Below are 143468 nucleotides of genomic sequence, written 5' to 3'. Positions count from 1 at the left end.
GCAGACAGCGTCCCCTTTTTACACATTACGGCAGACAGCGTCCCCCTTTATACACATTACGACAGATAGCGTCCCCTTTTTACACATTACGGCATACAGCGTCCCCCTTTTTACACATTACGGCCGACAGCGTCCCCTTTTTACACATTACGGCAGACAGCGTCCCCCTTTTTACACATTACGGCAGACAGCGTCCCCCTTTTTACACATTACGGCAGACAGTGTCCCCTTTTTTACACATTACGGCAGACAGAGTCCCCTTTATACACATTACGGCAGACAGCGTTCCCTTTTTACACATTACGGCAGACAGCGTCCCCCTTTTTACACATTACGACAGAGAGAGTCCCCTTTTTACACATTACGGTAGACAGCGTCCCCCTTTTTACACATTACGGCCGACAGCGTCTCCCTTTTTACACATTACGGCAGACAGCATCCCCTTTTTTACACATTACGGCAGACAGCGTCCCCTTTTTTACACATTACGGCAGACAGAGTCCCCTTTTTACACATTATGGCAGACAGCATCCCCCTTTTTTACACATTACGGCCAACAGCGTCTCCCTTTTTACACATTACGGCAGACAGCATCCCCTTTTTTACACATTACGGCAGACAGCGTCCCCTTTTTTACACATTACGGCAGACAGAGTCCCTTTTTTACACATTATGGCAGACAGCATCCCCCTTTGTACACATTACGGCAGACAGAGTCCCCTTTTTACACATTAAGGCAGACAGCGTCCCCCTTTTTACACATTACAGCAGACAGCGTCCCCCTTTTTACACATTACGGCAGACAACGTCCCCCTTTTTACACATTACGGCAGACAGCATCCCCTTTTTTACACATTACGGCAGACAGAGTCCCCTTTTTACATATTACGGCAGACAGCGTCCCCCTTTTTACACATTACGGCAGACAGCGTCCCCCTTTTTACACATTACGGCAGACAGCGTCCCCTTTTTTACCCATTACGGCAGACAGCGTCCCCTTTTTTACAAATTACGGCAGACAGCGTCCCCCTTTTTACACATTACGGCAGACAGCGTCCCCCTTTTTACACATTACGGCAGACAGCGTCCCCCTTTTTACACATTACGGCAGACAGCGTCCCCCTTTTTACACATTACGGCAGAGAGCGTCCCCTTTTTACACATTACGGCAGACAGCGTCCCCCTTTTTACACATTACGGCAGACAACGTCCCCCTTTTTACACATTATGGCAGACAGCGTCCCCTTTTTTACACATTACGCTACATTGCATTGCGCTCACTTAACTCACCAGTCTCCAGAGCTGTCCTGCTGCCTCTTCCTTGTTTCCTGTCTCCCCATTCTCTCTGCATCGCAGCAGTGTACTCTCCATCGTCAGCGCTGCCTGCTCTCCTCTACTGCAGACAGCGCTATCCTGTGCCCGCTGCCTCTCCCTCCGCCTCCAGTGTCCCGGCTAATGCTGACCCCACAGCGCGGTGTGGGATTCTCCATTGTCAGCGCTGCCTTCTCTCCACTCCACAGCAGAGAGCAGACAGCGCTGTCCTGTGCCCGCTGCCGCTCCCTCCAGTGTCCCGGCTGACCCCGTAGCGCTGCAGGGGATTCTCCATTGAATCACTCACACCACCAGCTAAACGGGGACTCTGCGCAAGATGCGCTCCCTCCGTAAGTGCGCTGTGTGCAACGCACGCTCTGCGCACACCTAGTTATGGCCCTGCCCAGCACCACATACCTCCCAACATGACCCTCTCCAGGAGGGACAGCATGCTCTGCTTCTGGACTTTTCTCTTAATCTATGATTGCCATCACCGGCTCTGGCGTGTGGACATCTGTTAACCACAGGAAAACATAAATAATACAGTATAAAGACTTTTTCCATTGCAGAAGGCAGCTTATTTCAGAGAAATCAATGTAAATTCATGTGGCTAATGTGCTTCACAACTGGTTTACTAATTATTTTTTGTTTTAGCTAACTATTTGGTTATTGTGCATAAGCATTTTATTTACAATTGTATAACTAGAAGGTACAGTAAAATATATATAAAAAAAAAAAAAACCTAAGAAAAAACTATGAGGCAATACATCAGGCCTGGCCAACCTGTGGCGTGGTTGGCCAGGCCTGCAATACATGAATCATGCTTTACTGTTCATCAGTGCAGCTATTATGATGGGGTAAAATGAAATGTCTCCATTGTAAAACCATAAGAGAACAGCTATGATCTCTAATTTGAAGATACCCTAAAGTTGTGACCATGGGGGAAGAGGTATTAATGCCTTGGGGAGTGATAAAGTGGAGAGAGAGAAAGTACCAGTCAATCAGCTCCTAACTGCCATGTTACAGGCTGTGTTTGAAATATGACAGTTTGTAGCTGATTGGTTGGTAGTTTCTCTCTCTACACTTTATTTTATTTTCAAGGCTTAGTACATCTCCCCTGTGCTCTCTTTGTAAAGCAGTGCTTTCCCTTTTACAGTCAGTAACCTGCCATTACCGAGCGCTCATATTGATGTTACGTGGACCCACTGATGGTAAGTGCCAACTGCGCACCATGTATTGAGGGCCAGATTTACGGGGCAGATAGAGCTCCAGCTCCAGGCCCAGGATAAAAATAGGCCCATTACCATGACAGAATGATGATGATGATTAACTGTCCAGCTGGTCACATGGATGCCATAAGAATTAACAGTTTATTTCTATTTTCCTCACAAAGTGATGCCGCTATTCTTTTACATATTTTGGGAGACATTGGGGCTTATAGTGTTGGGAGTGTACACGCTGATAAAGCTAAATATTTATCTTATAACATTCACTATATATTGGTAAGAGACTCAGTACGCAATGGGCGTACGGGGTACCGTAAGGGTACGCACTTAGCGTAGCAGACGCTAGGCCATGGTCGAGACGCACGAGCGACACGTTCGCTCACGGCTTACGCTGGGTATCGAGCACGCTATAGGCGGTCCGAGTACCGTAATGCTACGCTACTAGCGTAGCGGACGCCGTGCCCACAAGAGGAACACGAGCGGCGCAGACGCTCACAGGATGACACACAGTAAACCTTGTATGCAACACAATGAAAGGATATGCTTATGCTGTAAACCTTATTACTGTAATATTACCACAATGCAACGCTGATTAACCCTTATCATATGAAAGCTGTTGGAGCGATTAAGACGCTCCGAATACCCTCAGCAATGTAATAAACACACAATACCTTGCTAAGGTTCCAAAACCTTTACTAACGAGATTTAGTTATGTAAAAAGGGAAAATACAGTTAACAGTTTATACACTACAGACTAACACCAATATCTAAACATAATAACTACACATATACAATATACAACAGCGTAACAATAACAGAGAGAAAGAGAGAGAGTATGGCAAATACAAACAGAGAACAAGTTGGTCACAGAGAAACACTTACACACTGGGGAATGATCGCTGCGCAGTCCTGGTACCAGCTCTCAAGTTTGTCAGTGATGAAAACCTTTTGTGGAGAGTAGACTGAGCTGGCCCAAGCTGGCTGCCTTATATACACTGCATACAGTACACTACAAAGGGGCCTACAATCTCATTGTTCATTGGACGCAGGAATCTGTCCTTACATTATAACAAAAGGTCATAGGTTGATTCAAACAGGTGGGCTGTGACTATTTCATACTGCTCAGGTGGGAGGGAATCTCAGGATTCCCGTCGCATGGATAATGAACTGCAAATATAGCAAATGTCCATAAACTTCTTATAGACATAACTATTCGCAGGAGCGATTGATTTCTCTCAAACCAATACCGGAATGTTTCTAATAATATACTCTACCGTTGCATACTAAACACCACTGCTCAAAACCTGTCTGACCCTTCGTATCATGCAAAGAGGGATTCCTCCGTCCATAAACCAGTTACACTAAACAAACTTACTGATATTATTAAGGAGACCATAACCTACAAAATGCACTATTTGAATTAAATATGTTGCGATCGAGTCGCTCGCTAGACGCCTGCAAACTCTGCCGTAAATACACATCTCCATGCGCTGGAGACGTCGGAGCGTCCCTTACGCAACCTGAGGGGATGCGTACGCACGGGGGAGTAGGTGCCAAGGTGTTATTATTGCTTCTCAGGGCGCCCCCCCCCAGCGCCCTGCACCCTCAGTGACCGGAGTATGAAGTGTGTATGAGGAGCAATGGCGCACAGCTGCAGTGCTGTGCACTACCTTGGTGAAGGCTGATGTCTTCTGCCGCCGTTTTTCCGGACCTCTTCTTGCTTCTGGCTCTGTAAGGGGGACGGCGGCGCGGCTCCGGGACCGAACACCAAGGACTGGGCCTGCGGTCGATCCCTCTGGAGCTAATGGTGTCCAGTAGCCTAAGAAGCCCAATCCGGCTGCAAGCAGGCGAGATCGCTTCTTCTCCCCTTAGTCCCTCGCTGCAGTGAGCCTGTTGCCAGCAGGTCTCACTGAAAATAAAAAACCTAAATCTATACTTTCTTTCTAAGGGCTCAGGAGAGCCCCTAGTGTGCATCCAACCTCGGCCGGGCACAAAATCTAACTGAGGCTTGGAGGAGGGTCATAGTGGGAGGAGCCAGTGCACACCAGGTAGTCATAAATCTTTCTAGAGTGCCCAGCCTCCTTCGGAGCCCGCTATTCCCCATGGTCCTTACGGAGTTCCCAGCATCCACTAGGACGTCAGAGAAACGATATTTTTCGACTTTGACAGTCCACCCTTTGGCAGTCACCAATAATTGCCACTTCCTAAACAAAACAGAAAAATATATGTCATCATGTAAACACCTTTTTATGATTGGGTAAGGGGAGGAGAGGAGAAGGTAGGAAAAGTATGACCTAGTGAGATAGTAAAAGCATGTGTGTATGAAATCCATGTTTGAGGGGTCATGTATCATCGTGCCGTACGTGTTTTAAATCAAGCTTCGAGGTATTGCGAAGTATACATTTGAATCCTTCTTATCCCGTGTCAAGGGTCTGTGGATGGGCTGTCAAACTCTACTGAGCTCTTTTCGGCTTTTGGTTGCAACAAATGGGGAGCACATTTAGTTGATGATACATGAAGGGGGGAACATGTGAATGCTGATATATGTGTCTATATTCCCTGTCGACTATGTGTGTCATTACCTGGAGTTTGTAGAGATGAAGATAAGAAACAATCGTTATAAATGCAGTCGTAAACTATGTGAGTTTATATAAACAGTCGCCGATTGAGGTCTTGTCTGATGTCTTGTCTTGATGTACATGTTGTCTGATGTCTCTCGGTGCTTTTGCTATAAATAGCGAGCAAAAGCTTTTCCATTGTCCATAAAGTTACAGTCTCTAAAGTATTGGGCTATCGTAAAAGTTAAAGTCACTAGGGATATTGGGGGCTTGTAGCATAGTTCATCAATGGTCTGTATAAAAAAGGTTGTCAAATTCTTCTTCCAAGCGGATGTCTTTGTACCTTGGAGGAAAACAAAGGAGAAATGGGTGAAAGAAACGGACCGTGGAATCACATTTTCATCACAACATTGTCTCTATCGTTGGGTCATAAATCAAATTAGTTGTTGTTATTACAGTGTCCTCGCTCCTCAGACTCATCACTCTGGTACTACCTTTATACTTCGTTAAAGCCCGAACGCATCTAAATATCAGGCCAACCAATATGACGACTCCCAGAATACACAAGAGAAACTTCCCTACGTCCATTATAATACCTTGGGTCCATTCTCCTAAACCAGAGAACCAATTTCGTGGGTTCAACCATGACACCCAACTGGTCAGGTCAGCTCATTACCCACAGCAGCGAGTGTGAGATTGTGTTTCCTTCGAAACCCCCACTTCAATTGCAAAATGTCATCCATCTTTTGGTCTATGACCTCGGCCGGGTCCTCAGTGCTGTTTGTAATATACGTGCAGCACTTTACACCATACTGAGTTGCTAGGGTAACACAATACCCGCCTGTCACTGCTGTGAGATAATTGAGAATCATCCTATGCTGAACCAGCTCTGTTTTGTAGGCTTGTAACTCTTTCCCAGTGTACCTGAACGTGTCGTCATACATTTCGGTGATATTGTCTAACAAATTTGCTAGCGCATATATATATCTATAGTTTAACACTCCTCTGGCGGTACGAGTGATATCTAACGCGAGTAGGACTTGAATCCCGGTGGATTCATGGATCAGGTCAGAGGCCGGATGCTCTGTTCTTTCTATCAGGTGCCGTTTAACGACGTGCTCGTAATGAGTGTGAGTATAAGGAGCTTGAGCACTGCGGTGAATGTCTTTCATTTTTATATGGGATACAGTCATTACTTCAGGCAGTACTTTTCCAATGTAACACAATCCCTCTGAGTTTGGGGCAAGGAACCTATACACCTTTCTCCCACATATGAAATATGAATCATCGGGGAGAACATATGGGACGGAGTATGACATTACCATGGTACAAATTTTCCATGTGAAATCTCCTAACCCTAACTCTCCCATCTGTCTAGTACACGTATCAATTTGTACGATATGTGCACAGTATCCTGGTGATACTTCTCCAACTCGCATGGTCCTACTTCCTAGAGTATACCTATACCGGAAATATTTTCCACTGTTGGCGATCTGGCGTATAAGCTCTGTGTCTATGGGCATTCTATCGGCTCTATATGAAAATGTTATGGTTTGATTACTCCACGACACTTCCCAATTTCCCGGCTTTCGGGGATTGGAAATGTTAAAGCATACTAAGGACTTATCCATGTGATACTGGTGGAGCTTCAAACTAGGAGGACTAGAGATATTAAACCTCTTGTCCACCGGCCTCCCACCACTTAACTCAAGTACCTCTCCTACAGTTAAAGGGAATGGTACTAGTCCTGATTTGCTATGACCTTGAGGTACTTGAGAGCATACCCAACAGTCTGTCTGATTTAACACTTTACCCACTAAGGAGTGATAGTCACTCAATGGATGCCGGTCCATGTGGACATTAAAACTGGACTGACATTTCTTGATGCACCCATCCTCAACTATATTGTCACAATGCCTACAGATGCAGTTCTCTTCAGCTAACAATCCTTCACAATTCCTTCTATTGTCAATGCTACCAGATCGTTTTCTGATACTCGCCTTTACTCAGTGATTATGTTGCTCTTGGAAAACTACGCCTCCATCCTGGTCATCAGAACCCATTCCAGATCCTTTCTCGACCTCCATGGTACTCTCACCGAAACAGACTGCTCTGGTCAACAACATGGTCAACAGGAAAATCCGGATCATGGTCTCTTGGGGCAAGTCCATCTTATAGGAGGAAAAGGAGAAATTTGTAATGGGGGTACAGAAAATAATTTTAGGGGAAAGAAAAATGTTACGATGCTTTTGTCCTCTAGTCTTGTTGTTCTTCTTGCTCTGTTGTCATCTCAAAGGTGCTGTCTCTCAGTCTTCCAAACGAACATTCTGGTGATACAATATTCCTTCCAAATCTGCGATCTTTCTGTAAGGAGCAAAAATCTTGCATTACCATTTGTCTAACTGATGTGTGACATACCATCTGTAAAGCATGAGAACATGAGAGAGAAGAGGAAAAAAAACAAATGAGAGAGAGAACAATTAATATATATGTTACCTAAAACAACAAACAAAAAAAAACATTGTCAGATCTTCCGCTCACCATCAGGCTGTCATACCATCACATCCATTGGTATCTTTGCGCAGTCTCCCCCACCAGTATTTCCACACTTCACCCTTTTGTGCCTGGCCAGGACACACCAATGTCGGTAGGTCACACTGGGGTTAGGTAGACTTCTGCAAAGACCAAGTAGCTCTGTGATGTTTGAGTTCTGCCGATGAACGTCAGAGATGGGGAAAAATAAACATTTACAGATAAATTACAAAGTTTACCCGGCCGTTCCTGTGTCTACAAGGAACTGACCTCCCAATATCATTAACTGTAACCTCAGGTTTACTACCAGGCCTAACGATCAACTTTCCTGACTGCATATTACAGGTGCGGCCCAAGCTTCTTCCTAGGTGATTCCTGATTACAATTTCGTGTATCATGACTCTGCTCGTGTTTTTGTCTAGGGGGTTGATATACCTTTTGTGGATCTTTAAACCTACAACTTCGTGCAAAATGACCTTCCTTCTGGCAATTATAACATCTTATCACATTTGACTTACCCACAGGGATCTGAGGCTTCTTACCTCCCTGTGTTTCCCTGTGCTTGCTGATGTTTTGCTCATGCCCAACAGCGGATTTTCTTAATGCAGCCACCGAGATATTTCTCCAGTTAGGTAGAGAGGTCTGTACCCTGATTCTTAGTGTGTCTTTTAAGCCGTCCATTAATACGGACACAGCTACCTCCCTATGATGTACATTTGTTTTGATGTCCGTGATCCCAGTGTTTCTAGCCAGTACTTGCAGTGCTCGATTGAAATAATTAGAAGTACTTTCCCCTTCTTTTTGTCTTATGGAGAAGATTTTGTTCCACTTGACAACGGCTGGGAAATATACTCCTAACTGTCGGTTGATCTGCTTAATACATTCCTGATTGTGTTCCTCCGTACGAGGTACTTCTGTGTTTAACTTACAATCAGTAATAAACTTCGCTGGGTCAACACTGGAGGGCAAACATGCCCTCAGCACTGTCCGCCACTCTTTGTTGGTGGGTTCTGTGGAGTTTCCTAGTTCTTTAATAAACCTCTGACATGCAACTAGATCTCTCCTAGGATCAGGAAATTCAGACATAATTGTCCTTAATTCTGTCCGGGACCAGGGACGGCGCATTGCACTGTCCCTGGCGGGAATGACTCCCTGAGCGTCAGTCTGTCCATTTGGGACTGTGATCACCCTGACAGGGTTAAGTTCAACTACATCATCTTGTGTTGGTTCTACAATATGAGATACATTTGTTTGTGCGTGATATATAACAACGTACGTACCTGTGGACACGACCTCACCTGACCCTCCGTTAGGGGGTTTGACTACTGCCTTTACCAATTGGGTCGCGTCCACCTGGATGTCTTGTATGATGGCTGCTGGAAAAGGGGCCGACATCGTGCTGGGCTCACTTTCTTGCTTGTAATCCTGAGGGAAGTTTAACATGGAGTGCAACTTGCACAGGTTAACAGTTGTACATTTAACAGTTTTACTTTTATCATTGTTACATTCGTTACAATTATTCTTATCATCTATACAGTTACTAAGTGCATGTTTATCATACCCCAGTGTGCCATTCTCTGTAACCACTTTCTCTCCTGTTGCCATATTATTTTTCTTACCAAAGTGAGAGTCAGCTGTGTAAGCTAATCCTCCTTGTATTTCACTTTCCCGTTGCCATAACTGTAAATAATCATAATGTTTGATCCGTCTCTTTGCAGATTTAATGAGACATATCCTTCTCCTTAGATTTTGTAACACCTCGGGGCTAAAACTGCCTACCCGTGGGAACTTTTCCCCGTCATGCACAGTCATTCTTTCCCATTCATCGCACAAAACCTCTGTGTGTGAACCGTATTTCTCACACATGATATACCTTGCCGACCCGATTGGTCGGTTTACTGAATCAACTTGGACCAGGGTTGATCGCCCCCTACCTGAACAACTGGCCCCCATCTTTGCAGGTGTTGCTTTCGCTACCTCTGACCTTCAAATCAGGGTCTTCAGCGAACCCTTACAAAAACCAAGATGTCCGGGGTAGACTGACGGAGAAAATTTACCGAGTACCTCCACTCACTCTTCGCCCACGTTGGCCAGTACTTCAATCACTGACTCAGAGCTGCTGTACCCAACCTAGGGCCCCTATGAACCTTTATTTACTGGGGCGTTGTGGGAGTAGGTTACCCGTCCCCAGCAAGTATCGGTTGTTAGAGAATTCCTGAGTGACCAGCGAACCTCCCTTAAAATAATTTTTTTTTACACAAATCACGTTAGAATGTACAAATAGCGTTTATGACCCCTCTAGCATATGCAAATGGTACTGGGTCAAGTTACTAACTAATGCACACAATTACATGCGGTACAATCGTTCTGCACATAAGCAACTAATCTTATGTGCGGAACGACCAGTGGAATCGAAAATTGTGGCTGCGAATTCCTTCAGCCAGAGCTTAATGGCCTATATGGGTATTGCACCAACCCTCCTGGTGTTGTGCTTCTTGACTCTTATCTGTAGCGGACTTCCTAGTCTGCTGTACCTAGACCTCCTGGTCTGTTTCTGGACCTCCTGGTCCGTGACCTCCTGGTCTGTGTCTACAGTAGACCTCCTAATCTGCTATACTCTAATGCTCTTATTTTAATATGTTAACAAGGGATGCCTCCCAAGCCACCGTGCTGTCACTTGCACGTATGTACCTCATGAGAACTCGATTTCCTGTGATTCCACCAAAAAATGAGAAACTTATATATATGTATACACAACTCTTTCACCTCATATACTCTTTACTTTCGTTTCTGCGCAGAAATCCCTTTCATTCGGTATCACAGTCTAGTCCCGAAAGGAGTTACAACTAGAGAAGGATTATTTAAGCTAAAATTTAGGACACTGAGATTGACTTGCGCTATTATCTCGTTGCCTCCGTATCGCCTACTAAAACAATACTATCGTGTGATTTGTATTACGTGGGCGTACCTGTACGCTCCGTTGCGTAATATACGCTACGTGTGTAAGCCCTTGCGTCGCGTACGCTTGTCCCGCCCTTTGTTAGGGACACGTGTACACAGGCCAGACACGTCCACAGTAACACAAGTAACACGTTTATATCAATGTAAATGATCTTTAACTGTAATCATTTACTGAACACCACACAGAACTTCCTTGTATCGTAGGCAAGCCGTGTGCGTTTTTTACAAATTACTCCCTTACGTATTAATTTTACTTTTAACTACCAATAGCAACAAATCTTTTTCAGCACGTTATCAATGATAAATGGCAAAACAGGAAGGCGAGATGTGAAAATTACACAAATGACTGTTACGCACACCAGTGCTAACAGGAGTATACCGGTGTATGAACAGAGAGGGAAGCGAAGCAAACGAACTCACAGACAGTATAACATAACATACACAGGAGGTGATGGAATAACTAATAAACACAAAGTGAACGGAGAAGCCCAAAGGCTCAGGAATTGGGTGTCTCCCTAGTGTCAGGAATGCTCAGATGGAATAGAGCGGACAATGAAGCGATGTGTAGTGATTTAACATGTGGAGCACCTGAAATGATGTTGCTAAGAGCAACAGAAAAAACCCCAAAGGGTTACCAACGGGTGTGGGAATAAACTCCTTGGTCAGAGATAGAAATATAGACACAAGGAGAGTATCCACAATCCTAACCCCCACTTGCAGGGCACAGGTTCAGCTTACTGCCACTAAACTGACACCTGGACGCCCTGCACAGTGAGGGAGGATTAAGCAAGCAGGTCTAAGAGTACAGCCGCAAACCTGCTGGGTTCACAGAATAGCATAAGAACCCCAGCAGGTCAAACAACTGACTCGTCTTACTGCTAGGTCCGGATTGGCAGAATGAAGTACCGAATCCCAAGGCCTATTCGCAGTAAGCAACAAGTAAATACAAAGTCACACAGTACTAGCTAACTCTCTGGAACTGACTAACAAACAAAGATTCAGCAGCATTTGCCTAGCCTGAGAGGATGGTTTATATAGCAGGTGCTGTCCACGCCCCACTCAGACCTCACAGACTGTGAGCACAAAACCAGCGCCGGATTCCCTGCCGTGCACAGAGCCTGTAACCACTACACAGTAAAAACCCGGACCGGAGTATCAGCTGCGCTCAGGTTACTTCGCTAACACTTGCTTCCCGGTTGCCATGGCGACGCGGCAGCACAGAGCAGGAGATCCTAACAGTACCCCCCCTCTGACGAGGGGTCAAAGAACCCCTACCACCGGGTTTATCGGGGAACTGCGAGAAGAAAGAGCGTATCAGTCTGGGGGCATGAAGATCACAACTGCGCACCCACGACCGCTCCTCCGGGCCATACCCCTTCCAGTGCACCAAAAATGACAGCCGACCCCGAACCATCTTGGAGTCAAGAACCCTTTCAACCACAAACTCCTTCTCTGACCCCGTATCAGAAGAGGAGAAGATCTTCCACTGGAAGAAGGATTACTAACCGCCAGTTTTAAAAGGGAACAATGAAATGTTTTATTGATACCCAATGAATGGGGCAGATCTAACTGATATGCCACCGGATTGATAACCCTGGTGATCTTATAAGGGCCGATGAACCGGGGGCCAAGCTTATAAGATGGCTGTCTCAACTTCAAATTCTTGGTGGACAACAAGACGAAGTCTCCTAATTTGAAGCTGCAGGGTCTTCTCTGCTTATCAAAAACCCTTTTGGTCACTAATGACACAGACACAAGGGCTGTCTTCACTTTCCTCCAAATACCCCTAAGGACCGAAACAACAGAGGAACCACCAGACGTGGAATCCAGGGGGTCAAAAGAATTGGCCTTAGGATGATGCCCATACACACAAAGGAAGGGAGAGATCCCTGTAGCAGAGTGAGCCGCGTTGTTATAGGCAAACTCCGCCATGGACAGATGAGCAACCCAGTCAGTATGACACTTGGAGACATAACACCTGAGGAACTGCTCCAAGGACTGGTTCACCCTCTCAGTCTGCCCATTAGACTGTGGATGGTAGCCTGACGACAAGCTCACAGAAATCTGGAGATCAGAACAAAATGCCCTCCAGAATTTGGCCACAAACTGGGATCCACGGTCAGAGACCACATCAAGTGGCAACCCGTGGAGGCGCACAACATGCTGCATAAATAACTCAGACAGGCGTCTGGCCGATGGCAACCCAACCAGTGGAACGAAATGCGCCATCTTCGAAAACCTGTCAACGACAACCCAAATGGCTGTCATCCCCGAGGATTTGGGCAAGTCCACCACAAAATCCATGGAAATGTGGGTCCATGGCTTAGACAGAATAGAGAGTGGATGTAATGGGCCGACAGGAACCCCTCTAGGAGTTTTATTTCGGGCACAAACGTCACATGCCCGAACCCACTGATCCACATCCCTAGCCACCGAGGGCCACCACACCGCCCTAGACAGCAACTCCCGAGTTCTGGCAATACCCGGATGCCCTGCCGACCTCTTGGCATTGAATTCCAGGAACACTCGCTGTCTTAACCTAGGAGGCACAAACAAGAGACCTACCGGAAGGTCTGGAGGAGCCTGCTCCTGTGCTCTAAGGACTAATGACAAGAGGTCCTGGGTAATGCCCACTTTAATACATGATGGGGACACAATGGGCAATGGCTCCTCGGTGGTCTCTTGAACTGGAGCAAAACTCCGCGAGAGCGCATCAGCCTTGATGTTTTTTGACCCAGGGCGATATGTTATCAAAAAATTAAAGCGAGCGAAAAACAAAGCCCATCGTGCCTGCCTGGCATTGAGCCGCTTCGCTGACTCTAAATATGCCAGATTCTTATGGTCGGTGAGAATTGAGACCACAAACTTAGCCCCCTCAAGCCAGTGTCTCCACTCCCCGAGTGCATCCTTTATAGCCAACAATTCCCGGTTACCCACATCATAATTCATCTCGGCAGACGAAAATTCACGGGAAAAGTAAGCACAGGGATGAAGGCGATTATCAGACACCCCCATCTGAGAGAGCACTGCCCCAATAGCTATCTCAGAGGCATCCACTTCTACCACAAAAGGACGCTCTGGATCTGGGTGTCGCAGCACCTTGGCCGAGACAAATGCCCTTTTGAGACGGGCAAAGGCCGCTTTGGCCTCACAAGACCAGTGAGCAACATCTGCCCCTTTCTTAGTGAGTGCCACCAAGGGGGCCACTATAGATGAAAATCCAGCGATAAACCGTCTATAAAAATTTGCAAAGCCCAGAAAATGCTGAAGCGCCTTCAAACTAGTGGGCTGCACCCAATCCAGGACTGCCTGTACCTTAGAACCCTCCATTTGGAAACCTTCTGAGGAGATAATATACCCTAGAAATGCGATTTGCTGGACTTCAAACTCGCACTTCTCCAGCTTCGCCCCAAGCTGGTGGTCTCTGAGTTTCTGGAGGACTAAGCGTACATGCTTCCGATGTTCCTCCAGGGAATGAGAGAAGATTAGGATGTCATCTAGATAAACAACTAAGAATCTATCCAAATATTCCCTGAGCACATCGTTCATGAATTCCTGGAAGACTGCCGGGGCATTAGAGAGCCCAAAAGGCATCACCAAATATTCATAATGCCCTGAGTGGGTATTAAAGGTAGTCTTCCATTCATCCCCCTCTCTTATTCGGATTAGATTGTAAGCACCGCGTAGGTCAATCTTAGAAAAAATGGTGGCAGTACGAAGCTGGTCAAACAAAACCGAAATGAGAGGCAGTGGGTATGAGTTTTTAATCGTGATACGGTTAAATTCCCTGAAGTCGATGCAGGGTCGCAACGAACCGTCCTTTTTACCCACGAAAAAGAACCCCGACCCAACTAGGGACTGTGAGGGTCTGATAAATCCCTTAGCCAAGTTCTCCTGAATGTACTCTGCCATAGCCTGAGTCTCAGGACGTGACAGGGAGTACAACCTGCTCTTGGGAAGCTTAGCATCCGGCAATAAATCAATGGCACAGTCATAGGGGCGATGGGGAGGTAGTACCTCCGCAACTTTTTTGGATAACACATCCGCAAAATCTGCATAACATCCTGGCAATCCTGGCAAACTTAGCTGCGAGAGCCTGACTGGAAGGCTCAAGCAACTCCTGAAACAATCACTACCCCAACTAAGAATCTCCCCAGAGACCCAGTCAAATTGAGGGTTATGGGCCCTTAACCAGGGTAACCCCAAAACCAATGGGGCAAAAGAACAGACAGTCACATAAAAAGACAATTTTTCAGAGTGTGTGGCTCCAATAAACAAAGGAATTTGGCTGGTGCAGGAGGTAATTTTACCCTGGGACAATGGTTCCCCGTTTAACCCACAGATCTCAATCTCTGATGCCAAAGGTACTGAGGGAACAGAGTGTTCCAGGGCGAATTGACGGTCCATGAAAACCCCATCGGCCCCACTGTCAACAAAGGCCTCAGTTTTGACAGTTTGACCGAGGATCTCCAAAGTCACCGGAATGAGAAAAGTCTTTTTAGGAAATTCTGACTTCTGGCCTGACAGGATATTTCCCATCACCCTCAGGCCCTGAAGTTTTCCATTTTTTCTGGGCATGATACTACAACATGACCTTTATTCCCACAGTACAAACACAAACCCTGCTGTCTCCTCCGCGTCTTCTCACGCGAGGAGAGGCGGGTAGCCCCAATCTGCATAGGCTCCTCGGAATATTCCTCAGAGTCTGAGGTTCCCTTGGGAAAAAAGGAAACTGCGGTCTCCCTTTCAAGCCTACGCTCTCTCAGCCGTCTATCCACCCGGATGGATAACTGCATGAGCTGATCTAAGCTATCAGGCGAGGGATATTGTACCAGTTGGTCCTTTATCTGGTCAGAAAGGCCCCTTCGGTACTGGTTTCTCAGGGCTGGGTCATTCCACTGGGTATCATGAGCCAACCTCCGAAACTCCGTACTATAAACCTCAGCTGGCCGTCGCCCTTGCTTAAGAACCGTAATCTGAGCCTCGGCTGAAGCCATCTTGTCAGGGTCATCATACAAAATGCCCAGTGCCGTAAAAAAAGCATCAACACTTTTAAGCGACGGACAGTCAGGCTGTAACCCATATGCCCAGACCTGTGGGTCTCCTTGTAGCAAGGAAATCACCGTGCCCACCCGCTGAATCTCCGACCCAGAAGACTGGGGCCTAAGCCTGAAATATAGCTTACAGCTCTCCTTGAAACAAAAGAACTGCGAGCGATCTCCAGAAAAACGATCCGGGAGATTTACTTTCGGCTCCTTAACCCCTGAACTTGCCGCTGCTGCTGCGGGAGCTTCGCTAGCGGCCTGCGGGGTGTTCATTTTAATGGACATCTCATTAAATTGTCGAGTCAGGACCTGCACCTGATCGACCACCTGTTGCAAAGTATTTTGAGGGGTATGCTCCATATTCCCACAAAATTTCAACAGGAGTAAGGCTGCTGAATATGTTACGCACACCAGTGCTAACAGGAGTATACCGGTGTATGAACAGAGAGGGAAGCGAAGCAAACAAACTCACAGACAGTATAACATAACATACACAGGAGGTGATGGAATAACTAGTAAACACAAAGTGAACGGAGAAGCCCAAAGGCTCAGGAATTGGGTGTCTCCCTAGTGTCAGGAATGCTCAGATGGAATAGAGCGGACAATGAAGCGATGTGTAGTGATTTAACATGTGAAGCACCTGAAATGATGTTGCTAAGAGCAACAGAAAAAACCCCAAAGGGTTACCAACGGGTGTGGGAATAAACTCCTTGGTCAGAGATAGAAATATAGACACAAGGAGAGTATCCACAATCCTAACCCCCACTTGCAGGGCACAGGTTCAGCTTACTGCCACTAAACTGACACCTGGACGCCCTGCACAGTGAGGGAGGATTAAGCAAGCAGGTCTGAGAGTACAGCCGCAAACCTGCTGGGTTCACAGAATAGCAAAAGAACCCCAGCAGGTCAAACAACTGACTCCAGTCTTACTGCTAGGTCCGGATTGGCAGAATGAAGTACCGAATCCCAAGGCCTATTCGCAGTAAGCAACAAGTAAATACAAAGTCACACAGTACTAGCTAACTCTCTGGAACTGACTAACAAACAAAGATTCAGCAACATTTGCCTAGCCTGAGAGGATGGTTTATATAGCAGGTGCTGTCCACGCCCCACTCAGACCTCACAGACTGTGAGCACAAAACCAGCGCCGGATTCCCTGCCGTGCACAGAGCCTGTAACCACTACACAGTAAAAACCCGGACCGGAGTATCAGCTGCGTTCAGGTTACTTCGCTAACACTTCCTTCCCGGTTGCCATGGCGACGCGGCAGCACAGAGCAGGAGATCCTAACAATGACAAATGCAGGTGTGTGCGTGTGTTGCGTGTGTTGCGTATCAAACAGAAATAAAACAGTTTTAAAAGACAATAGCGTACTGTTCTTACCTTCCGGTATCGGATTCCACCAGCACTCCTACAGCGTAGCGATGCAGACGCTTATCTAGTCAGCACTACCATATCCCTCACCACCAACACGGATACAAAGGGATACGCCTTCCCGCCCTTTGCTGACAGATAAAGTCTGCTTGTGTTCGCTAGAGCGGATATGTGGAGGACGGACGAGCCGCCAATTGATAAAGCTAAATATTTATCTTATAACATTCACTATATATTGGTAAGAGACTCAGTACGAAATGGGCGTACGGGGTACCGTAAGGGTACACACTTAGCGTAGCAGACGCTAAGCCGTGGTCGAGACGCACGAGCGACACGTTCGCTCACGGCTTACGCTGGGTATCGAGCACGCTATAGGCGGTCCGAGTACCGTAATGCTACGCTACTAGCGTAGCGGACACCGTGCCCACAAGAGGAACACGAGCGGCGCAGACGCTCACAGGATGACACACAGTAAACCTTGTATGCAACACAATGAAAGGATATGCTTATGCTGTAAACCTTATTACTGTAATATTACCACAATGCAACGCTGATTAACCCTTATCATATGAAAGCTGTTGGAGCGATTAAGACGCTCCGAATACCCTCAGCAATGTAATAAACACACAATACCTTGCTAAGGTTCCAAAACCTTTACTAACGAGATTTAGTTATGTAAAAAGGGAAAATACAGTTAACAGTTTATACACTACAGACTAACACCAATATCTAAACATAATAACTACATATATACAATATACAACAGCGTAACAATAACAGAGAGAAAGAGAGAGAGTATGGCAAATACAAACAGAGAACAAGTTGGTCACATAGAAACACTTACACACTGGGGAATGATCGCTGAGCAGTCCTGGTACCAGCTCTCAAGTTTGTCAGTGATGAAAACCTTTTGTGGAGAGTAGACTGAGCTGGCCCAAGCTGGCTGCCTTATATACACTGCATACAGTACACTACAAAGGGGCCTACAACCTCATTGTTCATTGGACGCAGGAATCTGTCCTTACATTATAACAAAAGGTCATAGGTTGATTCAAACAGGTGGGCTGTGACTATTTCATACTGCTCAGGTGGGAGGGAATCTCAGGATTCCCGCCGCATGGATAATGAACTGCAAATATAGCAAATGTCCATAAACTTCTTATAGACATAACTATTCGCAGGAGCGATTGATTTCTCTCAAACCAATACCGGAATGTTTCTAATAATGGAGGTCATTCCGAGTTGTTCGCTCGCAAGCGGATTTTAGCAGATTTGCTCATGCTAAGCCGCGCCTACTGGGAGTGAATCTTAGCATCTTAAAATTGCGAACGATGTATTCGCAATATTGCGATTACACACCTCGTAGCAGTTTCTGAGTAGCTCCAGACTTACTCGGCATCTGCGATCATTTCAGTGCTTGTCGTTCCTGGTTTGACGTCACAAACACACCCAGCGTTCGCCCAGACACTCCTCCGTTTCTCCGGCCACTCCTGCGTTTTTTCCGGAAACGGTAGCGTTTTTTCCCACACGCCAATAAAACGGCCTGTTTCCGCCCAGTAACACCCATTTCCTGTCAATCACATTACGATCGCCAGAACGATGAAAAAGCCGTGAGTAAAATTACTAAGTGCATAGCAAATTTACTTGGCGCAGTCGCAGTGCGAACATTGCGCATGCGCATTAAGCGGAAAATCGCTGCGATGCGAAGATTTTTACCGAGCGAACAACTCGGAATGAGGGCCAATATACTCTACCGTTGCATACTAAACACCACTGCTCAAAACCTGTCTGACCCTTCGTATCATGTAAAGAGGGATTTCTCCGTCCATAAACCAGTTACACTAAACAAACTTACTGATATTATTAAGGAGACCATAACCTACAAAATGCACTATTTGGATTAAATATGTTGCGATCGAGTCGCTCGCTAGACGCCTGCAAACTCCGCCGTAAATACACATCTCCATGCGCAGGAGACGTCGGAGCGTCCCTTACGCAACCTGAGAGGATGCGTACGCACGGGGGAGTGGGTGCACGAGCAGCGGGCAAGCGCATGGGGTTAGTACAAGGCATGAGAATAACGATATTTTTCGACTTTGACAACGCCCATATGTCACTGGCCACACCCACACAGCATTAGCCACACTTCTCACAATAGGCTCTTGGCCATTTTCAGCCCTAGGCCCATGTGAACCTGACATCTGGAACTGCCCAGTGTGTGTTGTTTGCATCTGTTATACTCAGAGCCGTAACTAGAATTTTTGGTGCCTTGCGTTAGAGAGAGAATTGGTGATCCCCCCACCCCCCCTATTTCCAATAGAGACATATGTCTCATGCCTCGTAGGGAAGGGGCATGACAAGATTTATCCCAGCGAAAGCCCGTGCTATGATGCCCCTTCCCACTTATATATAGTGTAGCCACAAAAACAGCCACCAGTTGCTTGGCCACGCTGCACTTATATCGGAACTTCTGTGGCGGCGTACCTCCATCTTGGATCCACTGAGCCAACTGTTGTTTGGTCTGTGGGACAAAACTGAATATCCAGGATTCAGCACCACTGATAATCTCCCACCATCACACCTGGCCGGCGTGTTGCAGCACCTAGTCTCTCACCCGAGCCTCATTCTGTTCCTGAATCAACTGATGGAACAACCTATGCACTGCACATCCGGAAACTTATTGCACACCCCTCGTATTGTTGTGTATATCATAAGAGGTGCATGTCCAGTGTGCATTCCGCTTTTCCTTTTGCCCCCAGGGTATGAAGCTCTATCAGTGTTCCAGTTAAATAAATAAAAAAGCTGCCTTGTGGTTATTTTATGTTTCAAGTGTGTGATTGACTTAATACAGTAGTTATTCTACCCAAGGGCTACCCCTGGGAGATTGCTTGATAGAGGCTTGGGTGGTGGCACTTATACTACTTTGAGAAAATGAGCATAGCAGAACTGTCAGATTGCTGGAAACCAGAGTATACATATCCAGAGGAGGCCCGGTTACATATGTAATACATACAGTATTGTATGATGCAAAAACAGCATGCACTTAGACAGTGTCGGACTGGGGCATGTAGGGCCCACCGTGGGAATGCAGTGGTAGGGGCCCATGTATAGGGGTGTGGCCAGTCTCTAGAGGGGGTGTGCCCAGCCACCACATTGGTTTGCCTAACCATTTTGCAAGTGTTGGTCCCCTAGATAAATATATACAGTAAATACTGTAGTGAATGCAAGATAATGTACTAGATTAGTAACAGCACAGTCTGGAACCTGATCCCTAGAGGATGGGGTGGGCCCCCAAGCAGTAGGGCCCACCGGTGGTTTCCCCTGTACCCCTGTGGGCCAGTCCAACCCTGCACTTAGACCATGCTTACCTACTTTTAATGTCTCCTCTCCGGGAGAAGCCCGGAGAGGAGATGCTGCAGGAGACTTCAGGGGGCGGGGGCGGGCTGTGAAATCATCATGCCCTGCCCCCACATCCAGAAAACGCAACGATTTGCGGGTCCGCGGGCAGGGGGCGGGGCTAAAATGACGGGATTTGCATCATTTTAACCCCTTCCCCACTCCACGGACCCGCGAACTCAGGAGAGTATCTCTCCATCCTGCCCGCATCACTAGAATGCGGGCAGGATGCGGGAGACTTGCCTACTCTTCCGGGGGCTACCCCAAAAAACGGGAGCCTCCCGCAGCTTCCGGGAGAGTAGGCAAGTATGACTTAGACATCTCTAGTACTGTATGTAATCTATCTCTCTCTACTTTACATTAGTTTGGTTCACTGTATGCTGGGATATGTTTTTAAATACATACAGTGACAAGCGGTGGCTCCAGAGGTGGGGCAAAATTGAAACAGGCGAGACGCACCAACTGCCAGTGAGTCCCAGCCGGCGATGTTTGGCAGAGTTTGGGGTGGCAGTTGGTGCAGCCTCTTTATTTGAATTTTGAACTGCACTGCAGCCTCACCTCTAGAAGCCCGTCACGAAGCACAACACACAACAATTGCCGGCCGCAGAGCACAGCGTGTAATATACATCAGCATCAGTGGAATCTGATGCAGACGCAGCGTGTTGCTGTAATTGCTAGGATAAGTCCAGTACCATAGGCGTGCGCCGCTAATTTTATTAGGGGGTGCACCACAGGAGGGGCATGTCTAGCACCACTTTTTGGGCGTGTCTAGCACCGCCCAGGGACATGTCTAGCATTATTTTACATTCTCTCAGTAAAATCACATTGCTTAATATAATTTCTTCCTAGTTCCTACTTCCTAATAATAAAGTAGATATAATACAGCCCAGAAAATAAAATGAAACACAATGGTGCGACCACTGGCTAGTACCGAATCTCCGCTACGACATATTCCTGAGTCCTCGCTGCCGCAGCACCCTATCGCAGCTTACACTTCCCCAACCTATCCCTGACCTAGTGGTGGAACTAGAGAGTGGTGTGCCTTGGTGCATATGCATTCCACTCCCCTATCCCCCACACACACCCCTTGCACTCGCCAGCACCTACAGCCTGATTTTGAGTGGGTCACTGAAAAGTACGGAGATTTAGGGGGCCAAATATTTGAGTTTTAATATAACACAACTAAAGTTTAAAATGTACACATATGCCATCAGAGCCACATTTGCCTCTTCATATGCCATCAGACTCCTCCTCCGCAGGACACCAGCATTTGTCACACATGTCCCCATGCTCACCAGTTACTGACAGATGTGCCCCGTATTCACATTACGCCACACAGTATGAACCGAAATTCACATTACGCCACACAATATGAGCAGAATTCACATTACGCCACACAGTATGAGCAGAATTGTTAGGGTCTCCTGCCCTGTGCTGCCACGTCGTCATGGCAACCGGGAGACATGTGATAGCGGAGTAACCTGAGCGCAGCTGATACTCCGGTTCGGGTCTTTTGCTGTGCAGTGGTTACAGGCTTTGTGCACGGCAGGTGATCCGGTGCTGGTTTTTGTGCTCACAGTCTGTGAGGTCTGAGTGGGGCGTGGACAGCACCTGCTATATAAACCCTCTTCTCAGGGTAAGCAGATGCTGCTGAATCTTTGTTGGTTAGTCAGTTCCTGAAAGTTAGCCAGTACTGTGTAACTTTGTATTTGTTTGTTGCTTACTGCAAATAGGCCTTGGGATTTGGTACTACACTCTGCCAATCCAGACCTAGCAGTAAGACTGGAGTCAGTCGTTTAACTTGCTGGGGTTCTTTTGCTACTCTGTGAACTTAGCAAGTTTGCGGCTGTATTCTCAGACTTGCCTGCCAAAATCCTTTCTCACTGTGCAGGGTGTTCAGGTGTCAGTTTAGTGGCAGTAAACTGAACCAGTGCACTGCAAGTGAGGACTAGGATTGTGGAGACTCTCCTTGTGTCTATTATTCCATCTCTGACCAAGGAGTTTACTGCCACACCCGTTGGTAACCCTTTAGGGTTTTGCTGTTGCCCTTAGCAACAGCATTTCGGGTTCTCTACGTATTAAAACACAACATCTCGCTTCTTTCCATCTGAGCATTCCTAATACTAGGGAGACACCCAGTTTCTTAGCCTCTGGGCTTCTCTGTTCACTTTGTGTTTATTTTGTTACCCTATCACCTTCTGTGTACGTAATGTCATATTCCCCAGTCTGTCTGTAAGTTCATTTGTTTTGTATCCCTCTCCGTTCAGACACCAATACATTTCTGCAGGCACTGGTGTGCATAACAAGAATTCACATTACGCCACACAGTATGAACCACATTCACATTATGCCACACAGTATGAGCCGAAATTTACATTATGCCACACAGTATAAGACAAATTCACATTATGCCACACAATATGAGACAAAATTCACATTACCCCATACAGTATGAGCCGAAATTCACATTACGCCACACAGTATGACCCAAGTTCACATTATCTCTCACAGTATGAGCCGAAATTCACATTACACCACACAGTATGAGTCGAAATTCACATTATGCCACACAGTATGAGCTGAAATTCACATTACGCCACACAGTATGAGAAGAAATTCACATTTTGCCATACAGTATGAGCCACATTCACATTACGCAACACAGTGTGAGCCGAAATTCACATTAACCCTTACAGTATGAGCCGAAATTCACATTACGCCTCACAGTATGAGTCAAAATTCACATTATGCCACACAGTATGAGTCGAAATTCACATTACGCCACACAGTATGAGCAGAAATTCCCATTACGCCACACAGTATGAGCTGAAATTCACATTACGCCACACAGTATGAGCAGATATTCACATTATGCCATACAGTATGAGCCACATTCACATTACGCAACACAGTATGAGCCGAAATTCACATTACCCCTTACAGTATGAGCCGAAATTCACATTACGCCACACAGTATGAGTCGAAATTCACATTACACCACACAGTATGAGTCGAAATTCACATTATGCCACACAGTATGAGCTGAAATTCACATTACGCCACACAGTATGAGAAGAAATTCACATTTTGCCATACAGTATGAGCCACATTCACATTACGCAACACAGTGTGAGCCAAAATTCACATTAACCCTTACAGTATGAGCCGAAATTCACATTACGCCTCACAGTATGAGTCAAAATTCACATTATGCCACACAGTATGAGTCGAAATTCACATTACGCCACACAGTATGAGCAGAAATTCCCATTACGCCACACAGTATGAGCTGAAATTCACATTACGCCACACAGTATGAGCAGAAATTCACATTATGCCATACAGTATGAGCCACATTCACATTACGCAACACAGTATGAGCCGAAATTCACATTACCCCTTACAGTATGAGCCGAAATTCACATTACGCCACACAGTATGAGTCGAAATTCACATTACGCCACACAGTATGAGATGAAATTCACATTACCCCTTACAGTATGAGCCGAAATTCACATTATGCCACACAGTATGAGTCGAAATTCACATTACGCCACACAGTATGAGATGAAATTCACATTACCCCTTACAGTATGAGCCGAAATTCACATTATGCCACACAGTATGAGTCGAAATTCACATTACGCCACACAGTATGAGCCGAAATTCACATTACGCCACACAGTATGAGCCACATTCACATTACGCAACACAGTGTGAGCCGAAATTTACTTTACACCACACAGTATGACCCCATACAGTACATTACCCCTTACAGTATGAGCCGAAATTCACATTACGCCACACAGTATGAGTCGAAATTCACATTACGCCACACAGTGTGAGCCGAAATTGACTTTACACCACACAGTATGACCCCATACAGTACATTACCCCACACAGTATGAGCCGAAATTCACATTACGCCACACAGTATGACCCCATACAGTACATTACCCCACACAGTATGAACTGAAATTGACATTATGTCACACAGTATGACCCCATACAGTACATTACCCCACACAGTATGAACCGAAATTGACATTATGCCACACAGTATGAGTCGAAATTCACATTATGACCACACAGTATGAGACGAAATTTACATTACTTCATACGGTATGAGCCAAAATTCACATTACCCCTACAGTATGAGTCGAAATTCACATTATGCCACACAGTATGAGTCGAAATTCCCATTACGCCACACAGTATGAGCAGAAATTCCCATTACGCCACACAGTATGAGACGAAATTCACATTACGCCACACAGTATGAGCAGAAATTCACATTATGACCACACAGTATGAGCAGAAATTCCCATTACCCTCACAGTAAGAGCCTAAATTCACATTACGCCACACAGTATGAGTCAAAATTCACATTATGACCACACAGTATGAGCCGAAATTCACATTACCCCATACAGTATGAGCCGAAATTCACATTACCCCTCACAGTATGAGTCGAAATTCACATTATGCCACACAGTATGAGTCAAAATTCACATTACGCCACACAGTATGAGTAGAAATTCACATTACGCCACACAGTATGAGCCGAAATTCACATCTCCCCACACAGTATGAGTCGAAATTCACATTATGACCACACAGTATGAGCCGAAATTCACATTACCCCATACAGTATGAGCCGAAATTCACATTACTCCACACAGTATGAGCAGAAATTTCCAATACACACACAGTATGAGCTGAAATTCACATTACGCCACACAGTATGAGTCGAAATTCACATTATGACCACACAGTATGAGCCGAAATTCACATTACCCCATACAGTATGAGCCGAAATTCACATTACGCCACACAGTATGACCTGAAATTCACAATACGCCACACAGTATGAGCCGAAATTCACATTACGCCACACAGTATGAGTCGAAATTCACATTACGCCATACAGTATGACCCAATACAGTACATTACCCCACACAGTATGAGCCGAATTCACATTATACAACACAGAAAAGAATTAGATCTAAAAAAAACAATGAGATCTGTGCAGGGCCGTCCCTAGGTGTGTGCCGATGGTGCCTTGCCCACAGCGCAAATGTCCTGCAGGCGCACCATCTTGCAACACACCCGCACGGCCGCTATCTCCATTATGCACAGCCCACAGCCAGACTCACTGCTGCTGCTGCTGCTGCTGCTGCTGCTGGCACCACCTGTGTCCACTACAGCGTGCGGTGCTGCGTGTGTCCCTACTCCTGCTGGCAGCGCCGCTTGTGTTCCGCTGGCGGCGCCGCCGCCTGTGTCCCGCTGGCGGCGGCGCCGCCTGTATCCCGCTGGCAGCCAGCGCTGCCTGTGTTCCTACTCCCGCTGGCGGCAGCAGAGTCTGTGTCCCCTCCCCCACCGCTGTTGCTGCTGGATGGTCTGCCTGCAGGGCAGGGGCGGAAGTCCCGGAGGCAGCGGAGTCGGCTGCCGCCGGGCTCCTGACCTGCAGAGGGCGCCTCGCAGCGCCCGCTGACTTTACACAGATTGACATGCGGACGAGCGCCCGCATGTCAATCTGCAGTCCCCCCCCCTTGTGTTGGAGGGACACGGTCGGAGCGCATAGAGCGTCTCTCCTGTGTCCCTCCCTGGCTCTCTCCCCCGGCGGTCTAATAGAGGAAGTGCCGTTCGTGAGCTCTGATTGGCTCACGAACCGGCACTTCCTGTATTAGACCGGCCGGGGGAGAGAGCCAGGGAGGGACACAGGAGAGACGCTCTATGCGCTCCGACCGTGTCCCTCCAACACAAGGGGGGGGGGGGGCAGGCACTGGGTGGCATATACCTGGCACGAGGGGGGGGGGGGGGAGACCTGGCACTGGGGGGCATATACCTGGCACTGGGGGGCATATACATGGCACTGTGGGGGAAGACCTGTCACTGGGGGGCATATACCTGGCACTGGGGGGCATATACCTGGCACTGGGGGGCATATACATGGCACTGTGGGGGAAGACCTGGCACTGGGGGGCATATACCTGGCACTGGGGGGCATATACCTGGCACGAGGGGGGGGGAGACCTGGCACTGGGGGACATATACCTGGCACTGGGGGGCATATTCCTGGCACTGGGGGGCATATACCTGGCACTGGGGGGCATATACATGGCACTGGGGGGCATATACATGGCACTGTGGGGGAAGACCTGGCACTGGGGGGCATATACCTGGCCCTGTGGGGGAAGACCTGGCACTGGGGGGCATATACCTGGCCCTGTGGGGGAAGACCTGGCACTGGGGGGCATATACCTGGCACTGGGGGGCATATACCTGGCACTGGGGAGCATATACCTGGCACTGGGGGGCATATACCTGGCACTGGGGGGCATATACCTGGCACTGGGGGTGAAGACCTGGCACTGGGGGGCATACACCTGGCAGTGGGGGGCATATACCTGGCCCTGTGGGGGAAGACCTGGCACTGGGGGGCATATACCTGGCACTGGGGGGCATATACCTGGCACTGGGGGGCATATACCTGGCACTGGGGCGGGGGGCATATACCTGGCACTGGGGAGAGGGATATATTTGGCACTGGGGGCATATACCTGGCACTGTGGGGGAAGATCTGGCACTGGGGGCATATACCTGGCCCTGTGGGGGAATATCTGGCACTGGGGGCATATGCCTGGCACTGTGGAGGAATAGCTGGCACTGGGGGCATATAGCTGGCTCTGTGGGGGAGTAGGCACTGAGGGGGCATATGTGGCACTGTGGTGGAATATTTGGCACTGGGGGGAGCAGGCACTGAGGGGGTATATGTGGCACTGGGGGGGTATATTTGGCACTGGGGGCATGTACCTGGCACTGGAGGCATATACCTGACACTGTGGGGGAATATCTGGCACTGGGGGCATATGTGGCACTGGGAGCACGGCCCTAGCAACAAGCACTACCCCCTAGCAACGAGCATGACACCCAGTGCATGAACCCCCTGGCAACGAGCATGACACCCTGAGCATGAAAACCCCTGGCACCGTGCATGGAACCGCTGGCAACGAGCATGACACCCAGTGCATGAAACCCCTGGCAACGAGCATGACACCCTGAGCATGAAAACCCCTGCCACCGTGCATGGAACCAAGAGCATGAAACCGCTGGCAACGAACATGACACCCAACGCATGAAACCCCTGGCAACGAGCATGACACCCTGAGCATGAAAACCCCTGGCACCGTGCATGGAACCAAGAGCATGAAACCGAGCAGGTAATTTAAAAGTAATTAGAAGCCTTACTGTAGAACTTAATGTGTAATGGGCATTACGGTGTGTGGCATAATGTATCACGGACATTGCGGTGTGTGTCATAATGTGTCGGGCATTACGGTGTATGGTATACTATATCGCGGGCATTGTGATATGTGGTATAATGTCTCAGGCTCATTGTGGTGTGTGTTATACTGTGTCAAAGACATTGTATGTGCTATAATGTATCAAGGGCATTGCAGTGTGTAGCATAATGTATAATGGGCATTGTGATTCCTGTCATAATGTGTCACAGGCATTACGGTGTGTGGTATAATGTATCAGGGGCATTGCAGTGTGTAGCATAATGTATAACGGGCATTACGATTCCTGTCATAATGTGTCGGGGGCATTACGGTGTGTGGCATAATGTGTCGTGGGCATTATGGTGTGTTCATATTGTGTCATGTGCATTATTGTGTGTGGCATAATGTCTAAGGGCCACTGCAGTATGTGGCATAATGTATACTGAGCATTACTATAAGGAGGAAAAATTACAAATAATGTAAGGGGCATGAATCAGGATTATTTTTCTTTCCCGTCTGGGCGTGCAGGTTGGAAAACTGGGGTATAACGCAGTCTTTTCCTGCAATGTCACGCCCCTTTATGGTAAGCCACGCCCATCCCAACGAAGCCACACACTCTATACTGCCAATTATGGAGGGGGGGGGCAAATAATTTTTTGGCTTGGGGGAGAAAAATTTCTAGTTACGTCACTGAACTGACTCATTCCTGTAAGCCGCCACTACAGCGCAAACCCCAGGAGAGTACGCTGGTGCGCGCCTGCTGTGGGAGGTAGGAGAGGAGCTGCTGCTACCGTTGCCCCGCTGCTGTGGGGAAGGGGGGGACGGGATGGATGGACACACGTGCGAGGCGGTGTTTAAGAGCTGGTACCACGCTTGCCTTGTATTCCACTTCCTAATTGCGCTCTGCCTCCGGTAATTGGGGAGGAGAGTAGAGCCTTCTTTCACTACACAAGGTATCCATCTATGCTCCCTTTCTCCCTGTATAAGTGCACTGCCAGTATGTATGTATGTTTGTATATATAGATAGAGGTAGGGGTCTGGCACAGCCACATAATAGACTAATACATTGGGTGCCCTCACAGCAAAGTAGTTTAGCAAAATAGAGGTGGTGCGGCACTCCAATGATTTGCACACTGACACCAATTGAAGTAGTGCAACGTTTCAATGCCCGTTTAATGAATCTGCATTTTTGTCATATATACTATGACCCCCATTCTGCCTCATCCCGTCCTCCAGACCTCTGTTACTCCATCTGCCCCCCCCCCCATTTGCCAAGTCCTTCTGCCCACCCGCGACCATCCCTCCCCATCTTCCTCCCATAATTAATTGTCCTCCCGCAGGGAATACATATGTTTTACCGACAGACGGGATGCCGTCTGTCAGCATCCTGACAGCAGCATCCCGTCCGTCAGAATGCTGGCAAGGGGCATGCGCAATGAAGGCCCTTGCTTGTTGCGCTCGCAACTCAGTGGTCTCGGTGGTTCCCATCCCACTCTATTGGTGTTGTGGACACCCACGAATGGGAATAAGACCTGTGAGACGGTATTCTGGTGTCGGTATCCTGACCGCTAGGAATCCCGACAGCCAGCAAAATGATTGCCTCCCCTCCCGCAGTATCGGTCACATAATAGACTCACTTTCAGCTCCAGGCCCATGTGGACCCTAAACTGGCACTGGTCTGCTGGGATGTATCATTAGCACAAGGTTAAAAATGCAGCCAAACCTCCAAAAATGCAGTTTTCATAGGTTTGGCGGCTTACTACTTATCCACCAAGCCTAGACCCCAGGGCTTGGATGAGGTGGGCAACACCATCTTTAGATGGGCCTCTATCACATTTCCCATTGGACCCCTCCCAGCACCCCCCAGTGGGGCGCATCAGCCCATGCATGCACAGATAGGACTCCGGATCATACACCGGGAAGTTCTACTGTATCATGGCAAAGAATAGCTCTCACCGCAAGAGCTGTCCTTTGGAAATTTCTTCATGCATACGCCATTATGCTTGCAAAGAATGGCAGGATATATATATATATATATATATATATATATAAATATATATATAGCCTGCAGGATCAATATTGGTGTGGTGTGTGTGTGTGTGTGTGTGTGTGTGTGTGTGTGTGTGTGTGTATGTGTATATATATATATATATATATATATATATATATATATATGTATATATAAAAAAAATTTTTTGCCTCTATATAGGGGGGCACCTGTATTTATATTGCCTCCGGGCGTCTAGGACGAACTTACGCCACTGCTGCAGGGGACTGTGAAGCTGCTGCTGCTGTACCTGGCGGTGGGTCAGTCTGCAGGAAGATGGAGTGGCTGTGCGTTCATGGAGGAGCAGGACACTACCAAGAGGACTCGGGAGCTGGCGGCAGCACTGAGAAAACTGCCTGTTAGGCTCTGCCTAAGCGCTGCCCTGAATGGTAAGTATCTCTCTCTTCTCTCTCTCTCTCTCTCTCTCTCTTCTATCTGCCACAATGTGTAAAAATGGGGACCCTGTCTGCTACAATGTGTAAAAAGGGGGACACTGTCTGCCGTACTGTGTAAAAAGGGGCCACTGTCTGCTGTACTGTGTAAAAAGGGGCCACTGTCTGCCATACTGTGTAAAAAGGGGTTGCTGTCTGCCATACTGTGCAAAAAGGGGTCGCTGTCTGCCGTACTGTGTAAAAAGGGGTCGCTGTCTGCCGTACTGTGTAAAAAGGGGTTGCTGTCTGCCATACTGTGTAAAAAGGGGTTGCTGTCTGCCATACTGTGTAAAAAGGGGTTGCTGTCTGCCGTACTGTGTAAAAAAAGGGACGCTGTCTGCCGAAATGTGTAAAAAGGGGGACGCTGTCTGCAGTAATGTGTAAAAAGGGGTTGCTCTCTGCCGTAATGTGTAAAAAGGGGGATGCTGTCTGACGTAATGTGTAAAAAGGGGGACTGTCTGCCGTAATGTATAAAAGGGGCTCTACCTGGTGTAGTGATGCTACTGTGCGGCGTAATTTGAATAATGGAGACTACTGTGCACCGTAGTATGAATTGGTATTATTTTGTCGCCACGCCCCTTCCCATGAAGCCACGCCCCTATATATTTTTTGCGTCCCTGTGGCGCTCACTGCCCCTGTCTTACATGAGGGGGGGTCGCTAATGCCGTTTCTTGCACACAGCGCTAAAATGCCTAGTAACGGCACTGGATCTGTGGGTGCACTCATGAAAAAAAAAAGAATTAAGAATAAAAAAGATAGAAGGGTTACATACTGTATATATATTTTAGCTGAGCCAAGCATTCAGTAGTTTCCTGAGTGCACCTACAGTATAGAATATGAGGGGTATTCAGAGATGGACGCAGATCTTGCTTCCACAGCAAAATCTGTAGCCATCTACTCACATGCTGAGGGCTATCCAGCTAAGAGCAAGGTCGTCCAGTATGTGTGTGGCACCTCCCGCAATGCATTCATAATTTATAACCCGTATCTGTTAATCATGATGCGGTAGTATAATCTGGGATGCGATCGCAGACCCTACGTCCGGGTTTTGCCACTCACACTGGTATATGCAGTGGCTGGAGGTTTATCAATAAATGGATAAACTATGGCGTTCTCTTTATATTGCTGTAATAATTGTTTCACTGATGAAGTCCGGTGAGTGCCGCCTGCTTTCTTTATTGCAATACAAAGAGAACGCCATTGTATATATATATATATATATATATATATATCTAAGTGATGAGCTGGATCGGTTCCTCAGGATCCAAATAACCCCCGAACTTCACCCATTTTACACGGTTCCGAGGCAGCCTCGGATCTTCCCGCCTTGCTCGGTTAACCCGAGCGCGCCCGAACGTCATCATCCCGCTGTCGGATTCTCGCGAGATTCACTCGTGCTTTGGAGATGATAGCTGCGTTCTCTCAGCTTCTGTGTTCAGTGTGCTAAAAATATCTATGCTCTCTGCCTGAAAAACGCTCCATATCTGTGCTGCATAGTAGTATATAGTAGGAGTAGGGCCGTTTCTAGACAATTTGTCTCCCAGTGCGAGATTTCAAAATGCGCCCCTGCCCCCCAGTTGCTCTAAAAAGAAAATGCGTGCCCCCCCCCCCCATATAGCCATAAAAAGAAAAAGCATGCGCACGGCGCAGGCGCGCGCGCTCCCGACAAGGGTGTGTGGCCTAATTAAATGGGCGTGGTCTCATTAAAGTGGGCATGGCCTCATCTGATATCATCACACACACCACAGGGGGGGGGAAATAAAATTAAAAAAGTCCCCTTTTTACACATTACAGCAGGCAAGTGTCCCCATATTACACAGCGCGGCAGGCAGGTGTCCCCATTTTACACAGCGCGGCAGGCAGGTGTACCCATTTTACAAAGTGCGGCAGGCAGGTGTCCCCATTTTACAAAGTGCGGCAGACAGGTGTCCCCATTTTACACAGTACGGAAGGCAGGTATCCCCATTTTACACAGTACGCAGGCAGGTGCCCCCATATTAAACAGTACGCAGGCAGGTATCCCCATTTTACACAGCGCGGCAAGCAGATATCCCCATTTTACACAGTACGCAGGCAGATGCCCCCATATTACACAGTATGCAGGCAGGTGTCCCAATATTACACAGTACGCAGGCAGGTGCCCCCATATTACACAGTACGCAGGCAGGTATCCCCATTTTACACAGCGCGGCAAGCAGATATCCCCATTTTACACAGTACGCAGGTAGATGCCCCCATATTACACAGTACGCAGGCAGGTGCCCCCATATTACACAGTACGCAGGCAGGTGCCCCCATATTACACAGTACGTAGGCAGGTGCCCCCATTTTACACAGTGCGGCATGCAGGTATCCCCATAGGCTGGTGTCCCCATTTTACACAGTGCGGCAGACAGGTATCCCCATAGGCAGGTGTTCCCATAGGCAGGTGTCCCCATTTCACACAGTGCAGCAGCGGCAGGCAGGTTTTAAGTTGAGGGGAAGGAAGGGGGAGAGGGGGGGAGAGAGAGAATACTTATGTCTTCCCGCTCTTCGGTCCCGCCGCCTCACGTCCCTCGCGCCGGCCGCCTCCTCCTTCTTGCTTATCTCCTTATCGCCTCTCCCGAGCGCTCCTGCTCGGGGGGCGGGGCTTCACGGAATGACGCGAAACTCCGCCCCCCAAGCAGGAGCGCTCGGGAGAGGCGATAAGGAGTAACAAAGTGCCACGGCGGGCGCCCCATGCGGTTGCACGGCTCACCCGCCGCTAGAAACGGCACTGAGTAGGAGGACAGTGCAGAATTTTGCTGACCACCAGTATATATATATATAGCAGTACGGTACAGTAGTCCACTGCTCTACCTCTGTGTCGTCAAGTATACTATCCATCCATACCTGTGCTGCATTTTAGTTGTGCGCGGTATATAGTAGGAGGACAGTGCAGAATTTTGCTGACCACCAGTATATATATATAGCAGTACGGTACAGTAGTCCACTGCTCTACCTCTGTGTCGTCAAGTATACTATGCATCCATAACTGTGCTGAATTTTAGTTGTGTGCCGTATATAGTAGGAGGACAGTGCAGAATTTTGCTGACCACCAGTATATATATAGCAGTACGGTACAGTAGTCCACTGCTCTACCTCTGTGTCGTCAAGTATACTATGCATCCATACCTGTGCTGCATTTTAGTTGTGCGCGGTATATAGTAGGAGGACAGTGCAGAATTTTGCTGACCACCAGTATATATATATAGCAGTACGGTACAGTAGTCCACTGCTCTACCTCTGTGTCGTCAAGTATACTATGTATCCATACCTGTGCTGCATTTTAGTTTTGCGCAGTATATAGTAGGAGGACAGTGCAGAATTTTGCTGACCACCAGTATATATATAGCAGTACGGTAAAGTAGTCCACTGCTCTACCTCTGTGTCGTCAAGTATACTATCCATCCATACCTGTGCTGCATTTTAGTTGTGCGCAGTATAGTAGTCCAGTGCATAATTTTGCTGACCACCAGTATATATATAGCAGTACGGTACAGTAGTCCACTGCTCTACCTCTGTGTCGCCAAGTATACTATCCATCCCTACCTGTGGTGCATTTTAGTTGTGCGCAGTATAGTAGTCCAGTGCATAATTTTGCTGACCACCAGTATATATATAGCAGTACGGTACAGTAGTCCACTGCTCTACCTCTGTGTCGCCAAGTATACTATCCATCCCTACCTGTGGTGCATTTTAGTTGTGCGCAGTATATAGTAGGAGGACAGTGCGGAATTTTGCTGACCACCAGTATATATATAGCAGTATGGTACAGTAGTCCACTGCTCTACCTCTGTGTCGTCAAGTATACTATCCATCCATATCTGTGCTGCATTTTTGTTGTGCGCAGTATATAGTAGGAGGACAGTGCAGAATTTTGTTGACCACCAGTATATATATATATATATATATATATATATATATAGCAGTACGGTACAGTAGTCCACTGCTCTACCTCTATGTCATCAAGTATACTATCCATCCATAATAAGGTAAAATATACCCAAAGGTATTCGGGCGCTGTGAGGTGAGATGATTAACTAAGCAGCAGCCAGTGTTACAGGGGAGTCACTCCCTGGAGGAGAATACAGAAAAAGAACGAGGCCGCGCTAACCGAGGAAAGAACATTATAAACCACTGAATGTGTAATTATAAAAATGTATTATAAAACATTAATTCTTTAAAAAGCAGTACTTCTGTGCAAGATAATGTGCCAAATATATGCAGAAAAAATGAAATTTGACAATAATACGCAAAAATTGGAATTTACCCAGGGTTTTGGTAAAGGATTAGTGGAAATTGTTTTCTAGAATTCGTTCCATATTTTGCCCATCATTATTGTATCCAGTTATAATCCAGTAAGGAGAGTCCCTTTTAGATGTTACTGAGGAGAGTCCATGGAAAGATTCCATATACCGCTAGAGGATTAGTGCAATGTCTCATAGATGTAGAGTACCTCATGCAATGCGGAAATAGGCTGGTGTCTCTCTGGATTCCTCCGGATAACTGGTCAGCAGAATGGGCTGGTTCGGGTCCAATTCAGAGATATCCTGTTCCAACGGGTAAGTACCTGACGCGTTTCCCGGGCCCTCGCCATAGTGACGCGGCTTGTAGTGGGCGGATTGTTGTCCCCACATGACTGGAGGTTGGGATCCTCCTCTCGTCGTCATGATGACGCGGTCTTCAGCCGCGTCTTCCTCGGCAGAAAGACTTGTGTTTCTATGGAATGTTTACGTAAGATTTCCGGCCGGTATCCATGGAAACCCGGATCAGCTCGTCCTTCACGGCATAATCTCAGCGTGAAGGCGGATGGATTAATATTAAGTATACAATATATACAATATATATGATTATACTACTGCATCATGATTGACAGTTACGGGTTATAAATTATGAATGCCTTGCGGGGGGCGACACACACATGCTGGACGACCTTGCTCTGAGCTGGATAGCCCTCACCATGTGAGTAGATGGCTACAGATTTTGCTGTGGAAGCAAGATCTGCGTCCATCTCTGAATACCCCTCATATTCTATACTGTAGGTGCACTCAGGAAACTACTGAATGCTTGGCTCAGCTAAAATATATATACAGTATGTAACCCTTCTATCTTTTTTATTCTTAATTTTTTTTTTTCATGAGTGCACCCCCCCCCCCCTCCCTCATGTAAGACAGGGGCAGTGCGCGCCGCAGGGACGCAAAAAATACATAGGGGCGTGGCTTCATGGGAAGGGGCGTGACCACAAAATAATACCAATTCATACTACGGTGCACAGTAGTCTCCATTATTCAAATTACGCCGCACAGTAGCGCCACTACACCAGGTAGAGCCCCTTTTATACATTACGGCAGACAGCGTCCCCCTTTTTACACAGTACGGCAGACAGTTCCCCTTTTTACACATTACGGCAGACAGCGTCCCTTTTTTTTACACAGTACGGCAGACAGCGACCCCTTTTTACACAGTACGGCAGACAGCGACCCCTTTTAACACAGTACGGCAGACAGTGGCCCATCTATGAAACATTGCACTAATCCTCTAGCGGTATATGGAATCTTTCCATGGACTCTCCTCAGTAACATCTAAAAGGGACTCTCCTTACTGGATTATAACTGGATACAATAATGATGGGCAAAATATGGAACGGATTCTAGAGAACAATTTCTACTAATCCTGTACCAAAACCCTGGGTAAATTCCAATTTTGCCATATTATTGGCAAATTTCATTTATTCTGCATATATATGGCACATTATCTTGCACAGAAGTACTGCTTTTTAAAGAATTAATGTTTTATAATAAATGTTTATAATTACACATTCAGTGGTTTATATTGTTCTTTCCTCGGTTAGTGCGGCCTCCTTCTATTTCTATACTATCCATCCATACCTGTGCTGCATTTTAGTTGTGCGCAGTATATAGTATGAGGACAGTGCAGAATTTTGCTGACCACCAGTGTAGATATAGCAGTACGGTACAGTAGTCCACTGCTCTACCTCTGTGTCGTCAAGCATACTATCCATCCATACCTGTGCTGCATTTTAGTTGTGCGCAGTATATAGTAGGAGGACAGTGCAGAATTTTGCTGACCACCAGTATATATATAGCAGTAGGGTACAGTAGGCCATTGCAATTGATATATATTACTGGCATATAATTCCACACATTAAAAAATGGAGAACAAAAATGTGGAGGGTAAAATAGGGAAAGATCAAGATCCACTTCCACCTCGTGCTGAAGCTGCAGCCACTAGTCATAGCCGAGATGATGAAATGCCATCAACGTCGTCTGCCAAGGCCGATGCCCAATGTCATAGTAGAGAGCATGTAAAATTAAAAAAATTAAAGTTCAGTAAAATTACCCAAAAATCAAAATTAAAAGCGTCTGATGAGAAGCGTAAACTTGCCAATATGCCATTTACGACACGGAGTGGCAAGGAACGGCTGAGGCCCTATCCTATGTTCATGGCTAGTGGTTCAGCTTCACATGAGGAAGCACTCATCCTCCCGCTAGAAAAATGAAAAGACTTAAGCTGGCAAAAGCACAGCAAAGAACTGTGCGTTCTTCTAAATCACAAATCCCCAAGGAGAGTCCAATTGTGTCGGATGCGATGCATGACCTTCCCAACACTGGACAGGAAGAGCTTGCGCCTTCCACCATTTGCACGCCCCCTGCAAGTGCTGGAAGGAGCACCCGCAGTCCAGTTCCTGATAGTCAAATTGAAGATGTCACTGTTGAAGTACACCAGGATGAGGACATGGGTGTTGCTGGTGCTGAGGAGGAAATTGACAAGGAGGATTCTGATGGTGAGGTGGTTTGTTTAAGTCAGGTACCCGGGGAGACACCTGCTGTCCGTGGGACGAATATGGCCATTGACATGCCTGGTCAAATTACAAAAAAAATCACCTCTTCGGTGTGGAATAATTTTTTTTTTAAATTCAATATTTTTTATTGAGATTTTCAATTTTGCGTTAACACTTCACACATACAACACACAAACAGAGACCACACCCAACATGTGTGGAGATAACAGTACATGTATGCAGTCTATAGTATATTAAGTAAACATTATTACCTATAGAGCATATAGTCACAAAGCAACGGTATCTTAGCTCAACACATCTAGAGCATAACAGTTCCCTGAAACTCTTAGACACAGCAGAAATGTCACAGTATGTTACAAATATCATAGCAAGGCAAGACCAGCCGCGAGGACTCCCCTCTCACACAACATCCCATACTGACACACTGGAAATAACCCGGTTTTAACTATATCTCTCTTTGTAATATTTAGAATCCATCCATCTACCCCATATTGTTGACCATTTCTTCTCCACCTTCCTAGCCAGAAACACAAATTTTTCATGCGCAATCGTTTCATTGACCAGGGATATCCACGCCCCAGTTGTCGGGGCTTCACTAGCCAGCCATAGCCGGGCAATACAGACCCTAGCTAAAGCGCATAGGTTAATAACGTATCGTCTACTAGGTGGGTCCAAGGCTTCCTCGTCCACAATCAACAGTGTACAGAGCGCAGGAGTACACACGAAGGAGGGAATACCTGTGTCACGCAGGATCCGTATAACCGCCGTCCAAAACACAGACACGCCCGGACACACCCACAGTAAGTGCCAGAAGTCTGCATCCACGGCTCCACATCTAGGGCATTGCGAGTTGTGGGCTCCCCCGATATGTGCTAATCTCACCGGGGTCATATACACCCTGTGTAGAATGTATAGTTGTATTTGCTGGTATCTAACAGAGGAGGTGGAGATCCGATGGGCCCCTATGGCAGTATTCCATGCATCATCCGATAGCATGCCCACATCTGATTCCCACTTACCCCGAAGAGCCGTGAGAGGGTCACTATGGTGCATTAGCAGGATACGACCATATATCCTAGAAACTAAGTGTCCCGAGTCTAGCGTCTGCAACATTGTTTTAACCGGGGAGTCAGCTAAGACTGGAGGGCCATTTGGGAACTGGGCTGCCAGTGCATGTCTCAACCGTAGGAATTGAAAAAAGAACCTTGAGGGAATGTTGTGTGCGTGTTGAAGTTGTTGGAAAGAATTGAGAACCCCATCACTATATATATGGCCCATAGATGATACTCCCCATCTTCCCCAAACCTCTCGGACCTGAAGCTGACACAGTTCAGGTAACCCATAAATATTATCCAGAGGGGTGTCAGGGTCGACGCCATGGCCCCGCATCACCGAGTGCACCATTTTCCACACCAGGATGGCTTGCTTAATAAGCGGTATTGTGGACATTTTAACGCTGCCACAGAGAAGTAGCTGTAATGGGGAGCCCCCCGGGTAGTCGTGATGCAGCATCAGTGAATGCAGAGCCAGGGGATCGAGATCATTAACCCACTCCCAGATATGTGTCAATTGCGCCGCGTAGTTGTAAAAACGGAAATTGGGGAGGGCCAGACCGCCCATTTCACGTGTTCTGGTCATGGTATCTAGTTTTAAGCGTGCACGTTTACTGGCCCACACCAGGGAGGAAATCAACCCATCTATTTGTTTAAAGATCTTCTGTGGAATATAGACGGGTGATTGCTGCAGGACATAGAGAAGCTTGGGCAGGAAGACCATTTTAACCATATTAACTAGAGATGAGCGCCTGAAATTTTTCGGGTTTTGTGTTTTGGTTTTGGGTTCGGTTCCGCGGCCGTGTTTTGGGTTCGACCGCGTTTTGGCAAAACCTCACCGAATTTTTTTTGTCGGATTCGGGTGTGTTTTGGATTCGGGTGTTTTTTTCAAAAAATCCTAAAAAACAGCTTAAATCATAGAATTTGGGGGTCATTTTGATCCCATATTATTATTAACCTCAATTTTCAGTCTATTCTGAATACCTCACACCTCACAATATTATTTTTAGTCCTAAAATTTGCACCGAGGTCGCTGGATGACTAAGCTAAGCGACCCTAGTGGCCGACACAAACACCTGGCCCATCTAGGAGTGGCACTGCAGTGTCACGCAGGATGGCCCTTCCAAAAAACACTCCCCAAACAGCACATGACGCAAAGAAAAAAAGAGGTGCAATGAGGTAGCTGTGTGACTAAGCTCAGCGACCCAAGTGCCCGACACAAACACCTGGCCCATCTAGGAGTGGCACTGCAGTGTCACGCAGGATGTCCCTTCCAAAAAACCCTCCCCAAACAGCACATGACGCAAAGAAAAAAAGAGGCGCAATGAGGTAGCTGTGTGAGTAAGATTAGCGACCCTAGTGGCCGACACAAACACCGGGCCCATCTAGGAGTGGCACTGCAGTGTCACGCAGGATGTCCCTTCCAAAAAACCCTCCCCAAACAGCACATGACGCAAAGAAAAATAAAAGAAAAAAGAGGTGCAAGATGGAATTGTCCTTGGGCCCTCCCACCCACCCTTATGTTGTATAAACAGGACATGCACACTTTAACCAACCCATCATTTCAGTGACAGGGTCTGCCACACGACTGTGACTGATATGACGGGTTGGTTTGGACCCCCACCAAAAAAGAAGCAATTCATCTCTCCTTGCACAAACTGGCTCTACAGAGGCAAGATGTCCACCTCATCATCATCCTCCGATATATCACCGTGTACATCCCCCTCCTCACAGATTATCAATTCGTCCCCACTGGAATCCACCATCTCAGCTCCCTGTGTACTTTGTGGAGGCAATTGCTGCTGGTCAATGTCTCCGCGGAGGAATTGATTATAATTCATTTTAATGAACATCATCTTCTCCACATTTTCTGGATGTAACCTCGTACGCCGATTGCTGACAAGGTGAGCGGCGGCACTAAACACTCTTTCGGAGTACACACTTGTGGGAGGGCAACTTAGGTAGAATAAAGCCAGTTTGTGCAAGGGCCTCCAAATTGCCTCTTTTTCCTGCCAGTATAAGTACGGACTGTGTGACGTGCCTACTTGGATGCGGTCACTCATATAATCCTCCACCATTCTTTCAATGTTGAGAGAATCATATGCAGTGACAGTAGACGACATGTCCGTAATCGTTGTCAGGTCCTTCAGTCCGGACCAGATGTCAGCATCAGCAGTCGCTCCAGACTGCCCTGCATCACCGCCAGCGGGTGGGCTCGGAATTCTGAGCCTTTTCCTCGCACCCCCAGTTGCGGGAGAATGTGAAGGAGGAGATGTTGACAGGTCGCGTTCCGCTTGACTTGACAATTTTGTCACCAGCAGGTCTTTGCACCCCAGCAGACTTGTGTCTGCCGGAAAGAGAGATCCAAGGTAGGTTTTAAATCTAGGATCGAGCACGGTGGCCAAAATGTAGTGCTCTGATTTCAACAGATTGACCACCCGTGAATCCTTGTTAAGCGAATTAAGGGCTGCATCCACAAGTCCCACATGCCTAGCGGAATCGCTCCCTTTTAGCTCCTTCTTCAATGCCTCCAGCTTCTTCTGCAAAAGCCTGATGAGGGGAATGACCTGACTCAGGCTGGCAGTGTCTGAACTGACTTCACGTGTGGCAAGTTCAAAGGGCATCAGAACCTTGCACAACGTTGAAATCATTCTCCACTGCACTTGAGACAGGTGCATTCCACCTCCTATATCGTGCTCAATTGTATAGGCTTGAATGGCCTTTTGCTGCTCCTCCAACCTCTGAAGCATATAGAGGGTTGAATTCCACCTCGTTACCACTTCTTGCTTCAGATGATGGCAGGGCAGGTTCAGTAGTTTTTGGTGGTGCTCCAGTCTTCTGTACGTGGTGCCTGTACGCCGAAAGTGTCCCGCAATTCTTCTGGCCACCGACAGCATCTCTTGCACGCCCCTGTCGTTTTTTAAAAAATTCTGCACCACCAAATTCAAGGTATGTGCAAAACATGGGACGTGCTGGAATTTGCCCATATTTAATGCACACACAATATTGCTGGCGTTGTCCGATGCCACAAATCCACAGGAGAGTCCAATTGGGGTAAGCCATTCTGCGATGATCTTCCTCAGTTGCCGTAAGAGGTTTTCAGCTGTGTGCGTATTCTGGAAAGCGGTGATACAAAGCGTAGCCTGCCTAGGAAAGAGTTGGCGTTTGCGAGATGCTGCTACTGGTGCCGCCGCTGCTGTTCTTGCGGCGGGAGTCCATACATCTACCCAGTGGGCTGTCACAGTCATATAGTCCTGACCCTGCCCTGCTCCACTTGTCCACATGTCCGTGGTTAAGTGGACATTGGGTACAACTGCATTTTTTAGGACACTGGTGAGTCTTTTTCTGACGTCCGTGTACATTCTCGGTATCGCCTGCCTACAGAAGTGGAACCTAGATGGTATTTGGTAACGGGGGCACACTGCCTCAATAAATTGTCTAGTTCCCTGTGAACTAACGGCGGATACCGGACGCACGTCTAACACCAACATAGTTGTCAAGGACTCAGTTATCCGCTTTGCAACAGGATGACTGCTGTGATATTTCATCTTCCTCGCAAAGGACTGTTGGACAGTCAATTGCTTACTGGAAGTAGTACAAGTGGGCTTACGACTTCCCCTCTGGGATGACCATCGACTCCCAGCAGCAACAACAGCAGCGCCAGCAGCAGTAGGCGTTACACGCAAGGATGCATCGGAGGAATCCCAGGCAGGAGAGGACTCGTCAGAATTGCCAGTGACATGGCCTGCAGGACTATTGGCATTCCTGGGGAAGGAGGAAATTGACACTGAGGGAGTTGGTGGGGTGGTTTGCGTGAGCTTGGTTACAAGAGGAAGGGATTTACTGGTCAGTGGACTGCTTCCGCTGTCGGCCCAAGTTTTTGAACTTGTCACTGACTTATTATGAATGCGCTGCAGGTGACGTATAAGGGAGGATGTTCCGAGGTGGTTAACGTCCTTACCCCTACTTATTACAGCTTGACAAAGGGAACACACGGCTTGACACCTGTTGTCCGCATTTCTGGTGAAATACTTCCACACCGAAGAGCTGATTTTTTTGGTATTTTCACCAGGCATGTCAACGGCCCTATTCCTCCCACGGACAACAGGTGTCTCCCCGGGTGCCTGACTTAAACAAACCACCTCACCATCAGAATCCTCCTGGTCAATTTCCTCCCCAGCGCCAGCAACACCCATATCCTCCTCATCCTGGTGTACTTCAACACTGACATCTTCAATCTGACTATCAGGAACTGGACTGCGGGTGCTCCTTCCAGCACTTGCAGGGGGCGTGCAAATGGTGGAAGGCGCATGCTCTTCACGTCCAGTGTTGGGAAGGTCAGGCATCGCAACCGACACAATTGGACTCTCCTTGTGGATTTGGGATTTCGAAGAACGCACAGTTCTTTGCGGTGCTACTGCTTTTGCCAGCTTGAGTCTTTTCATTTTTCTAGCGAGAGGCTGAGTGCCTCCATCCTCATGTGAAGCTGAACCACTAGCCATGAACATAGGCCAGGGCCTCAGCCGTTCCTTGCCACTCCGTGTGGTAAATGGCATATTGGCAAGTTTACGCTTCTCCTCCGACAATTTTATTTTAGGTTTTGGAGTCCTTTTTTTACTGATATTTGGTGTTTTGGATTTGACATGCTCTGTACTATGACATTGGGCATCGGCCTTGGCAGACGACGTTGCTGGCATTTCATTGTCTTGGCCATGACTAGTGGCAGCAGCTTCAGCACGAGGTGGAAGTGGATCTTGATCTTTCCCTAATTTTGGAACCTCAACATTTTTGTTCTCCATATTTTAATAGGCACAACTAAAAGGCACCTCAGGTAAACAATGGAGATGGATGGATACTAGTATACAATTATGGATGGACTGCCGAGTGCCGACACAGAGGTAGCTACAGCCGTGGACTACCGTACTGTACTGTGTCTGCTGCTAATATAGACTGGTTGATAAAGAGATGTAGTAGTAGTATGTATGTATAAAGAAGAAAGAAAAAAAAACCACGGGTAGGTGGTATACAATTATGGACGGACTGCCGAGTGCCGACACAGAGGTAGCTACAGCCGTGGACTACCGTACTGTACTGTGTCTGCTGCTAATATAGACTGGTTGATAAAGAGATGTAGTAGTAGTATGTATGTATGTATAAAGAAGAAAGAAAAAAAACCACGGGTAGGTGGTATACAATTATGGACGGACTGCTTAGTGCCGACACAGAGGTAGCTACAGCCGTGGACTACCGTACTGTACTGTGTCTGCTGCTAATATAGACTGGTTGATAAAGAGATGTAGTAGTAGTATGTATGTATAAAGAAGAAAGAAAAAAAAACCACGGGTAGGTGGTATACAATTATGGACGGACTGCCGAGTGCCGACACAGAGGTAGCTACAGCCGTGGACTACCGTACTGTACTGTGTCTGCTGCTAATATAGACTGGTTGATAAAGAGATGTAGTAGTAGTATGTATGTATAAAGAAGAAAGAAAAAAAAACCACGGGTAGGTGGTATACAATTATGGACGGACTGCCCAGTGCCGACACAGAGGTAGCTACAGCCGTGGACTACCGTACTGTACTGTGTCTGCTGCTAATATAGACTGGTTGATAAAGAGATGTAGTAGTAGTATGTATGTATAAAGAAGAAAGAAAAAAAAACCACGGGTAGGTGGTATACAATTATGGACGGACTGCCCAGTGCCGACACAGAGGTAGCTACAGCCGTGGACTACCGTACTGTACTGTGTCTGCTGCTAATATAGACTGGTTGATAAAGAGATGTAGTAGTAGTAGTATGTATGTATAAAGAAGAAAGAAAAAAAAACCACGGGTAGGTGGTATACAAGTATGGACGGACTGCCCAGTGCCGACACAGAGGTAGCTACAGCCGTGGACTACCGTACTGTACTGTGTCTGCTGCTAATATAGACTGGTTGATAAAGAGATGTAGTAGTAGTATGTATGTATAAAGAAGAAAGAAAAAAAAAACACGGGTAGGTGGTATACAATTATGGACGGACTGCCCAGTGCCGACACAGAGGTAACTACAGCCGTGGACTACCGTACTGTACTGTGTCTGCTGCTAATATAGACTGGTTGATAAAGAGATGTAGTAGTAGTAGTATGTATGTATAAAGAAGAAAGAAAAAAAAACCACGGGTAGGTGGTATACAATTATGGACGGACTGCCAAGTGCCGACACAGAGGTAGCTACAGCCGTGGACTACCGTACTGTACTGTGTCTGCTGCTAATATAGACTGGTTGATAAAGAGATGTAGTAGTAGTATGTATGTATAAAGAAGAAAGAAAAAAAAACCACGGGTAGGTGGTATACAATTATGGACGGACTGCCGAGTGCTGACACAGAGGTAGCTACAGCCGTGAACTACCGTACTGTGTCTGCTGCGACTGGATGATAAATAATGATATAAAAATATATATATATATCACTACTGCAGCCGGACAGGTATATATTATATAATGACGGACCTGCTGGACACTGTCTGTCAGCAGAATGAGTTTTTTATAGAATAAAAAAAAAAACACCACACAAGTGAAGTCACACGACGAGTGTTTAACTTTTTCAGGCAATCACAATATAGTATACTATACTACTAACTATACTGGTGGTCAGTGTGGTCAGGTGGTCACTGGTCAGTCACACTGGCAGTGGCACTCCTGCAGCAAAAGTGTGCACTGTTTAATTTTAATAATAATATGTACTCCTGGCTCCTGCTATAACCTATAACTGGCACTGCAGTGCTCCCCAGTCTCCCCCACAATTATAAGATGTGTGAGCTGAGCACAGTCAGATACGAGTGTTTAACTTTTTCAGGCAATCACAATATAGTATACTATACTACTAACTATACTGGTGGTCAGTGTGGTCAGGTCACTGGTCAGTCACACTGGCAGTGGCACTCCTGCAGCAAAAGTGTGCACTGTTTAATTTTAATAATAATATGTACTCCTGGCTCCTGCTATAACCTATAACTGGCACTGCAGTGCTCCCCAGTCTCCCCCACAATTATAAGATGTGTGAGCTGAGCACAGTCAGATATATACAGAGATGATGCAGCACACTGGGCTGAGCAGTGCACACAGATATGGTATGTGACTGAGTCACTGTGTATCGTTTTTTTCAGGCAGAGAACGGATATATTAAATAAAACTGCACTATCTGGTGGTCACTGTGGTCAGTCACTAGTAAACTCTGCACTCTCTACAGTTCTACAGTACTCCTAAGCTCCAGTAAATCAGGTCAATCTCTCTCTCTCTCTCTTCTAATCTAAATGGAGAGGACGCCAGCCACGTCCTCTCCCTATCAATCTCAATGCACGTGTGAAAATGGCGGCGACGCGCGGCTCCTTATATAGAATCCGAGTCTCGCGAGAATCCGACAGCGTCATGATGACGTTCGGGGCGCGCTCGGGTTAACCGAGCAAGGCGGGAAGATCCGAGTCGCTCGGACCCGTGAAAAAAAACATGAAGTTCGTGCGGGTTCGGATTCAGAGAAACCGAACCCGCTCATCTCTAATATTAACCCTCCCCGTGACTGTTAAGGGCAACTTACCCCACGTCTGCACCCGGCCACGGAGGTATACTATTTGAGGAGTAATATTGAGAGAAGAGAATTTTTGAGGGTCATTAGACACCCAAACCCCCAGATATTTGAATGATTCCACCCACTTCAATGGAAGAACCATCAATGGGGAGGCAGGGGCCTAGCCTTTAAGCATAATAATAAAGGATTTCTCCCAGTTTATCAGTAAGCCAGAGTATCGCCCAAACCCATCAATAATTTCCAAGATCCTAGGCATAGACTCAGCATAGCGATCCACAAACATCAGGATGTCATCAGCGTATAGGGCCACTCTGTCCTCCCGAGCACCCACTTTAAGTCCATAAATACCCGCATCTGTTCTCAGAAGACATGCCAGGGGTTCAATGGCCATAGCAAACAGAGTAGGGGACAAGGGACAACCCTGTCGCGTGCCTCTAGACAGGGGAAAGGAGTGAGATACAAAACCATTGACCGCCACCCTTGCCGATGGAGAGGAGTACATCAGTCGGACATATTTAATAAATTTCGGGCCGATGCCAAATCTACGCATAACTTCCCATAAGTATTCCCACTCCACAGAGTCAAAAGCCTTAGCGGCATCCAACGAGACAACAATGGAGGAGGAAGGGTCCGCCCGGGGGATTTGTAGGTGGGTAAACAAACGTCTGAGGTTAATGGAGGTCGATTTATTAGGCATAAATCCCGTCTGGTCCGGGTGTATAATGTGGGAAATAACTGTATTTAGTCTACCAGCCAATATCTTGGCCAAAATTTTTATGTCAGTGGGTAGGAGGGATATAGGACGGTAGGATTCCACTCTCTTGGGATCCTTGTCAGGCTTAGGGAGAACCACAATCACTGCCTCCGCCATAGACGGGGGAAGAGAATCCTGTGTAAACATCTGGCTATATAACTCAAGTAGGTGGGGGACAAAAAAATCCAAATTATGTTTATAAACCTCGGATGGTATTCCATCCAATCCCGGGGCTTTACCACTAGGAGAGGCCTCAATCGCTGCTCTAACTTCATCGGGGGAAATGGGCGCCTCCAAAAGGTCGCAGGCCTCCCCGGACAAGGTGGGGAAGCAGACACGGTCTAAATAATCATTTAACTGTGATGAGGTGCAATCTAATTTAGATTTATATAAGCGACTATAGAAGGATACAAATTCAGCCGTCATCTGTGGAGTCTGGGTCAGGTGGACACCTTCAGCGCTCACAATCTCTACCACCACACTAGTAGGTCTGTCTCCCCGAGCCAGAGAAGCCAGATATGTCCCCGGCTTGTCCCCCGTGGCATAAAAGGCATGAGATGAGAAGAGGAGTCTATGCTGAGTCTTTTCCATTAGGTAATCTCTCCATTCCCTCTGAGCCGATAACCAGGCTGACTTGGAGCTGATCAAGGAATCCTGCAAATATTGTAGTTCTGCAGCGACACTCCGGGTCTCCAACTCAGCCTCCCTTTTCCTATAGAAGGATTTTAATTCAGACACCCGTTTAATCAAACTCCCCCGTAAAAAGGCCTTAAATGTGTCCCATAGGTTAGAGATAGACTGGTCGGTGCTATTCAGCTCGAAGAACTCCCGCCATGCGGCCACCATTTCAGATCCATCTCCCATGTGAACAAGCCAGAATGGGTTAAATTTCCACACAGCTTGACCTCTATCACAATTAAAGTCTAAATTAAAGGTCAAGGGGGAGTGGTCTGATATACCTCTAGTCTCATATCTAATGTTACCGACGCGGGGAACCATATCACTCGAGAGGAGGACCAGGTCGATCCTAGAGAACGAAGAATGGGAGTGTGAAAAACATGAGTATTGTTTAAGAGAAGGGTGTCTCAGTCTCCATGGATCGACCAGGCCCAACCCTGACACCACATTTGCAAACCCAGACCCCCCAGGACCTGCAGCAGACGGAGACATGGAGAGCCTATCCATGACCACGTCTAGCACATTATTGAAATCCCCCAAACAAATAACAGACACCCCGGGAGACAAGGCCATGAACCCAGCAACCCTCTTAAGTACATCGGGAGAATACGGAGGGGGCACGTAGACTGCCAGCAGGAGGACAGGAACATAAAATAACCTACATTTCAAAAACACATATCTCCCCCATGGATCCGTTTGTATAGATTCCATTACAAAAGGGACTGTCCGCTTAATAAGGACTGAAACCCCGCGCGAGGCGGACGTGTGCATAGAGTGGTATGCCCAACCCACCCAGGGCCTCTTCAATGAGAGAATCTTACTACCTACCAAATGTGTTTCCATAAGACAGACAATATCAGCCGCATAGTGTTTGAGCTGTCGGAGCACAAGAGTCCTCTTAACTTTATCATTGAGCCCTCTCACATTCCACGAAACCACCTTAATCCCCGTCATAGTACAGCAAAGGTATAATCAGTGCATCGCCCCGCGGCGGGTCAGCCCCGCCACATACAAATTCTGTAACCAGACACCACTGCTTATATTGCATGGTTGTAAACCACGTACTTTCTCTACATACATTTCCGCTCAAAAAATAAACATAACCCAACTCCCTCCCCTTCCCCCCACCCTGTATACCACCCCCAACATGCAGCATACCTGGATCCCAAAACTGAGTGTTCATACCAAAAACTTAATATAAACCTAACTGTATTGCACCATCGCCCAGTGCAAACACTTCTTGATCGGGGCCAAGAATATAATGGCTCTCGGGAATAGAGAACAACTATAAAACAGCAAAATTAGAAGGTTGCTCCCAGCCATTAACCTTTCCCCCATCGAAAACAAAAAACAAATGAGGGGGGATCATAAAGATCCACCCCCTAGGTCCCACTAATATCCAAAATAAAAACACACTCGGATATCAAAAAAACACCTATGTCAGGACAAGCATTCAGTAGAGATGAGCGGGTTCGGTTTCTCTGAATCCGAACCCGCCAGAACTTCATGTTTTTTTTCACGGGTCCGAGCGACTCGGATCTTCCCGCCTTGCTCGGTTAACCCGAGCGCGCCCGAACGTCATCATGACGCTGTCGGATTCTCGCGAGGCTCGGATTCTATCGCGAGACTCGGATTCTATATAAGGAGCCGCGCGTCGCCGCCATTTTCACACGTGCATTGAGATTGATAGGGAGAGGACGTGGCTGGCGTCCTCTCCGTTTAGAATAGATTAGAGAGACACTTGATTTACTAATTTTGGGGAGCATTAGGAGTACTCAGTACAGTGCAGAGTTTTGCTGATAGTGACCAGTGACCACCAGTTTTATTTATAATCCGTTCTCTGCCTGAAAAAAGCGATACACAGCACACAGTGACTCAGTCACATACCATATCTGTGTGCACTGCTCAGGCTCAGGCCAGTGTGCTGCATCATCTATTATCTATATATAAATAATATTATATATATCTGTCTGACTGCTCAGCTCACACAGCTTATAATTGTGGGGGAGACTGGGGAGCACTACTGCAGTGCCAGTTATAGGTTATAGCAGGAGCCAGGAGTACATAATATATTATATAGTGAGTGACCACCAGACACACAGTGCAGTTTATTTAATATATCCGTTCTCTGCCTGAAAAAAGCGATACACACAGTGACTCAGTCAGTCACATACCATATCTGTGTGCACTGCTCAGGCTCAGGCCAGTGTGCTGCATCATCTATATATATTATATATCTGTCTGACTGCTCAGCTCACACAGCTTATAATTGTGGGGGAGACTGGGGAGCACTACTGCAGTGCCAGTTATAGGTTATAGCAGGAGCCAGGAGTACATAATATTATATTAAAATTAAACAGTGCACACTTTTGCTGCAGGAGTGCCACTGCCAGTGTGACTAGTGACCAGTGACCTGACCACCAGTATATATAATATTAGTAGTATACTATCTCTTTATCAACCAGTCTATATTAGCAGCAGACACAGTACAGTGCGGTAGTTCACGGCTGTGGCTACCTCTGTGTCGGCACTCGGCAGCCCGTCCATAATTGTATATACCACCTAACCGTGGTTTTTTTTTCTTTCTTTATACATACATACTAGTTACGAGTATACTATCTCTTTATCAACCAGTCTATATATTAGCAGCAGACACAGTACAGTGCGGTAGTTCACGGCTGTGGCTACCTCTGTGTCGGCACTCGGCAGCCCGTCCATAATTGTATATACCACCTAACCGTGGTTTTTTTTTCTTTCTTTATACATACATACTAGTTACGAGTATACTATCTCTTTATCAACCAGTCTATATATTAGCAGCAGACACAGTACAGTGCGGTAGTTCACGGCTGTGGCTACCTCTGTGTCGGCACTCGGCAGCCCGTCCATAATTGTATATACCACCTAACCGTGGTTTTTTTTTCTTTCTTTATACATACATACTAGTTACGAGTATACTATCTCTTCATCAACCAGTCTATATATTAGCAGCAGACACAGTACAGTGCGGTAGTTCACGGCTGTGGCTACCTCTGTGTCGGCACTCGGCAGCCCGTCCATAATTGTATATACCACCTAACCGTGGTTTTTTTTTCTTTCTTTATACATACATACTAGTTACGAGTATACTATCTCTTTATCAACCAGTCTATATATTAGCAGCAGACACAGTACAGTGCGGTAGTTCACGGCTGTGGCTACCTCTGTGTCGGCACTCGGCAGCCCATCCATAATTGTATATACCACCTAACCGTGGTTTTTTTTTCTTTCTTTATACATACATACTAGTTACGAGTATACTATCTCTTTATCAACCAGTCTATATTAGCAGCAGACACAGTACAGTGCGGTAGTTCACGGCTGTGGCTACCTCTGTGTCGGCACTCGGCAGCCCGTCCATAATTGTATATACCACCTAACCGTGGTTTTTTTTTCTTTCTTTATACATACATACTAGTTACGAGTATACTATCTCTTTATCAACCAGTCTATATATTAGCAGCAGACACAGTACAGTGCGGTAGTTCACGGCTGTGGCTACCTCTGTGTCGGCACTCGGCAGCCCGTCCATAATTGTATATACCACCTAACCGTGGTTTTTTTTTCTTTCTTTATACATACATACTAGTTACGAGTATACTATCTCTTTATCAACCAGTCTATATTAGCAGCAGACACAGTACAGTGCGGTAGTTCACGGCTGTGGCTACCTCTGTGTCGGCACTCGGCAGCCCGTCCATAATTGTATATACCACCTAACCGTGGTTTTTTTTTTCTTTCTTTATACATACATACTAGTTACGAGTATACTATCTCTTTATCAACCAGTCTATATATTAGCAGCAGACACAGTACAGTGTGGTAGTTCACGGCTGTGGCTACCTCTGTGTCGGCACTCGGCAGCCCGTCCATAATTGTATATACCACCTAACCGTGGTTTTTTTTTCTTTCTTTATACATACATACTAGTTACGAGTATACTATCTCTTTATCAACCAGTCTATATATTAGCAGCAGACACAGTACAGTGCGGTAGTTCACGGCTGTGGCTACCTCTGTGTCGGCACTCGGCAGCCCGTCCATAATTGTATATACCACCTAACCGTGGTTTTTTTTTCTTTCTTTATACATACATACTAGTTACGAGTATACTATCTCTTTATCAACCAGTCTATATTAGCAGCAGACACAGTACAGTGCGGTAGTTCACGGCTGTGGCTACCTCTGTGTCGGCACTCGGCAGCCCGTCCATAATTGTATATACCACCTAACCGTGGTTTTTTTTTCTTTCTTTATACATACATACTAGTTACGAGTATACTATCTCTTTATCAACCAGTCTATATATTAGCAGCAGACACAGTACAGTGCGGTAGTTCACGGCTGTGGCTACCTCTGTGTCGGCACTCGGCAGCCCGTCCATAATTGTATATACCACCTAACCGTGGTTTTTTTTTCTTTCTTTATACATACATACTAGTTACGAGTATACTATCTCTTTATCAACCAGTCTATATATTAGCAGCAGACACAGTACAGTGCGGTAGTTCATGGCTGTGGCTACCTCTGTGTCGGCACTCGGCAGCCCGTCCATAATTGTATATACCACCTAACCGTGGTTTTTTTTTCTTTCTTTATACATACATACTAGTTACGAGTATACTATCTCTTTATCAACCAGTCTATATATTAGCAGCAGACACAGTACAGTGCGGTAGTTCACGGCTGTGGCTACCTCTGTGTCGGCACTCGGCAGCCCGTCCATAATTGTATATACCACCTAACCGTGGTTTTTTTTTCTTTCTTTATACATACATACTAGTTACGAGTATACTATCTCTTTATCAACCAGTCTATATATTAGCAGCAGACACAGTACAGTGCGGTAGTTCACGGCTGTGGCTACCTCTGTGTCGGCACTCGGCAGCCCATCCATAATTGTATATACCACCTAACCGTGGTTTTTTTTTCTTTCTTTATACATACATACTAGTTACGAGTATACTATCTCTTTATCAACCAGTCTATATTAGCAGCAGACACAGTACAGTGCGGTAGTTCACGGCTGTGGCTACCTCTGTGTCGGCACTCGGCAGCCCGTCCATAATTGTATATACCACCTAACCGTGGTTTTTTTTTCTTTCTTTATACATACATACTAGTTACGAGTATACTATCTCTTTATCAACCAGTCTATATATTAGCAGCAGACACAGTACAGTGCGGTAGTTCACGGCTGTGGCTACCTCTGTGTCGGCACTCGGCAGCCCGTCCATAATTGTATACTAGTATCCAATCCATCCATCTCCATTGTTTACCTGAGGTGCCTTTTAGTTGTGCCTATTAAAATATGGAGAACAAAAATGTTGAGGTTCCAAAATTAGGGAAAGATCAAGATCCACTTCCACCTCGTGCTGAAGCTGCTGCCACTAGTCATGGCCGAGACGATGAAATGCCAGCAACGTCGTCTGCCAAGGCCGATGCCCAATGGCATAGTACAGAGCATGTCAAAACCAAAACACCAAATATCAGTAAAAAAAGGACTCCAAAACCTAAAATAAAATTGTCGGAGGAGAAGCGTAAACTTGCCAATATGCCATTTACCACACGGAGTGGCAAGGAACGGCTGAGGCCCTGGCCTATGTTCATGGCTAGTGGTTCAGCTTCACATGAGGATGGAAGCACTCAGCCTCTCGCTAGAAAACTGAAAAGACTCAAGCTGGCAAAAGCACCGCAAAGAACTGTGCGTTCTTTGAAATCCCAAATCCACAAGGAGAGTCCAATTGTGTCGGTTGCGATGCCTGACCTTCCCAACACTGGACGTGAAGAGCATGCGCCTTCCACCATTTGCACGCCCCCTGCAAGTGCTGGAAGGAGCACCCGCAGTCCAGTTCCTGATAGTCAGATTGAAGATGTCAGTGTTGAAGTACACCAGGATGAGGAGGATATGGGTGTTGCTGGCGCTGGGGAGGAAATTGACCAGGAGGATTCTGATGGTGAGGTGGTTTGTTTAAGTCAGGCACCCGGGGAGACACCTGTTGTCCGTGGGAGGAATATGGCCGTTGACATACCAGGTGAAAATACCAAAAAAATCAGCTCTTCGGTGTGGAGGTATTTCACCAGAAATGCGGACAACAGGTGTCAAGCCGTGTGTTCCCTTTGTCAAGCTGTAATAAGTAGGGGTAAGGACGTTAACCACCTCCGAACATCCTCCCTTATACGTCACCTGCAGCGCATTCATAATAAGTCAGTGACAAGTTCAAAAACTTTGGGTGACAGCGGAAGCAGTCCACTGACCAGTAAATCCCTTCCTCTTGTAACCAAGCTCACGCAAACCACCCCACCAACTCCCTCAGTGTCAATTTCCTCCTTCCCCAGGAATGCCAATAGTCCTGCAGGCCATGTCACTGGCAATTCTGACGAGTCCTCTCCTGCCTGGGATTCCTCCGATGCATCCTTGCGTGTAACGCCTACTGCTGCTGGCGCTGCTGTTGTTGCCGCTGGGAGTCGATGGTCATCCCAGAGGGGAAGTCGTAAGCCCACTTGTACTACTTCCAGTAAGCAATTGACTGTTCAACAGTCCTTTGCGAGGAAGATGAAATATCACAGCAGTCATCCTACTGCAAAGCGGATAACTGAGTCCTTGACAACTATGTTGGTGTTAGACGTGCGTCCGGTATCCGCCGTTAGTTCACAGGGAACTAGACAATTTATTGAGGCAGTGTGCCCCCGTTACCAAATACCATCTAGGTTCCACTTCTCTAGGCAGGCGATACCGAGAATGTACACGGACGTCAGAAAAAGACTCACCAGTGTCCTAAAAAATGCAGTTGTACCCAATGTCCACTTAACCACGGACATGTGGACAAGTGGAGCAGGGCAGGGTCAGGACTATATGACTGTGACAGCCCACTGGGTAGATGTATGGACTCCCGCCGCAAGAACAGCAGCGGCGGCACCAGTAGCAGCATCTCGCAAACGCCAACTCTTTCCTAGGCAGGCTACGCTTTGTATCACCGCTTTCCAGAATACGCACACAGCTGAAAACCTCTTACGGCAACTGAGGAAGATCATCGCGGAATGGCTTACCCCAATTGGACTCTCCTGTGGATTTGTGGCATCGGACAACGCCAGCAATATTGTGTGTGCATTAAATATGGGCAAATTCCAGCACGTCCCATGTTTTGCACATACCTTGAATTTGGTGGTGCAGAATTTTTTAAAAAACGACAGGGGCGTGCAAGAGATGCTGTCGGTGGCCAGAAAAATTGCGGGACACTTTCGGCGTACAGGCACCACGTACAGAAGACTGGAGCACCACCAAAAACTACTGAACCTGCCCTGCCATCATCTGAAGCAAGAAGTGGTAACGAGGTGGAATTCAACCCTCTATATGCTTCAGAGGTTGGAGGAGCAGCAAAAGGCCATTCAAGCCTATACAATTGAGCACGATATAGTAGGTGGAATGCACCTGTCTCAAGTGCAGTGGAGAATGATTTCAACGTTGTGCAAGGTTCTGATGCCCTTTGAACTTGCCACACGTGAAGTCAGTTCAGACACTGCCAGCCTGAGTCAGGTCATTCCCCTCATCAGGCTTTTGCAGAAGAAGCTGGAGGCATTGAAGAAGGAGCTAAAAGGGAGCGATTCCGCTAGGCATGTGGGACTTGTGGATGCAGCCCTTAATTCGCTTAACAAGGATTCACGGGTGGTCAATCTGTTGAAATCAGAGCACTACATTTTGGCCACCGTGCTCGATCCTAGATTTAAAGCCTACCTTGGATCTCTCTTTCCGGCAGACACAGGTCTGCTGGGGTTGAAAGACCTGCTGGTGACAAAATTGTCAAGTCAAGCGGAACGCGACCTGTCAACATCTCCTCCTTCACATTCTCCCGCAACTGGGGGTGCGAGGAAAAGGCTCAGAATTCCGAGCCCACCCGCTGGCGGTGATGCAGGGCAGTCTGGAGCGACTGCTGATGCTGACATCTGGTCCGGACTGAAGGACCTGACAACGATTACGGACATGTCGTCTACTGTCACTGCATATGATTCTCTCAACATTGATAGAATGGTGGAGGATTATATGAGTGACCGCATCCAAGTAGGCACGTCACACAGTCCGTACTTATACTGGCAGGAAAAAGAGGCAATTTGGAGGCCCTTGCACAAACTGGCTTTATTCTACCTAAGTTGCCCTCCCACTAGTGTGTACTCCGAAAGAGTGTTTAGTGCCGCCGCTCACCTTGTCAGCAATCGGCGTACGAGGTTACATCCAGAAAATGTGGAGAAGATGATGTTCATTAAAATGAATTATAATCAATTCCTCCGCGGAGACATTGACCAGCAGCAATTGCCTCCACAAAGTACACAGGGAGCTGAGATGGTGGATTCCAGTGGGGACGAATTGATAATCTGTGAGGAGGGGGATGTACACGGTGATATATCGGAGGGTGAAGATGAGGTGGACATCTTGCCTCTGTAGAGCCAGTTTGTGCAAGGAGAGATGAATTGCTTCTTTTTTGGTGGGGGTCCAAACCAACCCGTCATATCAGTCACAGTCGTGTGGCAGACCCTGTCACTGAAATGATGGGTTGGTTAAAGTGTGCATGTCCTGTTTTGTTTACACAACATAAGGGTGGGTGGGAGGGCCCAAGGACAATTCCATCTTGCACCTCTTTTTTCTTTTCTTTTTCTTTGCATCATGTGCTGATTGGGGAGGGTTTTTTGGAAGGGACATCCTGCGTGACACTGCAGTGCCACTCCTAGATGGGCCCGGTGTTTGTGTCGGCCACTAGGGTCGCTAATCTTACTCACACAGTCAGCTACCTCATTGCGCCTCTTTTTTTCTTTGCGTCATGTGCTGTTTGGGGAGGGTTTTTTGGAAGGTACATCCTGCGTGACACTGCAGTGCCACTCCTAGATGGGCCCGGTGTTTGTGTCGGCCACTAGGGTCGCTAATCTTACTCACACAGTCAGCTACCTCATTGCGCCTCTTTTTTTCTTTGCGTCATGTGCTGTTTGGGGAGGGTTTTTTGGAAGGGACATCCTGCGTGACACTGCAGTGCCACTCCTAGATGGGCCCGGTGTTTGTGTCGGCCACTAGGGTCGCTAATCTTACTCACACAGCTACCTCATTGCGCCTCTTTTTTTCTTTGCGTCATGTGCTGTTTGGGGAGGGTTTTTTGGAAGGGACATCCTGCGTGACACTGCAGTGCCACTCCTAGATGGGCCCGGTGTTTGTGTCGGCCACTAGGGTCGCTAATCTTACTCACACAGCTACCTCATTGCGCCTCTTTTTTTCTTTGCGTCATGTGCTGTTTGGGGAGGGTTTTTTGGAAGGGCCATCCTGCGTGACACTGCAGTGCCACTCCTAGATGGGCCCGGTGTTTGTGTCGGCCACTAGGGTCGCTAATCTTACTCACACAGCTACCTCATTGCGCCTCTTTTTTTCTTTGCGTCATGTGCTGTTTGGGGAGGGTTTTTTGGAAGGGCCATCCTGCGTGACACTGCAGTGCCACTCCTAGATGGGCCCGGTGTTTGTGTCGGCCACTAGGGTCGCTAATCTTACTCACACAGCTACCTCATTGCGCCTCTTTTTTTCTTTGCGTCATGTGCTGTTTGGGGAGGGTTTTTTGGAAGGGACATCCTGCGTGACACTGCAGTGCCACTCCTAGATGGGCCCGGTGTTTGTGTCGGCCACTAGGGTCGCTAATCTTACTCACACAGTCAGCTACCTCATTGCGCCTCTTTTTTTCTTTGCGTCATGTGCTGTTTGGGGAGGGTTTTTTGGAAGGGACATCCTGCGTGACACTGCAGTGCCACTCCTAGATGGGCCCGGTGTTTGTGTCGGCCACTAGGGTCGCTAATCTTACTCACACAGCTACCTCATTGCGCCTCTTTTTTTCTTTGCGTCATGTGCTGTTTGGGGAGGGTTTTTTGGAAGGGACATCCTGCGTGACACTGCAGTGCCACTCCTAGATGGGCCCGGTGTTTGTGTCGGCCACTAGGGTCGCTAATCTTACTCACACAGCTACCTCATTGCGCCTCTTTTTTTCTTTGCGTCATGTGCTGTTTGGGGAGGGTTTTTTGGAAGGGCCATCCTGCGTGACACTGCAGTGCCACTCCTAGATGGGCCCGGTGTTTGTGTCGGCCACTAGGGTCGCTAATCTTACTCACACAGCTACCTCATTGCGCCTCTTTTTTTCTTTGCGTCATGTGCTGTTTGGGGAGGGTTTTTTGGAAGGGCCATCCTGCGTGACACTGCAGTGCCACTCCTAGATGGGCCCGGTGTTTGTGTCGGCCACTAGGGTCGCTAATCTTACTCACACAGCTACCTCATTGCGCCTCTTTTTTTCTTTGCGTCATGTGCTGTTTGGGGAGGGTTTTTTGGAAGGGACATCCTGCGTGACACTGCAGTGCCACTCCTAGATGGGCCCGGTGTTTGTGTCGGCCACTAGGGTCGCTTATCTTACTCACACAGCGACCTCGGTGCAAATTTTAGGACTAAAAATAATATTGTGAGGTGTGAGGTATTCAGAATAGACTGAAAATGAGTGTAAATTATGGTTTTTGAGGTTAATAATACTTTGGGATCAAAATGACCCCCAAATTCTATGATTTAAGCTGTTTTTTAGTGTTTTTTGAAAAAAACACCCGAATCCAAAACACACCCGAATCCGACAAAAAAAATTCGGTGAGGTTTTGCCAAAACGCGGTCGAACCCAAAACACGGCCGCGGAACCGAACCCAAAACCAAAACACAAAACCCGAAAAATTTCAGGCGCTCATCTCTAGCATTCAGCAGTCCCCCCTCTCCCCCCATCCTCCCGCACAGAGACCGTTAATACAACAGGAAGAAAAGAGAGCATACGAACCCCAAGGTATAACCAAACACAAGAACATATCAAGTATATCGTGATTGACTTAAAGGGTATACATATGTCCTGTCTAAGCTGCGATAACAATGCAAAGGGGGCATTGGTAGCACTCAAACAGGCCCGCATCCTATCTCTTTGCAATATCTAACATATATATCTAAAACAGACAGAATAATTAACCATAAATGAGAACAGAGGAAAATCAGCTTCCAATAGCAGCCGGATACTTACTAATCCGCAAGGGCGCGTCTCGCCGGGAACCGTCTGTCCAGCCACACCGTGGCCTCCCGAGGGGTCGTGAAAATTTTTGTTTCCCCATCCGCCACTACCCGCAATCTGGACGGGAATAGCATGGCATACGGCAGTTCAAGTTCACGAAGTCTCCTCTTGACAGGAATAAACTGAGCCCTATCTTTTTGTACATCCACCGCAAAGTCCGGGAATACCGATATTGGCGATCCATTCCATTTCAGAGGGCCTTTAGTACGAGCCAGCCTCAGAACAGTGTCCCGATCCCGGTAATGAAGAAACTTTGCAATAAAAGTGCGGGGTGGAGCCCCCGGCGGCAGCGGGCGCATCGGAACTCTATGGGCCCGTTCAACAGTGAAATAAGGCGAGAATTCCTCAGATCCGAAAAAATCACGGAGCCATTTTACAAGAAATTCCTCGGGAGTGGAGCCCTCTTCTTTTTCAGGCAGGCCAATGAAGCGGACGTTATTGCGCCGCAGACGCCCCTCCACATCCGTGAGCTTTTTGCGTACATCATTCATCTGGGACTCCAAAGCATCGGTGCGGCGACCCAGCGGACCAATGGTATCTTCAATATTGGAAATACGGGTCTCCGCTTCTCCCACTCTCTCTCTCACCCGTTGGAGGTCTTGATGAATAATGGAGAGGTCGGATTGTACCTGCCCGATTTTGTCAGCCAGACGCACTTCACTGGCATTTACCGCGTCTAGTACTCTCTGCAGTGCAGCATCCGGAGGGTCAGAGGAGACGGAGCTATAGGCAGGAGATGGGGGCGATGTCTCGGATCTCGTGGTCTCCCCTCTCCGCTGCTGGGGACCTTGGTCGCGGACAAACTTATCCTTCGCTCCCGCCGCCGCACTGGTCTGACGACCTTTCACCATTTTAGACAGCACGATGTTGGTTCTCCTGGTCTGCCGGTCTTATCAAAGCAAATATAGGCAGAGCAGGCAAACTATAGATATGTATAAACAGCCAGCAGGGCCACCCTTTCCGGATATATTGTAGCGTGACCGGCCACTTCAGCAAAAGTGTAGGGATTATCCCTCCCAACCAGAGTTGTAGGATTTACAATATCTTCCCCAGCACCTGACTCCCAGTGTGAGTGTAGCAGATGGAGTCCATAAAATGGCTGCCAAGGCAATCTCCCCTCAGGGATTCAGAAGACCTCTTTCTCTCCCAGATTTCTCCCACAAATGCAGGGGTGCCCCACATCCAGACTCTGACTGCTGATATGTGTCCCACAGAAGTATTACAGGCGGCGGCGGACAGCGGAGCCGCACTTCCGGTTTCCCGGGTAGCGCGTCCCGGCAGCAAAGGAGACGAGTCAGGAGGTCTCCCCCGCAGCTCCCCCTGGACCTCACAAGTGATCAGCAGGGCTACAGCGGAGCGCCCGGCTCTCTCTTCTCCCCGGCGCCTCGGATGGCCGCAGCGAGCGGCTGACGGGGATGCTCACGGAGCCGAACTTCCGGTCCCCACACGTGGCAGCGGCACCCGGCGAAGAGCAGGGCACGCCGGAGTCCGGAGCTCCTGGGCCTCCAAAAATAGCGGCAGCGGCTGCACTTTCACGGCAGGGGGGAGCAGGGAAACTTAATAAAGCTGTGGTTGCAAAATGGGACCCAGAGGGGGAGTCAGGATATACGTGCAGGATATAGTAGCTGGGGAGCTGCACAGAGTGTGTGCTACTCCATGCCCGTCCTGGCCACGCCCCTCGGTGTGGAATTATTTTGACAGAAATGCGGACAACAGGTGTCAAGCCGTGTGTTGCCTTTGTCAAGCTGTAATTAGTAGGGGTAAGGACGTTGACCACCTAGGAACATCCTCCCTTATACGTCACCTGGAGCGCATTCATCAGAAGTCATTGACAAGTTCAAAAACTTTGGGTGACAGCGGAAGTGTTATGCACACCAGTGCCTGCAGGAAAGTACTGGTGTCAGGACTGTTATGCACTCCAGTGCCTGCAGGAAAGTACTGGTGTCAGGACTGTTATGCACTCCAGTGCCTGCAGGAATGTACTGGTGTTTGAACTGTTATGCAAAACAAATGGACTCACAGACAGACTGGGGAATATGACATAACGTACACAGAAGGTGAAAGGGTAACAAAATACACACAAAGTGAACAGAGAAGCCCAGAGGCTAAGGAACTGGGTATCTCCCTTGTATTAGAACTGCTCAGATGGGAAAAGCAAGATGTTGTGTTTTAATACGTAGAGAACCCGAAATGCTGTTGCTAAGGGCAACAGCAAAACCCTAAAGGGTTACCAACGGGTGTGGCAGTAAACTCCTTGGTCAGAGATGGAATGATAGACACAAGGAGAGTCTCCACAATCCTAATTCTCACTTGCAGTGCACAGGTTCAGCTTACTGCCACTAAACTGACCCCTGACACCTAGCACAGTGAGACAGGATTAGACAGGCAAGTCTTAGAATACAGCCGCAAACTTGCTAAGTTCACAGAGTAGTAACAGAACCCCAGCAAGCTAAACGACTGACTCCAGTCTTACTGCTAGGTCTGGATTGGCAGAGTGTAATACCAAATCCCCAGGCCTATTTGCAGTAAGCAACAAACAAATACAAAGCTACACAGTACTGGCTAACTTTCAGAAACTGACTAACCAACAAAGATTCAGCAGCATCTGCTTACCCTGAAAAGAGGCCTTATAAAGCAGGTGCTGTCCATGCCCCACTCAGACCTCACAGACTGTGAGCACAAAAACCAGCACCGGATCCCCTGCCATGCACAGAGCCTATAACCACTGCACAGCAAAAGACCCGAACCGGAGTATCAGCTGCGCTCAGGTTACTCCGCTAGCACTTATCTCCCGGTTGCCATGACGACGTGGCAGCACAGGGCAGGAGACCCTAACAGGAAGCAGACCACTGACAACTAAATCCCTTTCTCTTGTAACCAAGCTCCTGCAAACCACACCACCAACACCCTCAGTGTCAATTTCCACCTTAGACAGGAAAGCCAACAGTCCTGCATGCCATGTCGCTGGCAAGTCTGACGAGTCCTCTCCTGCCTGGGATTCCTCCGATGCATCCTTGAGTGTAACGCCTACTGCTGCTGGCGCTGCTTTTGTTGCTGCTGGGAATCGATCGTCATCCCAGAGGGGAAGTCGGAAGACCACTTGTACTACTTCCAGTAAGCAATTGACTGTCCAACAGTCCTTTGCGAGGAAGCTGAAATATCACAGCAGTCATCCTGCTGCAAAGCAGATACAGTAACTCAGGCCTTGGCAGCCTGGGTGGTGTTAAACGTGTGTCTGGAATCCACCGTTAATTCACAGGAAATTAGACAATTTATTGAGTTAGTGTGTCCCCGGTACCAAATACCATCTAGGTTCCACTTCTCTAGGCAGGCGATACCGAGAATGTACACAGACCTCAGAAAAAAAAGTCACAAGTGTCCTGAAAAATGCAGTTGTACCCAATGTCCACTTAACCACGGACATGTGGACAAGTGGAGCAGGGCAGACTCAGGACTATATGACTGTGACAGCCCACTGGGTAGATGTATTGCCTCCCGCAGCAAGAACAGCAGTGGCGGCACCAGTAGCAGCATCTCGCAAATGCCAACTATTCCTATTCAGGCTACGCTTTGTATCACCGCTTTCCATAAGAGGCACACAGCTGACAACCTCTTACGGAAACTGAGGAACATCATCGCAGAATGGCTTACCCCAATTGGACTCTCCTGGGGATATGTGACATCGGACAACGCCACCAATATTGTGCATGCATTACATGTGGGCAAATTCCAGCATGTCCCATGTTTTACACATACATTGAATTTGGTGGTGCAGAATTTTTTTAAAAATTACAGGGACGTGCAAGAGATGCTGTTGGTGGCCCGAAGAATTGTGGGCCACTTTCGGCATTCAGCCACCACGTGCCGAAGACTGGAGCACCAGCAAACACTCCTGAACCTGCCCCGCCATCATCTAAAGCAAGAGGTGGTGACGAGGTGGAATGCAACCCTCTATATGCTTCAGAGGATAGAGGAGCAGTAAAAGGCCATTCAAGCCTATACATCTGCCTACGATATAGGCAAAGGAGGGGGAATGCACCTGACTCAAGCACAGTGGAGAATGATTTCAACGTTGTGCAAGGTTCTGCAACCCTTTGCACTTGCCACACGTGAAGTCAGTTCAGACACTGCCAGCCTGAGTCAGGTCATTCCCCTCATCAGGCTTTTGCAGAAGAAGCAGGAGACATTGAAGGAGAAGCTAAAATGGAGCGATTCCGCTAGGCATGTGGGACTTGTGGATGGAGCCCTTCATTCACTTAACCAGAATTCACGGGTGGTCAATCTGTTGAAATCAGAGCACTACATTTTGGCCACCGTGCTCGATCCTAGGTTTAAAGCCTACGTTGTATCTCTCTTTATGCCAGACACAAGTCTGCAGAGGTTCAAAGACCTGCTGGTGAAACACTTGTCAAGTCAAGCGGTACGTGACCCGTCAACAGCTCCTCCTTCACATTCTCCCGCAACTGGGGGAGCGAGGAAAAGGCTAAGAATTCCGAGCCCACCCGCTGGCGGTGATGCAGGGCAGTCTGGAGCGAGTGCTGACATCTGGTCCGGACTGAAGGACCTGCCAACGATTACTGACAAGTCTTCTACTGTCACTGCATATGATTCTGTCACCATTGAAATAATGGTGGAGGATTATATGAGTCACCTCATCCAAATAGGCAAGTCAGACAGTCCGTACGCATACTGGCAGGAAAAAGAGGCAATTTGGAGGCCCTTGCACAAACTGGCTTTATTTTACCTAAGTTGCCCCCCCCCCACACCCCCTCCAGTGTGTACTCTGAAAGAGTTTTTAATGCAGCCGCTCACCTTGTCAGCAATCAGCGTACGAGGTTACTTCCAGAAAATGTGGAGAAGATGATGTTCATCAAAATGAATTATAATCAATTCCTCCGCGGAGACATTCACCAGCAATTGCCTCCAGAAAGTACACAGGGACCTGAGATGGTGGATTCCAGTGGGGTCGAATTAATACTCTGTGAGGAGGGGGATGTACACAGTGAAAGGGGTGATGAATCGGACAATGATGATGAGGTGGACATCTTGCCTCTGTAGAGTCAGTTTGTGCAAGGAGAGATTGATTGCTTCTTTTTTGGTGGGGGCCCAAACCAACCAGTCATTTCAGTCACAGTCGTGTGGCAGACCCTGTCGCTGAAATGATGGGTTTGTTAAAGTGTGCATGTCCTGTTTATACAACATAAGGGTGGGTGGGAGGGCCCAAGGACAATTCCATCTTGCACCTCTTTTTTCTTTCATTTTTCTTTGCATCATGTGCTTTTTGAGGACTATTTTTTTCAAGTGCCATCCCGTCTGACACTGCAGTGCCACTCCTAGATGGGCCAGGTGTTTGTGTCGGCCACTAGGGTCGCTTAGCTTAGTCACACAGCTACCTCATTGCGCCTCTTTTTTTCTTTGCATCATGTGCTGTTTGGGGACTATTTTTTTCAAGTGCCATCCTGTCTGACACTGCAGTGCCACTCCTAGATGGGCCAGGTGTTTGTGTCGACCACTAGGGTCGCTTAGCTTAGTCACACAGCTACCATATTGCGCCTCTTTTTTTCTATGCATCATGTGCTGTTTGGGGACTATTTTTTTCAAGTGCCATCCTGTCTGACACTGCAGTGCCACTCCTAGATGGGCTAGGTGTTTGTGTCGGCCACTAGGGTCGCTTAGCTTAGTCACACAGCTACCTCATTGCGCCTCTTTTTTTCTTTGCATCATGTGCTGTTTAGGGAGTATTTTTTTCAAGTGCCATCCTGTCTGACACTGCAGTGCCACTCCTAGATGGGCCAGGTGTTTGTGTCGGCCACTTGGGTCGCTTAGCTGAGTCACACAGCTACCTCATTGTGCCTCTTTTTTTCTTTGTATCATGTGCTGTTTGGGGAAGTTCTCCCCAGATGAGCGCAACTATGCCATTGGCGACCAGGAGTTGCTAGCCATCAAGCTCGCTCTAGAGGAGTGGAGATATCTGTTGGAGGGAGCTTCACATTCAATCACTATACTTACCGACCACAAGAATCTTTTATACATGAAAGGCGCACAATGTCTTAACCCTCGTCAGGCCAGATGGGCACTATTCTTTTCCAGGTTCGACTTTAAACTCCAGTTCTGTCCGGGCTCTCAGAATCGCAAGGCCGATGCCCTTTCCCGCTCTTGGGTGCAAGAAAATTAGTCAGAGTCTTCAGACAAGCATCCTATTATTAATCTGTTGGCATTCTCCACGGTAGGGATGGACTCTACGCCCCCGCCAGGGAAAAGTTTTGTGAAGCCGGTGTTGAGGAAGAAGCTCATGCATTGGGCCCATGCTTCCCGTTTTGCCGGACATACAGGCATTCAGAAAACCCTCGAGTTTATCTCTAGGTCCTACTGGTGGCCAACTCTGAAGAAGGACGTCAAGGAGTTTATTGCCTCTTGCCCAAAGTGTGCCCAACACAAAGTCCCCCGCCAGTCGCCTGCGGGGCAGCTGGTTCCATTATCTGTTCCCAGTCGACCGTGGACCCATTTGTCGATGCACTTTGTTACAGGTCTGCCTATATGCAACAAGTTTAATACCATCTGGGTGGTAGTTGACCGGTTCACCAAGATGGCACATTTTATACCCCTCACCGGTCTTCCGTCAGCTTCTAAGTTGGCTCAAGTGTTTATCCAAGAGATCTTCTGACTTCACGGTCTTCCTGAAGAGATCATCTCTGATTGTGGAGTACAATTCGTAGCCAAATTCTGGCGAAGTTTGTGTCAAGCCCTCCAAGTCAAGTTAAAATTTTCTACAGCTTACCATCCTCAGACCAATGGTCAAACCGAGAGGGTGAATCAGGACTTGGAGGCCTTCCTCCGCATTTACGTGTCTTCCTCCCAAGATGACTGGGTTCAACTCCTTCCTTGGGCCGAGTTTAGCCACAACAATCAATACCATTCCTCATCTTCTTCAACACCATTCTTCATCAACAACGGATTCCACCCTAAAGTTCCAGAATTCCAACTGCTTCCAGCAACTTCTGTTCCAGCAGTGGATGTCACCTTGCGCCAGTTCTCAAATAACTGGAAGAATGTCCGCGCGGCCCTGCTTAAAGCCTCATTCAGGTACAAGAAGTTTGCCGATAGGAAGCGTAGAGCAGTTCCTGCTCTCAAGGTGGGTGATCGTGTATGGTTGTCCATGAAGAATTTGAGGTTGAGAGTTCCCAGCATGAAATTTGCACCTCGTTTTATCGGTCCTTTTAAAAATTGAACAGGTCATCAATCCCGTTGCTTACAGGCTTCAGTTACCTCCCTTTTTGAAAATACCCAGGACATTCCATGTTTCCCTGTTGAAACCGTTGATTCTGAATCGGTTTCATTCTGCACTTCCTCCAGCTCCTAAAGTTCAGACTCAACGGGGAGTCGAGTATTAGGTGGCCAAGATTCTGGACTCACGTTTCCGTTATGGTCAGTTGCAATATCTTATTGACTGGAAGGGCTATGGTCATGAAGAACGCTCTTGGACCAATGCGTCAGATGTCCATGCTCCTGCCTTGGTTCGGAATTTCCACTCAAAGTTTCCTTTAAAGCCTAAGAAGTGTCCTGGGGCCACTCCTAAAGGGGGGGTGCTGTCACGATCCGGGTATCTGGACGCCATTACTTGCCTTTCAGATGTCTCCTGAGGCTGGCTCGGCATTCCAAGGCCGGATCTCATCTGTGTCCACATGCTGCATGTCCCTCCTGTCACGCTGAGAAGCTGTCACAGCGGCGCCATGTTTAAATCCTGCATGGCGTCTACCATTCTCCGTGGCCTCCACCGCCACTCCTGTGTTATAAGTGCAGGTTGTCAGTGTGGTGTTCCATGCCTGCCTCGGCCTCCACTGTCATCCACGAGTCTCAGCATACATTTTTAGTCTGGCGTCTTCTGTCCTCTGCGGCCGGCGCCGCCATTACAGTATGTTTCCACATGGATTCCCAAAACAGTTTTCCCTCCAAGTTCTAACATGGGCGCAGCCATGTTGGATTCAATCACATGCTTCAATGCCTCCAATCCACTGCCTGGAAATCTGCATAATTAAGTATCCTGTGCCTGGGCTAGCAAATCGCCAGTGCTTTGTTTGTCATACCTTGTTCCAGTCTCTCTCCTGTGGTTGTTTCTCCAGGTTCCAGCTCCTGTCTCCAGCATCCACTAAAGAGACCCGCACCTGCCTGCCATCCTGCGGTGCAGCCTGACTCTGCAGTCCTCCGTGGCTGATCCAGTTTCCAGCTTCCAGCTATTCCATCTGCTTCCAGCAGTATCCACTATCACCGGTAACCATCCTTCAACTCCTCTATTTCCACGCTCCCTTGCATCTTACTATATGCACTCCGTGTTTCATCACCTGGATGGTTCCACCCAGCATTCGTTCAGTGACTTTATCATCTGGCTGATCCCATTCTGCATCCACTCCGTGTCTTACCACCTGGCTGCTTTTATCCAGCAAATACAACAGCTGATTCAAGTTACCAACTTCATCTGTTCCATCTACTGGCATGTTCCTCGGATATCTTCACTACTACAGCCAGGCCTGGTAAGGTTATTCCATCTAAGGACTTTAACAGCTGTTCTTAACCTACCAGTGCCCTGTGAAACCATTTCATGGTCAGAGTGCTCCAGGAATTATATTATTTATTATTGCCATTATTTATCCTTGAATGCTGTCTGTTTACACGGAGTCTGTGAATAAATTTTTATTTTGACTTTTACCTGGTTGTCATGGTCACACATTCGGGTTTCATTTAAACACTTACATGTCCAGGGGTCTGATTAAACCTCCCCGGTTTAAGTTCCTCTCAGCCCCTACAACTGAGGCTTTCTCCTGTCAGCCAAAACCCTCAGTTGTGACAAGGACATGCACACTTTAACAAACCAATCATTTCAGCGACAGGGTCTGCCACACAACTGTGGCTGAAATGACTGGTTTGTTTGGGCCCCCACCAAAAAAAGAAGCAATCAATCTCTCCTTATACAAACTGGCTCTACAGAGGCAAGATGTTGACCTCATGCTTCGATTCCTCCCCCTTTTACTGTGTACATCCTCCTCCTCACAAAGTATTAATTTGTCCCCACTGGAATCCACCATTTTAGGTCCCTGTGTACTTTCTGGAAGCAATTACTGGTAAAGGTCTTCCCGGAGGAATTTATACTTCATTTTGATGAACATCATCTTCTCCACATTTAGAGGAAGTAACCTCCTACTCCGATCGCTGACAAGGTTACCGGCTGCACTAAACACTCTTTCGGAGTACACACTGGAGGGGAGGGGGGGGAGCAACTTAAGTAAAATAAAGCCAGTTCGTGCAAGGGCATCCAAATTGCCTTTTTTTCCAGCCAGTATAAATACGTACTGTCTGACATGCCTACTTGGATGCTGTCACTCACGTAATCCTCCACCATTCTTTCAATGGTGACAGAATCATATGCAGTGACAGTAGACATGTCAGTAATAGTTGGCAGGTCCTTCAGTCCGGACCAGATGTCAGCTTTCGCTCCTGACTTCCCTGCATCACTGCCAGCGGGTGGGCTAGGAAATCTTATCCTTTTCCTTGCAGCCCCAGTGGCTTGAGTTGACAATTTACTCACCAGCAGGTCTTTGAACCTCTGCACACTTGTGTCTGCCGTAAAGAGAGATACAACTTAGGCTTTAAACCTAGGATTAAGCATGGTGGCCAAAATGTAGTGCTCTGATTTCAACAGATTGACCACCCTTGAATCCTTGCAAAGCAAATGAAGGGCTCCATCCACAAGTCCCACATACTTTGCGGAATCGCTCCGTCTTAGCTCCTCCTTCAATTTCTCCAGCTGCTTCTGCAAAAGCCTGATGAGGGGAATTAACTGCCTCAAGCTGGCAGTGTCTGAACTGACGTCACGTGTTGCAAGTTCGAAGGGTTGGAGAACCTTGTACAAGATGGAAATCATTCTCCACTGCGCTTGAGTCAGGTGCATTCCCCCTCCTTTGCCTATATAGTAATGTGGATGTATAGGCTTGAATGGCCTTTTGCTGCTCCTCCATCCTCTGAAGCATATAGAGTGTTTAATTCCACCTCGTTACCACCTTTTGCTTCAGTTGATGGCAGGACAGGTTCAGGAGTGTTTGCTGGCGCTCCAGTCTTCAGCACGCGGTGGCAGAATGTCGAAAGTGGCCTGCAATTTTTCGGGCCACCGACAGTTTCTCCTGTACATACCTGTCATTTTTCTGCATCACCAAATTAATTGTATGTGTTAAACATGGGACATGCCGGAATTTGCCCAGATGTAATGCACACACAATATTGGTGGTGTTGTCCGATATCACAAATCCCCAGGAGAGTCTAATTGGGGTAAGCCATTCTGCGATGATGTCCCTCAGTTTCCGTAAGAGGTTGTCAGCTGTGTGCCTCCTACAGAAAGCTGTGATACATAGCATAGCAGGCCTAGGAACGAGTTGGCTTTTGCGAGATGCTGCTACTGGTGCCGCTGCTGTTGTTGCTGCGGGAGGCCATACATCTACCCAGTGGGCTGTCACAGTCATATAGTCCTTAGTTTGCCCTGTTCCACTTGTCCACATGTCCTTGGTTAAGAGGACACAGGATACAACCGCATTTTGTAGGACACTGGTGACACTTTTTCTGATGTCTTTGTACATTCTCGGTATCACCCGCCTAGTGAAGTGGAACTTAGATAGGATTTGGTACCGGGGACACAATATCTCCATCAATTGTTTAAATCCCACTGCACTAATGGCGAATACCGGACGCACGTCTAACACCAACATAAGTGTCAAGGCCTCATGTATCTGCTTTGCAACAGGATGACTGCTGTCATATTTCATCTTCCTCACAAAGGACTGTTGGACAGTCAATTGCTTACTGGAAGTAGTACAAGTGGTCTTCCGACTTCCCCACTGGGATGATGATCGACTCCCAGTAGCAACAACAGCAGCGGCAGCAGCAACAGCAGCAGTAGGCGTACCACTCCAGGATCCTCCCGAGGAATCCCGGTTAGGAGAGGACTCCTCAGTCTTGACAGTGACATGGCCTGCAGGTCTACTGACGTTCAAGGCTGAGGAGGAAGTTGACATTGAGGGAGTTGGTGGTGTGGCTTTCAGGAGCTTGGGTACAAGAGGAAGAAGGGATTTAGGTGTCAGTAGACTGCTTACGCTCTTACACAAAGTTTCACAACTTGACACTGACTTCTGATGAATGCGCTGCAGGTGATGTATAAGGGAGGATGTTCCTAGGTGGTTACCATCCTTACCCCTACTTATTACAGATTGACAGAGGCAACAGATGGCTTGACACCTGTTGTCCAGATTTGTGGAGAAATAATTCCACACCGAAGAGGTGATTTTTTTGGTAGTTTGCCCAGGCATCACAATGGGCTTCTTCATCCCACAGACAACAGGTGTCTCCCCCAGTGCCTCATTTAAAGAAACCACATCACCATCAGAATCCTCATCGTCAACTTCCTCCTCAGCGCCAGCAACACCCATATCCTCATCCTGGTGTACTTCAACAGTGACTTCTTCAATTTCAATATCAGGAACTGGACTGTGGGTGCTCCTTCCAGCACTTGCAGAGGGCATGCAAATGGTGGAAGGAGCCACTTCTTCCTGTCCAGTGTTGGGAAGCTCAGGCATCGCAATCGCCGACACACTTGGACTCTCCTTGGGGATTTGTGATACCATTTCAGAACGTACAGTTCTTTTCTGTGCTTTTTCCAGCTTAACTCTTTTAACTTTTCTAGCGGGAGGATGAGGGCTTCCATCGTCATGTGAAGCTGAACCACTAGTCATGAACATAGGCCAGAGCCTCAGCCGTTCCTTGCCACTCCATGTCGTAAATGGCATATTGGCAAGTTTATGTTTCTCCTCAGACCATTTACATTTCTTTTTTTGGGACTTTTTACTGAACTTTGGCTTTTTGGATTTTACATGCCCTCTACTATCACATTGGGCATCAGCCTTGGCAGACGACGATGATGGCATTTCATTGTCTATGTCATGGCTAGTGGCAGCAGCTTCAGCACTAGGAGGAAGTGGTTCTTGATCTTTCCCTATTTTATCCTCCAAATGTTTGTTCTCCATTACTTTTCTGGAGTTATATAACACAATATGCGGCACAGGAATGACTGATGGCTGATGCACAGGACACTTCCACTCCTAGATGGGCCAGGTGTTTGTGTCAGCCACTTGGGTCGCTTAGCTTAGTCATCCAGCGACCTCGGTGCAAATTTTAGGACTAAAAATAATATTGTGAGGTGTTCAGAATAGACTGGAAATGAGTGGAAATTGTGGTTATTGAGGTTAATAATACTATGGGATCAAAATGACTCCCAAATTCAATGATTTAAGCTGTTTTTGAGAAAAAAACACCCAAATCCAAAACACACTCGAATCCAACAAAAGAATTTCAGGGAGGTTTTGCCAAAACGTGTCCGAATCCAAAACCAAAACACAAAACACAAAAAATGTCCGGTGCACATCACTAATCTATATACCTTCCTTCCAAAGTGAGACGAATAGCGTAACGATGTGCCGACATTCTTTCACTAAATTTATGAATAGTCTGTCCAATGTAGTATAACCCACACAGACAGACTATTACGTAAACAACAAATTAAGTACTACAACTAAGGACATGTCTAATCTCATATAATTTATTGTTATGAGGATGTTTAAAAGATTTGCATGCAATTAAATGGCTGCACGTTTATATGAGATTCGACATGTCCTTACTTGTAGTACTTCATTTGGCTATTCGTAAATTTAGTGAAAGAATGTCGGATGGGAGTCGTTGGCGTTCTAGTGATAGTGAACCCAAAGGTACAGACAGTAAAGGGGTAAACTGTATTAATACTAGAACTGTAGTTGCTTTGACCATCCAGATAGTGGAGTTGTTGTGAGATTGGAAGGATGATGAGACTGAAGCTTGGAACTGGACTGGAACCAAATGGTGACTTGAATCGAACCAGATAGTGACTGGACTGGACCAGATGGTAACTGGACCGGAGCCAGATGGTGACTGGAATGGAACCAGATAGGGACTGGACCGGAACCAGCAGATTACCACACTAGAACCGATGTGTGACCAGACTGGAACCAGCAGGTCACCGGGCTGGAACGGGCAGTTGACCGGACTGGAACCAGGTAGGTGACCGGACTGGAATAGGTGAGTAGCTAGATGCAATTTTTAATAGAGTAGACTGGAGCACAGTGGTAACTGGAGACTTGCATAAACCAGACTGGAACTGGATTTGTGTGACTGGGTCCATACAGATACACAGTACCTGGGAGCACATCACAAACCTGTAACTGCAGCAGAGGTGATGTTGTACTAGCGATTTGAGCCAGTCAGCAAGTGGAACTTATAGGGCTGAGCGTTAGGTGATTGGATGCTGTGGTCGGCTAGTCTGTGTGCAGCATTCAGAGTGGTGGAAGGAAGTCCGATGACTGAGTCCAACATGGCGGCACCCATACTGCAGTTTTAGAGGAAGCTTTGGTGAGTGGCCTCAGTACTAGCAAGCTGTGTGAACACCCTGAGAGCAGAGTGCTGAGGAGAGCTGCTTTCACATCCAGGCCGAGAGCATAGAGCGGATACAGGGCAGCAAGACCTGTTGAATGGGAAGTAGTGACAAGGAGCTGCAAGATACAGCAATGGCCTACTGTACTGTACAACTATATACTGTTGGTCACCGAAATGCAGTACTGTACTACTATATATACTGCTCACAAAAATGCAGCACAGATATGGAATGGATACTTGCAGTGACACAGAGCTGCAAGATACAGCAATGGCCTACTTTACTGTACAACTATATACTGTTGGTCACCAAAATGCAGCACACTGAGCACAGATATTTTTAGCACACTGAGCACAGATATTTGCAGCACACTGAGCACAGATATTTGCAGCACACTGAGCACAGATATGGAGCTTTTCAGGCAGAGAACGTAGCCACGTCCTTTCCGTTCAATCTCCAATGCATGAGTGAAAATGGCGGCGACACGCGGCTCTTTATATAGAATATGAATCTTGTGAGAATCCGACAGCGGGATGATGATGTTCGGGTTAACCGAGCAAGGCGGGAAGATCCGAGTTTGCCTCCGAACCGTGTAAAATAGGTGAAGTTCGGGGGGGTTCGGATCTCTACGAACCGAACCCACACATCTCTAGTACAAACAGATCTTTTGCAGTCTCTGCACAGCCCAGGACTTACTCAGCCGCTGCGATCACTTCAGCCTGTCCGGGCCCGGAATTGACGTCAGACACCCGCCCTGCAAACGCTTGGACACGCCTGCGTTTTCCCAAACACTCCCTGAAAATGGTCAGTTGCCACCCACAAACGCATTCTTCCTGTCAATCTCCTTGTGAACAGCCGTGGAAACGGATCCGTCGAACAAACCCATCGCTGAGCGGCGATTCGCTTTGTACCTGTGCGATGCGCCTGCGCATTGCGGTGCATGCGCATGTGCAGTTTTGACCTGACCGCAGGCTGTATGAAATCGCAGCCTAGCGATTAGGTCTGAATTAGGCTCCATGTGCACTGCGGGAGGGAGAGAAAGCAGATGTAACATGTGCAGAGAGAGTTAGATTTGTGCTGTTTGGGGAGGGTTTTTTGGAAGGGACATCCTGCGTGACACTGCAGTGCCACTCCTAGATGGGCCCGGTGTTTGTGTCGGCCACTAGGGTCGCTAATCTTACTCACACAGCTACCTCATTGCGCCTCTTTTTTTCTTTGCGTCATGTGCTGTTTGGGGAGGGTTTTTTGGAAGGGACATCCTGCGTGACACTGCAGTGCCACTCCTAGATGGGCCCGGTGTTTGTGTCGGCCACTAGGGTCGCTAATCTTACTCACACAGCTACCTCATTGCGCCTCTTTTTTTCTTTGCGTCATGTGCTGTTTGGGGAGGGTTTTTTGGAAGGGCCATCCTGCGTGACACTGCAGTGCCACTCCTAGATGGGCCCGGTGTTTGTGTCGGCCACTAGGGTCGCTAATCTTACTCACACAGCTACCTCATTGCGCCTCTTTTTTTCTTTGCGTCATGTGCTGTTTGGGGAGGATTTTTTGGAAGGGACATCCTGCGTGACACTGCAGTGCCACTCCTAGATGGGCCCGGTGTTTGTGTCGGCCACTAGGGTCGCTTATCTTACTCACACAGCGACCTCGGTGCAAATTTTAGGACTAAAAATAATATTGTGAGGTGTGAGGTATTCAGAATAGACTGAAAATGAGTGTAAATTATGGTTTTTGAGGTTAATAATACTTTGGGATCAAAATGACCCCCAAATTCTATGATTTAAGCTGTTTTTTAGTGTTTTTTGAAAAAAACACCCGAATCCAAAACACACCCGAATCCGACAAAAAAAATTCGGTGAGGTTTTGCCAAAACGCGTTCGAACCCAAAACACGGCCGCGGAACCGAACCCAAAACCAAAACACAAAACCCGAAAAATTTCAGGCGCTCATCTCTAATTCCGGCATCTGTCTCCTGAATGACGGGATCCTGATATATTAACCGATATATTAACTGCATCCTGATTTCTGATTGGTCTATGTTACAGTCTATGTCAAAATTAGCTCAGCGTGTATTAACATTTAAAGTAAGGGACGTGTGGGTGGTCACTGCCCACCAAACAGTGTCCTCTTGTGCGCTTGGTTCTCATCTTTGTCATTTTGCCATGAAGATGACGTTTGCCCCGCTTTGGAACCTAAGAAAGTTGGGAAAACCGAAGATGGCGATTGGATACTCTTGGAAAATGGACGTTTGGGTGTGCTCAGTTTCTAGACAACTAAACCAGCACATCCCTACCTAAAATAGGCTGAAAGAGGATTTAATTGGGTCGGTCTGAGTAGCTTCTGATGCACAGATGCCTGAAAACTGGTCTTCATCAGGCTTGAACTGGCCCACAGGGGGACAGGGGAAACCACCGGTGGGCCCCTCTGCCTGGGGGGCCCACCTCCTGCTCTAAGGATCAGGTTCCAGACTGTGCACTTGAATTATACATTATACATATGTTACCTTATACTGGACTATGGTGTATGTTCTACAGTGCATTGCTGTTATTACTCTGGTACATTATCCTGCATGCAGCAGCTAAATTACTGTATATATTTATGAAGTGGCCCAGACATTGCACTCCCTAATGGTTAGTCAAACCAATGAGGTGGCAGACCACACCCCCTTAGCGGACTGGCCTCACCCCTAAACATGAGCCCCTACCACTGCATTCTCCCGGTGGGCCCTACATGTCCAGTCCGACACTGGTCTTCAGTCTACCTCTTGCACCAGCAGTAAAATACAACATCAGGGGCAGCCCAGTTGCAGAGCATAGAGGTTTGCTTTATTCCAAACTGTTAATCACACCCCTCTACCTCTATAATGCAATACTAAACATCTATGGAACAGACTATGGGGCCTATTTATCACCATCCGCATCCAGGATGCGGGTGACAGGTAATAAAATCACCTAATCGCGCACTGCGATAATTTATTACATCACAGGGATGTATCAATTATTGCATGCAGGGACAGAGCTTCCGGTCAAGCAGCATTCACCGGAGCAGCGAACACAGGCTCTCTGGCAGGTGAGCAGGGCCGGTTCTTGGCCTTGTGGTACCCCGGGCAAAATATAGGGGCGTGGCTTCAAATGGGGGCATGGTCACGACGCTGAAAGAGAAAAAAAAAAAGTATACTTACCATCCCCGTTCCTGATCCAGACCGCTGCAGACCCCCTCCGCCGGCGACACCGCTCTTCTCCTCTCCACTCTTCGATCTATGGGAGAGACATTATTACGTCTCTCCCATAGAACAGCATAGACACTAGAGGTCAATTATGACCCCTAGTGTCTGTGCCACTATACTGTGCGTTGCGCGATGACGGCAAAGGTCCTCTACATGAAGGGAAACTAGACCGTAGCGTCTAGTTTCGGTTCATGGAGAGGACCTATGCTGTGCGGTGCGCGATGACGTCATCGCGCACTGCACAACTGTCCTCTCAATGAAGGTAAACTAGACGCTACGCGTCTGGTTCCCTTCAAAGTGGGGGGACACAGCGGGGCACTGCGGGGGGCACAGTGCTGCCCTGTGAAGTCACCAGCCTGAGCTGGTGAGATTATCACAGGGCACACTGCGGTATTTTTTCACATTTTTTTTTTAAATAAATTTGGCCACATCACATTTCCCATTATAAGTATAGGGAATGCGATGTGAGTTACTAAAAAAAAAAAGTGAATTAAAGGGTTTGGAGCCGTTTTTCATGAAAACTGCTCCAAATGCCCTTTACTACATTCAGGTGATACTAAAATAATGTGAAAAAGGTGTGAAAACAGAAAACAAACTTTTTCAAATTATTTTTGTAAAAATTAGAGATGAGCGGGTTCGGTTCCTCTGAATCCGAACCCGCCCGAACTTCATGTTTTTTTACACGGGTCCGAGCGACTCGGATCTTCCCGCCTTGCTCGGTTAACCCGAGCGCGCCCGAACGTCATCATCACACTGTCGGATTCTCGCGAGGCTCGGATTCTATCGCGAGACTCGGATTCTATATAAGGAGCCGCGCGTCGCCGCCATTTTCACACGTGCATTGAGATTGATAGGGAGAGGACGTGGCTGGCGTCCTCTCCGTTTAGAAATTAAAATAGGAGAGTGAGAGTGAGACACGTTCATTACTATACTTACTGGAGCTTAGGAGGAGTTATACTAGTGACTGATGACCAGTGACCTGACCACCAGTGCAGTTTTATAATTTATTAATATTTAATAATCCGTTCTGTTCTTGTTCTCTGCCTGAAAAAAACGATACACAGTGACTCAGTCACACTCACATACCATATCTGTGCTCAGCCCAGTGTGCTGCATCATCTATGTATTATATCTGACTGTGCTCACACAGCTTAATTGTGGGGGAGACTGGGGAGCAGTTATAGGTTATAGCAGGAGCCAGGAGTACATATTAAACAGTGCACACTTTTGCTGCCAGAGACTAGTGCCACTGCCAGTGTGACTGACCACTGACCACTGTGACCAGTGACCTGACCACACTGACCACCAGTACTATAGTACTATATTGTGATTGTCTGCCTGAAAAAGTACACTCGTCGTGGACTCGTGTGACTTGTGTGGTGTTTTTTGATTCTATAAAAAACTCATTCTGCTGACAGACAGTGTCCAGCAGGTCCGTCATTAATATCTGACTGTGCTCACACAGCTTAATTGTGGGGGAGACTGGGGAGCAGTTATAGGTTATAGCAGGAGCCAGGAGTACATATTAAACAGTGCACACTTTTGCTGCCAGAGACTAGTGCCACTGCCAGTGTGACTGACCACTGACCACTGTGACCAGTGACCTGACCACACTGACCACCAGTACTATAGTACTATATTGTGATTGTCTGCCTGAAAAAGTACACTCGTCGTGGACTCGTGTGACTTGTGTGGTGTTTTTTGATTCTATAAAAAACTCATTCTGCTGACAGACAGTGTCCAGCAGGTCCGTCATTAATATCTGACTGTGCTCACACAGCTTAATTGTGTGGGAGACTGGGGAGCAGTTATAGGTTATAGCAGGAGCCAGGAGTACATATTAAACAGTGCACACTTTTGCTGCCAGAGACTAGTGCCACTGCCAGTGTGACTGACCACTGACCACTGTGACCAGTGACCTGACCACACTGACCACCAGTACTATAGTACTATATTGTGATTGTCTGCCTGAAAAAGTACACTCGTCGTGGACTCGTGTGACTTGTGTGGTGTTTTTTGATTCTATAAAAAACTCATTCTGCTGACAGACAGTGTCCAGCAGGTCCGTCATTATATAATATTATATACCTGTCCGGCTGCAGTAGTGATATATTTTTTATATCATTATTTATCATCCAGTCTATACTAGCAGCAGACACAGTACGGTAGTTCACGGCTGTAGCTACCTCTGTGTCGGCACTCGGCAGTCCATCCATAATTGTATACCACCTACCCGTGGTTTTTTTTTTCTTTCTTCTTTATACATACTACATCTCATTATCAACCAGTCTATATTAGCAGCTAGTATCTAGCTAGTATTATTAGCTAGTACTATTATTATTAGCTAGTATTAGTACTAGTATTATTAGCTAGTACTAGTATCCATCCATCTCCATTGTTTACCTGAGGTGCCTTTTAGTTGTGCCTATTAAAATATGGAGAACAAAAATGTTGAGGTTCCAAAATTAGGGAAAGATCAAGATCCACTTCCACCTCGTGCTGAAGCTGCTGCCACTAGTCATGGCCGAGACGATGAAATGCCAGCAACGTCGTCTGCCAAGGCCGATGCCCAATGGCATAGTACAGAGCATGTCAAATCCAAAACACCAAATATCAGTAAAAAAAGGACTCCAAAACCTAAAATAAAATTGTCGGAGGAGAAGCGTAAACTTGCCAATATGCCATTTACCACACGGAGTGGCAAGGAACGGCTGAGGCCCTGGCCTATGTTCATGGCTAGTGGTTCAGCTTCACATGAGGATGGAAGCACTCAGCCTCCCGCTAGAAAAATGAAAAGACTCAAGCTGGCAAAAGCAGTAGCACCGCAAAGAACTGTGCGTTCTTCGAAATCCCAAATCCACAAGGAGAGTCCAATTGTGTCGGTTGCGATGCCTGACCTTCCCAACACTGGACGTGAAGAGCATGCGCCTTCCACCATTTGCACGCCCCCTGCAAGTGCTGGAAGGAGCACCCGCAGTCCAGTTCCTGATAGTCAGATTGAAGATGTCAGTGTTGAAGTACACCAGGATGAGGAGGATATGGGTGTTGCTGGCGCTGGGGAGGAAATTGACCAGGAGGATTCTGATGGTGAGGTGGTTTGTTTAAGTCAGGCACCCGGGGAGACACCTGTTGTCCGTGGGAGGAATATGGCCGTTGACATGCCTGGTGAAAATACCAAAAAAATCAGCTCTTCGGTGTGGAGGTATTTCAACAGAAATGCGGACAACAGGTGTCAAGCCGTGTGTTGCCTTTGTCAAGCTGTAATAAGTAGGGGTAAGGACGTTAACCACCTCGGAACATCCTCCCTTATACGTCACCTGCAGCGCATTCATAATAAGTCAGTGACAAGTTCAAAAACTTTGGGTGACAGCGGAAGCAGTCCACTGACCAGTAAATCCCTTCCTCTTGTAACCAAGCTCCCGCAAACCACCCCACCAACTCCCTCAGTGTCAATTTCCTCCTTCCCCAGGAATGTCAATAGTCCTGCAGGCCATGTCACTGGCAATTCTGACGATTCCTCTCCTGCCTGGGATTCCTCCGATGCATCCTTGCGTGTAACGCCTACTGCTGCTGGCGCTGCTGTTGTTGCTGCTGGGAGTCGATGGTCATCCCAGAGGGGAAGTCGTAAGCCCACTTGTACTACTTCCAGTAAACAATTGACTGTCCAACAGTCCTTTGCGAGGAAGATGAAATATCACAGCAGTCATCCTGCTGCAAAGCGGATAACTGAGGCCTTGACAACTATGTTGGTGTTAGACATGCGTCCGGTATCCGCCGTTAGTTCACAGGGAACTAGACAATTTATTGAGGCAGTGTGCCCCCGTTACCAAATACCATCTAGGTTCCACTTCTCTAGGCAGGCGATACCGAGAATGTACACGGACGTCAGAAAAAGACTCACCAGTGTCCTAAAAAATGCAGTTGTACCCAATGTCCACTTAACCACGGACATGTGGACAAGTGGAGCAGGGCAGGGTCAGGACTATATGACTGTGACAGCCCACTGGGTAGATGTATGGACTCCCGCCGCAAGAACAGCAGCGGCGGCACCAGTAGCAGCATCTCGCAAACGCCAACTCTTTCCTAGGCAGGCTACGCTTTGTATCACCGCTTTCCAGAATACGCACACAGCTGAAAACCTCTTACGGCAACTGAGGAAGATCATCGCGGAATGGCTTACCCCAATTGGACTCTCCTGTGGATTTGTGGCATCGGACAACGCCAGCAATATTGTGTGTGCATTAAATATGGGCAAATTCCAGCACGTCCCATGTTTTGCACATACCTTGAATTTGGTGGTGCAGAATTTTTTAAAAAACGACAGGGGCGTGCAAGAGATGCTGTCGGTGGCCAGAAGAATTGCGGGACACTTTCGGCGTACAGGCACCATGTACAGAAGACTGGAGCAACACCAAAAACGCCTGAACCTGCCCTGCCATCATCTGAAGCAAGAAGTGGTAACGAGGTGGAATTCAACCCTCTATATGCTTCAGAGGTTGGAGGAGCAGCAAAAGGCCATTCAAGCCTATACATCTGACCACGATATAGGAGGTGGAATGCACCTGTCTCAAGCGCAGTGGAGAATGATTTCAACGTTGTGCAAGGTTCTGATGCCCTTTGAACTTGCCACACGTGAAGTCAGTTCAGACACTGCCAGCCTGAGTCAGGTCATTCCCCTCATCAGGCTTTTGCAGAAGAAGCTGGAGACATTGAAGGAGGAGCTAACACGGAGCGATTCCGCTAGGCATGTGGGACTTGTGGATGGAGCCCTTAATTCGCTTAACCAGGATTCACGGGTGGTCAATCTGTTGAAATCAGAGCACTACATTTTGGCCACCGTGCTCGATCCTAGATTTAAAACCTACCTTGGATCTCTCTTTCCGGCAGACACAAGTCTGCTGGGGTTCAAAGACCTGCTGGTGAGAAAATTGTCAAGTCAAGCGGAACGCGACCTGTCAACATCTCCTCCTTCACATTCTCCCGCAACTGGGGGTGCGAGGAAAAGGCTCAGAATTCCGAGCCCACCCGCTGGCGGTGATGCAGGGCAGTCTGGAGCGACTGCTGATGCTGACATCTGGTCCGGACTGAAGGACCTGACAACAATTACGGACATGTCGTCTACTGTCACTGCATATGATTCTCTCACCATTGAAAGAATGGTGGATGATTATATGAGTGACCGCATCCAAGTAGGCACGTCACACAGTCCGTACTTATACTGGCAGGAAAAAGAGGCAATTTGGAGGCCCTTGCACAAACTGGCTTTATTCTACCTAAGTTGCCCTCCCACAAGTGTGTACTCCGAAAGAGTGTTTAGTGCCGCCGCTCACCTTGTCAGCAATCGGCGTACGAGGTTACATCCAGAAAATGTGGAGAAGATGATGTTCATTAAAATGAATTATAATCAATTCCTCCGCGGAGACATTGACCAGCAACAATTGCCTCCACAAAGTACACAGGGAGCTGAGATGGTGGATTCCAGTGGGGACGAATTGATAATCTGTGAGGAGGGGGATGTACACGGTGATATATCGGAGGATGATGATGAGGTGGACATCTTGCCTCTGTAGAGCCAGTTTGTGCAAGGAGAGATTAATTGCTTCTTTTTTGGGGGGGGTCCAAACCAACCCGTCATATCAGTCACAGTCGTGTGGCAGACCCTGTCACTAAAATGATGGGTTGGTTAAAGTGTGCATGTCCTGTTTATACAACATAAGGGTGGGTGGGAGGGCCCAAGGACAATTCCATCTTGCACCTCTTTTTTCTTTAATTTTTCTTTGCGTCATGTGCTGTTTGGGGAGGGTTTTTTGGAAGGGACATCCTGCGTGACACTGCAGTGACACTCCTAGATGGGCCCGGTGTTTGTGTCGGCCACTAGGGTCGCTTATCTTACTCACACAGCTACCTCATTGCGCCTCTTTTTTTCTTTGCGTCATGTGCTGTTTGGGGAGGGTTTTTTGGAAGGGACATCCTGCGTGACACTGCAGTGCCACTCCTAGATGGGCCCGGTGTTTGTGTCGGCCACTAGGGTCGCTTATCTTACTCACACAGCTACCTCATTGCGCCTCTTTTTTTCTTTGCGTCAAGTGCTGTTTGGGGAGGGTTTTTTGGAAGGGCCATCCTGCGTGACACTGCAGTGCCACTCCTAGATGGGCCCGGTGTTTGTGTCGGCCACTAGGGTCGCTTATCTTACTCACACAGCTACCTCATTGCGCCTCTTTTTTTCTTTGCGTCATGTGCTGTTTGGGGAGGGTTTTTTGGAAGGGCCATCCTGCGTGACACTGCAGTGCCACTCCTAGATGGGCCCGGTGTTTGTGTCGGCCACTAGGGTCGCTTATCTTACTCACACAGCTACCTCATTGCGCCTCTTTTTTTCTTTGCGTCATGTGCTGTTTGGGGAGGGTTTTTTGGAAGGGACATCCTGCGTGACATTGCAGTGACACTCCTAGATGGGCCAGGTGTTTGTGTCGGCCACTAGGGTCGCTTAGCTTAGTCATCCAGCGACCTCGGTGCAAATTTTAGGACTAAAAATAATATTGTGAGGTGTGAGGTATTCAGAATAGACTGAAAATGAGTGGAAATTATGGTTTTTGAGGTTAATAATACTTTGGGATCAAAATGACCCCCAAATTCTATGAGTTAAGCTGTTTTTTAGGTTTTTTGGAAAAAAACAACCGAATCCAAAACACACCCGAATCCGACAAAAAAAAAATCGGTTAGGTTTTGCCAAAACGCGGTCGAACCCAAAACACGGCCGCGGAACCGAACCCAAAACCAAAACACAAAACCCGAAAAATTTCCGGCGCTCATCTCTAGTAAAAATAATTTTAATAAATAGGCCCCTATATCTGTGACAGGACAGGACAGAAGGTGGAGCCAAGGAGTTTCCAGAGCATAATAAACTTGTATCACTGAGGAGACTGATAGCACAATAATCACTTACGCTGACATGAACCATGAGACGGCCGTGGGTGCTGCTCTACTCTGTCGGGTGTGTCGGAATGGTGAGTACAAGGGGATGATGAGGGTTTTGTTTGGGTGTAATATGAGTATCTATCTACAGTATTTATATACAGTACATAACCTTCATAAACTTTCCTATCCAATTACATCCCCTCTGTACAGTCCACACATATACTCACATATTTTCTCTTTCTTCCTTTCCCATCCTCCTGACCGTCAGGCCAACATTGCTGTGTGACCGTATCATACAGCCCACCAAGAACCTCTGCAATCTGGTGGACTATGCAATAGATAGTACCTACCCTTGTATCAATGCCTATTTCCCTACAGATTGTAAGATTGTGAGCAGGGCCCTCCTACCTCTATGTCTGTTATTACCTAGTTTGGTTTTATCATTGTTGTATTCAATTGTAAAGTGCAACAAAATTTGCCGAGATATAAAAGAAACTGTTAATAATTAATAATACACTATATATATATATATATATATATATATATACACAGGTTGAGTATCCCATATCCCAAAAATCCGAAATACGGAATATTCCGAAATACGGACTTTTTTGAGTGAGAGTGACGTAGTGAAACCTTTGTTTTTGATGGCTCAATCTACACAAATTTGGTTTAATGCACAAAGTTATAAAAAATATTGTATTAAATGACCTTCAGGCTGTGTGTATAAGGTGTATATGAAACATAAATGAATTGTGTGAATGTACACACATTTTGTTTAACGCACAAAGTTATAAAAAAAATATTGGCAATTACCTTCAGGCTGTGTGTATAAGGTGTATATGTAACATAAATGCATTCTGTGCTTAGACTTGGGTCCCATCACCATGATATCTCATTATGGTATGCAATTATTCCAAAATACGGAAAAATCCCATATCCAAAATACCTCTGGTCCCAAGCATTTTGGATAAGGGATACTCAACCTGTATATATATATATATATATATATATATACAAACGGACCGGCACTCCCACTAATATCCAAATAAATGCTCCGGTGCCCTCCAGGAAAAGTCCACAGTCTGAAAGAAGAGGCGGCACTCGGAGACTTAAATGTGCAAAATTGTATTTTCACAAACGAGAACTAACGTTTCGGGGTCACAATACCCCTTTGTCAAAGTGAACAAGTGTGTATAGAAGTAAAAATGTACCTTAAATACCCAAGAATCCCGCTCAGGTGAGCCGACGCTGTCCGGGCCGCACTGGCTGTGCGCTTCGCTTCCGGTCCTGTTGAGATGATGTCAGTCTAATCGCGTCTGGTTGCCTATAATAGTGAATTAAATTCTTATTTTTAATTTTAATTTTATTCCCACATCTCTGTGTGAGTTCTCAGTAATGTCTGCTTTTAGGTTCACCCTTTTACTGTTCACAGTTTGGTAGTGGGGCACTGTAAACTGCACTGTTTTTTTTTGTGCAGCGCTGTATCCGGGCCGCCTGGCGTCTCAAGTTACCACGGCAACCAGACGCGATTAGACTGACGTCATCTCAACAGGACCGGAAGCGAAGCGCACAGCCAGTGCGGCCCGGACAGCGTCGGCTCACCTGAGCGGGATTCTTGGGTATTTAAGGTACATTTTTACTTCTATACACACTTGTTCACTTTGACAAAGGGGTATTGTGACCCCGAAACGTTAGTTCTCGTTTGTGAAAATACAATTTTGCACATTTAAGTCTCCGAGTGCCACCTCTTCTTTCAGACTATATATAGATATATATATAAAAGCGCGGACATTTCCCGGACAGTTATTTACAAGGCAAGATCATACCTTGGCAGTGATTGCCCCTTTAAAAAGTTCAGTGAGGATTGCAAATTCTGCTTTTTTGTAAAGAATATGATGATACCATTATCAGGTTCCTATACAGTACAAGTTATATGCCAAGGTGAATTGGAAATGATTAATAGGATTATACATTGTTATCATTTAAACTCGGTCACATTAGAAGCTGGGGTGCGTGTGTGAGTCTCAGCTGTGATTTGGAATGGAGTTACCATGGTTTATAATGAGCTATTGTATGTTGTGATTAATAGAACTTGAAATTGTATCACTGAAGCTGACAGTAACTAATAGACATTCTGCAGTCGTATGCAGAGCCGGCGGAAGACGCTCAACGAAGGGATGCAGTGCAGGTAGGCGCCAGGCAGGAGAGGCGCTCTAACTGTGCTGCATCCCTTCACTGCACTGTTGTTGTCAGCTGCTGCTGCGCCTACCACTGTACAAGCAGCAGCAGCCGGCAGCCTGGATCGCGGATCTTCTATCCCCCCCCACTCCTGCCCCGCCGCTGATGTCTCATCCTCCCCTCCTGTGTCAGCACTGTGACGCTAGTAAGGGGAGGTGTGGGGGCGGGACCAGCAAAGGACAGCTTCGGGAGCAGAGAGCTGCAGTCACTGCTGACTGCAGTTCTGCCAGGAGCCACTAGGTGCCCCCATCTATATGGATGGAGCCATCTCATCACAGGACTCAGAAACAAAAGAGACTGCCCGGGACCAGTACAGAGGAACTAAAGTGAGTTTTCTTTTATGTGTGATTGTCTATCTATCTATCTATCTATCTATCTATCTATCTATCTATCTATCTATGTGTCTGTCTATTATCTATCTATGTGTCTGCCTATTATCTATCTATTTATCTGTGTCTGTCGATCTATCCATCTTTCTATCTCATATCTATGGGGGAGTGTATGCAGAGATTCAAGTGGCCTAAGGGACCTTTTATGACAGGGGGAGGAGGCACGACACAAGGGGGAGGAGCTAGGCCAGCCGGATAGGTCCTCTACTATCCACGCCACCAACTATTACCTATAGTAATCAGGTGGTGAGCGGAGCGGAGCGAGCGTACTTTTCGGGTACCCTGTTCGGCTGTAGCTCCTCCCCCTGGTGACGTGTCTCCTCCCCTAGTGATGTCTGAAGGTCCCTTCTCCCACTCCGATTTAGAACCAACCATTTTAGCATAGCAGGCCTGCGATCGCTTGTGCAGCCCTGCTATGCTAAAAAAAGTTTAAAGCAAAACAAGACCAGACCTGCAGCTACTCCCCAGTGCGACGGATCTAGCAATGATGTTCCTGGCTGTGACGTCAGACATCCGGCCCCCAAACGCCTGGATCCGCCTGCGTTGGACTCACCACGCCTGGAAAACGGTGAGTATCCGCCCCAGAACGCCTCCTACCTGTCCGTCTTCTTGCGATCGCCTATGCAATCACATTTCTCGCTGGCGACGTTGCTTCCCAGTGACGGCCGTCGCCAGGCAACGCTGAGCGTGTGCAATGCGTCCGGCGCGCATGCGCAGTTCCGACCCATTTGCACTGCAGCGAAGAACCGATGCGTGCGAACAGGTCGGAATGACACCCAGTGTGCGGTGTAATGTGAACAAGATTGTGCTACTTTATGGAGTCATTTTAATTGGTACTATTGTGTGGCCACACCCCACCCTCTTCTTGCGGCGTGTGACTTCGGTACGCACTGTCCCTTTATTAAGTATGGGAGAGAGGGCGCAAATTTATAGTTTGCAGGGAGGCGCCGAACACCCTTGCACCGGCCCTGGTCGTATGCCACCTTTATATATGATTAGGTATTCATATGTTATGTAGTATGAGCTTACAATTCACAGTGACCTTATTCAGTCCCGTGAGTCCTCATTGCTGTATGGAACACAGACACTTTTCTGAGATGTTTAGGATCATTAGCAGATATAAGAAGTTATGCAAAAACTATTAACTAAAACAAGGATGCTCTATCGTATCTCCCAACACATACCTACCTACTTACCTGCCTCCTCCTCCGGTAGGAGGCAGCATTGTAGGTGAATGGGGGCGCGGCCGGCAGGACGGTTGGTCCGGGGGCGTGGCCGGCAGCAGGATGGGCGGTCCGGGGGCATTGCATCAGGGTCGCGTCATCGTGACTCCACCCCCCGATGTGCTGTGCCGAGAAAAGAGGCGCTGCATAGCGGGGGGCGGAGTTACGATGACGCGAATCGCGTCATCGGACCCCCTCGGCCTGCCTACTTGTTCACTGCTGCGGGCGGCCGAGGGGGAAAGCGGGAGGCTTGCCCACCTTTCCGGGGGGCCGGGAGGTTCACCCGATTTTCGGGAGCCTCCCGGCCATTCCGGGAGGGTAGGCAAGTATGTCCCAACATTTGTAAGATGCCAATCTCAAGCCAGCATGTGTGCAAAAAGGGGGCGTGGTATGTTGGGGAAGGGGGCATGGCCTGACAGCACGCTAAAGATGCTGGCCTGCCCCCAGGCTCTCCCCACACATGGCAGAGATGCCTTGCACATGCGGTCGCTATCTTTTCACCAGCTGCTCTGCAGGGCAGTGGTGAGACCAGGGCTGCCATTAGGAATTGTGGGGCCCGGGACTGACAAAATAGGCAACCCCCAGTAACTAAAAAAAAAAGAGTTGGGCGGAGCTGTAGATAATGTGGGTGGGGATACAGTGGGATTGAAGCATCAATGGTTGTGTAAAAAAAGGAGATACAGGAAGGTCTGAACCTGGGAAGGGAGGGCTAGGTCAAGGGGAAGTGCAGGACAGGAAGGGTTCGACCTATTGGGGGCACAGGGATGGCTTGTGAGGGTAAGGCACAGGGCAGGGAAGGCTGGACCTTAATGAGGGGCACAGGGCAGGGAAGGCTTTACCTGGGGGGGGGGCACAGGACAGGGTAAGCTTGACTGGGAGGGGGACACTAGGCAGGGAAGTCTGGACTGGGGGGATAGGCACAGTACAAGGAATGCTGGATCTGGGGGTGAAGGGCACCCACTGGGGCACGCTTCTGGGACAGGATGAGGGAGGCAGCCGCCACTGTTACTGCATCTGCTGACTCCAAGACCCCCTGCTGGCTGTAAACACCAAATTGCCTGGTTTCAAGTCATGGACCACAGCCAGCCATGGACAGACAGCAGCCACTGGCAGCATGAAGAATTCAGGGCTGGCTGCAGCCCAATCACAAATCGTTGATCAGCAGCCAGCCACATCCGCTGCTTATGAATAGCGAAATACAAATGCCTGTCTGTCCAAAGCTGACTTCCTGTCTGTGATCTGCTGCAGAGCTCTCTCTGTGTCCGGGCCCTGTACTCCAGTCCCAGCAGTACCCCCTAATGGCCGCCCTGGATGAGACTGGGTGCTTCACCCCAACTTTCCTTCCCACATACCGAGACACTGCACCCCTTAGGTTGATGACGATATGGGTAAATGTTAGAGATGACGGGTTCGGTTCCTCGGAATCCGAACACCCCCCGAACTTCACCCATTTCACACGGTTCCGAGGCGGACTCGAATCTTCCCGCCTTGCTCGGTTAACCTGATCGCGCCCGAACGTCATCATCCCGCTGTCGGATTCTCGTGAGATTCGTATTCTATATAAGGAGCCGCGCGTCGCCGCCATTTTTCACTCGTGCATTGGAGATGATAGCGAGAGGACGTGCAGCGTTCTCTCAGTTTCTGTGTTCAGTGTGCTGCAAATATCTGTGCTCAGTGTGCTGCAAATATCTGTGCTCAGTGTGCTGCATTGTGGGGACTGGGGACCACCAGTATTATATAGTAGGAGTACAGTGCAGAGTTTTGCTGACCAGTGACCAGTGACCACCAGTATTATACGTTCTCTGCCTGAAAAATGCTCCATATCTGTGCTCAGTGTGCTGCATATATCTGTGCTCACACTGCTTTATTGTGGGGACTGGGGACCAGCAGTATTATATAGGAGGAGTACAGTGCAGAGTTTTGCTGACCAGTGACCACCAGTATTATACGTTCTCTGCCTGAAAAACGCTCCATATCTGTGCTGCATTGTAGTATATAGTAGGAGGACAGTGCATAATTTTGCTGACCAGTGACAACCAGTATATAATATATAGCAGTACGGTACAGTAGGCCACTGCTCTACCTACATCTGTGTCATCAAGTGTATTATCCATTCATACCTGTGGTGCATTTTAGTTGTTGTGCGCAGTAGTAGGAGGACAGTGCATAATTTTGCTGACCACCAGTATATGATATGTAGCAGTACGGTACAGTAGGCCACTGCTCTACCTACCTCTGTGTCGTCAAGTATACTATCCATCCATACCTGTGGTGCATGTAAGTTGTGCGTAGTATATATACAGTAGTAGGACAGTGCATAATTTTGCTGACCACCAGTATATAATATATAGCAGTACGGTACAGTAGGCCACTGCTCTACCTACCTCTGTTTCGTCAAGTATACTATCCATCCATACCTGTGGTGCATTTTAGTTGTGCGCAGTAGTAGGAGGACAGTGCATAATTTTGCTGACCACAAGTATATAATATATAGCAGTACGGTACAGTAGGCCAATGCTCTACCTACCTCTGTGTCGTCAAGTATACTATCCATCCATCCATATCTGTGGTGTATGTAAGTTGTGTGTAGTATATATACAGTAGTAGGACAGTGCATAATTTTGCTGACCACCAGTATATAATATATAGCAGTACGGTACAGTAGGCAACTGCTCTACATACCTCTGTTTCGTCAAGTATACTATCCATCCATACCTGTGGTGCATTTTAGTTGTTGTGCACAGTAGTAGGATGACAGTGCATAATTTTGCTGACCACCAGTATATAATATATAGCAGTACGGTACAGTAGGCCACTGCTCTACCTACCTCTGTGTCGTCAAGTATACTATCCATCCATACCTGTGGTGCATTTAAGTTGTGCACAGTATATATATAGTAGTAGGACAGTGCATAATTTTGCTGACCACCAGTATATAATATATAGCAGTACGGTACACTTGGCCACTGCTCTAAAAACCTCTGTGTCGTCAAGTATACTATCCATCCATACCTGTGGTGCATTTAAGTTGTACGCAGTATATATATAGTAGTAGGACAGTGCATAATTTTGCTGACCACCAGTATATAATATATAGCAGTACGGTACAGTAGGACACTGCTCTACCTTCCTCTGTGTCGTCAAGTATACTATCCATCCATACCTGTGGTGCATTTAAGTTGTGCGCAGTATATATATAGTAGTAGGACAGTGCATAATTTTGCTGACCACCAGTATATAATATATAGCAGTACAGTACAGTAGGCCACTGCTCTACCTACCTCTGTGTCGTCAAGTATACTATCCATCCATACCTGTGGTGCATTTAAGCTGTGCGCAGTATATATGTAGTAGGACAGTGCATAATTTTGCTGACCACGAGTATATAATATATAGCAGTACGGTACAGTAGGCCACTGCTCTACCTACCTCTGTGTCATCAAGTATACTATCCATCCATACCTGTGGTGCATTTAAGTTGTGCGCAGTATATATAGTAGTAGGCCATTGCTATTGATATATTACTGGCATATAATTCCACACATTAAAAAATGGAGAACAAAAATGTGGAGGGTAAAAAAGGGAAAGATCAAGATACACTTCCACCTCGTGCTGAAGCTGCTGCCACTAGTCATGGCCGAGATGATGAAATGCCATCAACGTCGTCTGCCATGGCCGATGCCCAATGTCATAGTAGAGAGCATGTAAAATCAAAAAAACTAAAGTTCAGTAAAATTGCCCAAAAATCTAAATGAAAAGCATCTGAGGAGAAGCGTGAACTTGCCAACATGCCATTTACGACACGGAGTGGCAAGGAACGGCTGAGGCCCTGGCCTATGTTCATGGCTAGTGGTTCAGCTTCACATGAGGATGGAAGCACTCTTCCTTCCGCTAGAAAAATGAAAAGACTTAAGCTAGCAAAAGCACAGCAAAGAACTGTGCGTTCTTCTAAATCACAAATCCCCAAGGAGAGTCCAATTGTGTCGGATGCGATGCATGACCTGCCCAACACTGGACGGGAAGAGGTGGCGCCTTCCACCATTTGCACGCCCCCTGCAAGTGCTGGAAGGAGCACCCGCAGTCCAGTTCCTGATAGTCAAATTGAAGATGTCACTGTTGAAGTACATCAGGATGAGGATATGGGTGTTGCTGGCGCTGAGGAGGAAATTGACAAGGAGGATTCTGATGGTGAGGTGGTTTGTTTAAGTCAGGCACCCGGTGAGACACCTGTTGTCCATGGCACGAATATGGCCATTGACATGCCTGGTCAAAATACAAAAAAAACTTACCTCTTCGGTGTGGAATTATTTCAATAGAAATCCGGACAACAGGTGTCAAGCCGTGTGTTGCCTTTGTCAAGCTGTAATAAGTAGGGGTAAGGACGTTAACCACCTCGGAACATCCTCCCTTATACGTCACCTGCAGCGCATTCATCAGAAGTCATTGACAAGTTAAAAAAACTTTGGGTGACAGCGGAAGCAGTCCACTGACCAGTAAATCCCTTCCTCTTGTAACCAAGCTCCTGCAAACCACACCACCAACTCCCTCAGTGTCAATTTCCTCCTTAGACAGGAAAGCCAATAGTCCTGCAGGCCATGTCACTGTCAAGTCTGACGAGTCCTCTCCTGCCTGGGATTCCTCCGATGCATCCTTGAGTGTTACGGCTACTGCTGCTGGCGCTGCTGTAGTTGCTGCTGGGAGTCGATCGTCATCCCAGAGGGGAAGTCGGAAGACCACTTGTACTACTTCCAGTAAGCAATTGACTGTCCAACAGTCCTTTGCGAGGAAAATTAAATATCACAGCAGTCATCCTGCTGCAAAGCGGATAACTCAGGCCTTGGCAGCCTGGGTGGTGTTAAACGGGAAAATTAGAGATTTGCTTGAGGTACTGTGTCCCCGGTACCAAATACCATCTAGGTTCCATTTCTCTAGGCAGACCGAGAATGTACACAGACCTCAGAAAAAGAGTCACTAGTGTCCTAAAAAATGCAGTTGTACCCAATGTCCACTTAACCACGGACATGTGGACAAGTGGAGCAGGGCAGACTAAGGACTATATGACTGTGACAGCCCACTGAGTAGATGTATGGCCTCCCACAGCAAGAAAAGAAGCGGCAGCACCAGTAGCAGCATCTCGCAAACGCCATCCCGTTCCTAGGCAGGCTACGCTTTGTATCACCGCTTTCCATAAGAGGCACACAGCTGACAACCTCTTACGGAAACTGAGGAACAGCATCGCAGAATGGCTTCCCCCAATTGGACTCTCCTGGGGATATGTGACATCGGACAACGCCACCAATATTGTGCATGCATTACATGTGGGCAAATTCCAGCATGTCCCATGTTTTACACATACATTGAATTTGGTGGTGCAGAATTTTTTTTAAAATTACAGGGACGTGCAAGAGATGCTGTCGGTGGCCCGAAGAATTGCAGGCCACATTCGGCATTCAGCCACCACGTGCCGAAGACTGGAGCACCAGCAAACACTCCTGAACCTGCCCCGCCATCATCTGAAGCAAGAGGTGCTAACGAGGTGGAATTCAACCCTCTATATGCTTCAGAGGATGGAGGAGCAGCAAAAGGCCATTCAAGCCTATACAGCTATCTACGATATAGGCTAAAGAAGGGGGAATGCACCTGACTCAAGCGCAGTGGAGAATGATTTCAATGTTGTGCAAGGTTCTGCAACCCTTGGAACTTGCCACACGTGAAGTCAGTTCAGACATTCCCCTCATCAGGCTTTTGCAGAAGAAGCTGGAGAGATTGAAGGAGGAGCTAAAAAAGATCGATTCCGCTAGGCATGTGGGATTTGTGGATGGAGCCCTTAATTCGCTTAACCAGGATTCACGGGTGGTCAATCTGTTAAAATCAGAGCACTACATTTTGGCCACCGTGCTTGATCCTAGATTTAAAGCCTACGTTGTATCTCTCTTTCCGGCAGACACAATTCTGCAGAGGTCCAAAGACCTGCAGGTGAGAAAATTGTCAAGTCAAGCAGAACGTGACCCGTCAACAGCTCCTCCTTCACATTTTCCCGCTACTAGGGCTGCGAGGAAAAGGCTAAGAATTCCGATCCCACCCGCTGGCGGTGATGCAGGGCAGTCTGGAGCGAGTGCTGATATCTGGTCCGTACTGAAGGACCTGCCAACGATTACTGACATGTCATCTACTGTCACTGCATATGATTCTGTCACCATTGAAAGAATGGTGGAGGATTATATGAGTGACTGCATCCAAGTAGGCACGTCAGACATTCCGTACGTATACTGGCAGGAAAAAGAGGCAATTTGGAGGCCCTTGCACAAACTGGCTTTATTTTACCTAAGTTGCCCCCCCTCCAGTGTGTACTCCGAAAGAGTGTTTAGTGCAGACGCTCACCTTGTCAGCAATCGGCGTACAAGGTTACTTCCAGAAAATGTGGAGAAGATGATGTTCATCAAAATGAATTATAATCAATTCCTCCATGGAGACATTCACCAGCATGTGCCTCCAGAAAGTACACAGGGACCTGAGATAGTGGATTCCAGTGGGGACGAATTAATAATCTGTGAGGAGGGGGATGTACACAGTGAAAGGGGTGAGGAATCGTACGATTAGGAGGAGGTGGACATCTTGCCTCTGTAGAGCTAGTTTGTGCAAGGAGAGATTGATTGCTTCTTTTTTGGTGGGGGCCCAAACCAACCAGTCATTTCAGTCACAGTCGTGTGGCAGACCCTATCGCTGAAATGATGGGTTTGTTAACGTGTGCATGTCCTGTTTATACAACATAAGGGTGGGTGAGAGGGCCCAAGGACTATTCCATCTTGCACCTCTTTTTTTCCATTTTTCTTTGCATTATGTGATGTTTGGGGACTATATTTTGAAGTGCCATCCTGTCTGACACTGCAGTGTCACTCCTAGATGGGCCAGGTGTTTGTGTCGGCCACTTGGGTCGCTTAGCTTAGTCACACAGCTACCTCATTGCACCTCTTTTTTTCTTTGCATCATGTGCTGTTTGGGGACTATTTTTTTGAAGTGCCATCCTGTCTGACACTGCAGTGCCACTCCTAGATGGGCCAGGTGTTTGTGTCGGCCACTTGGATCGCTTATCTTAGTCATCCAGCAACCTTGGTGCACCTCTTTTTTTCTTTGCATCATGTGCTGTTTGGGGACTATTTTTTGAAGTGCCATCCTGTCTGACACTGCAGTGCCACTCCTAGATGTTTCAGGTGTTTGTGTCGGCCACTTGGGTCGCTTAGCTTAGTCACACAGCGACCTTGGTGCAAATTTTAGGACTAAAAATAATATTGTGAGGTGTGAGGTGTTCAGAATAGACTGGAAATGAGTGGAAATTATGGTTATTGAGGTTAATAATACTATGGGATCAAAATGACCCCCACATTCTATGAGTTAAGCTGTTTTTGAGAGTTTTTTGTAAAAAAAAAACACCCGAATCCTAAACACACCCGAATCCGACAAAAAAATTTCTGGCAGGTTATGCCAAAACGCGTCCGAATCCAAAACACGGCCGCGGAACTGAATCCAAAACCAAAACACCAAAAAAAATGTCCAGTGCACATCACTAGTAAATGTATGTATATAGATCAAACAAACAAGACAGTGCTCATGAAAAAAAATCTTTAGAAGCGGTGCAGGATCCAAAAACACTGGGGTATATTTACTAAAATTCGTAATTTTCCGAAAAAGGTCAAAGATCAATCACGAATGACATCGACAGTGTAAAATTGCAACTTTTTGAATTGATTCCGACTAATTTACTAAGCTGCCGTATTTTGCCTTTTCGGGTTTTCCGATGTCGATGTCCTTCGTGTTTTTTTTATGTTTTTTACGGCAGTGATTAGCAAAACACTGCCGACTTTTTCAAAATGAATCTCGGCCGGATCTGTGTGATCCGTGCTGGGGTTCATTTTTTTTTTAAATAAACACTGTAAAACTTTTTAAAAAATTGCGTGGGGTCCCCCCTCCTAAGCATAACCAGCCTCGGGCTCTTTGAGCCGATCCTGGTTGCAGAAATATGGGATAAAAAATGACAGGGGTTCCCCCATATTTAAGCAACCAGCATCGGGCTCTGCGCCTGGTCCTGGTTCCAAAAATACGGGGGACAAAAAGCGTAGGGGTCCCCCGTATTTTTAAACCAGCACCGGGCTCCACTAGCTGGACAGATAATGCCACAGCCGGGGGTCACTTTTATACAGTGCCCTGCGGCCGTGGCATCAAATATCCAACTAGTCACCCCTGGCCGGGGTACCCCGGGGGAGTGGGGACCCCTTCAATCAAGGGGTCTACCCCCCCCCCAGCCACCCAAGGGCCAGGGGTGAAGTCCAAGGCTGTCCCCCCCATCCAATGGGCTGCGGATGGGGGGCTGATAGCCTTTTTGTAAAAGTGTAAGATATTGTTTTTAGTAGCAGTACTACAAGGCCCAGCAAGCCTCCCCCGCATGCTGGTACTTGGAGAACCACAAGTACCTGCATGCAGCGGAAAAACGGGCCCGCTGGTACCTGTAGTACTACTACTAAAAAAATACCCCAAAAAAGACAATACACACACACCTTGAAAGTAAAGTTTTATTACATCCATCCACACAAACATACATACATACTTACCTTTGTCCATACGCAGGTCGGTCCTCTTGTCCAGTAGAATCCATGGGGTACCTGTTGAATAAATTATACTCACCAAATCCAGTGTAGATGTCTCCTCGGATAATCCATTTGTAATCCAGGTACTTGATAAAAATAAAAAAACGGAGACCCGATCCTCGCACTGAAAGGGGCCCCATGTTTTCACATGGGTCCCCTTTCCCCGAATGCCAGAAACCCACTCTGACTTCTGTCTAAGTGGGTTTCTTCAGCCAATCAGGGAGCGCCACGTTGTGGCACCCTCCTGATCGGCTGTGTGCTCCTGTACTGACTGACAGGCAGCACGCGGCAGTGTTACAATGTAGCGCCTATGCGCTACATTGTAACCAATGGTGGGAACTTTCTGCTCAGCGGTTGACCGAAAGTGACCTCACCGCTGAGCAGAAAGTTCCCACCATTGGTTACAATGGAGCGCATAGGCGCTACATTGTAACACTGCCGCGTGCTGCCTGTCAGTCAGTACAGGAGCACACAGCCGATCAGGAGGGTGCCACAACGTGGCGCTCCCTGATTGGCTGAAGAAACCCACTTAGACAGAAGTCAGAGTGGGTTTCTGGCATTCGGGGAAAGGGGTCCCATGTGAAAACATGGGGCCCCTTTCAGTTCGTTGTCGGGACTCCGGTTTTTTATTTTCTCAAGTACGTGGATTACAAATGGATTTGAAGAGGACCGATCTACACTGGATTTTGTGAGTATAATTTTTTCAACAGGTACCCCATGGATTCTACTGGACAAGAGGACCGACCTGCGTGTGAACATAAGGTAAGTATGTGTATATGTTTGTGTGGATGGATGTATTAAAACTTTACTTTCAAGGTGTGTGTGTTTTGTCATTTTTGGGGTATTTTTTTAGTAGTAGTTCTACAGGTTCCAGTGGCCCAGTTTTTCCGCCGCATGCTGGTACTTGTGGTTCTCCAAGTACCAGCTTGCAGGGGAGGCTTGCTGGGACTTGTAGTACTGCTACTAAAAACAATATCTTACACTTTTACAAAAAGGCTATCAGCCCCCCATCCGCAGCCCATTGGATGGGGGGGACAGCCTCGGGCTTCACCCCTGGCCCTTGGGTGGCTGGGGGGGAAACCCCTTGATTGAAGGGGTTCCCACTCCCCCAGGGTACCCCGGCCAGGGGTGACTAGTTGGATATTTGATGCCACGTCCGCAGGGCACGGTATAAAAGGGACCCCCGGCTTTGGCATTATCTGTCCAGCTAGTGGAGCCCGGTGCTGGTTTTAAAAATACGGGGGACCCCTACGCTTTTTGTCCCCCGTATTTTTGGAACCAGGACCAGGTGCAGAGCCCGATGCTGGTTGCTTAAATATGGGGGAACCCCTGTCACTTTTTCCCCCATATTTCTGCAACCAGAGTCGGCTCAAAGAGCCCGAGGCTGGGTATGCTTAGGAGGGGGGACCCCACGCATTTTTTTTTGGAAAAATTAACACTTTCCCACCCCTTCCCACTGATATACATGCACGGATCTCATGGATCCGTGTATGCCTATCCAATCACGGCTCAAAAAAGCAGGTCTGCTTTTTTTTTAGCACTTTTTTACGAATTGTAATTTTTCACGACAGTGTTTGGCTCTTTTGAGATTTGCACTTTTTAGTAAATGACCGAGTTCTGCTAATTTGCTGGCGTATTTGACCGATAGTGTATTCATTCGTATTTTTTTTCTTGGACTTCCAAAAAAATCCGAATGCCCTCATCACTGCCGAGATTTGAGTTTAGTAAATTACCGAGATGACACTTTGAAGAAAAAACGGCATCTCGGTCAAAATCGGGACCTTAGTAAATATACCCCACTGTGTACATGCTGTGTGAATAAGGTGTATATGAAACGTAAATGCATTCTGTGCTTAGACTTGGGTGCCATCGCCATGATATCTCATTATGGTATGCAAGTATTCCAAAATACGGAAAAATTCGACATCCAAAATACTTCTGGTCCCAAGCATTTTGGATATGGGATACTCAACCTGCGTTGAGCGGGTTCGGTTCTATTTATATGCATATCAAATGTTATAATGTGATGGGTGTCACTCATCTTTTTCTATCCTCAGCCAGTGACTTTGGAGGTCGGTCTCCCATGGACAGGGCAGACGAGACCATAGAGGGCCTGGGTACAGGGGTGTGGCTTAATGTAAGTAGGTGTGGTCATACCACCTTACCAAAAAAACTGTTGCAATGCACTCCACAGGGAGCGCCATTGTGCCCCCCCCCTTTCCCAGCCAGGAGACAATCAAAAAGACTGCTGCTCTTCAGAGGCAGTACCTACCTGCACCCAGCACACATAGGCAGAAGCTCTTGATATGTGGGGAGGCAGCAGCAGACCTAGACCCCCAACAGGCCTCTCCCCCACCCCTGTTGGCGCCACTGCCCATGAGCCACCTCATTTGTGCAAGTCAGCTGTGCTTCTAGTTCCACTGTGTTGAGTAGATGCAGGAGCAGCTACTAGTGGAAGCACCAGGATATGATGCCCTGTAAAGAGTAAAAAACCTTCCCAAACTCTCACACAATCTAAAGTTTGCTGATACTTAAAGCCAGAGGCATATCTAGGGTAGGGCGAGTGGGGCACGTGCCCTGGGCGCCCTGGCAGGCCCAGGAGAGGGGGGCACCGCCGGCGTCCAGGGCATCATGCCCCACTCGCCCCGTTAACCCTAAATGTGAGGGGAGGAGAAAGCGCAGCGTCTCTCCCTCCCCTCACCGCCGCTGGGAGCACTAGCAGCGCTGCCAGCAGCGCTGCCGTGTCCGGTCTCCGGCGCTAGCCAATCAGGGCTTGCGGACCGGCTCCTGATTGGCTGCCGGTCCGCGAGCTCTGATTGGCTAGCGTACCGGCGCCAGATAGCCGCCGGCGTCCGGAGACCTGGAGCGGCGAGGGAAAGGAGAGGCGCTGCGCTCTCCTCCCCTCACAGGTGAGTGATGGGGGGCCGGCGGCGGCACGGGGGGGGGGCCTGGCACTGTGGGGCATTGTATCCAGCACTGTGGTGCACTGTATCCGGCACTGTGGGGCATGTAACTGGCACTGTGGGGCATTGTATCCGGCACTGTGGGGCACTGTATCCGGCACTGTGGGTAACTGTATCTGGCACTGTGGGGCATGTATCTGGCACTGTGGGGCATGTAACTGGCACTGTGGGGCATGTATCTGGCACTGTGGGGCATGTATCTGGCACTGTGGGGCATTGTATCCAGCACTGTGGGGCATTGTATCCGGCACTGTGGGGCATGTAACTGGCACTGTGGGGCATGTATCTGGCACTGTGGGGCATGTAACTGGCACTGTGGGGCATTGTATCCAGCACTGTGGGGCATTGTATCCGGCACTGTGGGGCATTGTATCCGGCACTGTGGGGCACTGTAACTGGCACTGTGGGGCATGTATCTGGCACTGTGGGGCATGTAACTGGCACTGTGGGGCATGTAACTGGCACTGTGGGGCATGTATCTGGCACTATGGGGCATGTAACTGGCACTGTGGGGCATGTAACTGGCACTGTGGGGCAATGTAACTGGCACTGAGTGGGGCAATGTATCCGGCACTGTGGGGCAATGTATCCGGCACTGAGTGGGGCATTATATCCGGCACTGAGTGGGGCATTGTATCCGGCACTGAGTGGGGCATTGTATCCGGCACTGAGTATCCGGCACTGAGTGGAGCATTGTATCTGGCACTGAGTGGGGCATTGTATCCGGCACTGAGTGGGGCATTGTATCCGGCACTGAGTGCGGCACTGAGTGGGGCAATGTAACTGGCACTGAGTGGGGCAATGTAACGGGCACTGAGTGGGGCAATGTAACTGGCACTGAGTGGGGCAATGTAACTGGCACTGAGTGGGGCAATGTAACTGGCACTGAGTGGGGCAATGTAACGGGCACTGAGTGGGGCACTGTAACTGGCACTGAGTGGGGCAATGTAACTGGCACCGTTGGGCATGTATCTGGCACCGTGGGGCATGTATCTGGCACCGTGGGGCATGTATCCGGCACCGTGGGGCAATGTAACCTGCACTGTGGGCCATTTTCAGTGGCCACACCCCTTCTGGAGCGTAGTCACACCCCTTCTGGTGTGTGGCCACGCCCATTTTACGGCGTGCGCGCCTTCAGCGCGCGCACATCCTTCTTTCAGTGTTTTTTTTTTAAGGGGGGGCGCCATTTTCCATCTTGCCCTGGGCTCCAAAAACCCTAGTTACGCCTCTGCTTAAAGCATTGTATTACACTGTATTAGATCTCAGGACATTTACAGAAAATGCTTTTCAGGAGCTCATTCTATCTCAGGTAACTCCCCAACACAAAGGAACAAGGGTAGTGCCGTGTTCCTACACATGTCCCAGGGTTGTGACCAGTGCCTCATTCTAGCCCTGCACCGTGACTCAGTGTTGTATCATTGTCTGGTGTATTCCAAAAAATATTTGATTTCATTTTTAAAGTGACAAGTGTTTGTAATTTTTGATATCTTTAGTTCATTTACAGGTTCATAACAGAGGATTATTTGAACATGTGCAATCCACCATCTCCTAGGCTGCACAGAAGTCCCATAACTGCTCCTAGGTTCATGTCCGTCTCTTCTAAAACTGTTGATCCCAAATTCAAAGAACTCTTTAGACTGATTGACTGGCCGGAGCCGCCATCCACTGTGACACACTATAATCTATCTACCAGCCCCGGACACTGTGATTACCATCTGCTGAATGCACGGGACACGTACAGGATTGGGGAGACGTTGGAGGTGCTCATCACAGCTCGGGACCACCATGGCCGGCCAAAGGAATATGGTGGAGATTACTTCCGAGCCAAGCTGCACTGTCCGGCACTGAAGGCTGGAGTGACTGGACACGTAGAGGACCACGGTAATGGCAGCTATATGGCCACGTTCCTCCTCCCATGGTCAGGGAGAGCAGAGGTGCAAATCCGGCTCATTCACTCCAGTGAGGCAGTGGCAGTTTTAAAGAAGAAGAGGGAGAACCATCCAGAGAAGGTGATACAGAGAAAACAAGAGTGAAAACCTGGCGCCACTGTGGTGCTGGTACAAAAGATTGTGATTAATACATTGGAGATTAGTCAGAGCTTGAGGGAAAAAGGGGGGAAGGGGGGGGGGGGGGTGCCGGACTGCACATCCTATTTTTAATCATAAGAGGTGCTACCATGCTGAGGCGTCTAGTACCATTGCTAGAGTCAGAGCTTAAAAATAAAAAAACAAAAAGGAATTGCGCTCCACTGATAGGCCCTACACACTGGGCGATAATACTCAAAGATATGAACGATCTTGTTCATTAATGAACGAGATACCGTTCATATCTTTGAGTGTGGAGGCACAAGCGATAAACGATGCGCGGCCTCGCGCTCATTCATCGCTGATGCCCCGTCGCCTGTGCATGCAGGCCAATATGGATGATCTCGTTCATATTTGCCTGCACTTCTATGGAGCCGGGTGACGGGGGGAGCGAAGAAACTTGACTCCCCCCGTCACCTCTCCCCCTGCCGCCGGGTTCCCCGTCATCCGTATCCGCCGTAGAGCAGCTCGGTGGCGGACCACTCAATGTGTAGGGCCCTTTACTGTAGCTCAAATATACGTAAATTGCGGTCTGAGCAAGACCAATATAAATTCACATAACTTTTATTATATATAAATATAAAATCATATAAAAATAAAGAACAGGCACACCATATAATTTCTCTCTATCAGATATATACAGTAAAAGTGATTCAAAATAAATAAGTTAATGAGTGGCCACTCTGACTTCTATAAATCTATAACAGTCACTGTTGACCAAGCATAGGCTGATGCAGGGAGGGTTTCCAGTTGCCCCAAAGAAATCCCTTCCCCACTGCCAGGCCAGCAGCCACTACATGAAATATAAAGGGAGGAATGTGTGCATCTGTGGATATGAGTGCTCAATCGTCGTAACAGAGAAAGAATCCGGTAAGTAGCTTACTATGATCATTGGGCCTGCATATGTGTGTTGTCCTGTATTACATACACTGCACTTTGTTTGAGGCAGACTATAGCTTGTTACATGCTAATTATGCATCCTACATGCATGAGTCGGTGACAATTGCTCTGAAATCAAACATTCGGAATCCACTTTCCCCCCAGAAATCCTGCGTTTACTCCTGCATGTGATCCGAATGAATCACAACAGCCCCTTTCTACATACACTCTGTGTAGCGCATGTTCCATTGGGGATTTAGTAATTTTCGTGCATCGGCAGTTACAAAAAAAAACACTTAGCTACAGTACGTGGAAACAGGTAATGCATTCAGATTGTGTCTCAGAATGATGTCCTATTTGTTTTATTCTATAATCAGCATGGCGGGCAAGCGGGGGCCACTGTCAGGTTACAGCAGAGCAGTGGCAAAAGCGGCGGATGGCATGAGTACTTCCGTCTCTCTGTCAGAATGGCCACGCCCAAGACAGTTGTCCTCACAGTACCCCCTTGATGGCGGCCCTGATGGTGCTTAACAATGCCCCATAGACCATAGTAGTGCCCTAGTTCATTTCATGCCACATAGACTGTAGTAGTGCCCTAGTTCATTTTATGCCCCATAGACTGTAGTAGTGCCCTAGTTCATTTCATGGCCCGTAGGCTGTAGTAGTGCCCTAGTTCATTTTATGTCCCGTAGACTGTAGTAGTGCCCTAGTTTATTTTATGCCCCGTAGACTGTAGTAGTGCCTAGTTCATTTTATGCCCCCGTAGACTGTAGTAGTGCCCTAGTTTATTTTATGCCCTATAGACTGTAGTAGTGCCCTAGTTCATTTTATGCCCCATAGACTGTAGTAGTGCCTAGTTCGTTTTATGCCCCCGTAGACTGTAGTAGTGCCCTAGTTCATTTTATGCCGCATAGAAGTACCCTATTACACAGTATACCATACAGTGCCCACAGTTCTTATTATACCACATTGTGTTGCCCTTGGCCCACAATATGCCACATTGTAAAGCTGTCTTTACACGTTATGCCAGACTGTGCCTCCAGTTCACATTATGCCACACAGTGGTCAGGGACCAACCAGCTCCTACCTACCATCCTAATAAATTTTGAGGGGATTTCTCCTTAATTTAGGCACCCTGTCCCTTTATGGGAGAGTCTTAGGGGTATATTTACTAAAGTGTATTTTTGTAGAAGTGGAGATGTTGCCCACGGCAATCAATCAGATTCTACTTTTCATTTAAATAGCACCTTCTAGAAGATAATAGCTAAAATCTAATTGGTTGCTACAGGATTGAAAAGAGAGAGGCATGGACGGAGCAGTGATTTTGTGGCCTGTCTGGCCGACATTGTGAATTAGGGATATCATAGGGGATAATGGTTTGAGATTGCTGATGTTCCGGACTCTGGACTGATGCACTGATTATTGGACTGTCCGGAGCAATCCCTGATGTGTGCATATGATGACATCACTTATGTGTAAATAACAGAGTGTGCTTATAATGAGGTCACTTTTGTGTATGAATACTGTTGGTGTACTTAGAATGAAGTTGCTAGTGTGCAAAGAGTATGTATGTGCGTGTAAAGGAGTTGTGCTACATCCAAATACAGATAATTCATTTATAGATTTATTGTCATACGAAAAAGTGGCCAATCCCCTAAAACAGCTGTTTCCAGGGGATTCATGCAGTTTTTATCATCAGTGCCATTTACCAAGAGATTCCGCAGCACTTATGGAGATATCTACTGTTTGTCCCTCTCTTAAAAGAAGCAAAAGTAGTCACTATTGCTGTCTACTGGAAGTTCAGGGGCAAACATAGGATTTCTAGGCGAGTTTCCAAATGTATTCCACAGTCTCCCACTTCATGAAAAACATTGGAGCAAGTGTGGGAGTCTGCGGGAGTGGTAGAAGAAACTAGTACAGACCCTGGGCATTACTGTAAACCAGGCATGTCAAAATCAAAATCCCAGTATGCAGTATAGTGCCAGTTACACATAATGCCCCCCAGTATAGTGCCATATACACATAATGTCCCCCAGTACAGAGCCAGTTACACGTAATGTCCCCCACTATAGTGCCAGTTACACATAATATCCCCAGTATAGTGCCAGTTACACATAATGTCTCCCAGTATAGTGCCAGTTACACATAATGTCTCCCAGTATAGTGCCATTTACATTTTAATGTCCCCCAGTATAGTATCAATTACACATAATGTCCCCCCAGTACAGTGCCAGTTACACATATTTCCCCCAGTATAGTGCCATTTACACATAATGTCTCCCAGTATAGTGCCATTTACACATAATGTCCACTAGTATATTGCCAGTTACACATAATGTCCCTCAGAATAGTGCCAGTTACACATAATGTCCCCCAGTATAGTGCCATTTCCATTTTAATGTCCCCCAGTATAGTGGCAGTTACATATAATGTCCCCCAAGTACAGTGCCAGTTACACATATTGCCCCCCATATAGTGCCATTTACTCATAATGTCTCCCAGTATAGTGCCATTTACACATAATGTTTCCCAGTATAGCGCCAGTTACACATATTGCCCCCAGTATAGTGCCATTTACACATAATGTCTCCCAGTATAGTGCCATTTATACATAATAACTCCCATTATACAGCCATTTACACATAATGTCCACTAGTATAATGCCACCCAGTTACACATAATGTCCCCCAGTATAGTGCCAGTTACACATAACGTACCCCAGTATAGTGCCAGTTACACATAATGTCCCTAAGTATTGTGGCAGTTACACATAATGTCCCCCAGTGTAGTGCCCGTTACACATAATGTTCCCCAGTACAGTGCCAGTTACACATAATGTCCAACCAGTATAGTGCCAGTTATACATAATGTCCCCCAGTACTGTGCCAGTTACACATAATGTCTCCCAGTACAGTGCCAGTTACACATAATGTCTCCCAGTACAGTGCCAGTTACACATAATGTCTCCCAGTACAGTGCCAGTTACACATGTCTCCCAGTACAGTGCCAGTAACACATACTGTCTCCCAGAACAGTGATTAATACATTGTAGATTAGTCAGAGCTTGAGGGAAAAAGGGAGGAAGGGGGGGGGGACTGGACTGCACATCCTATTTTTTATCATAAGAGGTGCTACCATGCTGAAGCGTCTAGTACCATTGCTAGAGTCAGAGCTTAAAAACAAAAAAACAAAAAGGAATTGCGCTCCACTGATAGGCCCTACACACTGGGCGATAATACTCAAAGATATGAACGATCTTGTTCATTAATGAATGAGATACCGTTCATATCTTTGAGTGTGGAGGCACAAGCGATGAACGATGCGCGGCCTCGCGCTCATTCATCGCTGATGCCCCGTCGCCTGTGCATGCAGGCCAATATGGACGATCTCGTCCATATTTGCCTGTACTTCTATGGAGCCGGGTGACGGGGGGAGCGAAGAAACTTCACTCCCCCCGTCACCTCCCCCCCTGCCGCCGGGTCGCCCGTTGTCCGTATCCGCCGTCGGGCAGCTCGGCGGCGGACCACTCAATGAGTAGGGCCCTTTACTGTAGCTCAAATATACGTAAATTGCCGTCTGAGCAAGACCAATATAAATTCACATAACTTTTATTATATATAAATATAAAATCATATAAAAATAAAGAACAGGCACACCATATAATTTCTCTCTATCAGATATATACAGTAAAAGTGATTCAAAATAAATAAGTTAATGAGTGGCCACTCTGACTTCTATAAATCTATAACAGTCACTGTTGACCAAGCATAGGCTGATGCAGGGAGGGTTTCCAGTTGCCCCAAAGAAATCCCTTCCCCACTGCCTGGCCAGCAGCCACTACATGAAATATAAAGGGAGGAATGTGTGCATCTGTGGATATGAGTGCTCAATCGTCGTAACAGAGAAAGAATCCGGTAAGTAGCTTACTATGATCATTGGGCCTGCATATGTGTGTTGTCCTGTATTACATACACTGCACTTTGTTTGAGGCAGACTATAGCTTGTTACATGCTAATTATGCATCCTACATGCATGAGTCGGTGACAATTGCTCTGAAATCAAACATTCGGAATCCACTTCCTCTCCAGAAATCCTGCGTTTACTCCTGCATGTGATCCGAATGAATCACAACAGCCCCTTTCTACATACACTCTGTGTAGCACATGTTCCATTGGGGATTTAGTAATTTTCGTGCATGGGCAGTTGCAAAAAAAAACACTTAGCTACAGTACGTGGAAACAGGTAATGCATTCAGATTGTGTCTCAGAATGATGTCCTATTTGTTTTATTCTATAATCAGCATGGCGGGCAAGCGGGTCCACTGTCAGGTTACAGCAGAGCAGTGGCAAAAGCGGCGGATGGCATGAGTACTTCCGTCTCTCTGTCAGAATGGCCACGCCCAAGACAGTTGTCCTCACAGTACCCCCTTGATGGCGGCCCTGATTGTGCTTAACAATGCCCCATAGACCATAGTAGTGCCCTAGTTAATTTCATGCCCCATAGACTGTAGTAGTGCCCTAGTTCATTTTATGCCCCATAGACTGTAGTAGTGCCCTAGTTCATTTCATGGCCCTTAGACTGTAGTAGTGCCCTAGTTCATTTTATTCCCCTGTAGAATGTAGTAGTGCCCTAGTTAATTTTATGCCCCCGTAGACTGTAGTAGTGCCCTAGTTCATTTTATGCCCCATATAATGTAGTAGTGCCCTAGTTCAATTTATTCCGCTATAGACCATGGTAGTGCCCTAGTTCATTTTATGCCCCATAGAAGTACCCTATTACACAGTATACCATACAGTGCCCACAGTTCTTATTATACCACGTTGTGTTGCCCTTGGCCCACAATATGCCACATTGTAAAGCTGTCTTTACACGTTATGCCAGACTGTGCCTCCAGTTCACATTATGCCACACAGTGGTCAGGGACCAACCAGCTCCTACCTACCATCCTAATAAATTTTGAGGGGATTTCTCCTTAATTTAGGCACCCTGTCCCTTTATGGGAGAGTCTTAGGGGTATATTTACTAAAGTGTATTTTTGTAGAAGTGGAGATGTTGCCCACGGCAATCAATCAGATTCTACTTTTCATTTAAATAGCACCTTCTAGAAGATAATAGCTAGAATCTGATTGGTTGCTACAGGATTGAAAAGAGAGAGGCATGGACGGAGCAGTGATTTTGTGGCCTGTCTGGCCGACATTGTGAATTAGGGATATCATAGGGGATAAGGGTTTGAGGTTGCTGATGTTCCGGACTCTGGACTGATGCACTGATTATTGGACTGTCCGGAGCAATCCCTGATGTGTGCATATGATGACATCACTTATGTGTAAATAACAGAGTGTGCTTATAGGAGGTCATTCCGAGTTGTTCGCTCGCAAGGCGATTTTAGCAGAGTTGCTCACGCTAAGCCGCCGCCTACTGGGAGTGAATCTTAGCATCTTAAAATTGCGAACGATGTATTCGCAATATTGCGATTACAAACTTCTTAGCAGTTTCAGAGTAGCTTCAGACTTACTCGGCATCTGCGATCAGTTCAGTGCTTGTCGTTCCTGGTTTGACGTCACAAACACACCCAGCGTTCGCCCAGACACTCCCCCGTTTCTCTAGCCACTCCTGCGTTTTTTCCGGAAACGGTAGCGTTTTTTCCCACACGCCCATAAAACGGCCAGTTTCCGCCCAGTAACACCCATTTCCTGTCAATCACACTACGATCGCCTGAGCGATCAAAAAGCCGTGAGTAAAAATACTAACTTCATAGCAAAATTACTTGGCGCAGTCGCAGTGCGGACATTGCGCATGCGCACTAAGCGGAAAATCGCTGCGATGCGATGAAATTTACCGAGTGAACGACTCAGAATGACCACCATAATGAGGTCACTTTTGTGTATGAATACTGTGGCGTATATTTAATAAAATTCGTATTTGTACCGATTTGGAGGGAGATTCATCATGAATGACATCAAATGTGCAATTTTGCAACTTTTTGAATTTTTTACGACTAATTTACTAAGCTGTCGTATTTTACATTTTCGTGTTTTCCGATGTCGATGTCATTCGTATTTTTTGACAGTGTTCTACGGGAGTGAATAGTAAAACACTGCCCACATTAAAACAATAAAACTCAGCCGGACCTGTGAGAACCATGCAGGGTTTCATTGTGCATCTTTAAAAAAATAAAAAATAGTTTAAAGTCGGAAAAAAAAATGCGTGGGGTCCCCCCTCCTAAGCAAAACTAGCCTCGGGCTCTTTGAGCCGGTCCTGGTTGTCAAAATATGGGGAAAAAAATGACTGGGGTTCCCCCATATTTTATCAACCAGCTCTGTGCCTGGTCCTGGTGCAAAAAATACGGGGGACAAAAAGCGTAGGGATCCCCCGTATTTTTTGAACCAGCACCGAGCTCCACTAGCCAGGTACATAATGCCAGAGCCGGGGGACACTTTTATTGTGGTCCTGGCGGCCCTGTCATTACATCTCCAACTAGTCACCCCTGGCCGGGGTACCCTGGAGGAGTGGGAACCCCTTAAATCATGGGGTACCCCCCTCCAGCCACCCAAGGGCCAGGGGTGAAACCCGAGGCTGTCCCCCCCATCCAAGGGCGGCGGATGGGGGGCTGATAGCCAAGTGTAAAAAATCAGAATATTGTTTTTAGTAGCAGTACTACAAGTCCCAGCAAGCCTCCCTCGCAAGCTGGTACTTGGAGAACCACAAGTACCAGCATGCGGTGGAAAACCGGGCCCGCTGGTATCTGTACTACTACTACTACTAAAAAAATACCCCCAAAAAAACAGGACACACACCGTGCCAGTAAAAGTTTATTACATACATGCACACCTCCATACATACATACTTACCTGTGTTCCCACGAGGCTCGGTCCTCTCCTCCATGTACAATCCTCGGGGTACCTGTGGAAAAAATTATACTCACATAATCCAGTGTATCTTCTGTTCTTTGTATAATCCACGTACTTGGCAAAAAAACAAACCGTAAACCCGACCACGCACTGAAAGGGGACCCATGTTTACACATGGGACCCCTTTCCCCGACTGCCAGGACCCCCCCTGACTCCTGTCAAACAGGGTCCCTTCAGCCTCTCATGGAGCGCCACGTCGTGGCACTCTCCTAATTGGCTGTGTGCTCCTGTAGTGTCAGTGAGGCTGCACATGGCAGAGATACAATGTTGCGCCTATGCACTCCATTGTATCCAATGGTGGGAACTTTGCGGTCAGCGGTCAGGTTACATTCGGTCAACCGCTGACCGCAAAGTTGCCACCATTTGACACAAACACTACCGGCAATAGCCAAACACTGCCGTGCAAAAATACAAATTGTAAAAAAAAAGCAGTTTTAAAATAGACCTGCTTTTTTTTTAATCCACGTACTTGACAAAAAATAAAACCGGAAACCTGAACCACGCACTGAAAGGGGTCCCATGTTTACACATGGGACCCCTTTCCCCGACTGCCAGGACCCCCCCTGACTCCTGTCAAAGAGGGTCACTTCTGCCAATCAGGGAGCGCCACCTCGTGGCACTCTCCTGATTGGCTCTGCGCTCCTGTACTGTCAGTGAGGCTGCGCACTGAAGATACAATGTAGCGCATAGGCGCTCCATTATATCCAATGGTGGGAACTTTGACCTCATTCAGTAAATTACGAATTTTAGTAAATATACTCCAATGTTCCCAGTACAGAGCCAGTTACACATAATGTCCTCCACTATAGTGCCAGTTACACATAATATCCCCAGTAGAGTGCTATTTACACATAATGTCTCCCAGTATAGTGCCATTTACACATAATGTCTCCCAGTATACAGCTATTTACACATAATGTCCACTAGTATAATGCTAGTTACACATAATGTCCCTCAGTATAGTGCCAGCTACACATAATGTCCCCCAGTATAGTGCCATTTACGCATAATGTTACGCAGTATAGTGCCAGTTACACATATTGTTTCCCAGTATAGTGTCAGTTACACATAATGCCCCCCAGTATAGTGCCAGTTACACATAATGCACCCAATATAGTGCCAGTTATACATAATGTCTCCCAGTACAGTTCCAGTTACACATGTCTCCCAGTATAGTGCCAGTTATGCATAATGTCCCCCAGTATATTGCCATTTACACATAATGCCCCCCTATATTGCCATTTACACATATTGTTTCCCAGTATAGTGTCAGTTACACACAATGCCCCCCAGTATAGTGCCAGTTATACATAATGCACCCAATATAGTGCCAGTTATACATAATGTCTCCCAGTACAGTGCCAGTTACACATAATGTCTCCTAGTACAGTGCCAGTTACACATAATGTCCCCCAGTATAGTGCCATTTACACATAATGTCCCCCAGTATAGTGCCATTTACACATATTGTTTCCCAGTATAGTGTCAGTTACACATATTGCCCCCCAGTATAGTGCCAGTTACACATAATGCACCCAATATAGTGCCAGTTATACATAATGTCTCCCAGTACAGTTCCAGTTACACATGTCTCCCAGTATAGTGCCAGTTATGCATAATGTCCCCCAGTATATTGCCATTTACACATAATGCCCCCCCTATATTGCCATTTACACATATTGTTTCCCAGTATAGTGTCAGTTACACATAATGCCCCCCAATATAGTGCCAGTTACACATAATGCACCCAATATAGTGCCAGTTATACATAATGTCTCCCAGTGCAGTGCCAGTTACACATGTCTCCCAGTATAGCGCCAGTTATGCATAATGTCCCCCAGTATATTGCCAGTTACACATAATGTCTCCCAGTATAGTGCCATTTACACATAATGTCTCGCAGTAGTCTCCCAGTATAGTGCCAGTTACACGTTATGTTTTCCAGCATAGTGCCAGATACATATAATGTCTCACAGTATACAGCCATTTACACATAATATCCCCCAGTATAATGACAGTTACACATAATGTCCCCCAGTATAGTGCCAGTTACGTATAATCTCCCCAGTATATTGCCATTTACACACATTGTTTCCCAGTATAGTGTCAGTTACACATAATGTCCCCAGTATAGTGCCATTTACACATAATGTCCCCCAGTATAGTGCCATTTACACATATTTTGTTTCCCATTATAGTGTCAGTTACACATAATGTCCCCCAGTATAGTGCCAGTTACACATAATGCACCCAATATAGTGCCAGTTATACATAATGTCTCCCCGTACAGTGCCAGTTACACATGTCTCCCAGTATAGTGGCAGTTATGCATAATGTCTCCCAGTATAGTGCCATTTACACATAATGTCTCCAAGTATAGTGCCAGTTACACATAATGTCTCCCAGCATAGTGCCAGTTACATATAATGTCTCACAGTATACAGCCATTTACACATAATATCCCCCAGTATAATGACAGTTACACATAATGTCCCCCCCGTATAGTGCCAGTTACGTATAATCTCCCCAGTATATTGGCATTTACACATAATGTCCCCATTATAGTGCCAGTTACACATAACGTCCCCAGTATAGTGCCAGTTACACATAATGTCCCCCAGTATAGTGCCCATTGCACATAATGTCCCCCAGTATAGTGCCCATTACACATAATGTCCCCAGTACAGTGCCAGTTACACATACTGTCCCCCAGTACAGTGCCAGTTACACATAATGTCCCCCAGTATATTGCCAGTTACACATAATGTCCTCCAGTACAGTGCCAGTTACACATAATTTCCACCAGTATAGTGCCAGTTACACATAATGTAATATACAGTGCCAGTTACACATAATGTCTCCCAGTATAGTGCCAGTTACACATAATGACCCCAGTAAAGTGCCAGTGACACATAATGCACCCAATATAGTGCCAGTTACACATAATGTCCACCAGTACAGTGCCAGTTACACAGGTCTCCCAGTATAGTGCCAGTTATGCATAATGTCCCCCAGTGTACTGGCAGTTACACTTAATATCCCCCAGTACAGTGCCATTTACACATAATGTCTCCCAATACAGTTGCAGTTACACATAGTGTCTCCCAGCATAGTTCCAGTTACACGTACTGTCTCCCAGCATAGTGCCAGTTACACATAATGTCCCCCAGTATAATGCCAGTTACACATAATGTCCCCCAGTATAGTGCCAGTTACACATAATCTCCGCCAGTATATTGCCATTTACACATAATGTAATGTACAGTGCCAGTTACACATAATGTCTCCCAGTATAGTGTCAGTTACACATAATGCCCCCCCAGTATAGTGCCCATTACACATAATGCACCCAATATAGTGCCAGTTATACATAATGTCTCCCCGTACAGTGCCAGTTACACATGTCTCCCAGTATAGTGGCAGTTATGCATAATGTCCCCCAGTATATTGCCAGTTACACATAATGTCTCCCAGTATAGTTCCATTTACACATAATGTCTCCAAGTATAGTGCCAGTTACACATAATGTCCCCCAGTATAGTGCCAGTTACACATAATGTCCCCCAGTATAGTGTCCATTACACATAATGTCCCCCAGTATAGTGTCCATTACACATAATGTGTTATGCACACCAGTGCCTGCAGGAAAGTACTGGTGTCAGAACTGTTATGCACTCCAGTGCCTGCAGGAATGTACTGGTGTTTGAACTGTTATGCAAAACAAATGGACTCACAGACAGACTGGGGAATATGACATAACGTACACAGAAGGTGATAGGGTAACAAAATACACACAAAGTGAACAGAGAAGCCCAGAGGCTAAGGAACTGGGTATCTCCCTTGTATTAGAACTGCTCAGATGGGAAAAGCAAGATGTTGTGTTTTAATACGTAGAGAACCCGAAATGCTGTTGCTAAGGGCAACAGCAAAACCCTAAAGGGTTACCAACGGGTGTGGCAGTAAACTCCTTGGTCAGAGATGGAATGATAGACACAAGGAGAGTCTCCACAATCCTAATTCTCACTTGCAGTGCACAGGTTCAGCTTACTGCCACTAAACTGACCCCTGACACCTAGCACAGTGAGACAGGATTAGACAGGCAAGTCTTAGAATACAGCCGCAAACTTGCTAAGTTCACAGAGTAGTAACAGAACCCCAGCAAGCTAAACGACTGACTCCAGTCTTACTGCTAGGTCTGGATTGGCAGAGTGTAATACCAAATCCCCAGGCCTATTTGCAGTAAGCAACAAACAAATACAAAGCTACACAGTACTGGCAAACTTTCATGAACTGACTAACCAACAAAGATTCAGCAGCATCTGCTTACCCTGAAAAGAGGCCTTATAAAGCAGATGCTGTCCACGCCCCACTCAGACCTCACAGACTGTGAGCACAAAAACCAGCACCGGATCCCCTGCCGTGCACAGAGCCTATAACCACTGCACAGCAAAAGACCCAAACCGGAGTATCAGCTGCGCTCAGGTTACTCCACTAGCACTTGTCTCCCGGTTGCCATGACGACGTGGCAGCACAGGGCAGGAGACCCTAACAGTACCCCCCCTCTGACGAGGGGTCAAAGAACCCCTACCACCGGGTTTATCGGGGAACTGCGAGAAGAAAGAGCGTATCAGTCTGGGGGCATGAAGATCACAACTGCGCACCCACGACCGCTCCTCCGGGCCATACCCCTTCCAGTGCACCAAAAATGACAGCCGACCCCGAACCACCTTGGAGTCAAGAATCCTTTCAACAACAAACTCCCTCTGGCCACGTATCAGAAGAGGGGAAGGTCTTCCACTGGAAGAAGGATTACTAATCGCCCGTTTTAAAAGGGAACAATGAAATGTTTTATTGATACCCAAAGAACGGGGCAGATCTAACTGAAATGCCACCGGATTGATAACCCTGGTGATTTTATAAGGGCCGATGAACCGGGGGCCTAACTTATGAGATGGCTGTCTCAACTTCAAATTCTTGGTAGACAACCAGACGAAGTCTCCTAATTTGAAGCTGCAGGGTCTTTTCCGCTTATCAAAAACCCTTTTGGTCACTAATGACACAGACACAAGGGCTTTCTTCACTTTCCGCCAAATACCTCTAAGGACCGAAACCACAGAGGAACCACCAGGAGTCCAGGGGGTCAAAAGAATTGGCCTTAGGATGATGCCCATACACACAAAGGAAGGGAGAGATCCCTGTAGCAGAGTGAGCCGCGTTGTTATAGGCAAACTCCGCCATGGACAGATGAGCAACCCAGTCAGTCTGACACTTGGAGACATAACACCTGAGAAACTGCTCCAAGGACTGGTTCACCCTTTCAGTCTGCCCATTAGACTGCGGATGGTAGCCTGACGACAAGCTGACAGAAATCTGGAGATCGGAACAAAATGCCCTCCAGAATTTGGCCACAAACTGGGATCCGCGGTCAGAGACCACATCAAGTGGCAACCCGTGGAGACGCACAACATGCAGCATAAATAATTCAGACAGGCGTCTGGCTGATGGCAGCCCAACCAGTGGAACGAAGTGCGCCATCTTCGAAAACCTGTCAACGACAACCCAGATGGCTGTCATCCCCGAGGATTTGGGCAAGTCCACCACAAAATCCATTGAAATGTGGGTCCATGGCTTAGATGGGATAGAGAGTGGATGTAATGGGCCAACAGGAACCCCTCTAGGAGTCTTATTTCGGGCACAGATATCACATGCCCGAACCCACTGATCCACATCCTTAGCCACCGAGGGCCACCACACCGCCCTAGATAGCAACTCCCGAGTTCTGGCAATACCCGGGTGACCTGCCGACTTCTTGGCATGGAATTCCAGGAACACTCGCTGTCTTAACCTAGGAGGCACAAACAAAAGACCTACCGGAAGGTCTGGAGGAGCCTGCTCCTGTGCTCTAAGGACTAATGATAAGAGGTCCTGGGTAATGCCCACTTTAATACATGATGGGGAAACAATGGGCAACGGCTCCTCGGTGGTCTCCTGGATTGGAGCAAAACTCCGTGAGAGCGCATCAGCCTTGATGTTTTTTGACCCAGGGCGATATGTTATCAAAAAATTAAAGCGAGCAAAAAACAAAGCCCATCGTGCCTGCCTGGCATTGAGACGCTTCGCTGACTCTAAATATGCCAGATTCTTATGGTCAGTGAGAATTGAGACCACAAACTTAGCCCCCTCAAGCCAGTGTCTCCACTCCTCGAGTGCATCCTTAATAGCCAACAATTCCCGGTTACCCACGTCATAATTCATCTCGGCAGGCGAAAATTTACGGGAAAAGTAAGCACAGGGATGAAGGCGATTATCAGACACTCCCATCTGAGAAAGCACTGCCCCAATACCCATCTCAGAGGCATCCACCTCCACCACAAAAGGACGCTCTGGATCTGGGTGTCGCAGCACCTTGGCCGAAACAAATGCCCTTTTGAGACGGGCAAAAGCCGTTTTAGCCTCACAAGACCAGTGAGCAACATCCGCCCCTTTCTTAGTGAGTGCCACCAAGGGCGCCACTATAGACGAAAATCCAGCGATAAATCGTCTATAAAAATTTGCAAAGCCCAGGAAACGCTGAAGCGCCTTCAAACTAGTGGGCTGCACCCAATCCAGGACTGCCTGTACCTTGGAACCCTCCATTTGGAAACCTTCTGGGGAGATAATATATCCTAGAAATGCGATTTGCTGAACTTCAAATTCGCACTTCTCCAACTTCGCCCCAAGCCGGTGGTCTCTGAGTTTCTGGAGGACTAAGCGTACATGCTTCCGATGTTCCTCCAGGGAATGGGAGAAGATTAGGATGTCATCTAAGTATACAACTAAGAATCTATCCAAATATTCCCTGAGCACATCATTCATGAAATCCTGGAAGACTGCCGGGGCATTACAGAGCCCAAAAGGCATCACCAAATATTCATAATGCCCTGAGTGGGTATTAAAGGCAGTCTTCCATTCATCCCCCTCTCTTATTCGGATTAGATTGTACGCACCGCGTAGGTCAATCTTAGAAAAAATGGTGGCAGTACGAAGCTGGTCAAACAAGACCGAAATGAGAGGCAGTGGGTATGAGTTTTTAATCGTGATACGGTTCAATTCCCTGAAGTCGATGCAGGGTCGCAACGAACCGTCCTTTTTACCCACGAAGAAGAACCCCGACCCAACTGGAGACTGTGAAGGTCTGATAAATCCCTTAGCCAAGTTCTCCTGAATGTACTCTGCCATAGCCTAAGTCTCAGGACGTGACAGGGAGTACAACCTGCTCTTGGGAAGCTTAGCATTTGGCAACAAATTAATGGCACAGTCATAGGGGCGATGGGGAGGTAGTACATCTGCAACTTTTTTGGAGAACACGTCCGCAAAATCTGCATAACACCCTGGCAATCCTGGCAAACTTAGCTGCGAGAGCCTGACTGGAAGGCTCAAGCAACTCCTGAAACAATCAGTACCCCAACTAAGAATCTCCCCAGAGACCCAGTCAAATTGAGGATTGTGGGCCCTTAACCAGGGTAACCCCAACACCAATGGGGCAAAAGTACAGACAGTCACATAAAAGGACAATTTTTCAGAGTGTGTGGCTCCAATAAACAAAGAAATCTGGCTAGTGCAAGAGGTAATTTTACCTTGGGATAGTGGTTCCCCGTTTAACCCACAAATCTCAATTTCCGATGCCAAGGGTACTAAGGGAACAGAGTGTTTCAGGGCGAATTGGCGGTCCATAAAAACCCCGTCGGCCCCACTGTCCACAAAGGCCTCAGTCTTGACAGTTTGACCGAGGATCTTCAAGGTCACCGGAATGATAAAAGTCTTCTTGGGAAATTCTGACTTCTGGCCTGACAGGATATTTCCCATCACCCTCAGGCCCTGAAGTTTTCCGGCTTTTCTGGGCATGATACTACCACATGACCTTTATTCCCACAGTACAAACACAACCCCTGCTGTCTCCTCCGCGTCTTCTCACGCGAGGAGAGGCGGGTAGCCCCAATCTGCATAGGCTCCTCAGAAAATTCCTCAGAGTCTGAGGTTCCCTTGGGAAGGAAGGAAATCTCAGTCTCCCTTTCAAGCCTACGCTCTCTCAGCCGTCTATCCACCCGGCTGGATAACTGCATGAGCTGATCCAAGCTATCAGGCAAGGGATATTGTACCAGTTGGTCCTTTATCTGGTTAGAAAGACCTCTTCGGTACTGGTGTCTCAGGGCTGGGTCATTCCACTGGGTATCATGGGCCAACCTCCGAAACTCCGTACAGTAAACCTCAACTGGCCTTCGCCCTTGCTTAAGGATCGAAATCTGAGCCTCGGCTGAGGCCGTCTTGTCAGGGTCATCATACAACATGCCCAGTGCCGTAAAAAAAAGCATCAACACTTTTAAGCGACGGACAGTCAGGCTGCAACCCATATGCCCAGACCTGTGGGTCTCCTTGTAGCAAGGAAATCACTATGCCCACCCGCTGAATCTCCGACCCAGAAGACTGAGGCCTAAGCCGGAAGTATAGCTTGCAGCTCTCCTTGAAACAAAAGAACTGCGAGCGATCTCCAGAAAAACGATCCGGGAGATTTACTTTCGGCTCCTTAACCCCTGCAGGTGCTGCTGCTGCGGGAGCTCCGCCAGCAGCCTGGGAGGTGTGCATTTTAATGGACAAATCATTAAATTGTCGAGTCAGGACCTGCACCTGATCGACCACCTGTTGCAACGTATTTTGAGGGGTATGCTCCATATTCCCACAAAATTTCAACAGGAGTATTAGGTTGCTGAATATGTTATGCACACCAGTGCCTGCAGGAAAGTACTGGTGTCAGAACTGTTATGCACTCCAGTGCCTGCAGGAATGTACTGGTGTTTGAACTGTTATGCAAAACAAATGGACTCACAGACAGACTGGGGAATATGACATAACGTACACAGAAGGTGATAGGGTAACAAAATACACACAAAGTGAACAGAGAAGCCCAGAGGCTAAGGAACTGGGTATCTCCCTTGTATTAGAACTGCTCAGATGGGAAAAGCAAGATGTTGTGTTTTAATACGTAGAGAACCCGAAATGCTGTTGCTAAGGGCAACAGCAAAACCCTAAAGGGTTACCAACGGGTGTGGCAGTAAACTCCTTGGTCAGAGATGGAATGATAGACACAAGGAGAGTCTCCACAATCCTAATTCTCACTTGCAGTGCACAGGTTCAGCTTACTGCCACTAAACTGACCCCTGACACCTAGCACAGTGAGACAGGATTAGACAGGCAAGTCTTAGAATACAGCCGCAAACTTGCTAAGTTCACAGAGTAGTAACAGAACCCCAGCAAGCTAAACGACTGACTCCAGTCTTACTGCTAGGTCTGGATTGGCAGAGTGTAATACCAAATCCCCAGGCCTATTTGCAGTAAGCAACAAACAAATACAAAGCTACACAGTACTGGCAAACTTTCATGAACTGACTAACCAACAAAGATTCAGCAGCATCTGCTTACCCTGAAAAGAGGCCTTATAAAGCAGATGCTGTCCACGCCCCACTCAGACCTCACAGACTGTGAGCACAAAAACCAGCACCGGATCCCCTGCTGTGCACAGAGCCTATAACCACTGCACAGCAAAAGACCCAAACCGGAGTATCAGCTGCGCTCAGGTTACTCCACTAGCACTTGTCTCCCGGTTGCCATGACGACGTGGCAGCACAGGGCAGGAGACCCTAACATAATGTCCCCCAGTTCAGTGCCAGTTACACATGATGTCCCCCAGTACAATGCCAGTTACACATAATGTCCCCAAGTATAGTGCCAGTTACACATAATGTCCCCCAGTACAGTGCCAGTTACACATAATGTCCCCTAGTGCAATGCCAGTTACACATAATGTCTCCCAGTATAGTGCCAGTTACACATAATGTCTCCCAGTACAATGCCAGTTACACATAATGTCCCCCAGTACAATGCCAGTTACACATAGTGTCCCCCAGTATAGTGCCAGTTACACATAATGTCCCCCAGTAAAGTGCCAGTTACACATAATGTCCCCCAGTATATTGTCAGTTACACATAATGTCTCCCAGTATAGTGCCAGTTACACATATTGACCCCATTATAGTGCCAGTTACACATAACGTCCCCCAGTATAGTGCCAGTTACACATAATGTCCCCAGTATAGTGCCCATTGCACATAATGTCCCCCAGTATAGTGCCCATTACACATAATGTCCCTAGTACAGTGCCAGTTACACATACTGTCCCCCAGTACAGTGCCAGTTACACATAATGTCCCCCAGTATATTGCCAGTTACACATCATGTCCTCCAGTACAGTGCCAGTTACACATAATTTCCACCAGTATAGTGCCAGTTACACATAATGTAATATACAGTGCCAGTTACACATAATGTCTCCCAGTATAGTACCAGTTACACACAATGACCCCAGTAAAGTGCCAGTGACACATAATGCACCCAATATAGTGCCAGTTACACATAATGTCCACCAGTACAGTGCCAGTTACACATGTCTCCCAGTATAGTGCCTGTTATGCATAATGTCCCCCAGTATATTGCCAGTTACACATAATGTCTCCCAGTATAGTGCCATTTACACATAATGTCTCCAAGTATAGTGCCATTTACACATAATGTCTCCCAGCATAGTGCCAGTTACATATAATGTCTCACAGTATACAGCCATTTACACATAATATCCCCCAGTATAATGACAGTTACACATAATGTCCCCCCCGTATAGTGCCAGTTACGTATAATCTCCCCAGTATATTGGCATTTACACATAATGTCCCCATTATAGTGCCAGTTACACATAACGTCCCCCAGTATAGTGCCAGTCACACATAATGTGCCCCAGTATAGTGCCCATTGCACATAATGTCCCCCAGTATAGTGCCCATTACACATAATGTCCCCAGTACAGTGCCAGTTACACATACTGTCCCCCAGTACAGTGCCAGTTACACATAATGTCCCCCAGTATATTGCCAGTTACACATAATGTCCTCCAGTACAGTGCCAGTTACACATAATTTCAACCAGTATAGTGCCAGTTACACATAATGTAATATACAGTGCCAGTTACACATAATGTCTCCCAGTATAGTGCCAGTTACACATAATGACCCCAGTAAAGTGCCAGTGACACATAATGCACCCAATATAGTGCCAGTTACACATAATGTCCACCAGTACAGTGCCAGTTACACATGTCTCCCAGTATAGTGCCAGTTATGCATAATGTCCCCCAGTGTATTGGCAGTTACACTTAATATCCCCCAGTACAGTGCCATTTACACATAATGTCTCCCAGTACAGTTGCAGTTACACATAGTGTCTCCCAGCATAGTTCCAGTTACACATACTGTCTCCCAGCATAGTGCCAGTTACACATAATGTCCCCCAGTATAATGCCAGTTACACATAATGTCCCCCAGTATAGTGCCAGTTACACATAATCTCCGCCAGTATATTGCCATTTACACATAATGTAATGTACAGTGCCAGTTACACATAATGTCTCCCAGTATAGTGTCAGTTACACATAATGCCCCCCCCAGTATAGTGCCAGTTACACATAATGCACCCAATATAGTGCCAGTTATACATAATGTCTCCCCGTACAGTGCCAGTTACACATGTCTCCCAGTATAGTGGCAGTTATGCATAATGTCCCCCAGTATATTGCCAGTTACACATAATGTCTCCCAGTATAGTTCCATTTACACATAATGTCTCCAAGTATAGTGCCACTTACACATAATGTCCCCCAGTATAGTGCCAGTTACACATAATGTCCCCAGTATAGTGTCCATTACACATAATTTCCCCCAATATAGTGTCCATTACACATAATGTGTTATGCACACCAGTGCCTGCAGGAAAGTACTGGTGTCAAAACTGTTATGCACTCCAGTGCCTGCAGGAATGTACTGGTGTTTGAACTGTTATGCAAAACAAATGGACTCACAGACAGACTGGGGAATATGACATAACGTACACAGAAGGTGATAGGGTAACAAAATACACACAAAGTGAACAGAGAAGCCCAGAGGCTAAGGAACTGGGTATCTCCCTTGTATTAGAACTGCTCAGATGGGAAAAGCAAGATGTTGTGTTTTAATACGTAGAGAACCCGAAATGCTGTTGCTAAGGGCAACAGCAAAACCCTAAAGGGTTACCAACGGGTGTGGCAGTAAACTCCTTGGTCAGAGATGGAATGATAGACACAAGGAGAGTCTCCACAATCCTAATTCTCACTTGCAGTGCACAGGTTCAGCTTACTGCCACTAAACTGACCCCTGACACCTAGCACAGTGAGACAGGATTAGACAGGCAAGTCTTAGAATACAGCCGCAAACTTGCTAAGTTCACAGAGTAGTAACAGAACCCCAGCAAGCTAAACGACTGACTCCAGTCTTACTGCTAGGTCTGGATTGGCAGAGTGTAATACCAAATCCCCAGGCCTATTTGCAGTAAGCAACAAACAAATACAAAGCTTCACAGTACTGGCAAACTTTCATGAACTGACTAACCAACAAAGATTCAGCAGCATCTGCTTACCCTGAAAAGAGGCCTTATAAAGCAGGTGCTGTCCACGCCCCACTCAGACCTCACAGACTGTGAGCACAAAAACCAGCACCGGATCCCCTGCCGTGCACAGAGCCTATAACCACTGCACAGCAAAAGACCCGAACCGGAGTATCAGCTGCGCTCAGGTTACTCCACTAGCACTTGTCTCCCGGTTGCCATGACGACGTGGCAGCACAGGGCAGGAGACCCTAACATAATGTCCCCCAGTTCAGTGCCAGTTACACATGATGTCCCCCAGTACAATGCCAGTTACACATAATGTCCCCAAGTATAGTGCCAGTTACACATAATGTCCACCAGTACAGTGCCAGTTACACATAATGTCCCCTAGTACAATGCCAGTTACACATAATGTCTCCCAGTATAGTGCCAGTTACACATAATGTCTCCCAGTACAATGCCAGTTACACATAATGTCCCCCAGTACAATGCCAGTTACACATAGTGTCCCCCAGTATAGTGCCAGTTACACATAATGTCCCCCAGTAAAGTGCCAGTTACACATAATGTCCCCCAGTATATTGTCAGTTACACATAATGTCTCCCAGTATAGTGCCAGTTACACATATTGACCCCATTATAGTGCCAGTTACACATAACGTCCCCCAGTATAGTGCCAGTTACACATAATGTCCCCAGTATAGTGCCCATTGCACATAATGTCCCCCAGTATAGTGCCCGTTACACATAATGTCCCCAGTACAGTGCCAGTTACACATACTGTCCCCCAGTACAGTGCCAGTTACACATAATGTCCCCCAGTATATTGCCAGTTACACATCATGTCCTCCAGTACAGTGCCAGTTACACAAAATTTCCACCAGTATAGTGCCAGTTACACATAATGTAATATACAGTGCCAGTTACACATAATGTCTCCCAGTATAGTACCAGTTACACACAATGACCCCAGTAAAGTGCCAGTGACACATAATGCACCCAATATAGAGCCAGTTACACATAATGTCCACCAGTACAGTGCCAGTTACACATGTCTCCCAGTATAGTGCCAGTTATGCATAATGTCCCCCAGTATATTGCCAGTTACACATAATGTCTCCCAGTATAGTGCCATTTACACATAATGTCTCCCAGCATAGTGCCAGTTACATATAATGTCTCACAGTATACAGCCATTTACACATAATATCCCCCAGTATAATGACAGTTACACATCATGTCCCCCCCGTATAGTGCAAGTTACGTATAATCTCCCCAGTATATTGGCATTTACACATAATGTCCCCATTATAGTGCCAGTTACACATAACGTCCCCCAGTATAGTGCCAGTTACACATAATGTCCCCCAGTATAGTGCCCATTGCACATAATGTCCCCCAGTATAGTGCCCATTACACATAATGTCCCCAGTACAGTGCCAGTTACACATACTGTCCCCCAGTACAGTGCCAGTTACACATAATGTCCCCCAGTATATTGCCAGTTACACATAATGTCCTCCAGTACAGTGCCAGTTACACATAATTTCAACCAGTATAGTGCCAGTTACACATAATGTAATATACAGTGCCAGTTACACATAATGTCTCCCAGTATAGTGCCAGTTACACATAATGACCCCAGTAAAGTGCCAGTGACACATAATGCACCCAATATAGTGCCAGTTACACATAATGTCCACCAGTACAGTGCCAGTTACACATGTCTCCCAGTATAGTGCCAGTTATGCATAATGTCCCCCAGTGTATTGGCAGTTACACTTAATATCCCCCAGTACAGTGCCATTTACACATAATGTCTCCCAGTATAGTTGCAGTTACACACAGTGTCTCCCAGCATAGTTCCAGTTACACATACTGTCTCCCAGCATAGTGCCAGTTACACATAATGTCCCCCAGTATAATGCCAGTTACACATAATGTCCCCCAGTATAGTGCCAGTTACACATAATCTCCGCCAGTATATTGCCATTTACACATAATGTAATGTACAGTGCCAGTTACACTTAATGTCTCCCAGTATAGTGTCAGTTACACATAATGCCCCCCCCCAGTATAGTGCCAGTTACACATAATGCACCCAGTATAGTGCCAGTTATACATAATGTCTCCCCGTACAGTGCCAGTTACACATGTCTCCCAGTATAGTGGCAGTTATGCATTATGTCCCCCAGTATATTGCCAGTTACACATAATGTCTCCCAGTATAGTTCCATTTACACATAATGTCTCCAAGTATAGTGCCAGTTACACATAATGTGCCCCAGTATAGTGCCAGTTACACATAATGTCCCCCAGTATAGTGTCCATTACACATAATGTCCCCCAGTATAGTGTCCATTACACATAATGTCCCCCAGTTCAGTGCCAGTTACACATGATGTCCCCCAGTACAATGCCAGTTACACATAATGTCCCCAAGTATAGTGCCAGTTACACATAATGTCCACCAGTACAGTGCCAGTTACACATAATGTCCCATAGTACAATGCCAGTTACACATAATGTCCCCCAGTATAGTGCCAGTTACACATAATGTCTCCCAGTACAATGCCAGTTACACATAATGTCCCCCAGTACAATGCCAGTTACACATAGTGTCCCCCAGTATAGTGCCAGTTACACATAATGTCCCCCAGTAAAGTGCCAGTTACACATACTGTCCCCCAGTATATTGTCAGTTACACATAATGTCTCCCAGTATAGTGCCAGTTACACATATTGACACCATTATAGTGCCAGTTACACATAACGTCCCCCAGTATAGTGCCAGTTACACATAATGTCCCCAGTATAGTGCCCATTGCACATAATGTCCCCCAGTATAGTGCCCATTACACATAATGTCCCCAGTACAGTGCCAGTTACACATACTGTCCCCCAGTACAGTGCCAGTTACACATAATGTCCCCCAGTATATTGCCAGTTACACATCATGTCCTCCAGTACAGTGCCAATTACACATAATTTCCACCAGTATAGTGCCAGTTACACATAATGTAATATACAGTGCCAGTTACACATGTCTCCCAGTATAGTGCCAGTTACACATAATGACCCCAGTAAAGTGCCAGTGACACATAATGCACCCAATATAGTGCCAGTTACACATAATGTCCACCAGTACAGTGCCAGTTACACATGTCTCCCAGTATAGTGCCAGTTATGCATAATGTCCCCCAGTGTATTGGCAGTTACACTTAATGTCCCCCAGTACAGTGCCATTTACACATAATGTCTCCCAGTATAGTTCCAGTTACACATAGTGTCTCCCAGCATAGTTCCAGTTACACATACTGTCTCCCAGCATAGTGCCAGTTACACATAATGTCCCCCAGTATAATGCCAGTTACACATAATGTCCCCCAGTATAGTGCCAGTTACACATAATCTCCACCAGTATATTGCCATTTACACATAATGTAATGTACAGTGCCAGTTACACATAATATCTCCCAGTATAGTGTCAGTTACACATAATGCCCCCAGTATAGTGCCAGTTACACATAATGCACCCAATATAGTGCCAGTTATACATAATGTCTCCCCGTACAGTGCCAGTTACACAAGTCTCCCAGTATAGTGGCAGTTATGCATAATGTCCCCCAGTATATTGCCAGTTACACATAATGTCTCCCAGTATAGTTCCATTTACACATAATGTCTCCAAGTATAGTGCCAGTTACACATAATGTCCCCCAGTATAGTGCCAGTTACACATAATGTCCCCCAGTATAGTGTCCATTACACATAATGTCCCCCAGTTCAGTGCCAGTTACACATGATGTCCCCCAGTACAATGCCAGTTACACATAATGTCCCCAAGTATAGTGCCAGTTACACATAATGTCCCCCAGTACAGTGCCAGTTACACATAATGTCCCCCAGTACAATGCCAGTTACACATAATGTCCCCCAGTATAGTGCCAGTTACACATAATGTCTCCCAGTACAATGCCAGTTACACATAATGTGCCCCAGTACAATGCCAGTTACACATAGTGTCCCCCAGTATAGTGCCAGTTACACATAATGTCCCCCAGTAAAGTGCCAGTTACACATAATGTCCCCCAGTATATTGTCAGTTACACATAATGTCTCCCAGTATAGTGCCAGTTACACATATTGACCCCAGGTAAGTGCCAGTGACACATAATGTCTCCCAGTACAGTGCCAGTTACACATAATGTCTCTCAGTATCGTGCCAGTTACACATAATGTCCCCAATATAGTGCAAGTTACACATAATGTCTCCCAGTAGTGACAGTTACACATGTCTCCCAGTATAGTGCCAGTTATGCATAATGTCCCCCAGTATATTGCCAGTTACACATAATGTCCCTCAGTACAGTGCTAGTTACACATAATGTCCCCCAGTATAGTGTCAGTTACACAGAATTTTACCTATGGAATGCAAAAGAGCCCTATATATATTTACAAGCTTCAAATATCTTAGAGCATTGCCTTTCACTCTTGTGTTTTATAATATATGGTTCTTCTTTTCAGGCATCTTTCCTTGGATATTTTCTATTTAACGGAAGCAGTGAAGTGACAGAGTGTAACCTGGAACTGCCGGGAAGGGATGTGTGCAAATACCGGGATCCCGCCTCTGGGAACACGTGGCAGTGTTTGAGACCACGGAATTTGTCATGTGACTCCTGGGTGTATCACGCCGGTGGTGAATTGCACAAAGTGACAGATCAGCTGGAGGACGCTCTGCTGAGTGAGTGAGTGAGTGAGTGAGTGAGTGAGTGAGTGAGATGTTAGGGATCCCGTCATTTGTTATAACCATAAACAAATAACAAGTTGCCGTGATATGAAATATCAAGCAAAGACACACGCAAACACTAATATTCTGGAGGACACATGATTTACAGGCAGAGGTGGTCACTGGGTGGGAGGGGGCGGCACAGCGGCTTGGGCCGCCATTTTTGGGGCGCAGTCCCGCCAGTGCAGGCGTGGCCAGACCATGCGGGGGACGGGCTGCAGCCCCGAAAATGGCGGCCCATGCCGCTGTGCCGCCCCCTCCCACCCAGTGACCACATGCAGCCGCTGCGACCCGGGGAAGTGACGAGTAACTCCCGGCCAACCGCAAAAAGTTGAAATCTCAAACGGCCGATGTCAGCCGAGATTGATGTCGGCTGACATCAGCAAAAACACGAATCGTAGTAAATGTACCCCATAGTTTGCAGTGCATACAGTATATTGAAAGATTATTTTAATGTCAAAAACCCATTAACCTACCAGTATATTTTTTGATTGTGGGAAGATTCTAGAGTACAAAGAGGAAAGCCATGCAACACAGGGAGAACATACACACTCCACACATACAGTGCCTTGGTGTGAATCAAATCCAAGACCTCAGTGCTGTGAGGTAGCAAGTTGACCATTGTGCCCCTGAGCTTTAATTCTACACATGTTTTGTGTAGTACCCCAGATGCTTATGCTAAAAGAAACTGACAAAATTGTATTAAAACTTACATTTAGTTATTTTGTTGAAAAAAGTGTTATGAAATAATTAAGAAAGTCAAGTGATAAAAAGAAAAGTGTAAATGCAAGTATTAGCATGAAATCAGGAATAAAGTGGTACGATTTGGCTTTCTTAACCCATCAAAACTAAATGTTTTCATGGTGTACTACAAAGACAGACTAAGGAGCATACTGTCAGCAAAGTGCTGTGGGGTGCAACACTACTGTGACTGTCAGACTGCAATGAGCTGTGGGTTGCAGCACTACCATGACTGTGTCAGACTGTCAGTGAAGGGCTGTGGGGTGCAACACTACTGTGACTGTCAGACTGCAATGAGTTGTAGGTTGCAGCACTACCATGACTGTGTCAGACTGTCAGCGAAGGGCTGTGGGATGCAGCACTACCGTGACTGTGTCAGACTGTCAGTGAAGGGCTGTGGGATGCAGCACTACCGTGACTGTGTCAGACTGTCAGTGAAGGGCTGTGGGATGCAGCACTACCGTGACTGTGTCAGACTGTCAGTGAAGGGCTGTGGGATGCAGCACTACCGTGACTGTGTCAGACTGTCAGTGAATGGCGGTGGGGTGCAGCACTAGTGTGACTGTGTCAGTGAAGGGCTGTGGGGTGCAGCACTAGTGTGACTGTGTCAGTGAAGGGCTGTGGGGTGCAGCACTAGTGTGACTGTGTCAGTGAAGGGCTGTGGGGTGCAGCACTAGTGTGACTGTGTCAGTGAAGGGCTGTGGGGTGCAGCACTAGTGTGACTGTGTCAGTGAAGGGCTGTGGGGTGCAGCACTAGTGTGACTGTGTCAGTGAAGGGCTGTGGGGTGCAGCACTAGTGTGACTGTGTCAGTGAAGGGCTGTGGGGTGCAGCACTAGTGTGACTGTGTCAGTGAAGGGCTGTGGGGTGCAGCACTAGTGTGACTGTGTCAGCGAAGGGCTGTGGGCTGTAGCACTAATGTGACTGTCAGACTGTGAAGGGCTGTGGGTTGCAGCACTACCTTGACTGTGTCAGACTGTCAGTGAAGGGCTGTGGGGTGCAGCACTAGTGTGACTGTGTCACTGAAGGGCTGTGGGATGCAGCACTACTATGACTGTCAGACTGCAAAGGGCTGTGGGTTGCAGCACTACCGTGACTGTGTCAGATTGTCAGTGAAGAGCTGTGGGGTGCAGCACTAGTGTGACTGTGTCAGCGAAGGGCTGTAGCACTACTATGACTGTCAGACTGTGAAGGGCTGTGGGTTGCAGCACTACCTTGACTGTGTCAGACTGTCAGTGAAGAGCTGTGGGGTGCAGCACTAGTGTGACTGTTTCAGTAAAGGGCTGTGAGCTGCATCACTAATGTGACAGTTTCAGTGAAGGGACTTGGGCTGCAGCACTATGAGGCATTGTGTTGCGTCTTCATTACAGACACCATGTTAAAAAAATAAAATACATCTGTCAAAAAATAACGTTCATTAGGTGCCAGTGTGCTAGCGTTACTAGCAGCGCTCTGAATCGCAATGTGTAAAAAAAGAAAATATGGATAAGGATCAGTCAATCCATATCCATATCTAACCCAGTACTAGAGCTGTGGCTGCTTCTAGTCATGATAGTACTTCAACATCGACTAAATGTGGACCAGGTGACAAAAAGTTTAAGAAATGGCACCTGAATATAAATATTTCACAATGTTAAAGAAAACATCACCTCTAATAATAGAGGGAACGTTTACTGACAAATAACATAAAATTGCCAACATGCCATAAACCACACGTTGTGGCAAGGGAAGGCTCAGGCCATGGCATTCGTTTGCGAGTGGTGGTCCTGCTAGTGCTACTGCTGTTTCATGCACTCGAAGAATGTCTATTGTGTAATCCAGGGCCAAACACAAACAAGCATCTACTTCTGTAACCTTCCGGCTCTGAGTCTAGTTGAGGTGTCAACTTTAAAACAGTCAAGTCAGTAGCCAAAAAAAGAACACTAAGGTTGAAGAACAAACTATGTGTTTACAAATCCTTGGAGAATCTCTAGGAGTGTCCACGTTCGCTATGTATAAGTCTGACATTTTTTACATTTTACTCATAAAGAAGCCTCCACCATGTCTGTAACCTCTGAAAATGTGGAGATGAGCAGTACAAATAAAGATGGTGACATAGAAATTGTGGATGCTTCTGTGGAAGTGCAACTTGAAGAGGGGGAAATTTGTGTATCTGATGCTGATGAGGCTATTGATGATGAGAATAGTGATGATGATGATGATGATGATGATGAGGATGTTTGTGTCAAAGCAAGTCAGCAACCATGCTGGCAGGGCATTTTCAAAGTACTTGCCAAAGAGTAGCACCCGAACTTACAGTGGTCAGGGCAGGGACAGAGAAATCTTTGATCAGATCATGCAACAAAGTCAGGCCTTGTACAACCTGGGAACCTACTGTAGCAGGATCATTATGAAGCTTATTTGCCTCAAGTAATGATGACTCTTGCATTATAACAGAAAAGGCTCCAGTTGGATCCAGAGTAGGGCTCTCTTATAGGTCATTTCTGAAATACTGGAATGAACAAGCATTTTAGGTAGGTAGTAGTGGGTGGATCTCAGTGGGTGGTAGCCAGGCAGAACATATTGACTAGACAATCTCAAATGTGCTGAGGTGGCAGTAATAAAGTAAAGATGGCCAGGGGTATATTGTTACAGCGCTAATGTAGATACTGCATAGAGACTCAATGGATGTGGTTTCATAAATAGTGTCCCAAGATAATTGGATGTGAGGGATGAATTGGAAGGGTTAGAGATGCAATTACATTTTAACCTTTAGACCTGTTAGTTTCCATTTATGCATCAGACAGATTTCAGTCGGTGTAATCAGTGATTTCCTTCCCGCAGCCCTGTCACTGACCAGATTATCTCTGGTAAAGTTTCTCCAATCAAGGTCATCTCAGAAAACAGCTCATTGAGTAAGTTGGCTTCAGTGCAATATACTTTCATTGACTCTATGGGTGGGTGATTCAATTAGGTGTGACCGAGCGAGTTGTCCAAATAGTTTGTAAAAATGATTGATATTGTCTGATTCAATGAATATGAGATTCCTGGATTTCTGATTACTACAACCAGTAGGTCAGACCCTGTGGCTTTCAGACAAACTCTCTTATGAAGGTAACTGGATAAAACAGTGTACCCATCTAGAAGAGATTTGTTAACACCAGCTGGTCCCTCTGGGAGATGCTGGAGGTCCAAACCCAGCCTGAAAGTGAAGTGTATCACTAGTGGTCCATAATGAAGTGGTTTACCACAAATCACTTCCTAGTGCCCTCAGTGAGCACACCTCTCTGGGGAAGTGGGCAGATCTTGCAGGTTGGCATACTCTTTTAGGAGATCAGGACATTCCAGGAATGTAACCAAAGTGTGGTTAACAGCCCCATTAGTGGTCTTTGTAAATACGAGATTATGATGCAACAGCATATATCATATGGTGAGATGTTGAATAACAGAGTTTAACCATTTTTTATCTATTGCTCACCGCATTGTCTTGCAGAACTTACTTCCAAGCTCTCGGCCTGCAGACCTGGCCAGGAACCTACACAGCCTTCTGGCTTTTACTATGGTGACAACTGGAGATCCCTTACATGTATAGCGCGCCATTTTCCTCGGCCGTCCGATGCTCTTGCCTGTCTGAAGGGGAAGGACATCCACATGTCTGGAGACTCTACTCTGCGCCAGTGGTTTGAGTATTTGGAGAGTTTCATTCCCAGTAAGATGTCCACTTTGCTTTCTACAGAAATTCATTGACAATCTATGGGGCAGGTTCTTCTGTAGAGACCTCTACTTGTCTGTGTGTTTGTTGTTAGAAACTGGATTGGAATTCAAGCATGAATAAGATCTTAGGCCAAGTGTGTTATCCCGCACAGGACAAAAAGAAATATTGAACATCTGTATTGAAACCAGCATCACGCATGATATATAGCAAATGCTCTATAGATTTATCAAATTTGCTGGAGATGCTCCCAGTAATCGAATACCAAGTACTCAGACAAATGTGGATCGGGAAACTAATCAAAGAAGTTGATCCCTTTGTGGGACACTCTTTTTGTGTGATAGCGTTTCTTAATTTTAATATAATGTAACTTTTGTTATCTTTTTCTCAAAAATAATAGAGTTATCCAGACTGAGATAAATTGCATATAACACACTGCCTACTGGTATCCAGATGACAGGTTGACCTTAATTAGAACGATAGACGATAAGGTGGCCATTAGTGGTCAAAATACATTACGTCGACATAGACAAAAGGTTGATGTGGTCATTAGATAGACATGTAAAAGGTCGACAGTGCTTATAGCTGATAGGTACAAAAGGTCAACAGGTGCAAATGGTTGACACATATGGCTGACACACAAATGATCGACACAGGTCTTTTTTTCTTTCCTTCTTTAAAAAAATGTAATACTCAACCATCCTCGTGGACTACGATAAGGAATAGTAACCTGTGCCGAGAACAGCGGTATCAGAGTTAGACACCTTGCCAAAAGCATGGCCAGCGAATCAAGCCAAGTGAGGGTACACGGTACGCTAATTGGGGTTACCTGTACTCTTACGAAGAAAATAACACCAAATAATGAAAAATAATCTTGTTTCGACCTGTTATGTGTCGACCATTTGCCGTGTCGACCTTTTCCATTGTAAACCTTTTGTCCCTGTCGGCTTTTTGACCATGTCGACCTATCACATGTCGACCTTTTCATCATGTCAACCTTTGCCATGTCAACCAATAGTGGCTGACCTAATGACTGTCAACTAGGGATGGCAATTGACCACCAATGATTCCTAATCATCGATGGTTTATGGCCGATGTTGAATGCTTTTGCCATTGATGAGAGAGAACCAGATGGTTTCCCTCCATCGATGGCACTGCACAAACTAACATTTTTGAAATTTTTTTGCAAGGTGCCAGAGCTCTGAGCATAGCTCCGTCCCAACCCCTTCAAAGCTCCCCCCCAGGGCTGTGATTGGCCCGCGGGACATTAACTGAAATAACATGGATGACCATCGATGAGTGAAACCATCAATGGTCTCCCATAACATAGTTGGTGACCATTGAAGGCCTTTAACAGTTTTGCCATCGATGGCAACCATCCTTACAAGACATTCTTACTGTCAACCTAAATAGGGTCAACACTGCAATCCATACCCCTGCCTACCCTGCCTATCCTCTCACTTCAGAGTGACTATATTATTTTTTATATTATCACCACAAGACAAATTGCAAAGTCTATATAGATTTAATTACATAAGGGGTGACTGAGTCATCATGGTATATTTTATCTCAGTCCGGATACATCATTATGTTTAAGGGAAAGATAATAAAAGTTATGTTTTATTAAAATTTATAAACGCTATCACGCAAAAAGAGTGCCCCACATAGGGATCAACTTCTTTGATTGGTTTCTCAATCCACATTCAATTCCTGGGAGCACCTTTAGCAAATTTGATAAATCTATGGAGCATTTGCCATATATCATGCATGACATGCTAGTCTTAATTATGGCCCTCATTCTGAGTTGATCGCAGCAGCAAGAAAGTTAGCAATTGGGCAAAACCATGGCCCTCATTCCGAGTTGTTCGCTCGGTATTTTTCATCGCATCGCAGTGAGAATTCTCTTAGTGCGCATGCGTAATGTTCGCACTGCGCATGCGTCAAGTAACTTTACTAAGAAGAAAGTAATTTTACTCACGGCTTTTTCGTCGCACCGGAGAACGCATTGTGATTGACAGGAAATGGGTGTTACTGGGCGGATGTACGGCGTTTTAGGGGCGTGTGGCTGAAAACGCTACCGTTTCCGGAAAAAACGCAGGCGTGTCTGGAGAAACGGTGGGAGTGCTTGGCCGAACGCTGGGTGTGTTTATGACGTCAGCCGGGACCGAAAAGCACTGAATTGATCGCACAGGCAGAGTAAGTCTGGAGTTACTCAGAAACTGCTAACTCGGTTTTGATCGCAATATTGCGAATACATCGGTCGCACATTTAAGAAGTTTAGATTCACTCCCAGTAGGCGGCGGCTTAGCGTGTGTAACTCTGCTATAATCGCCTTGCGAGCGAACAACTCGGAATGAGGGCCCATGTGCACTGCAGGAGGGGTAGATATAACATGTGTAGAGAGAGTTAAATTTGTGTGGGGTGTGTTCAATCTGCAATCTAATTTGCAGTGTAAAAATAAAGCAGCCAGTATTTACCCTGCACAGAAACAAAATAACCCACCCAAATCTAACTCTCTCTGCACATGATATATCTGCTTCCCCTGCAGTGCACATGGTTTTGCCCAATTGCTAACTTTCTTGCTGCTGCGATCAACTCAGAATGAGGGCCATAGGCCCTCATTCCGAGTTGTTCGCTCGCAAGGCGATTTCAGCAGAGTTACACACGCTAAGCCGCCGCCTACTGGGAGTGAATCTAAACTTCTTAAATGTGCGACCGATGTATGCGCAATTTTGCGATCAAAAACGAGTTAGCAGTTTTAGAGTAACTCCAGACTTACTCTGCCTGTGCGATCAATTCAGTGCTTTTCGGTCCCGGCTGACGTCATAAACACACCCAGCGTTCGCCCAAGCACTCCCACCGTTTCTCCGGACACGCCTGCGTTTTTCCCGGAAACGGTAGCGTTTCCAGCCACACGCCCCTAAAACGCCGTGTTTCCGCCCAGTAACACCCATTTCCTGTCAATCACAATGCGATCGCCGGAGCGATGAAAAAGCCGTGAGTAAACTTACTTTCTTCTTAGTAAAGTTACTTGGCGCATGCGCAGTGCGAACATTACGCATGCGCACTAAGAGAATTCACACTGCGATGCGATGAAAAATACCGAGCGAACAACTCGGAATGACCCCCATAGATATTACATTTTCTTGTTGCCCTGTGCAGAATAACATACTTGGGCCCTCATTCCGAGTTGTTCGCTCGCAAGGCGATTTCAGCAGAGTTACACACGCTAAGCCGCCGCCTACTGGGAGTGAATCTAAACTTCTTAAATGTGCGACCGATGTATGCGCAATATTGCGATCAAAACCGAGTTAGCAGTTTTAGAGTAACTCCAGACTTACTCTGCCTGTGCGATCAATTCAGTGCTTTTCGGTCCCGGCTGACGTCATAAACATACCCAGCGTTCGGCCAAGCACTCCCACCGTTTCTCCAGACACGCCTGCGTTTTTTCCGGAAACGGTAGCGTTTCCAGCCACACGCCCCTAAAACGCCGTACATCCGCCCAGTAACACCCATTTCCTGTCAATCACAATGCGATCGCCGGAGCGATGAAAAAGCCGTGAGTAAAAATACTTTCTTCGTAGTAAAGTTACTTGGCGCATGCGCTGTGCGAACATTACGCATGCGCACTTAGAGAATTCTCACTGCGATGCGATGAAAAATACCGAGCGAACAACTCGGAATGAGGGCCTTGGCCTGGGATATTCTTTACTCAGTTCCTTATCTCTAGCACGGACACCAATATTTGAGTGAAGTTGCTGCTCCCTGCACAACTTGTGGTTATACAGTATTATTGTTTTTAAATTGTTTTTAAATGGTCACATTTTCTAACCATAAGCTTGGGAATTTGTTCACCCATGGTAAGTTCAGTATATATTCTTTTTACTAATCTATCTCAAGCAACTCCGTAATTTTCTCACCCTCTAACTTTCTTACAAATCGCACAAACACTCTATGGGGCGTCCGTGTGGGTCTTTTGCCGCTGAAGCATGCTAATATCAGTACAAGCCCTTCCTCGCTGAACTTTCTTGAGTCTGAATGTGCAAGGTGTGTGACACTCACTTTAAGCCTCTTTAGGCACAACCAGCAGACGCACCAGCATAACTTGGAGCAGCTCCATGCTAGGTACAGAATTCCCGCCAGAGTACGGCCTCCAATGTCAGCGATTAGGCATCTCAGTTCGCAGTCAGTTCTGCGAACTGTGACACTTCCATAAAACGCCCATAAGACTGTACATCTCTGACTGACGTCCCAGTCTCCTTCCACAAACCATGCGTGTTGATTGCAACTGTGACCATCACACAGTTTGGCGAATGCGCCGTAAGAGTTTTATAGACCATAGTTTCATGCATGAAGAGCCCACTGGGGAATGCAATGGTAGGGTCCTTTGAAATACTGGGGGTCATTCCGAGTTGATCGCTCTCTGCCGTTTTTTTCGCAGCGCCGCAAATAGGTTACTACTGCGCATGTGTATGCACCACAATGCGCAGGGGCGTCGTACGGGTACAAAGCGAATCGTTGTTGGGTGATGGATTTAACGAAGAATCCATTCGCACAGCCGATCGCAAGTAGATTCACAGGAAGAAGGCATTTATGGGTGTCAACTGACCGTTTTCTGGGAGTGTTTGGAAAAAAGCAAGCGTGTCCAGGCGTTTACAGGGCGGGTATCTGACGTCAATTCCGGGACCAAAACTGATAGCAAGGGCTGAGTAAGTAGAGAGCTACCCAGAAACTGTAAAAAAAATTTTTGTCCCGCTCGGCTGCACACGCGTTCGCACACTTGCAAAGCGAAAATACACTCCCCCGTGGGCGGCGACTATGCGTTTGCACGGCTGCTAAGAGTAGCTAGCGAGCGATCAACTCGGAATGACCCCCAGTGTGTATGAATGGGCATGACTGCTTCACAGAGAGATGTGGTCAGCTATTAGAGAGGGTGAATAAAACAAGGAATCACTGTCCTGCATGTGCTTTATGGAGGGGATGGGGCAGTTCCCTCAGGCAGTGAGACCCACCTGTATATTGGTGGCCTAGTCTGACCCTGTACATACCAAGTAATACTTCCACCTGGTTCAAAATACTGTGACTATATACTTCCCAATAAACGTATGAATGCAGTCACCTATGTTGAAACACCCTATTAATCAATTGATTAGTTCTACCCAGGTGATTGCAATCATACATAAAGTGGGAAGCACAGGTGCACAGCATTTTGTAATGCATCTGGTGGAAGGGACCATGGGGGTCAATCCGACCCATTCACACGCTGCAGTTTGTCGCAGTGGTGCGAACAGGTCGGAACTGCGCATAGCCGTCACCAGGCAATGATGCCGCCAGCGGAAAAAGTGATCGCAGCGGCGATCACAAGAAGACTGACAGGAGGGAGGCGTTCCGGGGCGTCAACTGACAGTTTTCCAGACGCGATAAGGTGGATCCGTCATTGGCCCTCATTCCGAGTTGATCGCACGTAGAAACTTTTTCCTGCTCGAGCGATCAACTTGACGTCGCCTATGGGGGGAGTGTATTTTAGCATAGCAGGGCTGCGCTCGCTTGTGCAGCCCTGCTATGCTAAAAAAGTTTCCTGCAAAACAAGACCAGGGTCAGACATACTTACCCTGTGCGACGGATCCAGCGACGAAGGTCCCGGGATTGACGTCAGACATCCACCCTCCAAACGCCTGGACACGCCTGCGTTCGCCTCACCACACTTGCAAAATGGTCAGTTGATGCCCCGGAACGCCCCCCGCCTGTCAGTCTTCTTGCGATCGCCGCTGCGATCACTTTTTCCGCTGGTGGCGTCGCCGGGCAATGACACGCATGCGCAATGCGTCCGCTGCGCATGCACAGTTCTGACCCGTTCGCACCGCTGTGACAAACTGCAACATACGAACGGGTCAGAATGACCCCCTATGTTGGAAGTTTTGCACATATAATATTTCTAGTAAAGATGCATTTAATCTTTTTTTATAGTATGTTAATTAAACCCATCACCAATTTCCATGTTAAAGAGCTCCAATGGAGACCAGTTGGAGAAGTGGCAGAATACAGATTGGAAAGTAGTAGCGTTACAAATTGATTGACTACCTCTAAAATGGTCGAGTTGCAATAAATATATTTTTCTTCTTAGGTCTCAAGATGATAGACTTGCATGGTTTTAAGACTGGACCTCTGCTAGCTGTGGATGCTAATGCTGGTCTGGCCATTCGATGGAGGTTTCATGGACTTCCAATAAGGTCTCGCAAGACTTTGGTTTCTAACATTCATTACGAGTCAATCGAATTGGCTGGGATTGGTGGGGGCCCTGATACTGTTGTTTTGGTGAACCTATGGGCTCACTTCACCACTTTCCCTGTAAGAGTCTATTTAGAAAGGTTGAAACAGATCCATCAAGCAATTCAATCTTTACTTTTCCGCAGCCCTCAGACCACTGTGATAATTAAATCAGCCAACACAGGTCGTAAGACAGTTCATGCCAGTGACTGGCTGTCTCTTCAGTTGGACACATTAATGAGGGCAGCCTTTAAGGGAATGGCTGTCACTTTCCTGGATGCCTGGGACATGACCTCCTGCCACTATCTCCCTGACAGCACACACCCGAGGCCACCAGTCATCAGGAATGAGGTGGACCTCATGTTGTCCTACATATGTCCACAATGAGGTACAAGACACTTCTCAGTTACTGTACAGGCCAACAAATACTGCATCCTGTGTATGGTGTGGACATTTGCTGACCATAGGAAAATAACCATATAAATATAAATAATATAAAGACTGGCATCTTAGTACCACTCGCACTTCCATTATTGCTGAAGGCATCTTATCTCAGAACATTCTCAATAAATTAACTTGGATAAAGTGTTTCACGACTGTTTTACAAATTTTTTTTTTTTTTTTAGAAAACTATTTGATTATTGTGTATTTGCAGTTTAATTATAGTTTTAGTACTATAAGGTTAAATATCTAAAAAAAAACCTGAGGGGTCTATCTACTATGCCTTGGATGGAGATAAAGTGGACTTCCATGTCACAGGCTGGGTTTGAAAAATGGCAGTTAGGAGCTGATTGGCTGGTACTTTATCTCCGTCCACTTTATCTCCATCCAAGGCTTAGTAAATTGACTTCTAAGTAAAAAAAAACTATGAGGCAATACCTAAATCATGTTTTTAGATACTGTACATCAGTACAGCATATATGATGGAACATTTATTGGCAAGTGTTTTTTTATTTTATTTTTTAATACAGATTAGGAGATGGGTAAATGGAACTCTCATTGTAATACCATAAGTGTACAACTATGATCTCTAATTTGAAGATACCTGAAAGTTGTGACCACTTGAGTTACCATAACGTACTCATACTCTGCCACCTTGTCCTCTCATTGTTTAGCAGTGGTTTTACCGATTTGTCTTGAGGTTTCATTTTACAGTCATTAACCTGCCTACTGATGCTACAGTACTTGGACCTCAGACACCCAATGTGTGGTAAGTGCCCACTGAGCACCATGTATTGCAGAGTAGTTGCTGCCATGGGCGTGTTACGTTCCTGGTGCACAGAACAAGAGAGATGTTGCGTAGTGAGTCCAGAGCACCAGAAGGTGACGCTGAAATAAGGTGTGGTATGGAAATAGCCCCTAGCAGCCTACCTCTATTGTTTCACCCGTGTTGTCAGTTCACGCCTGCGTGACTATGGTTTCTTGGGTCCACGGCAGCCGCGTTTGAAGGGCGGATTAGGTCTGCCCAACTCCGATGCCCCCAGGCAGAATCCCAAACGACAGACCGGTGGACACCAAGAAGCCAGATATTCGACCAGGCACAGACAAAGCCACAGGACTTCTGGACAGGAATGCTTCACGGCAGGACACGGGATCAGACACTGGAACAGACACTGGCGAAGAACTCAAGAACTATCACCGGCGTCTGTGTATTGCACTGAGCCAGAATATAACAGAGAGCCCTAATTAATTATGTCGTGCAGCTGCCCTGTTGCATGACTCCAAACTGACAAGAAGCAATTAGCAGACAGGTGAGGCCAAACACATGGAAACAGGCTGCAATTACACAGACTCACCACCGACAGCAAACAAGAATCTTCTAAACCAGAGCAAAGGGTAATCCTGGCCTGCAAGAGAACTATAAACAAAAAATACGGAAAACAGGAATGAACCACTACCTGTGGTTCATAACAGTACCCTCTCATTAAGGGTGAGCTCCGAACACCCCATGACACCCACGGGGAACAGAAACAGAAGTATAACATAAAATACATAACCAAAATGCAAAACAGGAATGAGCCACAGCCGTGGCTCATAACAGGGCGAGCTCCTTCACTGGCATCTGGAAGGAACTGCCCAGTGTGTGTTCTATGTATCTCTTATACTGTAGCACTTCATTGGCTGGTTCCTCTTGATCACTTACATACAGTAGTATATGGACTGCAAGGTAGCAGGCAGAGTGATGACACAGAGGCTGGGTTCAATACAAGACAAGCCAGGGAATGTATTCAAGTTTTATCTTCTCTGTAGGTCACAGGAATACGGTACATAACAGCATTATGCAGGATCTTGTCAAAATAATAGTTTTTATTGATCATATATAACCCGCTGCAGGAGACATCTTGTGCAAATAGCCATCTGATTAAGCCTTGGCTTGCTTAGAATGGCCAGGCTGTTCAGGCTTCCGGGGCCTGAGGGGTCTACTTACATACTAAGCCTTGGATGGAGATAATATGGACGGGATAAAGTAGCAGCCAATCAGCTCCTAACTGCCATGTCACAGGCTGGGTTTGAAAAATGACAGGTGCCAATTGGCTGGTACTTTATCTCCGCCCACTTTATCTCCTTAAAAGGCTTAGTAAATAGACCCCTTAGGAGGATATGTACTAAGCAGCGAGAAGAGCAGAAAAGTGAGCCAGTGGAGAAGTTGCCCATGGCAACCAATCAGCATCGAAGTAACATTTATAATTTGCATTTTTTTAAATTATACAGAGCAGCTGATTGGTTGCCATGGGCAACTTCTCCACTGGCTCATTTCTCCACGATTATCACTGCTTAGTACATTTCCCCCCACGGCCAGAAGATACAGACACTGACCTCCGCGCTCCGAGAAAATTGGAATGACACGCCATTATTTTTTTATAAATACTTATTGTAGATCAATTTAGTGCTGAGGTGTGAATTCCCAATGTTAGAAAATAAATGTACAAATATCACACTTATTAGTAGACAAATGTGTATGCAATTGAAAAGTTATAGTTACACATTACTGTGCAATGTTATTAAATGTACAGAAAGCGATTTTTATTGTGGTCTTTCATTTAATTTAATAATTTGACTTTGACGTGAGAGAATGGCATCATAAAGCAGAAAAAAAAACAGAAAACTAGAAAAAAAATATTTAAGTTGTTCAGTGAGACCTTTCGGGCAAAAAGCCCTTAGTTTGTGTGTGGGGGGGGGGGGTGGAGATAGGAGGGAAGAGGAGGTTAGGTTTAGGCTGCAGGGAGAGGACTAGGGTTAGGCTGAAGAGGGGAGGGTTAAGCTTAGCCTGCGGAGATGTTGGGTTATGTTTAGGGACCACCGGGAAGGGTTAGGCTGTGGGGGAGGAAGGGTTCGGTTTAGTCTGTGGGGGAGGGGGGGGGGGGGGTTTAGGCATCACCAGGGAGGTTTAGGCTGTGTGGGAGGGTTAGGTTTAGGCTGTGGGGGGGGGGGGGGGGTGATAGGCATCACCAGGGAGGGTTAGGTTGAGTGGGAGGGTTAGGTATAGGCTGTGGGGAAGAGGAGTTAGGGTTTGGCATCACAGTGGAGGGTTATGGTTAGGCTGCGGAAGGGGGAGGGTTAGTGTCAGGCTGCGGATTAGTGAGGTTAGGGATTAGGGGTAGCATACTTACCCTAGTAGGTGTCTGGATCCTGAGCATCAGGATGCCGCTGTCCGTATTCTGACTGCAGGCATCCCAGGCCTCGGAAATCCCAATACTGTCTCCCCTATGGATATTGCCTTTTTGATGGCAGACTGATATGACATCAGTTCCCTGAAGGTCCTCTCAGATTTTCCCACATCTGGCATGGGCAGATAATGATGTACAAAGGTGCTTTGGCATGTTAAGGCATCCATTCTTTTGTTTTAAGCTGCTTTTTATGTGTGCCTTGGTTTAGGGTTGTTAGTGGATATTTTTCCATTAGCTATTAGTTTGGCGGAACAGAGCGGCAGGTTCACTGTGTTTGAGTTAGTAGTCGCAGTTTTAGTCAGGTTGGTGCTGTTTAGGTGCACTCACCCTCGTTGACTGTTCTGCTGGACCACCCTTCAGGGGTCAGCGTCATCACTTTTCAGGTTGGGTAGTCAAGGCAGAAGGTCTGAGTGGATACCTACTGTACAGTATGTTTGGCTGGTAGTTTTGGATTGGTTTACTGATTGGGTTAGTTTGATTAGCTTGGGGATTGACGTTGGAGTTCAGCCGTTCTTTTTCTGGCCACCATACCCTTCTTCTTCAACTCTCTTGATTAATGATTTATTTAATAAATAGCTAACAGTTTTCTGCCAAAATGCAAGTCTGCGTCATTATTTTATCGTATTTGTTGTTTTAGAGGTCTATTCAATTGAAGTCGGAACTGCCGTTAAGTCGGAAAGACGTCAGTTTCCGACTTTTTTTTTGGTCGAATCAGGATTCAACCTATTCAATGGAGTTGCTGTTCTTCTGAGTTGTTGGCAATTCCGACTTGTCGGAAAACACGTGAATCGGCGGAATAGCCACGTGTTTTGTTGGATTAGCGGGCAATTCCGACAGGTTTTTGGCCCGTTTTTGACAATACCGATCCGAATTTAAAAAAAGTCTGATCAAACTTGTCGAAAACGGGCAAAACCTGTCGGGAATGCCCACTAATCCGACAAAACACGTGGATCATTGAATAGAGCCCATAATGTTTCACTGTTATGAGGGAGTCACGGCCCTTATCCATTAGAAGGTTTGACAATAAAGAGGGTCATTTAATGTTTGCCGCAAAACCTCCATATTAACAGCAACTTTCAGCAAGACAATTAATGATGATCACTCCTCACCGTTATAAATAATATCTGTGCAGTTATAGAAAGCAATGTGTCTGCTGTACCAAAGAGGAATATGAGAATGAACAATTTGCATACTGCTCAATAAAGATACAAAGAGTAAGCAGATAAGAAATGTCAGCCTTTATTAGCAGAGAGGGTGATAACTGTGGTTATCCACTAGGAACATGGACTTTCCACAGCCATCACTCAAGTTTGTGGACAAGTTTATGGGGCTGTTCTTGCTTTATCTGTATTGTGTGGCTGTTAAGCTTCAGTTCCTACATGCAATGGGAAGAGGTCATCCTGTGACCCGCTTACTGTATCACATGCCAATCTTAACAGAGGTAAATAAACATACACCCAAGTTGGTCTGAATCTTTTCTTTCTACAATATCTAACTATGCCTCAGATGTATTGTATCACGCTTTGTAGGGAGACAAAATGGAGAACTTAAATCAACCAATCAGCACCTGTCATTTCAAAGACTGTGCTAGATAAATGAGTTAAAGTAGGAGGTGATTGGACTACTTACCTACTTTATCTCTCTCCAAGGCTTGATACTGTATATCTCCCCCTTAGAAGAGGAACCTACTGTACAAGCCATCCGAATGCTTGCTGTCCAACTTGTCCATCCAACTGAAACATTACTCTGTATACACTGCACCAACTTTTATTTTTATAAGACCAGCCAACTTTCTCTCCAGCTGAATGATTTTGTGATGTCACAGACGTAAATGGACACTGTCTGCCTACTTCAGAATTGTAAAAACGGCAAAAGAACAACAACAAAAAAAAGGGGTTCCTACCCCCAAGTGTGAAGTTCTCACTGGTGCTTTCAGCCTAGTCCTGGTTGCCCCCAAAACAGTGTGGAAAATTGCAACGGTATAAGCGCCTTAGCTGTGCTATTCATATGACATAGGTGGTCATTCCGAGTTGATCGATCGTTAGCAGTTTTTTGCAGCCATGCAAACGCTATGCCGCCTCCCACTGGGAGTGTGTTTTAGCTTAGCAGAAATGCGAACGAAAGGATCTCAGAGCAGCTACAAAAAAAATTGTGCAGTTTCAGAGTAGCTTCAGACCTACTCAGCGCTTGCAATGACTTCAGACTGTTCAGTTCCTGTTTTGACGTCACAAACACGCCAGCCACGCCTGCGTTTTTCCTGGCATGCCTGCGTTTTTTCGAACACTCCCTGAAAACGGTCAGTTGACACCCAGAAACGCCCACTTCATGTCAATCATTCTGCGGCCAGCAGTGCGACTGAAAAGCTTCGCTAGACCTTGTGTAAAACTACATCGGCCATTGTGAAAGTACATTGCGCTTGCGCATTGTGCCGCATACGTGTAAAACTACATTGGCCATTGTGAAAGTACATTGCGCTTGCGCATTGTGCCGCATACGTATGCACAGAAGTGCTGTTTTTTTTGCTTCATCGCTGCGCAGCGAACATTTTCAGCTAGCGATCAACGCGGAATGACCACCATAGGAGGGATTTTTGGGATTTAGAACTAGGCCAAGGAATAATATTCAAGATCCAAAACTCTGGACCATCAGGAATTCCCTCCCTCATAATATCTTTAGCAATTTTAAATAATTTTGTTCCAGAGGTAAGCCAGAGAAGGCTAAGACCACCAAAAAACTGAAGGAGAGCCCAGATTTCTATTACATCTCCAACATATATTAGGAAGACCTGGTAATATTTACATTAAGATGCTGGTGCATCTACTCCACCTAGTAGTTACTTTATATTGCATCTCAATAACTGACACACTTTGAGAGGAGACATGTAAAAATTGAAAGACCTGAGACCATTGTTTGTCATTAAGCGAAATGTTCAGGTCAGTACTCCAAGCGATGGTAAACTTGGGAAATTAGGTAAAAGTACTATCTGGCATTACCTTATAAACAATAGAAATATCATGATGTATGGGTTCTTTTTGTGAACACAGTATTTCAAAGTGAGTCAAGTTTTCTATGCAAAAAAAACATTGTTTAGTTATCTTCTTTATGTAGTACACCCGTTCAATATAAGACCTGTATTCTGACTGGGGAAAGCCCAGATCCAATCTCAAGTATGAAAAGGAATGGACTCCTTCGGGACACATTCGCTGATCAAGTCTCAAAATATCTGGGGAGTTCCATAATCAGAAGGCATGTTCAGTTAGACCAGGGGGAAAATCAGGGTTACATAGAGGAGAGGCTGAACCCTCAGTTTCTTCCAAATTTGTATAGTGGGAGTGATAGTAGGGTGGTCAGCAATGGATATAGATGGAAACTGGGGAGATTCATGGGGGTATATGCAATTCCGGACAAATTGCGCCTTTTTTTCGTCCGTTTTAAGATTCGACTGAACTCGACAGCCGGAACCCTTCACCCGGGACCATGAATTCGACATATGCAATACAAAACGCATTCGACGCTCCCCTTGTCGAATAACGGACCAATCGTCGAGTAGTGGGCGTCCTGGATTTGACTTCCCGCCGTTTTCAGCCCTTTATATGGGCTTGTTTGCTGCGTGCTCAACAGCCATTTTGTGAACCTGCAGAGAGGTGTGTGGAGGTGCAGAGCTAGCAAATTGGTTGTTGTTTGCTGTGGTATCGTTTGGACACCCAGCAGGCTTTAATCCAGGATGGACAGGAGGATACCTGTTACCCCGGAGGAGAGTCGTTTTTGGAGCGATTTCTACATTTGTAGGTAAGTACCACATGTGGTCTGGCGTTGCATGTATGTGTTTGTGTAGTGGGGGGGGCATGAGGTGTACATGTGGCATTGATTTGGGGTGTTTGGGGTATGTATATGTGTGCAGGTATGTGTATATAGCTCCTGCTTGTATTGCTGCATGTTTTTTTTGGAGTTTTGTGTTTGGGGTTAGTTTTTCACGTTTTTATTTCTTCCATAAAATGTTTTTTTGGTCATGTTTTTGCATTGGTGTACCTCCAGCATGTGCAGGAATGCTTTTTGGCTTGTTTGGGGTGATTTTAGACTGTGTCGGTATCCACCATGTGGTCGACAGGTGATGTCGTTTGTTTCCAAAACATGTTTTTTGCTCCTACTTTAGCACTGGTTGACCTCCAGCATGTGCAGGGATGATTTTTGGCTTGTTTGGGCTGACATTTCCTGTGTCGGTATCAGCCATGTGGCCGACATGTGTAGTTTGTTTCCAAAACGTGTTTTTTGCTCCTACTTTAGCACTGGTTGACCTCCAGCATGTGCAGGGAAGCTTTTGGGCTAAAGGCAAGAAGCCAGCCAGAGGATCAGTCGGAGGAGGAAGCCTCTGGTGAAGACGCAGGACAGAAGAAGCCGCGTGGACCCATATACACTGAGGCGGAAAACTGTGCCCTAGTGGATGGCGTCGACAGGTCCTACGACATTCTGTATGGACCAAGGGCACAGACCACAGCAGCTAAGACCAAGCGAAACATCTGGGATGCCATCACGACACAAGTCACTGCAGAATCTGGAAACCGCTGGAGCACCAGAAACTGCATGAAGCGGTACAGTGATTGCCGCAGACAGACCAAGAAGAAGA

General features: G+C 46.9%; 1 protein-coding gene across 1 annotated transcript; it reads left to right on the top strand.

Annotated features, from left to right (window-relative positions):
• The first annotated feature begins 27150 nt into the window (after positions 1-27150).
• LOC134936018 (NXPE family member 3-like) lies at positions 27151-135769 on the top strand. The gene is made up of 6 exons (XM_063930917.1): positions 27151-27626; positions 98806-99321; positions 124218-124438; positions 128042-128112; positions 128691-128906; positions 135034-135769. The coding sequence occupies exons 2-6, from the start codon at positions 98842-98844 to the stop codon at positions 135561-135563; spliced, it is 1518 nt and encodes a 505-aa protein (XP_063786987.1). The 5' UTR covers positions 27151-27626; positions 98806-98841; the 3' UTR covers positions 135564-135769.
• The last annotated feature ends 7699 nt before the right edge of the window (positions 135770-143468 follow it).

This window comes from Pseudophryne corroboree, chromosome 6, assembly GCF_028390025.1.
Source record: "Pseudophryne corroboree isolate aPseCor3 chromosome 6, aPseCor3.hap2, whole genome shotgun sequence".
Taxonomy (NCBI): domain Eukaryota; kingdom Metazoa; phylum Chordata; class Amphibia; order Anura; family Myobatrachidae; genus Pseudophryne; species Pseudophryne corroboree.
Note: the sequence above shows the minus strand (reverse complement) of the source record. Positions and strands in the feature narration are given on the sequence as shown.

Bases quoted from the DNA above. Each gene is read 5' to 3' on its own strand.
- LOC134936018 (XM_063930917.1), top strand. From the start codon at position 98,842: ATGTGCAATCCACCATCTCCTAGGCTGCACAGAAGTCCCATAACTGCT. The intron at 99,322-124,217 runs GTGATACAGAGA...TCTTCTTTTCAG, and splicing joins GGGAGAACCATCCAGAGAAG to GCATCTTTCCTTGGATATTT. The intron at 128,907-135,033 runs GTAAGATGTCCA...TTTTCTTCTTAG, and splicing joins TTTGGAGAGTTTCATTCCCA to GTCTCAAGATGATAGACTTG.